Raw genomic sequence first — 144,179 nt, 5'->3', positions numbered from 1 at the left:
TTGCAAATCTGACCAGAGTCACTTTAAGTGCTGATAACTTTAAAACGCTTTGACTTATCCAGGCCATTCTGAGATTGTTTTTTCGTCACATATTGTACTTCATGACACTGGTAAAATGAAGTCAAAAAAATTATTTTTTTTGCACCAAAAAATACCAAATTTAACAAAAATTTTGAAAAATTAGCAAATTTCAAAGTTCCAGTTTCTCTACTTCTGTAATACATAGTAATACCCCCAAAAATTTGGATGACTTTACATTCCCCATATGTCTACTTCATGTTTGAATTATTTTGGGAATGATATTTTATTTTTTGGGGATGTTATAAGGCTTAGAAGTTTAGAAGCAAATCTTGAAATTTTTCAGAAGTTTACAAAAACTCAATTTTTAGGGACCAGTTCAGGTCTCAAGTCACTTTGCGAGGCTTACATAATAGAAACCACCCAAAAATGACCCCATCTAAGAAACTACACCCCTCAAGGTATTCAAAACTGATTTTGAATACGTTGTTAACCCTTTAGGTGTTGCACAAGAGTTATTGGCAAATGGGGAGGAAATTTGAGAATTTTATTTTTTTGTCTAATTTTTCATTTTAACCCATTTTTTCCACTAACAAAGCAAGGGTTAACAGCCAAACAAGACGGTATCTTTATTGCCCTGACTCTGCCGTTTACAGAAACACCCAATATGTGGCCGTAAACTACTGTACGGCCACACAGCGGGGCGTAGAGTGAAAGGTGCGCCGTTTGGTTTTTGGAAGGCTGATTTTTATGGACTGGTTTATTTACACCATGTCCCATTTGAAGCCCCCTGATGCACCCCTAGAGGAGAAACTCCCTAAAAGTGACCCCATCTAAGAAACTACACCCCTCAAGGTATTCAAAACTGATTTTACATACGTCGTTAACCCTTTAGGTGTTGCACAAGAGTTATTGGCAAATGGCGATGAAATTTGAGAATTTCATTTTTTTGCCTAATTTTCCATTTTAACCCATTTTTTCCACTAACAAAGCAAGGGTTAACAGCCAAACAAGACTGTATCTTTATTGCCCTGACTCTGCTGTTTACAGAAACACCCCATATGTGGCCGTAAACTACTGTACGGCCACACAGCGGGGCGTAGAGGGAAAGGTGCGCCGTTTGTTTTTTGGAGGGCTGATTTTTATGGACCGGTTTTTTGACACCAAGTCCCATTTGAAGCCCCCCTGATGCACCCCCAGATTATAAACTCCATAAAAGTGACCCCATCTAAGAAACTACACCCATCAAGGTATTCAAAACGGATTTTACAAACTTTGTTAACCCTTTAGGTGTTGCACAAGATTTAATGGAAAATAGAGATACAATTTCAAAATTTCACTTTTTTGGCAGATTTTCCATTTTAATTTTTTTTTTCCAGTTACAAAGCAAGGGTTAACAGCCAAACAAAACTCATTATTTATGGCCCTGATTCTGTAGTTTACAGAAACACCCCATATGTGGTCGTAAACCGCTGTACGGGCACACGGCAGGGCGCAGAAGGAAAGGAATGCCATACGGTTTTTGGAAGGCAGGTTTTGCTGGACTGTTTTTTTTTACACCATGTCCCATTTGAAGCCCCCCTGATGCACCCCTAGAGTAGAAACTCCAAAAAAGTGACCCCATTTTAGAAACTACGGGATAGGGTGGCAGTTTTGTTGGTACTAGTTTAGGGTACATATGATTTTTGGTTGCTCTATATTACACTTTTTGTGCGGCAAGGTAACAAGAAATAGCTTTTTTGGCAGCGTTTTTTATTTTTTTATTTACAACATTCATCTGACAGGTTAGATCATGTGGTAATTTTATAGAGCAGGTTGTCACGGACGCGGCGATACCTAATATGTATACAATTTTTTTTATTTATGTACGTTTTACACAATGATTTCATTTTTAAAACAAAAAAAATGTTTTAGTGTCTCCATAGTCTAAGAGCCATTGTTTTTTCAGTTTTTGGGTGATTATCTTAAGTAGGGTCTCATTTTTTGCGGGATGAGATGACGGTTTGATTGTTACAATTTTGGCGTACATGCGACTTTTTTGATCACTTTTATTACCTTTTTTTGGGAAGTAAGGTGGACAAAATTTCAATTTCATCATAGTTTTTTATTTTTTATTTTTATGGCGTTCACCGTTCGGGTAAAGTAACATGACCGTTTTATAGATCAGGTCGTTACGGACGCGGCGATACCAAACATGTGTAGGGAATTTTATTTTTTTAATTTTTAATCAGTGATAAATGTGTTTTTTGATTTTTACCTTTTTTTCACTTTTTTTTTGACCCAGACCCACTTGGTTCTTGAAGATCCAGTGGGTCTGATGTCTGTATAATACAGTACAGTACAATATATATTGCACTGTACTATATTTTACTTACACTGAACAGATCTATGCTTTCAGCACAGATCTGTTCAGCACCATGGACAGCAGGACGCCTGAGAGGCGTCCTGTTGCCATGGGAACCTTCCCCGTCTGCTCAGTTATGGTCAGAACTGCGCAGACGGGGAAGGGTAAGGACGGGGCTCTGGGGGGGCTGTCTGGGGGCTCTCTCCCTCTCCATTGGGGGGCTGCAAAGGCACTGCAGCCCCCCGATCGGAGAGGGAGGGAGCTCCCTCTTACTGTTAACTTTTTCCATACAGCGGTCCGTACGGACCGCTGTATGGAAAGGGTTAAACGGCTGACATCGCATCACCGATGTCAGCCGTTTATACCAGGGTGCCAGCAATGTGCTGGCACCCTGGTATACCCACTGTACACCAACGATTACGCAATAGGAGGCGGGCGGGGGATCGCGATCCCGCCTGCCGCACCGCCCGCCTCCCGCACCGCCCCCACCGCCCGCAACACCCCCCCTGCACCTCCCACCGGGCTAAAATCATTCAGAGGTGCAGGGGGGGTGATAAATATATATTTTCGCCACACTAAAGTTTCTGATCGCCGCGGTCAGGGACCGCAGCGATCAGAAACTGCAGAAAGCGCAACAAACCGCAGGTCTGAATTGACCTGCGGTTTGTTGCGATCGCGGACATGGGGGGGTCACGGGACCCCCCCGCGCATTTAGCCGAGGTGCCTGCTCAATGATTTGAGCAGGCACCTTGTTCCGATCACAGCCGGCCGCACGGCAGTGATCGGAACAACACATGACGTACCGGTACGTCATGTGTCCTTAAGGACTCGGGAAACATGCCGTACCGATACGTCATGTGTCCTTAAGGGGTTAAATAAACTGTAAAGAAAAAAGTTTAAAAAAAATACACCTAAATATTATAAATCACCCCCTTTCCCAATTTTGCATATAAAATATATAAACAATAAATAAAATATTACATATCGCCACGTCCGAAAAGTCCAAAATATAAAAAAATCTTTTTTATGCGGTGAGGTGAACACTGTAAAATAAAATAAATTTAAAAAACGCGATTCGCCATTTTCTTTTTTTTGTCACCTTGTCCCCCCAAAAAATACGATAGGACTGTTCTATTATGGGCCGGACATTCCATAAAATGCAGAATGCACGCAGCTTTATTTGGCGTTTTATTTTTTTTTCGCGTGGTACTGGATGGTAGCGAGTATCGCAATACTTTTTTATGGTATCGAAACCGAATGGAAATTTTGGTATCGAAACAACCCTAATTTGGTCATTAAAATACCGTATTTTTCGCTCCATAAGACAAAGTTTTTTCCCCCCAAAAGTGGAGGAAAAGTCCCCCTGCATCTTATGGGGCGAATGCTGGCAATTTACATCGCAGTCTGCGATGTATTAGTGAGGAGGGTCTGTAGTAGGCATGAAGAGCGTCGGGGCTGTTCAGGCACTGAACTCTGGCCCGCCGCTCAGTATGTACTGTATACGTAGTGTTAATCACATATCCCCATGTGTACCGTACTTACTGGTACACGTCACGCTCCTGTAGTAAGCACTAGCAGCTAGGAGGCAGGCCGGGCTGCAGGCGGCCGTAACTCACTGAGGTCACGTGCCTGCTCTGCCTACTTCATTCATAAATGGCCTGCCTCCTAGCTGCTAGTGCTTACTACAGGAGCATGACATGTACCAGTAAGTACGATACACAGGGGGAGCGCAGTTTAGATCTGATGATTAACACTACGTATACAGTACATACTGAGCGGCGGGGCCAGAGTACAGTGCCTGCACGGCCCCGCCTACTACGGACCCTCCTTAGGGATCTGTGTATGGGATAATGATGGGGGGGTCTGTGGATGGCATTATGATGGGTGGGATTTGTGGATGGGACTGTTATGGGGGGGGGGGGATCTGTGGATGACACATATAGCAGTGTCATCCACAGATCCACTACCCCATAACAGTGACATCCACAGATCCTCCCCACCATCATAATGCCATCCACAGATCCTCCCCACCATCATAACGCCATCCACAGATCCTCCCCACCATTATAATGCCATCCACAGATCCTCCCCACCATCATAATGCCATCCACAGCTTCCCCCATAACAGTGCCATCCACAAATCCCCCACCCCATAACAGTGCATCATCCACAGATCCCCCATAATAGTGTCATGCACAGACCGCCATTAGTTCAAACCCACCAAAAGCACACCATATTTTTTTCTCCTCAAAATCTTAGGTGCGTCTTATAGGGCGAAAAATACAAGTATTTATAATCCAATGATTTACGTGCTAACATTTAAATGGATATTGAAGCACAAGAAAGAAATTGTCCCAGGGGCTCCACATACTGTAGAAAAACATAAAGGAGTCAGTAATTATGCTTTGGGCACAGTTAGAGGCATGGCCTAGTATGAAAAAAACTGCTGCGATGTGCGCCGCACATATTGTCCCTCTTTGCGATTTTCAAAAGTTGGGAGGTATGTATTATGGTTGTATCTATTGTACTGTTGGAGAAACCCCTCTATTCGGACAGAATTCATTAGGAGAGACTCATGGGGTCTCCACATCTGCCGGCGGGTTTCTTATTGAGGGCAGGTTTTCGATGTTCCGGAGAGAAAGTACGACGTAGATCCAGTGTTTCCAGGTATCCTTCTCTTGGGAGGGGGGATGCCCTGCAGAGTACTTTATTAACATAATTAGACGGGAATATATTCATAAAAATCGATGTAAAACAAAACTACACATCATTGTGAAGACTAGACGTGTAAGCCATGTACCAGGGTGGGCTCCCCAGGATACAGCGAAGTCATGAATGAGGAAAGCAGTTCCAACACCGGCTTTTGCCAAAACAATATTTTACATAAACGTGGTAATGAGCACATCCACAAATGCTGGTAACACACAATTACCTGTTATTACCTGTTATTTGGCATAAGCCAAAATTAGTATATTTACTAAAGGTTTGTAAGACCCACTATGCCCTTTTTTTTTTTTCATGTGCCAATTAAAACATAACGGTTAATCTATCTGCATTAAAATCTTCTACTGAGAAATGAAAAATAAAAATCTCTTTTAAAACTATCAAGTGTGTTGCATGGTTATCGATGCGTCTCCTTATTTTAAAATACTGTAGCCTCTAGCTATCACTCAGGGTCTGGCAGCTGCTCGCTAGCTGTCCTTTTCCTACTATGTATTGATACACTATAGCAGCATTCTATTCTTTTTACAGGTCTCCATGTACACACTCTGCCTAAAATTAGCTTTAAACAAGGCCCCCCAACATGTTTCGCCACAACACTGGTGTCTTCAGGGGATATGGGCAAGTTATAAATAAAGTGATATTATAAAAGCCTAAGCATGTGCCAAGGGTCCAATAATTATTGGAGTTAGTAAGCCAAAATTAGGACACTGGTCAGCGTCTCCTTCACTGCTTCAAAAGCCTCATGTTGCCGGGGTCCCCACTTGATGGGACGATTCTTCGGGACCCCCATAGTGTCCCTTGATAACTCATTTAAGGGGCCCGTCAAATGCGCAAACTTGGCTATAAACTTTCCTAGTAGCTGGCCAGTCCCACGAATACCTGCACCTCTTGTAATGTACGCGGATGGGGCAATTTCTGGCAGCCACCATCTTACCGGGGGCTGGCTTCACCCCCTCCTGCATGACCAAATGTCCCAAATACTCTCTGCTGTCGAAACAGTTGGCAATGCTTATGATTGAATTTGAGCCCATGGTTTTGCAGCCATCCTAGGACCTGCTGCAGCTTTTGGAGGTGATCCTCAAAAGGAGGCCCCAAACACTACTATGATGTCCAGGTATATCAATACCAACTCAAGGTTGAGGTCCCCCAGACAGTACTCCATCAGTCGCTGGAATGTTCCCGGGGCATTGGACAGGCCGAACAGCATTTGGTTGAAGTCGTAGAGTGCCATAGGCAGGATGAAGGCCGTCTTCTCTTTGTCCTTCTTGGCCACCGGTGCCTGCCAATACCCACTGCCTAGATCAAGAGCAGAGAAAAACTTTGCATGACTCACGGCGGACAACAAATTCACAGAAGGGGGTTGGCATCCCGGAGGTTCTGGGCATTCAACTTACAATAATCCACACAGACTCTCAACTTTCTTCCACACCAAGACCACTGGAGCAGCAAAGGGACTTTGACTGTCCTGGATCATCCGATTTTCCAACAAGCTGGCCACCATGTCCTTCACCTCCTGATACATTTTAGGCGGAATTTACTGCTAACGTTTCCTGCTCGGTGCAGCATTGCCGGTGGGGATTTGGTGCTCGATGGCGGAAGCACACCCAAAGTCCTTATCATCTCTCGAGAAAGCCTCCTGAAATTCCCAAAGGGTGTCTTCCAGCAACTTCTGTTGTTTTTGTCATGGTGGGATCTTCATCGGGGTCCTCTGCGGCCGGTATGTGGTGTCCCATTGCCAATACTTCGGTCCTTCTTTGGTATAGAGTTGATGGTCTAGGTCTCTTAGCCCATTCATACCTAGCATCAAGTCCATTACTCCCCGGGAAGAATGGTCCACCAACATGAGCCCCTTCTTGCCCGAACAGTCAGACCCTCATCCAGACTATCCCCCACATATTCATCTCTCTGTTATTGGCAGCCATCAGCCTTATGACGCTCCCGTCTTCTGGCTCCATCATATGCCCAAAGTGTCTCTCAAAGAACTCCAGAGGCATAAGGGTGCACTCCGACCCTGTATTAACTATGCAGCATACCTTCTGGCCTCCCAACTCGGCTTCCATAAGAGGGCTGCTGGCATATAGGTCGTGTTCCTCGCGTATAGGGATTAGCTTCTGGTGTACCCGTGCAGGACACCCAGCTACTGCAGCAGTCGGTAGTTTAACGTTGGCTCGGTTTTTATCTGTACCGGGCACTCTCTGGCCATGTGGCCGTACTTTCAACAAGCCCAGCAGAGAGGCCCTCTTCAGGCAAGCCCCTACACCCGAGTTATCCTTTATGGATTGGCGCGGGGTGCTGGGGTCATTTCCAGATGCCAGGGTGATCCTGCACTCATGTGGGACACTTCCAGCTGAAGTTCTCTCAATTCTGTCTGCAGGGCCTGGACCACATCCTTTAAGAACTCTGAGTCTTCAAACTGCAACTGGCCTCCTGTTGCATGAGTGCTACTCACTACTTTCGCTGCTACAGGCATGTGCTTTTCCTCTTTCTCCACGGCAGCTAGGCAGATGCTGTAGAAAAGTCATGTTGACCTTCGTCCGGATCATCTCTTGCAATTTGTCCTGTAAGAACTTGTTGGAAAGCCCCACTATGAACTGGTCTTGTAGTAGCCGGTCCACCTCCCGGAAGGCTCCCATGGCCTCTGGGTTTTGCCCCTGTATTTAATTTAGCGTCTTCTGTAAGGCGTTGGATTACTGCATTAGGGTTTCGTCTTCTCGCTGTGGTCAGTTGAAGAAGTAGCTGTACTACTTTAGCACATGCCCCCTGGGCTCCCTCCAATAGGGAGAATATTTTTTCTAGGGTCTTCTCTCCGATTCGGGCCTTACCATCACTGTCCATCTGACGTCACCCTCTAGAGCCCCCAACGCAACTTCCGCCCGCAGCTCGGGGGTCAGGTTAGACATTTTAACCGCACTCTGCACCCTTTAAGTCCAGTTCTGCAAAGTCATGTTTTTACCATCAAATTTGGGCAGATAATGCAACAGTGCCCCCACGGGGATGTACCCTACTGGGGCTGGAATTGCGGGTGCAGGCTGTATTGACGGCACTGGGGCCTGTTCCATTGGTGTTGGGGCAAGCTGGCCTTGCACTGGCGCACCCTGACCTTGGGTCCTGGGCCTGTTGCTGTTGGGGGAAGTTCTCCCGCCATGTTCCCGTCCATAACGATTGCTGTATCTTGCCGACTACACCAAGTTGTAAGCCATGTACCGGGGTGGGCTCCCCAGGATACAGCGAAGTCACAAACGAGGAAAGCAACTCCAACACCAGCTTTTGCCAAAACAGTATTTTACTTAAACGTGGTATTGATCACAACCACAAATGCTGGTAGCACACAATTAAATGTACATACACCTAGCTAGACGGCTGAGACCCTTGTGCTGCACAGCGCTGCACCCTCTGATGGATGCTGGAGGTAAGAGCGGTAATTTACCTGCTGGCGGGCTCAACTAAAACAGCAACACCTACTTGTTATTACCCTAAAATCAGGAACAACCGTTTGGGTGTGTGGTGCGGGCTAGCCTGCGGTACAGCACAACAGCTTACAATCTTATTATACTTTATAGTATTGCCCCTCCAATAACTGGTCACGTAGCACGTGCCCTTAGTGTTTCCTTTAAGTAAACGCCAGCCTGGCTTGAGTTTGTGGTGAAGTTTATCAGCTCTTCGGTGTGAACTGTAACATTAACTGTGAAGTCTTTGTAATGAACAGGTAACAATCCTTGTGACCTGAAACAAACAGAAACTCTAACTAACTACAGGCCTGGTCTCAGTCTCTAGTATTCTAGGTGCCATCACTGCAATAAGGTGAATGCACGATCAGTCTTACTGATCCAAGTCTGCTCTCCATCAGCTGGCGACTGTGAATTGAGCGAAGGCTTCTTCAACAAGCGTGCGGTCCCGCAGAATATGTTACTCTGCTACTCAGCTTTCATCAGTGTTCCTGGCAGAAATCCTCATTCCCCTGGACAGAATCAGGGTCCTGGACACCATCAGCTTTACTTGGCTGCAGCTCTGGTCACTGAAAGATGCTCCCACACCTGGATGTCGATGGATCCTCTCCTCACACAGGTCCAAGTCTCCCAGCTTCACCCCAAGATTGATGAACCTTTACTTCTTTCCAGACTTGTTGTTTAGCTCCACTCCTGAGAGTTTTTGATATCACATGAAATGCAGTCTGTTGCTGTACTTAGGAAACAGCGGCATCTTGTGGCCAAACAGCAGAATGTCTGTCCATATCATTTAACTTCAGTTACACAAACCGTGTTCACACAATGAGGGCTGTTTCCGCATTCATAGGGAACAGGAAACGCAATACATTTATGTCTGATTCAGTGTATTCCAATGCAGAGCTGCCACCTGCAGGCCAGCATTGGAATATACTAGTGTAACGGACCGGTTTCAGCAGACAAGGGGTTAAAAACCGTTTAGGCGATATGCCCCTTTCCAAGAGACAGGCACAGCTACTGCAGAACACCAACCTCCCGAACTGGATACAAAATAGCACTCCAAACTGGAACCTCGCGAATAGCTGTCAGTCAGACGAACAGGAAAAGCGTATCCGTCAGCTTACACTCCTGGCAATCAGTCTCCAACAGCATACAGGGAATCCCCCCAATAACGAGACAAGGCTCCGTGTTGAGGGTCAGCAGTGATCCGAAGTGCTGGCACACCCAGCCTGGTTTTTATTACAGTTTGTTGCAGATACAACATATCCCCACAATGCATCATGGTTTCCTCCTCTCTGTCCCGGAGACGACCGAAGACAATCCAATTATGTCTCAGGACAAAGGGGAGATCACCAATACACATGTGGAGACAACAGGACAGGAATCACCACCCAAACACACAATGGCACACCCCCACAGCAAACACAGACATTTAACATATCCCCAGATAGCTCAAGTCTGAGTGCATATCATTAGGCGAATGGCACTCAGAATACACGAATACAATAATATTAGCTATCTGGGTGCCCTCACATAACATACAATTTAACCGAACGCATAATAACATAAAATACAATTCTACAGACAGATTTAAGCTGTGCGGCCGGTCTGTCTTCTCCTTTAACGTTACTATGGGCCATAATCCTGAGGCAAGAGGCTTTTAAACAGCCCCCTCCAAAACCCAGTGGCGAGGTTGGTTTCGCCACACATCTCCCCCCCCCAGGGAAGACTAACCAGATACCTGACCTCACGCCGGTCGGTACCTGAGTTAGTCTGGCAGCCCACCCACAACCCAATACTGGACCTGCTGAATTTCGTAGCCTGTCTCTGTCCAGTAAGTCCACCAAGGTTATGTTGGAAGCTGGTACTCCCGGTCTCTGTGTTGCTCCCTGGCTTGGAGTGGAGGTTGCTTTGTGGGCAGGGATCAGCGGTACTCTGCCCTGGTGCCAGCGTTACCACGGAAGAAGCCTGGTTGGAGTCTGGTTGTTGGAGGGGGAAACCGACTGTCTCCCCTTTGGCTAAACTGCCCTGTTGCTGGGGGACAGGAACAACTGTCCCTACCCCCTGTGCTGTAAGTGCAGAGACCACGGTCCCATCTGCACAGTTGTGGGGCTTACTGTCTCCCCCTGGTGCGTTAAGCTGCCGCTGGGGAGAGGGGGTAACGAGCTCCTCTCCCATACATACTCCCAGCCGCTGGGGAGGGCGACCGACCGCCTCCGCTCCCGTTACAGTGTCCTGCTGCTGGGGAAAGGAGACTGGGCTCTCTATTCCCTGTAGGACACTCTGCCTCTGGGGGACAGGACCGACTGTCTCTGCCCCCTGTAACTCAGCCTGCCGCTGGGGAGGGAGGCCGCTGCTCTCCCCTCCCTGTAACTCCGCCTGCCGCTGGGGAATGGAGACTAGGCTCCCAATTCCCAAAAAATCATGCTGCTGCTGGGGGGCAGGAACAACTACCTCTGCCCCCTGTAATTCAGCCTGCCGCTGGGGAGGGAGGCCGTTGCTCTCCTCTCCCTGCATTTCACACTGCCTTCCCGGCACATCACTCTGCTGCTGGGGGGCAGGAACAACTACCTCTGTCCCCTGTAACTCAGCCTGCCGCTGGGGAGGGAGGCCGCTGCTCTCCCCTCCCTGCACTTCACACTGTCGCTGGGGAATGGAGACTAGGCTCCCACTGTCCCGCAACCGTAACCTCCGATGGAGGTCCACCCAACGTGGCAGCTGACCGTCACCTTCTGCCCGGTATAGTAGGGTCTTAGACACTAGATTCCTCACGAACTTCACGTATTTCTCAGCTGGATTGGGTCCGAAGAAGTTCAGCCGCAACCACATCATACGGTCAAATTCCTCCACAGAGTATCTGTACTCCACTGCTGGTTCCATCCTGGTGCTTTTAGGGTCACTGTACTGAGACATGCGTTGCCCTTAAATTGTAGAATCCACAGAAATGGTGTCTCCTGTAGCTGTCCTTCTGGCTGTAGGAACGATCCCGCTGCTTGCCACCAATGTAACGGCACCGTTTTCAGCAGACAAGGGGTTAAAAACCGTTTAGGCGATATGCCCCTTTCCAAGAGACAGGCACAGCTACTGCAGAACACCAACCTCCCGAACTGGATACAAAATAGCACTCCAAACTGGAACCTCGCGAATAGCTGTCAGTCAGACGAACAGGAAAAGCGTATCCGTCAGCTTACACTCCTGGCAATCAGTCTCCAACAGCATACAGGGAATCCCCCCAATAACGAGACAAGGCTCCGTGTTGAGGGTCAGCAGTGATCCGAAGTGCTGGCACACCCAGCCTGGTTTTTATTACAGTTTGTTGCAGATACAACATATCCCCACAATGCATCATGGTTTCCTCCCCTCTGTCCCGGAGACGACCGAAGACAATCCAATTATGTCTCAGGACAAAGGGGAGATCACCAATACACATGTGGAGACAACAGGACAGGAATCACCACCCAAACACACAATGGCACACCCCCACAGCAAACACAGACATTTAACATATCCCCAGATAGCTCAAGTCTGAGTGCATATCATTAGGCGAATGGCACTCAGAATACACGAATACAATAATATTAGCTATCTGGGTGCCCTCACATAACATACAATTTAACCGAACGCATAATAACATAAAATACAATTCTACAGACAGATTTAAGCTGTGCGGCCGGTCTGTCTTCTCCTTTAACGTTACTATGGGCCATAATCCTGAGGCAAGAGGCTTTTAAACAGCCCCCTCCAAAACCCAGTGGCGAGGTTGGTTTCGCCACAACTAGTAATTAGCCTGGAAGCCTTGTACAAGCTCATGCCTATTATTGGCACAGATCGCCTTCCCCGATCTTAGGGTAATGCTTTATTCAGACAGTGATTTCCATCAGGGATTTCGAGCCAAAACCAGGTGTGGCTCTAAACACAGAAAAGGGGCCGATCTTTCCCTTAAACATTATGTCTGTGGAGGCTCAAATCCTGGTTTTGGCTCACAATCACTGATGGAAATCACTGACCAAAACACTGACGTGTGAATGAGGCTTTAAGGCGACACTGGGCGGGATTTTTACACTCTTGGATGCAGTGGTCACATTTAACCATGGCATCTGAGGGGTTAAATCTCTGCAATCGGTATCGCAAACATGAGCTCAGACCTCTGCTGTTTGAGACAGCAAAATCCAGTTATGTTGCCTACTGTGCTCACGAGACATGGTCTGGAACCATCCTTAGTTGGGTAAGTATATCACATTGCTAGCTTTACATGCAAAGAAAACTTTTAGTTGTCAGGTAGCACTGGTTGGGAAAGGCTGAAGACAAGATGGGTGTTAGGAGCAATTTCAGAGTGTTCATGTCAGACCCATATGAAAATCCTACAGCTCGAATCTAGGGGTGGGCGATATTAACGAGATACGATAATATTGTCATCAATTCGGCCGACGATATAGATCTTAGTTATATCACCATATCGCGATACATAACCACGGCGCAGTAGTGAATTGAAGAAGTTTCTCACTCACCGCTCCGTGGCCTCCCGACTCTGCACCACGCTGCAGGGCCTTGCGTTCATACATAGTCAGCGCGCTGGCTGACTCTGTGTGTGACGTCAGGTCCCTCCCAGTGCATGCTGGGAAGAAGACGCGGCCCATCTCCTGTGGACTCCATTAGCCAGCCGTGCAGGAAAGGTAAGTAGCAGGGGCCCGAATCTACCAGGGGGTCAGGGGTTGGATGGCTATGGCATGGGGCTGATTGCGCTGGCTGGGGACATGATGATGGTGGCATTGGCACATGGGGCTGATGGCACTGACTGTGGGACATAATGGTGGCAAGGGCATGGGGCTAATGGCGTTTTGTAATTGATATACATACAGCAGAAAATAATATATAGCGATATATCGTTATATCGCACATGCTTCAAATTATATTGTGATATAGATTTTAGGCCATCTCGCCCAGCCCTACTCGAATCCACACCCAGTACTTTCTTTTAGAACCATTTAAATTGACCAAAGTAATACACTGCCTGTCCCCAAAAAAAGTCGCCGCCTGTATTTAACTAAGCAAATAGTTATGAGCCTCCTATTGGATAATTACTGCATGGACGATTATCTTTCAGCTGGCAGCAAGTTATTTAACCCCAACTGGTGCAATAAGTTGCTTCTCATTTCTTAAACAACCATGTCGAAAGACACATCTTGTGGTCGTGGAAAAGACGAGGGTCAAATCATTGGCAGAAACGAGACGATTGTATCTATTGATATATGCCTTTTGTTGATCGACTCTTGTGAGTACAATAAAACCTTTTAAAAAACATCAAGCCAAAGGGTGCTTCACTATTGTATCAATTTCCTTGAACCCTATAGAGGAAACCATCTGTGGAAGATTGGACCTTTTTTTGGGTGGAAAGGAAAGGTGTTGGAGCCCGGCACCATCCACCGTTGACCGGAGATTATAGTCCAGAGCAGCGCGGTTCCAAAAAACTTTCAAATCATTGGCATGCATTAAGCAGAGACAACATCTAAGGAGATTGCAGAAACTACTAAAATTGGGTTAAGAACTGTCCAACGCATTAATAAAAACTGGAAGGATAGTGTGGACCTATCATATTCGATAAAGTAAATCCTGTATGATCGTGATCGGCGATCACTTAAACGTTTGGTGAAATGAAATCGAATAAAAACAACAGTAGAACTCAGGGCTATGTTTAATAGTGAAAGTAAGAACATTTCCACACGCACAATGTGAAGGGAGCTCAAGGGATTGGAACTGAACAGCTGTGTAGCCGTAAGAAAACCACGAATCAGTGAGGCAAACCAGAAAAAATGGCTTCAATTTGCTAGGAAGCATAAAGATTGGACTCTGGAGCAATGGAAGAAGGTCATGTGGTCTGATGAGTCCAGATTTACCCTGTTCCAGAGTGATGGGCGCATCAGGGTAAGAAGAGAGGCCTAGTGCCTACTGTACAAGCCTGTGGGGGCAGTGCTATGATCTGGGGTTGCTGCTGTTGGTCAGGTCTAGGTTCAGCAACAGTATGTGCTCCAAGAATGAGGTCAGCGACTACCTGAACATACTGAATGACCAGGTTATTCCATCAATGGATTTTTTCTTCCCTGATGGCACGGGCATATTCCAAGATGACAATGCCAGGATTTATCGGGCTCGAATTGTGATAGAGTGGTTCAGGGAGCATGAGGCTTCACTTTCACACATGGATTGGCCACCACAGAGTCCAGACCTTAACCCCATTGAGAATGTTTGGGATGTCCTGGAGAAGGCTTTGCGCAGCGGTCAGACTCTACCATCATCAATGCAAGATCTTGGTGAAAAATTAATGCAACACTGGATGGAAGTAAATCTTGTGACATTGCAGAAGCTTATCGAAACAATGCCAATGCGAATGTGTCCCGTAATCAAACATGTGACATGCTGCGATTGTGACAGTCGCAAAAAAATACATTGTGTAAGGCTTTTTTCGAGACTGTCGCAGCATGTCACATGTCACAGTGCGACATCATAGACTAGCATTATAAAGTATGTCAAGTGACATTACTGCGACAAATGTTGTTGTGTAGCCCTAGTATTAATGTCCTCTTACGGTGATGAGCGTTTGTACCAGTGTAAAATGTGCTAGTGATCACCTGATGAACAAGTGAACATGATTGTGTTGTTCTACTGGTTCCAAAATTCATCATTCCTGCGCAGCAGATCGTACTGTATAAACAGCAATCTGCTGCCCAGCAAGAATGAATTTCTATGGGGACAAGCAATTGCCATATCGGTCACTTGTCCCCATACACAGGAGGCGAATGCTGCTTGTAAATACAGCCCCCATCCCTGCTGACGATCAGGTAATTATCAGGAATGTCTGGCTTGTTCCAGATAATTGCCAGATATTTCAATCCATGTAAAATGACCCTTACTATGTATTATAGCATTTGAAGAACCACCGATTAGTTATCTCGAGGACTCATCCCTTCATCAGTATTACTAGTAAAATGGGGTCCAGTGATTCTAGTCCAGTGGCCTCCTGCTCATTGTTGAGAGACCACCCCCTGGGCCCATATAGTGTGGCTGCAGAAATTGCTGGGTCTACAGAGGACATACGTTGAAAACACAAAGAAACACCGGAAAATATAACAAATAAACCTATTTATTGTCAGACATTGGTCGAGGGAGAAACTATTCCAGCCTATGACAATACACCAATACTCTCAATGGTTTGTTACAGAGAACCTCGAGGAACCTTGAGTGTTTTTAATATGAATTCTTCCTTGAACAAAGCTTCAGGCAGGAGAACATGGAGCAAGTCAGAGCAGTAGATATTCACCATGAATTTCACTTCACAACATTATCTTCATTATAATTACCGTATTTTGGGCCAAAAGTGGGGGGGGGGGAATTCCCCTGCATCTTATGGGGCGAATACTCATTAGTACCGGAGGACTGGGAAGCGGTGAAGGCTTTGTATTCACCGCTTCCTAGCCCTCGGCTGTGAAGGCTGCGCACAGCGTGACTGTGATCTCATGCTGTGCGCAGACTTCACAGCACAGCTGGAAGACAGAATGTGCTGGAGGAGAGGAGCGGCGGCGCCCGGAGCAGGAGAGGTAAGTGTTTTTATTTTATTTTAACCCATATCAGGCTGATGGTGGCTTAAACACTGATGGGGGCTGATATGATGCTACTGGGGGCAGATGAGAGGCATTGGGCTCTTATCTGAGGTCTAATTTGGGGTCTGAGCTGAGGACTGATTGGGGGTCTGATCTGAGGTCTTATTGGGGTCTTATTAACATTAAGGGTTTTATTGGGGCTGTCAGCTGAGGTCTGATTAATATTGGGGGTCTGACCGGAGGTGTAATGAAAAATATTTTTTCTTCTTGTCCCCCTCTAAAACCTAGGTGCATCTTATGGACCGGTGTGTCTTATAGGGCGGAAAATACGGTAAAAACGCAAAGTTGTTGTATTCTCATTTCAGACATTTGCAGTAAATCTGAGGTGTCTCTAGACAGAGCTGGTTCCCTGAGCTTGTCCTGCTGGCCGCCATATCCAAGCTGCAAGATCTGGTTGGGTTTACAAAAACAGCCAAGCTGTCAAGGTTTCAGTCTGGTTCACTGTGACACTGGTTCCATGTTGCTCACGTTCGTGCTCTGACGTACTGGCTGCGGTTGATGCCGTGTATGCTGGTTATATATAGTAGAAAAAATGTCTATGGCCAATGGGTACAAATGTTAGACCCAAGGCACAACTTGAAAGTGCCTGATCCCCTTTTAAAACTAAGGGATTAGTTAGTATTACCTTTTCAAATTAGGAAACTTAGTAAGGAGAATGAGCACCAGATGGTGTATTGTTTATGACTTATAAATACGGTGCCACAGAAATAGAATTAAAATGCAGTATCAATAAATAAAAAATTAAAAAGATGTTCACTACAACATATAAGGTGATGGGGTGGACGTACCTTTCTTATATAGGGATAAAAATCCTGCCCGGAAGAAGGAGAAGAAGGGAGGACGCTCAGAAGCTGGGGCAGAGTTATTAGTTACGGTCATGCTGGTTGCCAGGGGTGATGTGTAGTTTTGGTAGCCTGTGTGTTCACTGCTCTTGTATGCTTGTTCCTTTCCCTGTCTGGTTCTCATTGGCTTAAGGTCTTGGTCTGGATGTGGTCTCTAGGTGCTATTTTATCCTGTTGCTGTTAGCCAGGGAGTGAGTTGTTCTCCAACCTTGTTGGGTGCTGGAGCTATGCACTTGAGTTTCCTTCTGCCCAGTCTTTGTGGCCACCTAGTAAGACATACCTTTATGTTCTAAATACTACATCGCCCCTGGCAACCAGCATAGACTGCATCAACCACAGCCAGTACACCAGAGGACAAACGTGAGTAACATGGAACCCGTGTCACAGTGAACCACACTAAGACCGACACAAGCTCCCTGCACTGCTGTCTCTGCAGTATATGGGAGTTACAGAAACAATGTCGCACAGTGACCCTGGCTGTATCTGTAAACCAGACCAGCTCTCTCAGACTGCCGATATGTCAGAAATGAGAATACCCTTCATTAAGAAAATACCTCCCTACACCGGATTTATCAGACGTTTCCTAGAAGCCGTCATGTGGCATCAATGGAGCTTTCATATCCAAATATACAACCGGAAAAAAAAACTGTGGATCACCCAGAGACACATTGCTTTACTATATCTAGCTGTAGAGCTGGGTTGTTCTTGTGCAATTATATATATTATTTATTTATAACTTGTATTATTACTCACACTGGGGTTTTATTGAAAAAATCCAATAAAATGTTTAGAAAGAAAAAATTATGTTAAAAATTGGAGAAAAAAAATTATGTATTCATTATTATACGAGCACAGCCCACATGAAAGAGCGACCTACTGGCCAGTACTTATCTGAGACAAAATAGTAATAAATAGTAGTGAAGTAATAAAGAAGGAGGCAGGACACAAAAAGTTAAGGACATTTGGCTTGTTGGTGAAACTTCAGGATGAACCTAAAATGCCCTCTCTTTACAGGTGAACTTACTGTGATCTTCTCTAAACTTCTGAATGCACATGTTTAATTTTTCAATGTTTCAGTACTTTTTGCACAACTTTTTGTTCTCTAACAAGGAGCTAAACGGCAAAATTCACAACAGGTGTTTGATCCATGAATCAAGCAAAGAATTTCCTGGTTCTGTCACAAATTTACCTGTTCGTGCTCCAGCAGAGAGACATGCTGCAACAGCGTCATTAGCAACTGGATGCTATGCTCTTTCTCCACACAGCGGGCATGTACTGGAGGAGTTTAGAAGTGGGCTTATTTTTCAGCTGTTCTCTCCTGTGTGCTGTGTTCTGACTAATGGAATGCCGAGTCATGGACCTATCATGTTCTGATCCATGTACTCGGCTATCTATTTAAACCCATGCTGGCAATACACCCTGGCCAGTTATAGGTTTTCCTTGCTGTGCTCCTGTTGCTATTTTGCTGTGCTGACAGGTTCATTTAGAATTGGTATTTAAACAGTCCTCCTCATCATGCTGTTCACCTTTTGACATCATGAGACTAAGACGGCACTTAACAATTGATCAACAGTACCTCACCATAGCGAAACTTCAAGCAGGATGTTCTCAGACAGAAGTGTCCACTGAGCTTAGAGTGCCACAGAGCTGTCATCAGCCAGTTGTATCAGAGATACAGAGAGACTGGAGGACTCACAGAAAGGCAGAGAAGTGGACATCCTTTGGTCACATCCCACACTGATGACTGCTTCATTGTGAACAATGCTCCAGGCACATTTAAGGGAGGTGAGAGGCACCCAAGTATCTTGTCAGATATTTATATCAGCTTGGTCTGCATGGTGGACAAACTGCAAGGATACCTGACCATACCACCAGTCACATGAGTCAACGTGCTGTTCACTGATGAAAGTTGATTCACGCTGAGCAGAAATTATAGCCGCCAACGATGTTGGAGAAGTCAAGGAGAGCGCTAACTGTTGTCACCAGACGAGTCTTTGGTGGTGGTGATGTTACAGTTTGTGCAGGTGTGTCTAGTCAATACAGAACTACCCTACAGTTTGTGAATGGTACAGTGAGAAGCCCATTCTACTAGAATACCATCATTAATCCAGTCACTGTGCCTCTGAATGAATAACACAGACCTAATTTCATCTTTATAGATGACTATGCACCAGTTCATTGAGGTCGCATCATTAGGTAACAGCTGCTGGAGACTGGTGTACCTAAAATTGAGTGGTCTGCACTTTCTCCAGACCTGAATCCCATTGAAAACCTATGGAATCAGCTGAGTCGCCTTGTAGAGGCTCGTAACTCTGTATCCCAGAACCTCAATGACCCGAGGCCCACCCTTCAAGAAGAGTGGGATGCCACACCTCAGCAAACACTAAGTCGACTTGTGAACAGCAGGAGACATTGTAGTCAAGCTATATATGATGCTCAAGTTATTGACACAATGACATTTTTGTGGGGGTATACCCACCACTGGTGGTGGCTTTTATTTAAAAAATTGTTTGAGATGAGAAAACCACCATTGTGTGCTTCTACTTAAATGCCCGACTTTAATTATAAAGTACTGTATATATTGCATCACTTCGTCACTGAATTCATCTTGGCATTATTAACAGACGTGGACATCACAAGATTTACACCACCGATATATCACTCAGCTCCAGTATCTAGATAGATTTACCATTAAACCGCAGGAATATACAGTACACAGTTTGGACACACCTTCTCATTCAAAGAGTTTTCTTTATTTTCATGACTATGAAAATTGTAGATTCACACTGAAGGCATCAAAACTATGAATTAACACATGTGGAATTATATACATAACAAAAAAGTGTGAAACTACTGAAAATATGTCATATTCTAGGTTCTTCAAAGTAGCCACCTTTTGCTTTGATTACTGCTTTGCACACTCTTGGCATTCTCTTGATGAGCTTCAAGAGGTAGTCACCTGAAATGGTCTTCCAACAATCTTGAAGGAGTTCCCAGAGATGCTTAGCACTTGTTGGCCCTTTTGCCTTCACTCTGCGGTCCAGCTCACCCCAAACCATCTTGATTGGGTTCAGGTCCGGTGACTGTGGAGGCCAGGTCATCTGGCGCAGCACCCCATCACTCTCCTTCATGGTCAAATAGCCCTTACACAGCCTGGAGGTGTGTTTGGGGTCATTGTCCTGTTGAAAAATAAATGATGGTCCAACTAAACGCAAACCGGATGGAATAGCATGCCGCTGCAAGATGCTGTGGTAGCCATGCTGGTTCAGTATGCCTTCGATTTTGAATAAATCCCCAACAGTGTCACCAGCAAAGCACCCCCACACCATCACACCTCCTCCTCCATGCTTCACGGTGGGAACCAGGCATGTAGAGTCCATCAGTTCTCCTTTTCTGCGTCACACAAAGACACGGTGGTTGGAACCAAAGATCTCAAATTTGGACTCATCAGACCAAAGCACAGATTTCCACTGGTCTAATGTCCATTCCTTGTATTCTTTAGCCCAAACAAGTCTCTTCTGCTTGTTGCCTGTCCTTAGCAGTGGTTTCCTAGCAGATATTCTACCATGAAGGCCTGATTCACACAGTCTCCTCTTAACAGTTGTTCTAGAGATGTGTCTGCTGCTAGAACTCTGTGTGGTATTGACCTGGTCTCTAATCTGAGCTGCTGTTAACCTGCGATTTCTGAGGCTGGTGGCTCGGATGAACTTATCCTCCGCAGCAGAGGTGACTCTTGCTCTTCCTTTCCTGGGGCGGTCCGCATGTGAGCCAGTTTCTTTGTAGCGCTTGATGGTTTTTGTGACTGCACTTGGGGACACATTCAAAGTTTTCCCAATTTTTCGGACTGACTGACCTTCATTTCTTAAAGTAATGATGGCCACTCGTTTTTCTTTACTTAGCTGCTTTTTTCTTGCCATAATACAAATTCTAACAGTCTATTCAGTAGGACTATCAGCTGTGTATCCATCTGACTTCTCCACAACGCAACTGATGGTCCCAACCCCATTTATAAGGCAAGAAATCCCACTTATTGAACCTGACAGGGCACACCTGTGAAGTGAAAACCATTTCAGGTGACTACCTCTTGAAGCTCATCAAGAGAATGCCAAGAGTGTGCAAAGCAGTAATCAAAGCAAAAGGTGGCTACTTTGAAGAACCTAGAATATGACATATTTTCAGTTGTTTCACACTTTTATGTTATGTATATAATTCCACATGTGTTAATTCATAGTTTTGATGCCTTCAGTGTGAATCTCCAATTTTCATAGTCATGAAAATAAAGAAAACTCTTTGAATGAGAAGGTGTGTCCAAACTTTTGGTCTGTACTGTACATATGGGGGTTCACTCACTTTATGTGTAGGGAAGGTGCTTAGCACTATTTTTATAGTATACATTATTAATGGGAATCTGTTACCAGGTACCTGTAACTACGACCAACTACATGTTCAGACATGTGCATGTCAGCATAGTGTAATGCTTTTTCCCCCAGTCGTCTCCAAGACAGCACATCCTGAGACTGACTTCCTGTGATAGAACAGGAAAAAATACAAAGCGGTTCCATCAACAGTGTTTTTCCTGTCCTGCCACATAAGGAAGGACCAGAGAGGTGCTGGGAGCCTCTTTTGGGGTTCCCTGCAGTATTTACCGATTCGTCTGCAGAACAGAGGTTGGATCCGGTGTGTGGCTCTCCCTCCTCCTTTGCGGTCACTGGTGAAGATCCGTGCTGAGAGTTATGCAAAAGAAGGCAAAGGGAGAAATTTCCTTTTTAACCCCAAGGGGGAGGCCTCCTCCTCTTAACAATGACACCATCCATGGGGATAATGGGGGAAGACTCCTTTCCTCTATAGCCACCTGGGAGCAAACAATTTTGGATGAACAATATAATAAGAGAAGGGTATCGTATAGAACTGGAGTCTCTTCCCCCATGTCAGTAGTCGTGCCTGACCACAAGTATAAGAGAGTTATTACATTTAGGAGCAATAGAACCTGTTCCTCTGATAGAGGAAGGCATGGGTCACTACTATTGTCTTTTCATAATCAAGAAGAAGAATGGCAAGTTCAAGAGTATTATGAATCTGAAGCCGCCAAACAAGTTAATCTCATATCACAAATTCAAAATGGAGATGTTCAAATAAATCCAGAAGGGGATAGTGATGGCCACCTTTGATCTAAAGGATGCCTATTATCACATCCTAATCCATCCTCAGTCAAGGCATTTCTATCAGGTTTGCAGTTCAGGTGCAGGGTCACACTCATCATTTCCAAATCACCTGTCTTCTGTTCAGAATCTTCACCAAGATTATGGTAGAGGTAGTAACAACCCTCAGGCAAAAAAGGATACTAGTTATCCCATACCTAGATGACTTTTTGATAGTGGCAGACAACAAAAATCTTCTTCACAATGATCTGTAGACCATTTTATCTCACCTCCAGTCTTTAGGTTGAATAATAAACTGAGAGAAGTCCAATTAAGTGAATGATTTTTTTTTTACACCATATATAAGGCTGCTTTCACACTGGCGTTTCAGGGTCCGCCTGTGAGATCTGTTTCAAGGCTCACAAGCGGCCCCAAACGGATCAGTTTAGCCCCAATGCATTCTGAATGGATGCGGATCCATTCAGAATGCATCAGTTTGGCTCCGTTCCGCCTCCATTACGCTCTGGAGGCGGACACCAAAATTCTGCTTGCAGCGTTTGGTGTCCGCCTGGTGGTGCGGAGCCGAACTGATCCGTCCTGACTTACAATGTAAGTCAATGGGGGATGGATCAGTTTACAATTGCACCAATATTGTGTCAAACGGATCCGTCGCCCATTGACTTTCAATGTAAAGTCAGGAGTCCCTATTAATATACCATCGGATCAGAGTTTTCTCCAATCTGATGGTATATTTTAACTTGAAGCGTCCCCATCACCATGGGAACACCTCTATGTTAGAATATACCATTGGATTTGAGTTAGATCGTGAAAACTCAGATCCGACAGTATATTCTAACACAGAGGCGTTCCCATAGTGATGGGGACACTTCAAGTTAGAATATACTAAGATCTGTGTACATAACTGCCCCCTGCTGCCTGGCAATTAACCCCCCCTCCCCAGTATTAAAAGCATTGGTGGCCAGTGTGGCCCCCCCCCTCCCTCCCCAGTATTAAAAGCATTGGTGGCAGTGGCCACAGGCTAACAACCCCCTCCCCCCCATCATTGGTGGCAGCAGAGCGGCATTTCCGATCGGAGTCCCAGTTTAATCGCTGGGGCTCCGATCGGTTACCATGGCAGCCAGGACGCTACTGCAGTCCTGGCTGCCATGGTTACTTAGCTTATACTTACATGCGCTGTCTGTGGCCGGCCAGCGCTCCTCCTACTGGTAAGTGACAGGTCTGTGTGGCGCATCACACAGACCTGTCACTTACCAGTAGGAGGAGCGCCAGCCGGCCACAGACATTGCATGTAAGTACAAGCTAAGTAACCATAGCAGCCAGGACTGCAGTAGCGTCCTGGCTGCCATGGTAACCGATCAGAGCCCCAGCGATTAAACTGGGACTCTGATCGGAAATGCCGCTCCGCTGCCACCAATGATGGGGGGGGGGGGGGGTTGTTAGCCTGTGGCCACTGCCACCAATGCTTTTAATACTGGGGAGGGAGGGAGGGGGGGGCCGCACTGGCCACCAATGCTTTAATACTGGGGGCCGCACTGGCCGGCACCTGAGGGGTTAATTGTGCACATCACAGCCCCTGTAAGAGATCGGGTGCTGCCAGGCAGCAGGGAGCAGTTATGTACACAGTTCTTAGTATATTCTAACTTGAAGCGCCCCCATCACCATGGGAACGCCTGTCAGATCTGAGTTTTCACGATCGTGAAAACTCAGATCTGAAAAAGCTGTTATGCAGACGGATCCGCACTGAACGGATACCATCGTTTGCATTTATAGGTGCGGATCCGCACCTAGCGCAGGTGTGAAAGTAGCCTAACTGTGGCAGTCAGTTTGTGCCATGATTTAAGACACCGCTGTATTTGATGTCTCTCTGTGGTATTGTCTCACAGACGATTGATGATAGATAGGAGCACGGAGAACATTCACCATTAGGGTGCGACTCTGGGGACAGGGTTTAGGATGAGGGATAGATATAAACCCTCTCTCCCCCCTCCCTGCCAAGCGCTCTATTGTATCACCATTTTTGTTTTTGGTATCATTGGGGCTCATGTTTGTTAATACTTGGAATTATATTTTAGTAGTCACATTAGGCTGAGTTCACATCAGTGTTCAGCCTTTCCGTTCTCCTGCTCCGTTATAGGAGCAGGAGAACGGAAAGGACGGATTGGGCACATAACTGAGGCGTGCATGCAGGACTTTTGTCTCTTCGCCAAAATCATCTTCTGAGCGTAAACCTAACGGACCCCATTATAGTCTATGGGGTCCGTAGGCTCCGCTCGCCTCAGTTATGTGCCCAATCCGTCCTTTCCGTTCTCCTGCTCTTATAATGGAGCAGGAGAACGGAAAGGCTGAACGCTGGTGTGAACTCAGCCTAAATAAAGGTTAATTTTTATGGCACTTTCAGTGAAAAACAATAATTTTTACAAAGACAGGTGCACTCTGCGGTCTTACTAAAACCTCATACTGATGTAAAATTGAGAGATTAGCCAACATATCCTATGGTGTAGCACATGTCTGAGCCCGAGCACCACACCAAGGTTTCTCAAGTAGCTTGGGACCTAATGGTAAACCTACCTGTGCCGTATGGGCAATACCAGGAGCCAGTGGGCAAATTACATGCGCGCAAGGTCCAACTCGCATCATGGCTGCATGCTGGAGGTAACTGTGAGTTTTCTGTGAGTCGGACCTTGCACGCCTGTAATTTGCCCACTGGCTCCTGGTATTGCCCATATGGCACAGGTAGGTTTAGCGTTAGGTCCCGAGCTACTTGATAAACCTTGGCGCTGTGCTCGGGCTCAGACATGTGCTACACCGTAGGATATGTTGGCTAATCTCTCAATTTTACAGGAGGTAACTTTGTAAAAGTTATTGTTATTTTGTTTGATTGTTTATCACATCCACACATTTGATATCCTGTGTAGGATGTCTATTGTGGTACTTGTGGTCTGCTGCGGGCATCCTCCATTGTATGCATTTTTGCTGGGGATTGCCATTAGTTTGCAGCGGACCACAAGTGCAGGATATGCCCCCCTGGCATAGATGCGCCACTGCATATGGGGTTGAGCACTTCCTCCTTTTCATTACCACGCCAATTTGTAGTTTACACTACAAATTGGTCCCTGAGACAGAAGGTCGTGCATGGGCTTCCTGATGGACCCACATGTCTGTCACCGACATTTGCCTTAGCCAAGTAAACCATGTCCTTCTGGGCCAGAATGGGGCTATCAAAATCACCTGAGCACGATCCTTACTTATCGTCTGCAATTCTCTGGGAATTAAGGGAAAGGGAGGGAAAGCATACCCCAGGGGGAAATTCCAACTCCGTAGGAAGGCATCCAGACCACAGTAGGATCCTTCTGGAGATAGAGAAAATAAATTATTTACTTTTATTGTTTTGACTGGTAGCAAAAAGGTCTATTGAAGGGACCCCCCAACTGTCTGTAATCCTACTGAAAATCTCCTGGCTAAGACTCCACTCCCCTTGGGAAATTAGACGATGACTTAGGAAATCTGCTTTAATATTTTCCAAGCCTCTGATGTGAACCACTGAAATGGAACTGCAATTCTCTTCCGCTATCTGAAAAATCTCACTCGTCATCAACATAAATTTTTTGCTTCTGGTACTTCCCTGCTTGTTTATATAGGAAGCAACAGTGCTGTTGTATGACATGATCCTGAGATATCTGTTTTAGACTAATGGGAGAGCTTCCAACAATGCAAATTTCACTGCCAAGTTCCTTCATATTTGAGGAAGCAGACTTCTGACTGTCTCTCCATAAGACTTCAACTGAATAATCTAGAATATGAGCCCTCCACCCCTAAGGGCTTGCATCTGTAGTTAAACATAAAAGATCCTTCTTTATCCAGGGAGCCCCCTGGGACAAATTGTCTTCTCTCAACCACCACTTTAGATCCTCTAGGGCAGGGGTGCACAACCTGTGGCCCGCGGGCCGCATGCGGCTTACTGAGCCATGGTTTGCAGCCCCCTTCATGCTGGGCAGAAACACAGCTGATCCTGTGATCAGAGCACCGCACAGCGGATGGATCACAGGGGAAACGGTCCCCGGCTAGTAGTGAGAGCGGGGAAGCCAAGGAGAAGACAGAAGCAGTGGTGTACTAAGCGGGGGGCGGTCCACCCCAGGTTCCGGCTCTCTGGGGAGTGCCAGAAGCAATGAGCTCTTCCATCAATACAGATGGAAGCGCTCATTGCTGGGAGCTGATGTCCTGTCACTTACCGCTCAGCTCCCCGCGCTCCTCCCCTCCTTCAGGGCGGCGGCGCACAGAATGGTGAAGTAGGAAGACTTCTCCCTGCTCCACCATTTAGCCTGCAGGCACAGATCGCACTGCCAGCCTGTGTGGGTGGAGCCTGCAGCCCGGAAATCTGCATAAGCTCCGCCCACACAGTACTGCAGCGTGATCTGTGCCTGCAGGAAAGAGAGGAATGTGAGCTTCAGGAACAGGACAAGGTGAAAAGTTACTGTGCTTTTTTATTTATTTTTTTAATACAGAGGGAGCACAGAGGGATTTATTACTATGGAGGGGGCACAGAGGGATTTATTACTATGGAGGGGGCACAGAGGACTTTATTACTATGTTGTTCAATTATTTTGATTGAAGATGGCAATATAATATATATTGAAACAACATAAATTGCTTTTCATTATTGCCATTTAATACAATATCCAAATATAGTTAGACCAATACAATTGGTAAGGAAAAAGACCAAATTTGATAAATTGGAAAACCATATTCAACTAGCATGAATAAGCACTTAACTGACAATGGAAATAGAGACAATGAGTGGGGAAGGAGAGAGGGCGAGGAAAGTAACAAAAGGGGGGGATAATTATTGATATAAAAATATATAAATAAAAAGGGGAAAGGTATACCATTAGAAATTTCAGTAACCATAAAGCATTTATGTTCTAATATCTACCTGGTCTAACCAGGTTTGATACACTTGAGAACCCTTAAATAGGATCCAGGGGTCCACGTTTTAAGATATCTCTCATCTGTGCCTTCATCTTCCGCCAACAATTCCTCAATTTTGCGTTTCTCCTCAAATGCATCTAACCATTTTCTAATGTGTGGAGTGTCTTGGGATTTCCAATATCTGGGTATGACCCGGTGAGCGGCCTGCACAAAAAAATCTTAGGATGCCCCTTTTGAACGCATAATTGGGACCAGGGAGCATAGATAGAAAAGTCCCCTCAAGGGTCCATTGTGATGACTTACCGCTAATTTGGTTATAGAGCTCATTCAAGACCTTCCAGAAGGGAGTAATCCGTTCACAGTGCCACCATATATGGGTCATTGTGCCTACTTCCCTTTCACATCTCCAGCATGTGTCCGGACAGGTAGGATAATAAGAGTGTAGGACAGCTGGTGTCCTGTACCATCTGGACAAAATCTAGATTATTTTTTTTTCCTATAGACTGCAGCTAATGGATGACTTGTGCGATAATGTTAACGCTTTTTCCCATTTATCTGCTGGAAAGGATCTCCCCAGTTCCCTCTCCCAAGCCGCCACATAAGGCAGAGAAGATGGGGGGCCTCCATTCTCCTGAAGCAGCCCGTAGACCAGAGACACCAGATGTGTGGGTGAAGTTGTTTGCAAGCAGAGAGATTCAAAAGGTGTGAGCTCCCTAGATACTACTATTACGCTACTAGTAACGTAATAGGGCCTAGAGAGGAAATTACGCTTTTTAATACTATTGTAATGGAACCAAGCCCCTCTATTGTTCTCCCCAGGGAACGAATCAAGTGGACGAATGGCGTTTTTCACAATCAGCTGATATGCCCTGAGGTATTGTTCCCACCAAACTCCTAGCAACGTCTGCTGTCCCACTCCCAAGGGAAAGTCTGGATTATCGAATACAGGGGTCATGGGTCCCGGGAATGTTGTAAGGCCTAGAGGCACTATATATTTATCCCACGTTTGCAATATTCCCGAAGTTATAAGAGGAAGGTGTGGGGGTCTGTTTGATTTATTTATCCACAGTAAATCCTGGGCTGGGCAACCCACTTCCTGCCTTTCATACTGAATCCAACGTTTGGATGTACCCCTATGGAACCAGTCCAAAACATATGAAAGGGTTGCAGCTTTATGGTACATTTGTAGATACGGGAGCCCTACTCCTCCCGTTAACTTGGATTGTGTTAGGAAACGTATCCCCAGCCTAGGAGATGAACCGGCCCAAATAAAGTCTAGGAATATTGATCTAAAGGCTTTGAAGAATCTACACCGGTAAGTGGAATGGGAATAGTTCTAAAGAAATATAATATCCTCAGTAACACATTCATTTTTAATGTGTGTATCCTCCCAATCCAGGACAAAGGTATTTTCTTCCAATCTTCCCTAATTTCTTCCAAGAGTGGGGCAAAGTTCTTGTCATAGAGATTAGATAGTCGGGAGGGGATAGCCTTTCCTAGGTAGCTGATATGTCCCTGTGTCCATTGGAAGAGAAACAAAGACTGTAATGATTGTACCGTTTCGAGCGGTATGTTGATATTAAGTATCTCGGATTTGTGAAGGTTTACCTTGAAGTTGCTAAGGTCTCCAAAGATCAAGAACTCCTTCAAAATATTGGTGAGGCCTACAACCGGGTCAGAGCAATTAATGAGGAGATTGTCATCATATATGGGTATTTTAGATTCTAGATTCCCTATTTTGAATACCTTAATGGACTCATTGGCCCTGAGTGCTCTGGCCAGAAATTCCATGACCATAATGTATAATAGGGGGGATAATGGGCACCCCTGCCTAGTACTATTATGTATTTGAAAAGGGGCTGATAGAGAACCATTAACCCGAACCTGGGCTCTAGGACTGTGATATAGGGCAATAATTCTATATATCATATTGGGACCTAGCCCAAAGTCCCTCTGAGTCTTACTCAGAAAAGTCCAGTCTACCCGATGGAAGGCCTTTTCTGCATCGATCGAGATAAGGCATAGGAGGGATTTGGAAGCATTGGCCCTCGCCACATGCGCCAAAGACCTTACAGTGTTCTCTTGATTCCCGACCTGGGACAAAGCCCACCTGTTCCTCGTGTGTTAAGGCGGGCATGTAGACCTTTAATCTATCAGCTAAGATGTTAGCGTATATCTTCACGTCGATGTTGATCAGTGATATCGGTCGGTAGTTACTACAGACTAAGGGATCTTTGCCCTGTTTAGGGAGTACACAGATATGAGCGGTCATAGCTTGTGGCGGAAAAGAAGAGCCCTTTCCCAAAGAGTTGCACATATTGGCAAGGGGGTTGGCAATATCCCCATGGAACTTATAAAAGCAGGGGTAAAGCCATATGGGCCTGGACAACTTACTGACTTCCAATCTTTTTATGACCCCCTGGACCTCCTGTAAGGTTATGTCTACCTCCAAAGTGTCCCTGTCCTCAATTGAAAGTTTAGGTCCTGCTAACTGCGACATGTAATGTCTAATTTTCTGGATCTTTAAATCTACATGAAGATCAGCATATTTCCCCTTCAAATTGTAGAGAACTTCATAATAAGATTGGAATTCTCTCAAAATGTCCCCAGTAGTGTGGATATGACCACCCTCTCTGCGGTTAAGTGATGGGATATAAGAGGAGGATTGCCTCGGTCTCTGCATTTTTGCCAACAATCTACCGCTCTTATCTCCCTGCCCATAGAAAAGCTTTTTAAGCCGGTCTCTGGCCCCAAAATATTTTTGTTCAATGATTTTCCTAAGAGCCAACCTAGTATCGCAGAGCTCTTGGTACACCGCCAACGTGGTGGTATTTTTATGTCTCCGCTCTAACATAGCCAATTTCTGAAGGAGTGTATTAATCTCAGTAGACCGCATCTTTTTGTGTCTAGAAGCGTGTGAAATGAGTCTACCTCGTATCACACATTTTAGAGCCTCCCACTGAATGGTAGGGCTAGAGGTATCCAAGTTATTAACCTCCACAAATTTTATATCCGCCACACAGACAAGGTCCCTGAGTATATTGTCATTAAGCTTCCATGAGCTCCTTTTGCAAGTAGGGTCCCCTACGTCAGAAAGTGATCGGAAAAAAGAATGGGTTCAATACCCGCAGCAGGGCATAGATCTAGAAGAGGGTGTGAAAGAAAAATGTAATCAAGGCGGTGATATGAATTATGAGAGGAGGAGAAGAATGTGAAATCCTTATCAGTGGGATGAAGAATACACCATAAGTCCACCAGTCATAGTGACTGAAGGTGTCTCTTAAATCCCCGGGCCACCCCAGAAAGAACAGAAGCCCTACCTTCAGATGTATCCAGCGTAGCATCCAAGGGAAAGTTAATGTCCCCACCCATGATGATTGGAAATCATCCAAAGCGGCAAATACCATGGAGGCAAAAGAAGCCTGACCCTTATTAGGGAAGTAAACACTTGCCACCACAAGTATCCTGGAGGATATAGACAGTTCAAGAAAAATGTAACGGCCTGAGCTGTCAGATACAGTATTAAATATGGTGTACGGAACTGATTTGTGGATAGCTAGCTATAGATACCCCTCTAGCTTTGGGATAATCAAAAGTACTATGAGCCCATACCGAGAAGTAACAGTTCCTGCAGGAGGGAACATGTCCTGATTTAAAATGCATTTCCTGCAGGAGGGCTATACTAACCCTCTGCTTATGGAGGTTGTATAAAATCTGATTCCTCTTGGCGGGGTCATTCAGGCCATTTGTATTATATGAACAATCTTGATAGAGGCCATAGTACTATCTGTGAGAGTTCAATCACAAAATATGTATACCAAGGAATGTAATTGGAAGGAAAAGACAAGACGGACCAGGGTAAACACACAAACATAACACAAAACTTGTAGACTAGTAAAAGTACTGTACAAGTTTTAAGAAAACCAATAGCAGGTGGATAAACACCCCCTGCTACCCTGTGAGAATACGGGAGAAGTGAGAGCCACAACAAAGAGACGGATCTTCCCCCCACACACACACTCCTGCATATGGCAAATAACAAATATGGACGGTAAAGTACTATACTATCCAGCATATAACTGACTGATAAAATGCACAACCAACTTCTCCATGAGGGCCCCTCTAGGCAGAACCCAACAGGAACCAAGGTGACTCACTCATTCTTCCCCACCACCTAAAAAGCAGCAAGAGGAGCCTCTCAGGGGAAGCCCTCATAGACAACCTCCCACACATAAGAGACCCAACCCGAACAGTGAACAACAGCCTAAGTAAGCATATCAGCTTAAATATAACATTTTAAACAAGATGAGACCTATTTCATGGTGTCTTGCTCTGCTTAGATGCTCTGGGAGTCACCTGAGACCAGTGCTTCCTTGTAGGCAAAGGCACTGGGGACGACACAATCGGCCAATCCGCTAGGGAAACCGATGGTAATGCTAAAGTCTCCAGAAACTTGGGGAGGTCTTCTGGTTCTCTGAACATCGCCGACCTTCCATCATTCCTGGCGTGGAGCTGGAATGGGAATCCCCATCTGTATGTGATGTCCTTTTCCTTTACTAGCGTAAGTAAAGGCCTCACTGCTCTGCGTAATTGGAGGGTCCTTCTCGAAAGGTCTGATAGGATCTGAATGGGAGAGCCCCCGATCTCTAACTTTTCTGACTGTCTGGCAGCTTTTAGAATGTCCTCCTTTATTTTAAATAAGTGTACACGGCATACAATATCTCTGGGCCTGGCCGCATCAGATGGTCTGGGGCCCAGAGTTCTATGTGTACGGTCCAGCTCAATTGGTAATGAGACTGCTCCATTAAGTAAGGAGCCGAACAAGGTTTGTATCGTGGCCTCTAGATCACTGTATTGGACCGACTCCACGACCCCTCTGATCCGCAAGTTATTCCTACGGTGGCGGTTCTCCATATCATCAAGATGGGACAGCAGTTGGAATATTTGCTGGGAATGGGCCCTCAGGACCGCCTGTTGATCATCTAAGTACCCCTGTATGGCCTCCTCTGACTTCTCAGAGGCTTCAACCCGGTTACCCAGGTGTTTGATTTCCCCCTTTAGTACCTCCATTCCCTCATGATAGGTCCGCTCCAGCCTGGAGACAGATTTTTCTAGGTCGTCCTTTGTGGGGAGAGCTTGTAACTGAGCTCAGAGGTCCCATCCCCCGATAGAAGTGCACAATGAAGGGCTGCCCGACTGTCTGTCTGTCTGGTGAAGAGCGGGCGCTGCGGTCCAATGCCGGAAGAGACGCTTCGGCGACCATCTTGGGAGTAGCCTGTGGTCCCACTGTAGTGCTCTGCGAGCCGAAAAACTTTTGAATGCCGGTGTTTTCTTGCTGCCTTTCGGTCTCAGAGGGACCCTTAGCCGTTTTACGCCCCATCTGGTTGGTAAGCTGATGTGTTTGGCCATTTGGATAGCGATTAGATCAGGAATGGTGAGGGAGCTGTTCTCCTGCACGTCCTACTCCGCCATGAGCAAGCCACGCCCCCAACTTTATTACTATGGAGGGGGCACAGAGGGCATTACTACTATGGAGGGGGCACAGAGCAAGAGGGTATTATTACTGTGAAGGGGGCACAGAGGGCATTATTACTGTGAAGGGGGCACAGTGGGCATTATAACTGTGAAGGGGGAACAATGGGGATTTCTACTATGGAGGGGGCACAGAAGGCATTACTAGCACAGTGGGCATTACTACTATTAAGGGGGCACAATGGGCAATATTACTGTGACGGGGGCACAATGGGCATTATTACTGTTAAGGGGGCACAATGGGCATAATTACTATGAAGGAGGCACAGTGGGCATTATAACTGTGAAGGGGTGTTGTGGAAATTTTATTAGGATGTGTTTTTAATATATTGTGTATTGTCATCATGTCTCTCAGTGTCAGGGTAAACCATTGGAGTGGATATCTTCCTGTGTATGTGGAGACACAGCTGCCGGGCGCAGAGGTCTCCGTCGGCGAATTGTCCAATGTGCTATGCGCTGGGCTGTGGGCCGGGGGAGACTGATGTGTTCAATGGAGCAGTGTTTTCTTGGCGAATGTATGGACGCCGGCTAGGGTCCCCGCGTAAGATGCAGATTTATTGGCTTGGCGTAGATGCATTTGTTAAGAGAACAATATATGAAAGGAACGTGCGTTTGTTGTCTCTAGTGCGCCCGATCAGCCGCTGGAGATAATGACGTTGTCCTGTAAATAAACATGCATGAGGATCATAGTAACTTTATTTGGCATTGATCACTGAGCAAGGCTAGATGGGGTTCGCTCTAGTGGTAATGGGTGTTAGATGGCTATGTTATTTTAAATGATGGTGGTTTCTCATCTTCCTGTATCATCACATGAAGGAAGTGGTCGGGTGACGGCCCTGACCCTTTTCTATTGTTACACCCTTTTGTGACTAAGAAATAAAAGTGAAACAGACTGGGCAGGAAGAAGGGGAATGCTCAGCAGAACTCAGGATGAAAACACCTTTGAGTCTTGATGAAGAGATTTACCTTTCCTTACACAAAGTTTGATGCAAGCGAATTTCTACTAAAAATATTTCTATTACAGGGGGAACAATGGGGATTTCTACTATGGAGGGGGCACAGAAGGCATTACTAGCACAGTGGGCATTACTACTATAAAGGGGGCACAATGGGGATTATTATTATGAAGGTGACACAATAGGGATTATTACTATGAACAAGGCACAATAGGGATTTTTACTGTGAATGGGGCACAAACAGGGCATTACAACTGTGAAAAGGCACAGAGAGGGAATAACTACTGTGAGGGGGCATAATGTGGGCATAACTACTGTGAGAGGGCACAATGAGGGCATAACTACTATGGAGGGAGCACAATGAAGGGATAAGTACTTTAATGACTGTTAGGGGGCACAATTTGGTCATAACTACTGTGAGGAGGCACCCATCTGTACAACAGAGGCACCCAACCTGTGAAGGTTATACAATTTTTTTTAAGTATTGAAGGGGGGGGGGGGGTGCCAGAGAAAGGACCTGCCCTGGGTGCCAAACACCCTAGGCACGCCACTGGACAGAAGCGCTTTATCAGCGCTTTTGCTTTCTCCTCTATGAGCGCTCTGCAGTGTGGTCCTGGCGATCACGTGATCGCTGGGTGACTCGGGGGCAGAGGAGCACAGAGCTGCTCTACCCTGGTACAAAGCCCCCCCCCCCTCCCCCCAGCGGGCTGGTTTCCCTGTAACTGGGGCTCCTTTGGATACTTCAGTTAAAGTGGAAATAGTACAAAAAAAAAGTCACTTATTGTCTCACAAAGGTCTTTCAGTGACCTCTTTGGGACAAATTATGTAGTAAAAATATAAGTAAAAAATTATTTTAAAAGAAATTGAAAACTAAATAATAAAATATAAATAAAAGAAAAGAGAAATAAAATATTACGTGGCACAAAAAATTGAAAATTATAAAATAATAAAGAAGATAAAATACAATAAAAAGGAAAAAGTGCTAAATAAAATAGTGTTCACTGTCCCGCAACAGTCTTTTTATGACGCTTTGGTGGATATATTATGTGGCAAAAATATATAAAAAAAAAAAATTTAATTAAAAAATTTAATAAAAAATAAAATACAAATAAAACAAAAAAATAAAAAAGGAAAATCGTTCATTGTCCTCCAACAGTTTTTTATGACCTCTTGTGGGACATATTATGTGGCAAAAATATATTTAAAAAAAAGTAATAAACCAATTATAAAAAAAATAATACAATAAAATATTAATAAAATACAAATAAAAGTAAGAAATAAAAAGGAAAAAGGTGCAAAATTTAAAGTGACGGTGTCCCCCAGGGTCTTTTTATGACCTATTATGTAGCATAAATATATTAAAAATTAAGTTAATAAAAAAGATAAGAAAATAAAATACATAAAAGAAAAAACACCCACAGCAACCAAAACCGTCACCATTACCGCCCCATTCACATGAAACTATACATATTATATAACAAAACGGCCTACACAAAATAGGGAACTAATTATAATAATTTATTTTGGTGTCAGTTTGCATATTTAAAGAATAAGGAGCTATAGTTTGAAAAAAATATATACTTTTTAAAAACGATTTGTACAGTTTCCGCCATCTAAAAAAATTTCAAAAATTATTTTGGTAGTCCAACAAAAAAGTTACAACCGTTTGAACCACCACGCGCGCCAAATCACAAAAAAGTCTCTGGTTATTAAGGCCTTTTCAGGCCTGGTCATTAAAGTGTTAACCAATAAGCGCCTTTCCCACTAGCAAGGTGAAGTGCTTACTGGTTACTGCAGGGCGACTACAACTGGATTGGCAGGAGATGGTAATAACCAGTGAGCTCCATTCTCTGCAGTAAAGGAAAGCTCTGATTTATACATAGGAGGCAGGATGGAAGGAAATGTCACCAATTTTCTGGTAAAAATGTTTTTACACAAGTTCCTGCAGCATGGCCCCTGAAATAGAGGATTCATAATTACATGCTCCACGCCCCTCTGGTCCTCCATCTTCCGGTTCCTGTGCTGTGCAGTGCATGGCCATGGTCACTTGCACGGCTCCAGTCAATGACTGGCTTCATAAGTGACATTGCTGCTTGTGGCCACATCACCGCTCAAGCCAGTCATTGTCTGGAGTGGTGTATCACCATGCACTGCCAGGTGTAAACAGCGGGGACAGTGCGAAAGACCGGAGCGGTAGGGAGCAGGTATGTATAACTCTTCAGTTTCAGGGGCTATGCTGCAGCACGATATTTGGGACACTTACTGGGAACAAGTGTTCATAGGAATACTCAGACCTTATATCTGGCCAGGTATAATCGTGCAGCTGATCAGTCGATAAACAAGGAATCGCTCGTTTGTCGGCTGATTTGCATATTTTATCAGGATGAAAGATGTACAATTATCTGCAGCACATCTCCCTGTCTATTATTTGCGGCCCCTTGAAATAGAGCGATGTGACAATGCAGCCCCCAGACCAAAAAAGGTTGTGCACCCCTGCAGTGCTCCAGATGGTGACCAAAATGGTCGCCAATGCGACTTAGAATTCCAAAATGGCAACAAGACTTTGTAGTCTTTGAGTGGTTAATTATAACCACACTTTTTTATGTATGTAATTCTGCTCTCCTGGAGATTAAACTTTTTTTTTTTTTGTATTTTACTATATCTTATAAAGTGTATTTTTATTTTATAGTACCCCTTTACAATCCTGGGTGCATCATAACTGCCATGTGTTACAGCAAATAAGGGGTTTTCTCACACTGTGGTCCCCACCAGTCCATAGACCCAAGGGGCCACAGTGCTAGGTAAAGTGTCCCACTGGAGTTTTCTCTGAAAGGTGCCTCTGACAACCCCTACTGTGCTGGATACGGGCAGTGGGGCGGAGGTGACGTTCCGTCAGGAGTGTTCGCTGTGTTTTGGGACCTGGTGACAGTCCCTAGAGTTAGCCCCCCCGATAGTCCGGTGACAGCTATAGCCGCCCTCTGCCGTATCTGATAGTCCGGTGACAGCTATAGCCGCCCTCTGCTGTATCTGATAGTCCGGTGACAGCCATAGCCACCCGCTGCCGTATCTGATAGTCCGGTGACAGCCATAGCCGCCCTCTGCCGTATCTGATAGTCCGGTGACAGCCATAGCCGCCCTCTGCCGTATCTGATAGTCCGGTGACAGCTATAGCCCCCCTCTGCCGTATCTGATAGTCCAGTGACAGCCATAGCCGCCCTCTGCCGTATCTCATAGTCCGGTGACAGCTATAGCCGCCCTCTGCCGTATCTCATAGTCCAGTGACAGCCATAGCCGCCCTCTGCCCTGTCTGATAGTCCGGTCACAGCCGTAGCCGCCCTCTGTCCTTTCTGATAGTCCGGTCACAGCCATAGCCGCTCTCTGCCCTGTCTGATAGTCCGGTCACAGCCATAGCCTCCCTCCGCCCTGTCTGATAGTCCGGTCACAGCCATAGCCGCCCTCTGCCTTGTCTGATAGTCCGGTCACAGCCATAGCCGCTCTCTGCCCTGTCTGATAGTCCGGTCACAGCCATAGCCTCCCTCCGCCCTGTCTGATAGTCCGGTCACAGCCATAGCCGCCCTCTGCCTTGTCTGATAGTCCGGTCACAGCCATAGCCGCCCTCTGCCTTGTCTGAAAGTCCGGTCACAGCCATAGCCGCCCTCTGTCCTTTCTGATAGTCCGGTCACAGCCATAGCCGCCCTCTGCCGTGTCTGATAGTCCGGTCACAGCCGGAGCCGCCCTCTGCCCTATCTGATAGTCCGGTCACTGTCGTTGTATCGGGTGATGCCCCTCTTCAGGACTAAGGTCCTCTTACACATTAGATGCCAATGGCTGTACCCATGGACTCCTGTCTGCTTGCCTTGCATTATGTTAAATGCTCTTGTGATGCAAAGGAAACAGATCTCCACTGTGGCCAGTGATTGTCTTGATGGCACTGCAGTCTAACGTTTTCATAGAGAAACCCAAAATAAGCAGCGGAGGCAGGGAAGCGAATGAGCCAGGACCCAGCACCTAGGGATTACAAATGTGAATCTGGCTAGTCTGACAGGCCATGGAAATGAGTGCACACCCCCTTTAACTGTGTGGGCTGTAGCTTATAAAACTGCATGCTTCTAAGCATCCCAGCTATATTATATGTATTTTAAATTTGGTGACTAAAAATATCATTTTGTCCTTAATGTTTCAGTTTTTTTTAGTCTAAACCCCTGCCCTGCTCCAGGGTATGATATGGAAGGACTTAGCTTCCCAAGCTGTCAACAAGTCCCACTGCAGGCCCTGGAATGGAACTGGGCCTATACAACAGCGGGAATACACAATGTCAAACTTCTCAGAATCAACATACCTTTTCTTTAGGATAACCTTGGGTTCTGAGCTATTGTTAGTATCTTTTCTCTCAATTGCCAAATTTTTTCTTCCGTTAGGAAACACTTTTGCACTCCAGTAGCAACCCTAGAAATTGCTGACTTTGTGAATGTTCTGTTCTCGATTTTTATTTTTTTCTTTGTTCAGGATCCATCCCATCTCTTCCAGAATCTGAGACACCTCCTGTACTGCTTTCCTGCAGGCTTTTCGTGATTCTCCTACTATCAGAAAGTCGTCCAGATAAGGAATAAAGAGAATATCCTTCTCTCTGATATGGGCTCCCATTTCCGAGATCACCTTCGTGAATACCCTCAGTGCCATTGAAAGCCCAAAGGGAAGGTCCTGAAACTGTAGATGTCTATCAATTCCATCTAGCTCCACAGCCACTTGGAGATACTTTTGATAGTCCTAATGAATAGGAACATGAAAATAGGCATCCAGTACTGCCATGAAACAATTGGGATAGAGAAGATTTATTGCAGATTTTACGGTTTCAGATAAAAAAAAAAAAACAAGAACCCATTCAGCTTTTTTAAATTTATAATTGTTCTGAAGGTGCCGTCTGTTGTTTTTTTGGGGGTTTTTTTACCATAAAGAGAGAAGAATAAAAGTCTTCTCCCTCCTGTCCCCTTGGAACTGAAACTAGGACCTCCTTTTCCAACAATTTCAAAACCTCTTGCACTATAGAGCCGTTTCTTTCTCCAGTAGTCCTTGTGACTACAAACCTTACTGGAGGAGGAGAATGGAATTCCAGCTTTAATCCTAGGCCTATGGTGTCTAAAATCCATGAACTGCTGGAAATCTTTTGCCATGCAAGAAGAAATCTGGCTAACCTTCCTGCTACAGGAAACCTGGCGTCATTGTTGGTCCCCTGATTTTTTCTTATCACCAAATGATTGGCCGAAGAAATAACCTTTTCCACCTCTCCTTTGTGGCCTATATCTGAGCTCCTTGTCTTTTTTGTCTCCCTCTTTACTACCTCTAAAGGAACGAAAGGAACGGTCAGATCTTTCCCTAGCAGAAAAAAGTTTGAATTGGAAATTTCTTCTTCTTCATCAGCAGCTTTTTCTAAAAGCTCATCTAAGGCAGAACCAAAAAGATACTCTCCCTTGCAAGGAACCGCACACAACCTTTTCTTGGAAAGTAGATCTCCACTCCAACCCTTCAGCCACAAAGCCCTACAGGCAGAATTAGCGAGAGCAGGAGACCTAGCTGCCAGCCTAATGGAATCCGCAGAAGCATCTGCTAAAAAGTCTGCTGCTTTCTTTATGATGGGAAGCCCTACTATTATTTCTTCCCTAGGACATCTGTTTTTAATCTGATCTTCTAACTCAGAAAGCCAGACTATGAAGGAGCAGGCTATACAAGTGGATGCTATAGAGGGTCTAAAGGAGGAAGTAGAAGCCTCCCAGGCACCTTTTAAAAAAACATCTGCTTTCTTATCTAATGGGTCCTTAAGAGAGCCCATGTCTTCAAAGGGGAGACATGACCTCTTATTTACTTTTGAAATAGCAACGTCTTTTTTGGGTGCTTTGTTCCAAGGAGTACAATCTACTTCAGAAAAAGGGTATTTTCTCTTTATGCTCTTAGGCTGGGTTCACACGGGCGTGTCCGGATTAGGTCCGGATGCGTCCCGGTGTATTGCGGCAAACCCGCGCGAGTAGGTGCGCAATTGCAGTTAGTTTTGACTGCGATTGCGTTCCGATGTTCAATTTTTATCGTGCGGGTGCAATGTGTTTTGCACGCGCGTGATAAAAAACCGACTGTGGTACCCAGACCCGAACTTCTTCACAGAAGTTCAGGTTTGGGTTCGGTGTTGTGTAGATGTTATTATTTTCCCTTATAACATGGTTATAAGGGAAAATAATAGCATTCTGAATACAGAATGCTTAGTAGGTGGTCAATTGAGGGTTAAAAAAAATAAAATAATTAACTCACCTTCTCCTCTTGATCGTGTAGTTGCCGGTCTCTTCTTACTTCTTTAAATGAGCTGCCGGCTAAATGACCTGTGGTGACGTCAGATCACATGCTCCAATCACATGGTCCATTACCAGTACCAGTATTCAGAATGCTATTATCTTCCCTTATAACCATGTTATAAGGGAAAATAATACAGTGAATAGACTGTCACCTAGCAACCATGCGTAAAAATCGCACCGCATCCGCACTTGCTTGCGGATGCTTGCGATTTTCACTGAGCCCCATTCACTTCTATGGGGCCTGCGTTGCGTGATAAACGCACAATATAGAGCATGCTGCGATTTTCACGCAACAAATAAGTGACGCGTGAAAATCACCGCTCATGTGCACAGCCCCATAGAAATGAATGGGTCCAGATTCAGTCCGGGTGCAATGCGTTCACCTCCCGCATTGCACCCGCGTGGAAATCTCGCCCGTGTGAACTCAGCCTTAGAAATATACACTCTCTTACTGGGTTTATCCCACTCTCCCTTACAGGCATTACATTCTTATGGACAGGAAAACATCTCTTAATATTCCCAAATATTATATCCTGCACGATTTAGGTTCTTTAGAATTTTCAATGCCCATAGTCAATTTCACTGCTTTTAAAGGGAGTCTGTCAGCACATTTACCCCTTTTTAACAGTTCCCATAGCGCTGTAGCCGCAACACAGATGATTAAAACAGTACATTTATATGCTTTTGTGGACTTGTAAAACTGCCAAAAACGAACTTTGATGCTTATGTAAATGAGGGCTCGCAAGTGCCCAGGGGCGGCGTCCACCGCGTTGGTGCCCAGGCAGCTCTGCCTCTTCGGCTTTTATCCCCGGCCAGCCTCTTCCTCTGCCCGCCCATCTGTTTTCTCTCCCCCTCAGCGAGATCCCGCGCCTGCGCGATGACTTCCTTGGCCGGGGCATGCGCACTGCGATGCCCATTGCTGGCACAGCATCGCAGTAGCTTATGCGCATGCGCCGGCTAACGGATCAAACAGATAAATTTACCTCTCTTGGCTCTCTGTCTGCAGTGACAGCTGCTCGCTCGGCTTTCTTCCTCTTCTCCTGCGCCGTTTGACCGCCTCCTTTCTGCAGTTTTTGCGCTGTTAGCCGGCGCATGCGCATAAGCTACTGCAATGCCGTGCCAGCAATAAGCATCACAGTGCGCTTGCCCCGACCAAGGAAGTCAGCGCGTAGGCACGGGATCTCGCTGAGAGGGAGAGAAAACAGATGGGCGGGCAGAGGAAGAGGCTGGGCGGGGATAAGAGCCGAAGAGGTGGACGCCGCCCCTGGGCACTTGCGAGCCCTCATTTACATGTGCATCAAAGTTCGTTTTTGGCAGTTTTACAAGTCCACAAAAGCATATAAAGGTACCTTTTTAATCATCTGTGTTGCGGCTACAGCGCTATGGGAACTGTTAAAAATGGGTAAATGTGCTGACAGACTCCCTTTAATAGACGATCAATATCTTCTACAGGAGAAAAGGGCCTCCCGATTTCTTTCTCCTCTTCTCTAGAAAAACAAGATGATACGTCAGAACCTGGATCTTCAACAGAAAAATCCTGCCCCTGTTCTGAATCAGATGAGTCCCCCAAATCTACCTGTTCAACACGTTTAGATCTCTGCTCTTTTTGACCATAGATTTTTTCAAGGAAGAACTGACCTCAGACCTGACTAATGTGTGAAGGTTCTTATAAAAGGACAGTGACTCTTCCGCTACTGTTTTGTCGATGCAAATCTAACACAATTTCTTGATATATTCAGAAGATAAAGGACATCTGCAAAGGGAACACTCTTTATTCATATCTTTAGATATAGCTGTCTTAGGTTTATCCTGCAATATCAGAGCAGGAGTGGAGGAAGGATCGTCAGGCATATTTATCGTTCTTGTCTTCCTCCATAGTAGCTTGCCAGAGGGTTCCAACACTCCTTATCAAAGTCTAAGCAAATAAACCCGCCAGGTGATGTTTTGCATAGTTTGCCCAATTCCCATGTGACCCGCCGGCAGCTACTTTCCGGTTACGTGCCAAATAAGCGCCTTTCCTGACGCCATCACAGAGCGCGCCCACACTTCCGCCGCTTACGTTCCAGGCCTCACTTCAGACGTTTTCCGCTTCCTGCTAAGCCACTCAGGCTTCCGGAAGCTTCCACTCCTCCCCTGGGCATCGTGATGAAATGCCTAAGGTGCGCAACAACGTCACCAAGCAAGCATGCCCCATAGTGCTTCCAAGCCTTCCATGCCGGCTATCGCGCCTCTTCCCACCAGAGCATAAAATATGCTGCCATATACCAGAAGGGACCGCAGGTAATCGAGGCAACCCAAGGCAGAAGCCACAAAGAACTTCAGGCTTCCCTCCAGAGAAAGGAAACGGAAGTGGGAGGAGAGCCTCCGCCTTTTGAGACTTGAGGTTTCCTGTCTGTGCGGGAGAAACCTCTCTCTCGTAGTGCTTTCGAGGGTGAGGGGAAAATCATGCTTTACATTGTATGCAGATTAGCCCCTGGGTGCAACAAAGGTGTCAGTGTTGCACCTGAAGTTTCACTCACTTGCCTTGATATCCTGACAGGACTAGGCAGTGTAGACATACTCATACCTGCCCTGAAGTCTTGCAGTGCATTCAGCACACTCTCTGTATATGGCTGGTGCACTTAGAAACATTCAGCTAGTTTTAGCTACAGGTACTTTAAGGACGGATTCCCTTTAATTAATATAGATCCCTGTCTTCGGTGTTCAGCGTACTGTAGTTTTTCATTATTTTTATTTTTCTTCATTTTTCACCATTTTCACATTTTCCACTTTTTCAGGCTTATTTCATCCTGTCCACCTTTGTCTAATCTCTCTCTCACACACATTTTCCTACACATTACACTATTTATCCCTAACATCACACTTTTTTCCTTCTTTTATGCTTTCTTCACTTTCCCCTGTCCTCTTCTCCTTCTCCCCTCCTCACCACTTTCTCTTCTTACACCTCACAATCCCCACTTCCACATACATCATCCCCCTCTCTCTCTCTCCTTTTCTAGTCATATTATTTTTCACACAAATTCTCCATCTGCCCTTGAATCCTCTATTGCTCATTCTCTCTCTGGCACATCCATCCTATTCTTCCTCTATTAACATTTCCATTCTTCATTTGCTTATTCAACTCTCTCCTGCGCTTCTACTATTTGTATTCTGTGTTCTCCCCTCCACATGGCGTTTTTTCTACACACGGGCGAAACTCCACCCATTCCCGCATCACCACAGTTTGCCTGACTCGATCAGCATAGTCTCGCGGGATCTCGCCACCGGCACAACCGCACTGCGCCTAGAAAGACGCCACACCTGGCATCCCTACACATAGCGTCCATGACACACACTCTCCCCCGCAGCACGGGGGATCCTCCATGACTTTTGCCTCCTCTCTCTGGTAAGTTCTTATGCCGGCCCTGGGGCTGCTCCCCTCCCTAGACCTGTAACGGGGCGCCAAAGGCACACTCTGTCTCCCATCAGCCGCAGACCTGCTGCTTAGCTTCGGGAGCGAGGATCTGTGTTTGGCCTGGTTCCCAGGGCGGCTTTTCTAGCTGGGAGGTTCCCTGCTCCTAGGTCTGCCTTGAGCGCCGAGCTGATCACTCGGTGCTCAACTTGTCTGTCTGTCGGTCATGTGACGCTGGCCACGTCACATGACCCTCACTCCCCACTATAAATACAGGTGGCCTGCTGGCTACAGGTTTCCTGTGATTTTAGTCTCTTAGGCTGTGTGTATTGTTAGCTACTCTATTGATTGACCTCTGGAATTTGACCTTGACCGTTTTCTGACCTCCCTTTGCCTGCTCCCTTGGTTTTGACGCTACATCTCGGATTCTGACCTCGGCTCGTTCTCGGATTTGCCACCTGCCTCTTCCCTTTGTATTGACGTGACCTCCCGGACTGACCTCGGCTAGCTGACCCGCCTTTGCCTTCTCCTTCACAGGGTACCTCTCTCTTGTCCACTTCCTTGTCCATTTGTCTGCCTGCATCTCGCGTACCGTTCTCTGCCTAGCTGTCCGGTACCCTCTCTGTTCCTTCCTCCCCTACCTAGGGCGGGTGGTGCAAGTAGGCAGGGACAGGGTTGAGGGTGGCAGTCTAGGGGGTGCACTTCCTTCTACCTTCCCTTCCTGTGACAGAATCACAGGCCTAATTAGCATGGACCCTCTACAGAGTCTTACCGAGCATGTGCAGGGTCTTGCTCAAATTGTGCAAGAATTAGGGGAAAGGTTACAGGCACAGGAGACCACCCGTACACCCCCATGTTCTCGCTCCCGCCGCCATTGTGGTGGAACCACATATTCAATTACCTGATCGGTTCTCGGGTGACCACAGGAGTTTTTTAGCTTTCAAAGAAATTTGCAAGCTCTATTTCCGACTACGACCTCACTCCTCTGGCCCTGACCAACAAAGGGTTAGGATAATCATCTCTCTACATCAAGGGGACCCCCAGGAATGGGCCTTTTCCTTGACGCCAGATTCCCCGTCTCTTAATTCTGTTGACCTCTTTTTCCAGGCCCTAGGGCTCCTTTACGATGAGCCTGACCGTCTGTGGCTGAGTCTAATCTAAAGACCCTTACCCAGGGGGATCATCCCGTGGAGGATTATTGTACCCAGTTCCGCAAGTGGTGCGTTCCTTCGGGTTGGAACGAACCATCCCTTAAATGCCAGTTTAGGGCAGGATTGACAGAGAAGTTAAAGGATATGCTGGTCTGTTACCCTAGTCCTGACTCTTTAGAGGAAACCATGACATTAGCCATCAGACTAGACAGATTAGAGAGAGACAGCGGGAGCATTTGTTTTCTCCTCATAGCCTTCTAAGGTCTGAGGTTTCTCCTATCAAACCCAAGGTGGAGACTCAGATGGATGAACCAATGCAGCTCGGGATGACACGAAGAGAACTACGCCGTTGCCGGGGCTCTTGTTTTTATTGTGGCGATTCTGACCACTGGGTCCGTCAGTGTCCCAAGGCTCCTCCTTCCGGAAGATCTTCCAAGTCAGAGGGATCCAAAGGACAAGGTACTCCCGGAGGTGGTAAGAAGCAAACTATTGCTGCCTGTCTCAATTGCCTTTGGGGTCTTAAAGGGGTCAGGAAGTGCTTTTGTGGATTCAGGGTCAGCATTTAGTTTTATTGATCTCAAATTTGTTGAACGGGTAGGGATCCCAATACTAAAATTGTCCACCCCGATTCAGGTGGTCGCCATCTACTCTACCCCCCCTGCTTTGGGGCACGGTAAAGCTCCGTACTCCCGAGATAATCCTGTCTGTTGGGGTCTGCCACTCAGAGAAATGTTCCTTTTTTGTTCTAGAGAATCTTCCTGTTCTGGTAGTACTAGGCATGCCCTGGCTTCAGCAACATAACCCGGTTATCAACTGGAGTTCGGGCGAGTTAGAGAAATGGGGTTCCAACTGTAGTTCTTGCTTAACTGTAACTCAAGCTGGGGTTTCTTTAGATGTCATTCCTCACTTTATTGCTGACTTTCATGATGTTTTTTCCACTGCTGAAAGAGATATTTTCCCCCCCCCCCCCCATAGGTCTTATGACTGCGCCATTGAGTTGGTTCCTGAGTTTAAATTTCCTAAGGGGCGGATTTACAATCTTTCTGGCCCTGAACGCAGTGCCATGAGAGATTATATCCAGGAAAGTCTTAAAAAAGCGGCATATTAGGCAGTCCACCACTCCTCTGGGAGCAGGGTTCTTTTTCGTTAAGAAGGAGGACGGTGGTCTCAGACCCTGCATTTATTATAGAAACTTGAATAAAATCACTATTAGGAATCAATATTCCATCCCATTAATTCCTGATTTATTCAACCAGGTCTTGGGTGCTTCTTGGTTTTCTAAACTCGATCTGAGGGGCTTATAACCTGATTCGTATTAAGGAGGGTGATGAATGGAAGACTGCCTTTGGGACACTTTGAGTATCTTGTTATACCATTTGGTCTCTGCAATCCCCCAGCTGTGTTTCAGAACTTTATGAACAACATTTTCAGAGAGCTTATCGGCAAGGTTTTGATTGTTTATCTTGATGATATTCTTATCTTTTCATCGGATTGGAAGAACCATGTTTCGCACGTCAGATTGGTTCTTAAAATCCTCAGAGACAATCATCTATCTGTTAAATTGGAAAAATGTGCATTTGGAGTTCAAGAGATTCCCTATCTCAGGTATTTTCTTACTCCTCATTCATTTAAAATGGATTCCAGTAAGGTTCAGGCTATCCAGGACTGGGTAAGACCATCCTCCTTAAAGGCACTTCAACGCCTTTTAGGATTCTCCAACTTTTATTGTAAATTAATTTAAAAAAAAAATTCGGTCATTGCCAAACCCCTTACTGATTTGACTAAGAAAGGGTCTGACCTTGTCAACTGGTTTTTACTGTTTTTTACTCGTTTTAACTTCTCTGTTACTTTCAGACCAGGAAGTAAAAATATTAAAGCAGATGCCTTGTCCCGAAGTTTTAATGCCGTCCAACCTCCTGACACACCTTCCTGAACCCATCTTGCCGGCAAGCATCTTTGTGGCAGCGATTTCTTCGGATCTTTCCTCGGAGATTCAACGGGCTCAGCAACTTGCTCCTCCACAAACACCTTCAGATAAGTTGTTCGTTCCCGAGCATTTTTGTTTTAGACTATTGGGTGAGTGTCATGACTCCGATCTGTGTGGTCATCCAGGCATCGCTGCCACTAAAGAATTACTGTTGAGGTCTTTCTGGTTGCCCACTTTATCTAAGGATGTGCGATCTTATGTTTTGGCTTGTGAGGTATGTGCCAGATCTAAAACCCTGAGGTCACATCCCGCTGGTGAACTACAACCACTACCCATTCCCTGCAGGCCATGGTCACACATTTCCATGGATTTTATCTCTGACCTGCCCCCCTCTGAGGGGAGGTCAGTGGTTTGGGTGATGGTTGACCATTTTAGCAAGATGGTGCACTTTGTTCCCTTAAGTAAGCTCTCTGATGCGAAAACCTTAGCATCCTTGTTTATTGAACATGTGGTACGCCTGCATGGTGTTCCTAAAAATATCGTCTCTGATAGGGGTGTTCAGTTTGTCTCTGGATTTTGGAAAGCCTTTTGCCAAAGATGCAACATCACTTTATCCTTTTCGTCCGCCTTCCATCCAGAGACTAATGGGCAGACGGAACGATTAAACCAGGCAGGGGAGCTTATTTTAAGGTGTTAAGTATCGCACAATCAGCTCTTGTGGGTGAGATGCCTCCCGTTGGCAGAATTCGCCATCAACAATCGGGTTAATTCATCCACGGGGGTATCTCCTTTTTTTTTTGTAATGGTGGTTTTCATCCTCGTTTTTGCTCTAATTCTTCTGTGTTCTCACTCAACCCGCAGGCAGATTCTTTTACCTCTAGACTGTGCACAGTCTGGGCACAGGTCCAAGTAAACCTGGAAAAGGCCTAGGAGATTCAGCGTAGACAGGCCAATAAGAAACGCTCTAAGGGAGTAAATTTTGTACTCGGCGATAAAGTGTGGTTGTCGACTAAAAATCTTTCTTTGAAACATTGTTCTAGGAAATTCTCTCCGCGTTTCATAGGACCATATAATATTATTGAGGTTATTAATCCGGTGTCTTTTAGAGTGAAACTACCCGACTCCCTTCGTATACATAATGTGTTCCATAAATCGTTACTCAAGAAATATGTGTCACCAGTGGCTCCTTCCAAAAAACCTCCCCCACCTGTGGAGGTTGAAGGTCAGGAGGAATTCATCATCTCTTGAATTATTGATGTTAGAAAGGTTAGGAACTCCTTTCAATACCTGGTCCACTGGAAAGGTTTTGGACCTGAAGAGAGGTCCTGGGTTCCTGTGTCTAGGATGCATGCCTCCAAGTTAGTTGCTAAATTTCACCGGTACCCCCCTGAGAAGCCCTCTCCGCAATTGTTGGGTCCAGAGGCCCCCCCTAGAAGGAGGGGGGGTACTGTAATGGGGTGCCGAAGGCGCACTCGCTCTCCCATCAGCCGTGGACCTGCTGCTTAGCTTCTGGAGCGAGGATCTGTGTTTGGCCTCGTTCCCAGGGCGGCTTTGCTAGCTGGGAGGCTCCCTGCTCCTAGGTCTGCCTTGAACGCCGAGCTGATCACTCGGTGCTCGACTTGTCTGTCTGTCGGTCATGTGACGCTGGCCACGTCACATGACCCTCACTCCCCACTATAAATACAGGCGGCCTGCTGGCTACAGGTTGCCTGTGATTTTAGTCTCTTAGGCTGTGTATATTGTTAGCTACTCTATTGATTGACCTCTGGAATTTGACCTTGACCATTTCCTGACCTCCCTTTGCCTGCTCCCTTGGTTTTGACGCTACATCTCGGATTCTGACCTCGGCTCATTCTCTGATTTGCCACCTGCCTCTTCCCTTTGTATTAACGTGACCTTCCTGACTAACCTCGGCTAGCTGACCCGCCTTTGCCTTCTCCTTCACAGGGTACCTCTCTCTTGTCCATTTGTCTGCCTGCATCTCGCGTACCGTTCTCTGCCTAGTTGTCCGGTAACCTCTCTGTTCCTTCCTCCCCTACCCAGCACTTACGGAGGTTAGGGACCGTCGCCCAGTTGCTCCCCGTCACCTAGGGCGGGTGGTGCAAGTAGACAGGGACAGGGTTGAGGGTGGCAGTCTAGGGGGTTGCACTTCCTTCTACCTTCCCTTCCTGTGACAAGACCACTATGTTACTACCACTATGCCTCCAGACACCATGCTCTCCTTTTTCACTATTACCATGTCTATGTTTAGATCATTTCCCCAGATGGATAATGCCTATATCTTCTCTGATGCTATATCCAGCTCCTCTGCTGTTTTCAGCTATTGTTGTACTACTTAGCTTCGTAAGTGCATGTTCTAGCATTGTGTCACCCACCTTGGTCTCATTTATGTTGCATATATGCCCTCCTGACATTGATTATGTCTCTACCTACATTGCCCCCTTTCCCTATTACCCATTGTCTTTATTTACTTATCAACTTGAATATCATATTGTGTATTTTGTTGACCGAAACATCAGACAAAAATAGTCACATATGCTAAAAAGGTATTAAACTGTCCCTCTGTAATGTAAAGCTCCTGTTATCTACTTCCCTGGTGCGCTCACTAACCAACCAGCCACCGGGCACACAGAGGAGAGAAGTGCTGTCAGCGCTCACTGCAGTCAGTATAAATATAGTCAGGGAGAAGCAGTTCTCCAGCACACAGGGTCAGCTAGTATATAACAGTCCATATGTCGCTGACCACCTTGCCTTGAAGAAGCCAATATAATTTGCTGAATAGGATGAAACTGTTTTTTCAACCGCTGCAGCAACCTAGCACACATCAGCAAACTTTTTTTCAGCACCTACCCTGGCCCCATGGACTTATGGGTCGCAGCAATGGACCCAGTTTGTTATTGGTGTACTTTCTTGTCCAGCATTCAGTGTGCTGTCATAGAGGTTATTCAGCTCACCAGATGGCTGTATCACACCAAAGCTGACAGATTATCCCCCCAAAAGTGTGGAAGATATTACATTTGTGAAAATCCATGAGGATTATCACAAACCTTTAGCTGGTGCTGCTGCCTACATCTGCTATTGCTGTTAGTGGCTATTTATCACTGGCACCACTGCCATTGTCTGCCTGTCCATTTTCCATACAGTGCTGCTGCCGCAGCTAGTACTGCCCCTGCCGATACTATTACCCCTTGTGACACAGTGAGGTGAATGGTCTGGGAAAACAGGTATTTTCCTCCCAGCGTGTGCTGCTGGGCTGATTTGCAGCCAGTTGGGGGCTGGGTTTTAATTGCCGGTCCGGGTTTTTGGCAGCACCAGGCTGTCCTTAAATAGGCAGCTGGGCTCAGCAGCAGGATTTCTGTGTTGGGATCTGAGGCTTGGTGCCAGGTTGGAGGGCTGAGACCCATGGGCTGAGAAAACAGGCCCCCTAAAGCCTGCCATGGACTGCTGGAGGCAGAACTGACATCAAGGTGACTTGTCTTATTTGAACTTTCCAATTTGTGTGAAGTAACACTAAGATGTACTTTCCATTGTGTGTGAAGTAAACACCAAGACTGCAAAGTAACGCATTGGTTTGTGCATTTGCATTAAGAATTTATCTTTTTGCCTCTGTACTGCGTCCACTTACCCTATCTACTAGAGAGAAACCCCACAATTGGTGGAGGATGCGGGCGAGCGCAGTGAGGCAGGCGTGATCGCCAAAGTATTGTTGTTTTTCATTTTTGATTCGAGCATGGTTGTATGTCTTGCATTAAACCCGCTAAATTTCAACCCGTGACCCTCGACAAAATGGAGGCCATAATGAAGGCTCTTGTGGAGGCTAACCAGCAGCAGCGAGAAACCAAACTGCAACAATGGAAGGCTAACAGGCAGCAGCAGGAAACAAACCAGCTGCTGTTGCAATACATGATGGCTATACAGACGGCAGGAACATTCCAAAGCGTCCATGATGTCCAAAAAGCTGTCCATGCGGCGATCCCCAAGATGACACCCTTAGATGATGTTAAAACCTACCTGGCGATGTACGAGAAGGTGGCCACAAGGGAGAAACTACCCCGAGACCAGTGGGCTGAGGTCGTCACTCCGTTCCTGGCATCCGATTCTCAGCGGGTGTATTTCGACTTGCCGGACGATCAAGCGGCTGACTACCAGAAAGTAAAGGGTGAGATTCTGGCAAGACTGGGGGTGAATTTGTTGGTCCAAACCCAGCAGGTACATCAGTGGGGGTTTAACCCGGCTGAGCCCGCGAAACCCCAGTATTGTGACTTATTTCACCTCTTGCAAAAGTGGCTACAGCCTGATGTGTGAGTCCCATGGCTATGCTGAATCGACTATTAGCCGATATGTTCTGGTGGGCTTTGCCACTCCCTCTCCAGCACTGGATCGGCCAGGTGTCTCCTGGCAATGCCCTGGAGATGGTGGACCTGGTGGAACGCTATGAGGCTACTAAGAATCTACAGGGGGGTTCTTTAAGAGTGGGGCAGTCAAACCCCGGAAATCTCCACCCCAGGCCCGGAGATTTGAGCCGATGAAACCCACCCGGGATGTACCCACTATGGGCCTGGCTCCGTTAGTCTGCTGGCAGTATCAGGAGCCTGGCCATGTAAGGGCTGACTGTCCTCATCGGGTTGAGCCCATGGACACTAATTGTGATTACTGTCAGTCGCTATATGCCAGGAAACTGTGTGCAACAGGTACCCCGGAATCTCTACACCACTTGTGCCAGGTGGAAGCGGGAGACACTTAAGCGGAGGCGCTGCTGGACTCAGGGAGCCTGGTGACCCTAGTAAGGGCTACCCTAGTGCGGTCCACTGAGTAGAGTGGCCGGAAAGTCGAGGTGATGTGCAATTTAGGGTGTTTCATTTTGTAATGTAAAAAAATAAAATGTTAAATTTTTGCAGACTTTGCTTACGCTCCGAGTTGGATAATATTTAGAGGGTGCACACTTTGATCAGTTTTGTAAAAGTAAGCAAAAATATAAGGTTTTTCAATGTTAATTACTTTTATTGGGAAAACTAGAAATCACAAACTTAAAATATTAAAACTAGACACTAAGATTAATAGGTAGTATGGTAGGCAAAACATGTGTTATATTAATCAACTTTGAACGATGCAATCCCTTCTTTTGTTAGCTTGGTGACGACTTTTCTGTGATGCTCGACTACCCTCAACAAGAATTGTTTTTGTTGTTCGTCCCTGACCGATTCATTAAACTTTTTTTTATCAGAGCAATTCCTCTTTCTGCGGTATCATTCACCTTAAGAGCGTTCACATGGCTTCTTAGAGAATCACTGCAGTATTCTGTCACGTCGTGGATCCCAAACAATTCAAAGAACATCTTTGTTTTATTAGTAACGAAATGGCTCAGGTTTTTTACTTCAAAAACTACAAAACGGATTCCAAAAAAGTTGGGACACTATACAAATCGTGAATAAAAACTGAATGCAATGATGTGGAGGTGCCAACTTCTAATATTTTATTCAGAATAGAAAATAAATCACGGAACAAAAGTTTAAACTGAGAAAATGTACCATTTTAAGGGAAAAATATGTTGAATCAGAATTTCATGGTGCCAACAAATCCCCAAAAAGTTGGGACAAGGCCATTTTCACCACTGTGTGGCATCTCCCCTTCTTCTTACAACACTCAACAGACGTCTGGGGACCGACGAGACCAGTTTCTCAAGTTTAGAAATAGGAATGCTCTCCCATTCTTGTCTAATACAGGCCTCTAACTGTTCAATCGTCTTGGGCCTTCTTTGTTGCACCTTCCTCTTTATGATGCGCCAAATGTTCTCTATAGGTGAAAGATCTGGACTGCAGACTGGCCATTTCAGTACCCGGATCCTTCTCCTACGCAGCCATGATGTTGTGATTGATGCAGAATGTGGTCTGGCATTATCATTGTTGAAAAATGCAGGGTCTTCCCTGAAAGAGATGACGTCTGGATGGGAGCATATGTTGTTCTAGAACCTGAATATATTTTTCTGCATTGATGGTGCCTTTCCAGACATGCAAGCTGCCCATGCCACACAGCACTCATGCAACCCCATACCATCAGAGATGCAGGCTTCTGAACTGAGCGTTGATAACAACTTGGGTTGTCCTTGTCCTCTTTGGTCCGGATGACATGGCGTCCCAGATTTCCAAAAAGAACTTTGAATCGTGACTCGTCTGAGCCACAGAACAGTCTTCCATTTTGCCACACTCCATTTTAAATGATCCCTGGCCCAGTGAAAACGCCTGAGCTTGTGGATCTTGCTTAGAAATGGCTTCTTCTTTGCACTGTAGAGTTTCAGCTGGCAACGGCGGATGGCACAGGTGGATTGTGTTCACTGACAATGGTTTCTGGAAGTATTCCTGAGCCCATTCTGTGATTTCCTTTACAGTAGCATTCCTGTTTGTGGTGCAGTGTCGTTTAAGGGCCCGGAGATCACGGGCATCCAGTATGGTTTTACGGCCTTGACCCTTACGCACAGAGATTGTTCCAGATTCTCTGAATCTTCGGATGATGTTATGCACAGTTGATGATGATAGATGCAAAGTCTTTGCAATTTTTCGCTGGGTAACACCTTTCTGATATTGCTCCACTATCTTTCTGCGCAACATTGTGGGAATTGGTGATCCTCTACCCATCTTGGCTTCTGAGAGACACTGCCACTCTGAGAAGCTCTTTTTATACCCAATCATGTTGCCAATTGACCTAATTAGTGTTAATTGGTCTTCCAGCTCTTCGTTATGCTCAAATTTACTTTTTCCAGCCTCTTATTGCTACTTGTCCTAACTTTTTGGGGGATTTGTTGACACCGTGAAAATTTGAATCAACGTATTTTTCCTTTAAAATGTCATCTACGTTCTATTACAAATAAAATATTGACATTTGCCATCTCCACATCATTGCATTCAGTTTTTATTCACAATTTGTTTAGTGTCCCAACTTTTTGGGAATTCGGTTTGTAGGTTTTTACCCTCTAATCATTTAATTTCCTTTTTCTTTGCAGGTTTGGTTTCTAAATTTTTAGTCATATTTTCCTTAACAGCCTGAGTAATACGTTCGTCCAAAAAAGCCAATCCTACGTTTGTTTCTGACAGATACCAAAGGTGTCTCTTAGCAACTGAGAGAACACTTTTTTGGACATCTACATCTGGGTAAGTGCTCAGAAGCTGTAGCATATCCAAATCATTGTTTGGAGCCCATCGACTTACAAGTGCCTCATGCAAAATGCGATCATATATGAGGCTGACAAAATGTGCAACCCGTTTCATTCCTTTCAATTCTCGTTAAGGAATATTAAACTGTTTAGTAAAGAGGACAATTTTAAAGGGGTTCTGCACTTTGTTTAAACTGATGATCTATCCATCTGATCGGCGCCGAGCAGCTGTTTGAGAAGGCAGCGGCGCTCCAGTAACGCCGCGGCCTTCTCACTGTTTACCGCTGGCCCAGTGACGTCACGACTGGTATCAATGGCCTGGGCGGGGCTAAGCTCCGTTCACTTGAATGGAGCTTAGCCCCGCCCAGGCAAGTTGATACTAGTCGTGACGTCACTGGGCCAGTGGTAAACAGTGAGAAGGCCGCGGCGCTGCTGGAGTGCCGCTGCCTTCTCAAACAGCTGATCGGCGGGGGTCCCGGGTGTCGGACCCCAGCCGATCAGATGCTGATGGTTCTATCCAGAGGATAGATAATCAGTTTAAACAAAGTGCAGAACCCCTTTAAGTGCATATATTGCCTATGCCATCCACCTTGCTTGATGCAGAGCCCCTTGGATCCTGAAACTGAAGTCGTTTTTAGACCAACCCCCTAGGTACATGAGTGAGAGTAGTAATAAAAGTGATCAATGTGTGCAACCCCTAAATATTATCCAAGCTTCTTGAAATTTGGCATATATATCTTTTACATCACTGCGACTCTGGGTGTAAGCAAAGTCATATGAAAATCACATCTTTGGAAAAATGAAACGCCCTAATGTGCATCCATGGAGACTTGAAAGACTACCCAACCGCTCTGGTGTCTTTAACCACGGTAGCCAGCAGGTGGACCCACGAGGTGGCAGTTGCCACAAATCTACACTATGAACTCATAATAGGGAAATCCTTTCCGGGCTTCCCGGCCCTATGGCCGGTTGTGAGTTGCTGATACCCCTAAGTCAGGGGTAAACCCAGCAGATTGGCCTTGTTCAGGAGGAAGACCAGAACCCTGAAAACCTGAGGCCAAAGGGCCAGCAGTAGGGGTGACCGCCACTTTGGTGGAAGAGGGGGAAGCAACCCCGCTAAGTGTAATGGTGGGAGACGTGGAGGACTTGCCACCGGGTCCTGAGTTGGCAGACCTCAACGTCTCCGAGGAAAATTTCGGTACAGCACAACACCGGACCCAACCCTGTCCCGAGCCTGGGAGAATGTTGTAATAATTGATGGTGAACCACAACAACCTGGGGCCGAGTCGATGTTTCCCGGTTTGCGGTTCATCAGAATATGCTGTATCGGGTAAATCAGCTGCGGGGTGAACATATTGAACAGTTGGTGTTGACCCAAGCTTATCGCAAACTCGTGTTGGGGTACTTTCACACTAGCGGCAGGGGAGTTCAGCAGGCTGTTCCGGCGGGTGAATCCAGCAGCCTGACGGATCGGTCCTGCTGCTAGTTCACGTGTGCCCCCGGACTGCCGCTCTGTCCACATTGACTGCATGCAGTACTTTTAGTCCGGCTGCCTCTCGCCGTGCTGCTGCCGAAACTCCGCCCCCCACCATTATAGTCAAAGGGGACGGAGCGGCAGCCTGGGGGCACACGTGAACTAGCGGCAGGACGGATCCAACAGGCTGTTCACCCGCCGGAACAGCCTGCCGGACTCCCCTGCCGCTAGTGTGAAACTAGCCTTAGTTAGCCCACCAACATGCTCTTGGGGGTCATCTGGGAATGCAGAAAACACAGGACCGGATATTACAAGTTTTACTGGCCCAGTGTGTTTAGAGAGGTGGACAAATTTTGCAAGTCTTGCGCGACCTGCCAAACAACTAGCCCTTAGCACCTTTTCCACAGTCCCTTAGTACCTCTCCCGATCATCGAGGTACCGTTTGAGCGAATCGCTATGGACCCCATAGGCCCAGTACCGAAGTCCGCTAGAGGACCAACACATCTTGGTCATTCTAGATTACGCCACTCGGTATCCGGAGGAGGTGCCACTGCGACATACATTGGCCAAACTTATAGCTAAAGAGTTCATGGATATTTTTTCCCGAGTGGGGCTACCTAAAGAGGATCTGACTGACCAGGGAACCCATTTTATGTCCAAGGTCATGAGGGAACTCTGTAAGTTGCTGCACATCAAACAGCTACGGACGTCCGTTTATCATCCGCAAACTGAAGGCCTGGTAGAAAGGTTTAACCAAACATTAAAAAAACATGTTAAAAAGAGTGGTGTCTAAGGATGGGAAGGACTGGGACCTCCTTCTGCCCTATCTTATGTTCGCAGTGCGAGAGGTGACCCAGGCCTCTACTGTGTTCTCACCCTTCGAAATGCTATATGGCAGACATTCTCGTGATCTGTTGGACATAGCCAAAGAGACGTAGGAGCAACAACCCACCCCTTATAAAAGTATTATTATATACGTCACCCAGATGCAGGAATGTATGGAAACAGTGTTGCCTCTTGTAAGAGAGCATATGGAGGCAGCTCAGCGAGCTCAAAGTCGGGTCTATAATCGGCAGGCTCAGGTCCGGATCTTTAACCCGGGAGTTTAGGTTTTGGTTCTGGTACCGACCGTGGACAGTAAGTTCCTGGCTAGGTGGCAGGGACTCTACATCTACAAATTAAATCGAAAAAGTTGGAGAGGTAAACTACAAGGTACACCAGCCAGGGCGGCGAAAGCCAGAGCAGATGTACCATGTGAATTTACTCAAATCTTAGAAAGATAATGAGACTGGTACTGATGACAGCCCGCGGCCGAGTTTTCTAGGGGAAGAGGTTTCGGCCCCTTGGTCTAATGCAAGGGAAGCTGTTTCCACAGTGAAGATTGTTGACAACCTCTTCTCTAAACAGACTCAGGAGGCCAGGGAGTTCATCAGCAGGAACACGGACATGTTCTTGGACCTCTCTGGATGCACTTCCATAATCCAGCATGACATTGTCACTGAGGCTCAGGCAAAAGTCCAGTTAAAACCATACCGGGTACCAGAGGCTCGGCAACAAGCCATCTCAGAGGAAGTGCTGCAACTAGACTTTGTTGAGGAGTCTAAAAGTGAGTGGGCCAGACCTATAGTTTTAATACCCAAACCGGAGGGGACGTTACGGTTCTGTAACAATTTTCATAAACTAAACGAGATTTCCAAATTCAATGCGTATCCCATGTCCCAGGTGGATGAGCTTATCGAGAGGTTAGGACAAGGCCGGTATTTTTCTGTTTTGGACCTCACCAAAGGGTACTGGCAGATATCCTTGACGGAGGCCGCAAGAGAAAACTGCCTTTATCACACCAGAGGGGTTGTACCAATACAAGGTGTTACCCTTTGGCATGGCACCCCTGCCACTTTTCAACGACTTATGGACATTGTGCTTTGTCCACATCGTCGGTACGCTTCGGCTTACCTGGACAATATTGTCATCCACAGTACTGACTGGGAAAGTCACCTACCCAAAGTGCAGGCCGTAGTGGACTCCCTTTCGGAAGGCTGGACTAACCGCTAACCCCAAAAAAGTGCGATAGGGTTAGAGGAGACTGAATACCTGGGTTATGTCATTGGGCGCGGAGTCATCAAACCCCAAGTGAACAAAATAGAGGCGATACGGAATTGGCCCCGAACTGTCACTACTAGGCAAGTAAAATAATTCCTGGGAATGCTGGGCTATTACATGAGGTTTGTCCCCTACTTTCCTATGGTGGCTGCGCCATTGACAGAGCTCTTGAAGGGACGCAAGTCAGTGATAGTTCGCTGGGATGATCAGGCGGAAGAGACTTTTTCCGCTTTGAAGTCAGCCCTGTGCGGGTCTCCGGTTTTGGGGACGCCCGACTTCAAAAAGGAATTTATAGTACAGACCGATGCCTCCAAAGTAGGCCTCGGTGCTGTACTGTCTCAGGAAGTCAACGGGGAGGAGCATCCCATTGTCTTCCTCAGCCGTAAGCTCACCCCAGCTGAGACCAGGTACATTATAGTGGAGAGAGTGTGCCTTGCTATCAAGTGGGCACTCGAGTCTCTCAGTTATTTGTTGGGGAGAAAATTCCGCCTGGTGACCGACCACTCCCCTCTCAAGTGGATGAGCCAGGCCAAAGACAGAAATGCCCGGGTCACCAGATGGTTCCTTTCCATACAGAACTTTAAATTTACAATGGAACACAGGGCAGGCCGGTTGCAGGGAAACACGGATGCCCTATGCGGAGTACATTGTCTGGCGAGTTTTCACCCCCTCAGGGTTGAACAAAGGGGAGGAGGAGTATGTGACAGTGAGGGGAATGGTCTGGGAAACCAGGTATTTTCCTCCCATCATGTGCTGCTGGGCTGATTTGCAGCCAGGTGGGTTCAAATACCGGACAGTATTTTAATTGCCAGTCTGGGTTTTGGCAGCACCTGGCTGTCCTTAAATAGGCAGCTGGGCTCAGCAGCAGAATTTCTGGGTTGGGATCTGAGGCTTGGTGCCAGGTTGGAGTGCTGAGACCCATGGGCTGAGGAAACAGGTCCCCTAAAGCCTGCCGAGGACTGCTGGAGGCAGAACTGACATTAACCGCCTCCGGACCGCCTAACGCAGATCTGCGGTCCGGAGGCGGCAGCGCTGCGCAGAGTCACGCATATACACGTCATCTCGCGAGACGCGAGATGACGCGCTTTGCCGGCCCGCGCATGCGCAGTTCGGGTCGGCATTTCGTCAAGGGGGGTCGCGTCATCAGCTTGCCAGCCAATGATCGCGGCTGGCAAGCTGATGATTTAAAAAAAAAACTATCAAGTGCCAGATAACAGATCATATTAGTAAATATGATCTGTTATATGGCTGCCCTGCTCCTCTGCTGGTCCTTTTCGTCGGTTGGATCCAGCAGAGGAGCAGGCTTCACAGTGAGTAGCACCAACACCACACTTTAGCCCCAGATCACCCCCTGCACCCCAATTAACCCTTTGATCACCCCTGTCAATTACTAGTGAAAGGAAAAAAGTGATCAGTGTAAACTGTCACTTTTTTTTTCCACTGGTATTGACCGTTAGGTTTTAGGGATAGTTTAGGCCCCTTGGTTAGGTAGTTTAGGGATCGGTTAGCGCCCAGCCCACCGCACCGCAGTCACTGATTCGCTGATTAGCGTATCGCTAATCAGCATTTGTACTTTTATAGTATCTGGAAGTGATCAAAACTGATCACGGTCAGATCTATAATAGTATTAGTGTCACTTTAGTTCGCCCTCCACCCAAAACGCAGTGTTTGCCCGATCAGGCCTGATCGGTCGCCCACACGTGCGTTCGCCCACACCCGCCCCACCGCAGTAACAAAAAATATATATTTTTTGATCACTGCACATTCACTTTACACGCGCTGCGGCGATAAAAAAATCAGTTTTGATATTTTTTATCAACCGCAGCGGCCTCCGGTACTTCGCTAGCCTCCCATTTGTAAGACAGGCTTGCTTTTTTTTCTTGGGTAGTCTCAGGAAATACCCCTAAATTTAGTAGCCCAAATGTCAAACAGGGGGTATTCTTCTGAAGAGGCCTACAGGCTTCTGACCCAGTCGGATGAGGAATGGGAACCCTCATCTGATGAATCTAGCGGGTCAGAATACGAACCTGTAGAAAGCAGTGGCTCTCTGACCCAAAGTTCGGACGAGGAGGCTGAGGTCCCTGATAGCACCAGGCGTACCCGGCCCCGTGTCGCTAGACCACAGGTTGCGCAGGATCCGCTTCAAGGGCAGCAGAGTGGGGCTGGCGCTGTCGGATTACGTGGTGAGGCATACACCAGCAGCGAAAGCCCTCCCTGGACCTAGTACCAGCACTGCCGTACAACCTGGTGAAGTGGCGAGCACCAGAAGGGCAGTTGAAGCTGGTACGGTGGCACGAGCAGTAGTGACCCCGTCGCAGCCACCGCAAAGACGGGCCCGTAGACCCCCTAGAATCCCTGAGGTGCTGGCAAACCCTGATTGGCAGTCCCCAACTTCAGCCGCACCTGTAGTTCCCCCTTTCACCGCCCAGTCTGGAGTTCGCGTTGAGACAGCTCAGATCGGTTCGGCCCTGGGATTTTTCTGGGCCTTCTCCTCAACATGGGTCTAACTAAAAAGCATGAATTGCGGTCATATTGGTCCACGAACCCAATTCATCACATGCCCATGTTCTCTGCTGCTATGTCCAGGGCACGTTTTGAGGCCATTATGCGTTTCCTGCACTTTAGCGACAACACCGCCTCCCGTCCCAGAGGCCACCCAGCTTTTGACCGGCTCCACAAAATTCGGCCCCTCATAGACCATTTCAACCAGAAATTTGCAGATTTGTATACCCCAGAGCAAAACATCTGCGTAGACGAGTCCCTAATACATTTTACCGGGCGCCTTGGCTTCAAACAATACATCCCAAGCAAGCGCGCCCGGTATGGGGTCAAATTGTATAAGCTCTGTGAAAGGGCCACAGGCTATACCCACAAATTTCGGATTTATGAGGGAAAAGATCAGACCCTGGAGCCGGTCGGTTGCCCTGACTACCTGGGGAGCAGTGGGAAGACAGTCTGGGACTTGGTGTCACCCTTATTCGGCAAGGGGTACCATCTTTATGTGGACAATTTCTACACAAGTGTGGCCCTCTTTAGGCATTTGTTTTAGAACAGATTGGCGCCTGTGGCAACGCGCGAACTAGTCGCGCGGGCTTCCCCCAACGGCTCGTTACCACCCGTCTTGCAAGGGGGCAGAGGGCTGCATTGTGTAACGAAGAACTTCTCGCGGTGAAATGGAGAGACAAGCGTGACATTTACATGCTCTCCTCCATTCACGCAGACACGACAATACAAATTTAGCGAGCAACCCGTGTCATTGAAAAGCCCCTCTCAGTCCACGACTATAACCTTCACATGGGAGGGGTGGACTTCAATGACCAGATGTTGTCTCCGTATTTAGTTTCCCGCAGAACCAGACGCTGGTATAAGAAGGTGTCTGTATATTTGATTCAATTGGCTCTGTATAATAGTTTTGTTCTCTACAGTAAGGTTGGGAGAACTGGATCCTTCCTCAAATTTCAGGAAGAGATCATCGAGAACCTCCTGTACCCAGGAGGTTCTGTGGCCCCATCCACCAGTGTAGTTAGCCGTCTACACGAGCGACATTTCCCCAATGTCGTTCCTGGTACCTCAACCCAACCGTCACCCCGAAAAAGATGTCGTGTCTGTAGCAGGAGTGGAATAAGGCGTGACACCCGCTATTTCTGTCCTGACTGTCCTGACCACCCTGCCCTATGCTTTGGAGAGTGTTTCCGGAAGTACCACACACAGGTACACCTAGCATAGGGATCACATCTCACCAGGACAGGCACACAGGGCTATTAGGGCCCATTCACATACAGCTGCTGCAAACGTCTCCTTTCACCTGGGACAAAGTACATAACGCACTTCGCCACATCTTTGGGCGATTTGCGCTTTGCACATTGACCCATGAGGAAGGAGAGGTTTGTTCTATAAAGGTAAAAAAAAAAACAAAAAAAAAAAAACAGTAAGCAAAAAGGTTAATGTTTAGTTCAAAAAGTTAAAGTTTATATGTTCTGTTCCAAAGTTAATAAAATTATTGCGTTGCGGCTTGGTTTTTTCTTTACCTTCCATGTGGACCAACCGATCGACTAGCTGCAGCACTGATGTGCATTCTGACAGAAGCATTGCGCTGCTGTCAGATTACACGCAAGTCGGTGTATGCGGCGCTGCAAGACGAGATTTCTACTCTGCAGTAAAAGATACGTTTGCCAAGGCATATGAGCTGAGGAGGCGGCGGTGTTCCTATGCTTTGGCAAACACTTTGTATATAAAAAAAAATTTAAAAAAATCCCGGCAATGATTTATTCATCCACATCGATTGATGTGAATGGAGAAATCAGGTTTGCCAGGGCATACGAGCTAAGTGGGTATAGATGTCGGGCGGAGCTCCTATGTCATGGCAGACGCCTTTCCCCTCCTTTTTTTTTTAGGCATTTTTTTTTTTCACCCACATTGATCGATGCGAATGAAGAAATCTGTGCCGTTCATTTTTTTCTTTCAGCCCAGAGGCTGAACGGAAAAAAAAAATCTCATTACCTACAGACGTGGACAAAATTGTTGGTACCCTTTGGTCAATGAAAGAAAAAGTCACAATGGTCACAGAAATAACTTTAATCTGACAAAAGTAATAATAAATTAAAATTCTATAAATGTTAACCAATGAAAGTCAGACATTGTTTTTCAACCATGCTTCAACAGAATTATGTAAAAAAATAAACTCATGAAACAGGCATGGACAAAAATGATGGTACCCCTAGAAAACACAGAACATAATGTGACCAAAGGGACATGTTAATTCAAGGTGTGTCCACTAATTAGCATCACAGGTGTCTACAACCTTGTAATCAGCCATTGGGCCTATATATATGGCTCCAGGTAATCACTGTGTTGTTTGGTGATATGGTGTGTACCACACTCGACATGGACCAGAGGAAGCAAAGGAAAGAGCTGTCTCAAGAGATCAGAAAGAAAATTATAGACAAGCATGTTAAAGGTAAAGGCTATAAGACCATCTCCAAGCAACTAGATGTTCCTGTGAGTACAGTTGCACATATTATTCATAAGTTTAAGATCCATGGGACTGTAGCCAACCTCCCTGGACGTGGCCGCAGGAGGAAAATTGATGACAAATCTAAGAGACGGATAATCCGAATGGTAACAAAAGAGCCTAGAAAGACTTCTAAAGAGATTCAAGGTGAACTTCATGCTCAAGGAACATCAGTGTCAGATCGCACCATCCGTCGTTGTTTGAGCCAAAGTGGACTACATGGGAGACGACCAAGGAGGACACCATTGTTGAAAACGAATCATAAAAAAGCAAGACTGGAATATGCCAAACTACATGTTGACAAGCCACAAAGCTTCTGGGAGAATGTCCTGTGGACAGATGAGACAAAAATCGAAGTTTTTGCCAAGGCACATCAGCTGTATGTTCACAGACGAAAAAATGAAGCATATCAAGAAAAGAACACTGTCCCTACTGTGAAACATGGAGGAGGCTCTGTTATGTTCTGGGGCTGCTTTGCTGCGTCTGGCACAGGGTGTCTTGAATCTGTGCAGGGTACAATGAAATCTCAAGACTATCAAGGAATTCTAGAGAGAAATGTACTAGCCAGTGTCAGAAAGCTTGGTCTCAGTCGCAGGTCATGGGTCTTGCAACAGGACAATGACCCAAAACACACCGCTAAAAACACCCAAGAATGGCTAAGAGGAAAAAATTGGACTATTCTAAAGTGGCCTTCTATGAGCCCTGACCTCAATCCTATTGAGCATCTTTGGAAGGAGCTGAAACATGCAGTCTGGAAAAGGCACCCTTCAAACCGGACACAACTGGAGCAGTTTGCTCATGAGGAGTGGGCCAAAATACCTGCTGAGAGGTGCAGATGTCTCATTGACAGTTACAGGAAGCGTTTGATTGCAGTGATTGCCTCAAAAGGTTGCGCAACAAAATATTAAGTTAGGGGTACCATCATTTTTGTCCATGCCTGTTTCATGAGTTTATTTTTTTACATAATTCTGTTGAAGCATGGTTGAAAAACAATGTCTGACTTTCATTGGTTAACATTTATAGAATTTTAATTTATTATTACTTTTGTCAGATTAAAGTTATTTCTGTGACCATTGTGACTTTTTCTTTCATTGACCAAAGGGTACCAACAATTTTGTCCACGTCTGTATATGCTCAATATAAGGAGAATAGCAGAAACTCCTAATGCTTGACCCTCAAATGCCAGGGCAGTACAAACACCCCACAAATGACCCCATTTTGGAAAGAAGACACCCCAAGGTATTCGCTGAGGGGCATATTGAGTCCATGAAAGATTTTAATTTTTGTCCCAAGTTAGCGGAAAGTGAGACTTTGTGAGAAAAAAAAAATAAAAAAATCAATTTCCGCTAACTTATGCCAAAAAAAAAAATATTCTATGAACTCGCCAGGCCCCTCATTGAATACCTTGGGGTGTCTTCTTTCCAAAGTGGGGTCACATGTGGGGTATTTATACTGCCCTGGCTTTTTAGGGGCCCTAAAGCGTGAGAAGAAGTCTGGGATCCAAATGTCTAAAAATGCCCTCCTAAAAAAAAAAAAAATCATCATTTTCCGCTAACTTGTGACAAAAAATAAAAAGTTCTATGAACTCACTATGCCCATCAGTGAATACCTTAGGGTGTCTACTTTCCGAAATGGGGTCATTTGTGGGGTGTTTGTACTGTTTGGGCATTGTAGAACCTCAGGAAACATGACAGGTGCTCAGAAAGTCAGAGCTGCTTCAAAAAGCGGAAATTCACATTTTTGTACCATAGTTTGTAAACGCTATAACTTTTACCCAAACCATTTTTTTTTGCCCAAACATTTTTTTTTATCAAAGACATGTAGAACAATAAATTTAGTGAAAAATTTATATATGGATGTCGTTTTTTTTGCAAAATTTTACAGCTAAAAGTAAAAAATTTCACTTTTTTTGCAAAAAAATCGTTAAATTTCGATTAATAACAAAAAAAGTAAAAATGTAATCATCAATGAAATACCACTAAATGAAAGCTCTATTAGTGAGAAGAAAAGGAGGTAAAATTCATTTGGGTGGTAAGTTGCATGACTGAGCAATAAACGGTGAAAGGAGTGTAGTGCAGAAGTGTAAAAAGTGGCCTGGTCATTAAGGGGGTTTCAGCTAGGGGGGGCTGAAGTGGTTAAGGTGACTTGTCTTATATGAACTTTCCAATTTGTGTGAAGTAACACCAAGATGTGCTTTCCATTGTGTGTGAAGTAAACACCAGGACTGCAAAGTAATGCATTGTTTTGTTCATTTGCATCAAGTGTGAATAAACACTGAAGTTTTGCGTTAAGAATTTGTCTTTTGCCTCTGAACTGCGTCCCCTTACCCTATCTACCTGAGCAAAACCCCACACCCTACACAGTTGCATATTTCCTGCGTTGTTTGTCATGTTTCATACTGTGTTGCTGCAGGTACTACTGCCCCAAGTCTACCTTTATATAACTACACATCTCCTGCCTTGTACCTCAGGTTTTATGCTGTACTGCTGTGGCTACTATTACCCTTACAAAGCCTCATATTTCCTCCCTTGTTTATCAGGTCTCATATTGTACTGCTGCCCCTGCAGCTACTACTGCCTTTACTATATATCCACACATATCCTGCCTTGTTCATCAGGTTCCATATTGTACTACTACTTTTAGTACTACCCCTACATGCACATCTCCTACCTTGTCTATCAGGGTCAATACTATACTGCTTTTGCTCCCAAAAACGGGAGAATTTTTGGAATGTTTGTTCAAAACAAGCCATTGCTTCTTCTGACACCACCATGCATGTATAAACACAACCAAACACTTTCCCCCCAAAAGGAATAATTTTTGGACCATTTTTATTTTAAAAAGTACAGGGTGAGGCAAAAGTCTGGACACAAAGTTTTCACTGGTGCAACTTATATGAAATTGACTTCCAATCTATGAAAGTATTAATTGGTAGAGAGGCTGCGTTATTTGGTGTTTGACCACCATTTTGAAATGTATCACATTGAATTCAGCTCAGGCTTTTCCAGTGGGAAGGAGGTGATGTGCTATGTCAACCTTGGCTAGATTTGCTAAAACACACTTGAAGTGCCAGTTTGTGATCTAGTTTGTGATATATCTAATATATAAAGCTAAGTGTAGATGTGTGTATGTCCACTAAAGGAATCTGCACCGTCACATCTACAATCTCGAAATTTGGCACAGGTACAGCAGGTGTCCGGGAAGGTTTTAGACCAGGTCTCAGCTCTCTAGGACATACAGTTCCCGAGATATTCCCCCCAAAAAATGCATTAGCCAATAGAAGCCTTGTCACATGACCCTTATCAGCCAATAGAAGCTCACAGGCCGTTAGTCTCCACATACACACAGTTTTACACCAGGTTTCCAGAACAACCCAGCCATTTTTCTTCACTGCTGTAGATCAGCTTTAAAGGAAATCTGTCACCAGGATAATCGCTAATGAAGTAAAGTCATGGCCTAAGAGCACTTAGTACCTTATTTCCATATGTACCTTTGTTCCAGCAATGAACTGGATTGTCAGGGGATAAAAACATCTATTTGGTATGCAAATGAGCCAGTAAGGTGTCCAGAGGGGCATCACTCTTGCAGGAAGGGGTCCTTCAGCTAGTATCTTTATATAAGGCCTCATGCACACGACCATTGTTTGTTTCCGTGTCCGTTCCGCCGATTTTAGCGTTTCTGATGCGGACCCCTTCATTTCTATGGAGCCGTTGAAAATGCAGATAGTCCACCGTTTGTTGTCCATGGTTCCAGTCCATCCAAAAAATATAACCTGTCCTATTCTTGTCTGCGAAAAACAGTTAGCGGACCCATTCAAATCAATGGGACAGCCAAAAATGCGGATGCACAACAGTCTGTCATCCCCGTCCGTTTTTGTAGAATCAGTTGCCTGGTGACCAGCATATATACCAGTATCCTGGGTGGGGATATTAAAATGACACTTTTTTTTACCTTCCTTTTTTTTGGGGGGCGGTCCGCCAAAAAAACAGAAGACACACGGAAACAAAAACGGCAACGGATCCACAATTTGCGGACCGCTAAAAAAACTGTTGTGTGCATGAGGCCTAAGCGAGTTCAAGGTTTCCTAAAAAGGCTTTACATGACGTGTGCGATGTGCCCACCATTCTGGCGGATGCGCACAGTCAAACGTTTAATCATGTCTTTGTGAACACGCAATCTTAGCACTTTCTATTTGGGTTGAATTTATTTGTACCCTAATTAAAGATTTCAATTAATTTGCTTTTCTCTACTTTTCTTGTTTGTGTTTTCTCTGATGTGCAACAAGACTTGGCTTTTGTGTAAAACATTTCCCACAATCGAAACATGAAAACGGCTTCTCTCCTCTATGACCGCTTTCATGTCTTTCAAGGTGTGATTTCCGTGTAAAACCTTTCCCACATTCTGAACATGAATATGGCCTCTCTCCTGTGTGAATTCTCTCATGTCTAAAGAGATTTGATCTAGTTATAAAACATTCTCCACATTCTGAACATGAATATAGTTTCCCTCCTGTGTGAAGTTTCTCATGTTTAACAAGACTTGATTTTTTAAAAAAACATTTCCCACATTCTGAACATGAATACGACATCTCTCGTGTGTGAATTCTCAGATGTATAACGAGTTGTGTTCTTCTTTTAAAACATTTCCCACATTCTGAACAAGAATATGGCCTCTCTCCTGTGTGAAGTCTCTCATGTCTATCAAGGTGTGCTTTCCGTGCAAAACATTTCCCACATTCTGAACATAAATACGGCTTCTCTCCTTTGTGAATTCTTACATGTCTAGTAAGACATTTTTTTTCTGTAAAACATTTCCCACATTCTGAACATGTATGAGGTGACATGTGAAGTTTCTTATGTTTAAGAAAATATTGTTCATTTGTAAAGCATTTCCCACATTCTGAACAAGAGTGTCGTTTCTTCCCTTCACTTGTAGCAGTCCGTGATTCGTCAGGAAAAGGTCCCTCATGATTAGGGAGATTACTTGATAGATCTGTACTGTGAAGTCCTGGCTGTACATTTTCTCCTGAAGAGTGCTGCATGATATCTTCATCTTCTGCTTTATAATTTAGTGATAACATGATGTTTCCCTCAGAATTCTTACTGGGATTTTCTGTTAAAATAGAAATTTGTATTTTTTTAATCTACACAGTAGAAACACTTCTAACATTCCTATTAGGGCTCATGCACACAATCATGGTTTGGGTCCGCATTTTTTGTGGGTTGGATGCGGACCCATTCACTTCAATGGGGCCACAAAAGAAGCGGACATTACTCTGTAACATCCACTCCGCAGCCCCACAAAATAGAACATGGCCTATTCTTGTCTGTATCATGGATAACGATAGGACTTCTCTATTGAGGGCAGAACATTCTATTCCGCAAAATGCGGATCGCACACGAACAGCAACAGTGTTTTGCGGATCCAAAAATTGTGGGCCGCAAGAAGGACACAGTTGTGTTCATGAGGCCTTAGGCTGGAAGTGGATCCAGCTGGAATGGGAAGTAAAAGCCATTCACATTGAATTCACTACTGGCCTTAGTTCAATAAACTGCACCAAAAACCGAACGTGTGATTCCAGCCTTAGAAGGCTTTGTATAATTCTCTGATAAAGTTCAGAATTCTGCTGTACACCCGGTCACCACTTTTAATACATATTTTATACACAAATCTAGCAGAAAATTTTGAAAAACCTTCTTCCAATACATTTGGCCCTTTAATGTCAAGTGGGCTTCACAATGATACAGCAAGTAATTTTTGATATGTCATAAGGACATATCAAAAGTGTTGATCGGTGGGGGTCCCAACTTTGAGACCAGGAATCAATTGCTAGAACGAGGGGTCAGAAGCACTTAGCCTTAGAAGCACGGGTCTCAGAGCTGGAACCCCCACCAATCAACACTTTTGATATGTCCCTATGACATATCAAAAAAAAATAAAAAATGTATAGGTTCTCTTTAAAGAGAATGTGTCATCAGAAAATGAACTATTGCTTAAATCATGTCTTTATGTTAACTGTCTTTTTTAAGAATTTTTGGTGCTATTTTTCAATTTTCCATGTCAATATCTATATAAAAAAAAAATGCTAGAATCCTGCAGTATTCACAATGGCCACTAAGCCTAGTAATAGGCGCCTATTTTTTCTCTGTACAGATCACTTTACTGCAGTTATCTACTTACGTTTCCAGTCAGGATTAGATTGACACTTATCACAATAGATGAACTAATTTCATATTTTGAAATTCGTTCACGCTTCGTTTACTGGTAAAAGGTGACGTGCGTTATGGATTCTGTTACCACGGACTATAACGCAATTCTATGAAAGAACGCATAACGGAATGCCACTCCTGCATAACGGAAATGGGACGGATCAGTTTTTAAGCCCATAGACTTCTATTATGACAGATTGAATAAAGGAATGCCTCTAAAGGCATCCCGTTATGCATTCCGTCATAGAATAGCGTTATGGTCCGTGATAACTGAATCTATAACGCAATTCACCTTTTACCAGTAAACGAAGCGTGAACGAATTTCATAACCTGAAATTCACTCATCTCTATTTATCACCTATAGACATTCCTCAAGATACAATTGCAGTACCCCAAAATATGGTAGTTGCTAAATTGTTTCTTAATATATTGTACTGTCTTCTCCATAGTTTTATATGGATAATTCAAGGTTAACAATCCTGACTCTGCCCTTGTAGGAAGCTGGGAGATGGACTTAGGCCCGCATCTAGTTTATGTTAGTATTGGCTGACGAAGAGAGTGGAGCTACCTATGCTTACTGCTTGCAGAAATTAGGCCCCAGTCCCAGAGAACCACCATCTCTGAGATATTTGAATCAAGAAAGCCAACTCTACTTTACAGTGCACAAAAGAGAGAAAAGGCTGAATTAAAGGCTCCAAAATCTGCATGGTCAAGCATTGGAATCAGTCTAACGTTTTTGCTGTTTATAGATTTATAAACCTTTTAAGATTTTTTTTTTTACTGTTGACCCGATTACCTTTGGTTAGCGCATTAGTATCTGATTGGTAGGGGTCCAACACCCGGAACCCCCGTTGATCAGCTGTTTGAGAAGGCAGCGGAACTCCTGTGAGGATAGGTCACTGTTATAAAAATCTCAGAAAGCCCTTTTAAGTCTCATAAAGACTTTACTGCAGTGTGAGGGACATTGTTAATACACCTTTCCACACTTTTACACGGTCCTTGCCTTGCAATCCATTTGTCTAACTCCTGGGTGAACCTGCAACACACAGAGTATCATGGTGCCTGATCTTCCCTCACAAAACTTTAAAGACTACAATACCCACAATCCCGAGCTTTCCTTCTGTGAGTGTTGCTGTTTATTGATTGACTGCCTGATATTACAGTCCAGTCACGCCCCCTCTACTCAGTAATCAACAGCACACTAACACTCCCTTTGTTTCCCAAGACATTTAACTAGAGAATTGATAGCAAGACACGGAGCATGCTCGACCTAACAAAGGCTCAGAGCTACAGGTCGATGCCATGAGGAAACATAGTGGGTAGAAGGAAACTACTTTTATAACTACTGAATGATAAATATGTGAAATGTGCATTATATTAGGTAATTATTGATGATGAATTAGTCTAAAACATAAGTTAAATAACTGAAATAAAGTGGCCTAAATGGGAGGAAATGCTCAAAAACCCCAAACACTGTGGCGTGTTTTCTAACCTGGGGAGCAATTCCTCCGCATGTGATCCGTTGCGAACGGCAATCCCCAGCTAAAATGCATACAATGGAGGATGTCGGCAGTGGACCACATGCACCACAAAAGCATCCTACACTAGATGGGATAATGTGTGGATGCAAATATAAAAATACATAAATCGCAGCGAAAGGTGCACCACAATGATATGCAACTGACAACACTGGCTAATCCCTCAAGCTCATGTTAAGAACTGAGACTTTAGCCAATGTATTCCAGTCAGGAACACATCAGAAGTCCTTTTCCACCACCGTCAAGGTATCTCAGTGTGGCATGGGTTCCGTAGGTAGTCTAGTGGTAGGAACCCATGCCACACTGAGATACCTTGACGGTGGTGCAAAAGGGTCACCTTGTCCCGTTAAAAAATTGGATAGGACTCTTCTGTTATGGGCCGGACATTCCATAAAATGTGGAATGCATGCAGTCTTTTTGGCGTTTTATTTTTTTTCGCGTGGCATCGATTGGTATTGAGTATTGCAATACTTTTTTATGGTATTGAAATCGAATCAAAATTTTGTTATCATGACAACCCTATACAGGACCCTGAAGAAGCCCCTGCCCTCGTGACAGATAGTTCTGTTCAGCTTCCAGCATCTGTTTCTGACTGTTATATGTATTATGTCCCATGGTGGCTGCTGTAGCATCTCTCTAAAGGCTGTTAAGAACAGCTCCGGCAGGTTTGTGGCCTCCATAATCATGTTCAAGAAATAAAATTAAAATCACAAAAAAAATGATTAGAAAACAATTTCGGTGACACATTCCTTTTAAATAGGATCCGTCACCACATTCCTCATCACAAACTGCATTCATTATTAGATTTATTTCTTTGACCTGATGAAGCTGGTGGATTCACTACAATAATCCATGCCATAATGCCCACCAAGGGATTAGCTGACAAGTACTTCATAGTGCACCCCCTCCTCTGCTGCTGCCGAAATCTCACTGCAGAAACCTCCTTTAATCATTTTGAGGAAAAACACAAAATGTATGGATTATTTTTTATATCTCTTTACTATCCCCAAAGTATGCTTAAAAGCGGTAATCCCATCACAGACAATGGGGTCATATCACTAGGATATGCCCCCGATTGACTGATAGGTGCGGGTCCCACCTCTGGGATATGCCCCCATTGTCTGTAATAGGAATAGCCCTTTAACCCTTTCCTGCCCAATGGTATAGACAGGGCCGGTGTTGGGGGGCAAACTGAGAAATTGCCTAGGCCCCGATCCTCTAAGGGTCCCCCTGCTTCAGATCACTGAACAGACGGGACTCCCTGCCTGCTTCAGATCACTTGCAAGAAAATTTAGACTAGAACCTTCAGAATCACAGGTGCATATCCATGAAGCAAACATAATTACAAAAAACTAAATGGCTGCACACCGTTATATATACAAACAATAGAGCTAAGAAATGGGGGGTCATTCTAGATAAAAGTGGTACAATACTGACTATAAATGAGTAATGGAAGCTCTTAGCGCACATACGTGTCGGGCCCATCTACCAGGCGTCAAGGTGGCTTCCACAGATGGGTCCCTAACACTAAATATACTGCCTCACTTTGGACTTAGTTAAGCCTACAATATTCAGGCCAGTTTAGGAACCAGCTACAAACGTACTCTGCTCAGAAGTCCCAGGTAGATGGGCGTGTTCAGTCTAAAAGAGATGCTACCCTCAATATATCTGCGGAAGCCACCTTGACGCCTGGTAGATGGGCCCGATACATATGTGCGCTAAGAGCTTCCATTACTCATTTATAGTCGGTATTGTACCACTTTTATCTAGAAAGACCCCCCATGTCTTAGCTCTATTGTTTGTATATACGGTGTGCAGCCATTTTGCTTTAGATCACTGTCGGGACTCCAGAGTTCGGGACTTAGGAGTCCCTGCTCTGACTTTATATATGGCTGTGTCCTTGGATTTACTGCCAAATTCTCTTAAACGCCTTTGGAGACGGCTTATGATAGAGAAATGAATATTCATTGCACGGACAACAGCTCTGGTAGACATTCCTGCAGTCAGCATGCCAATTGCACACTCCCTCAAACGTTGCAACATCTGTGGCATTGTGCTGTGTGATCAAACAGCACATTTCAGAGTGGCCTTTTATTGTGGGCAGTCTAAGGCACACCTGTGCAATATTCATGCTGTCTGATCAGCACCTTGATATGCCGCACCTGTGAGGTGGGATGTATTATCTCGGCAAAGGAGAAGTGCTCACTAACATAGATTTAGACAGATTTGTGAACAATATTTTGTGTATGTAGAAAATGTTTCAGATCTTTGAGTTCTGCTCATGCGAAATGGGAGCAAAGCCAAAAGTGTTGCGTTTATATTTTTGTTCAGTGTAGTTACAGTAGTTTAACATGGAGCTCTATAGCTCAGTGGTTAAGATTCTTGCCTTTTATGTATATGGTTGTAAGTTCAAATCCCCACTGTAAGTCCAGCGGGCCGTGCCGGCGCCGCTGCCCCTAACTGCGGGCACGGGCCCCGGGCTCCCTCTTTTCCCTCCTGCTGCCATGCTGACAAATGCAGGCAGCAGATAGCTTAACTCTATCTGTGTTCCATGCCAGAGTTTCCTTCCTGCTGGAGACTTGCACTGGTGTTCGAGCTTGCGTGGGTGTGTCTCTCTTCACCTATGAGGCAGCACATACACGCCCTCTGTTTCACCAGCCTATGGCTGGATTGCAGCAGGTATTTAAAGGTGCTTCCTACTACAGAAAGATGCCTGAGCAACCTCATGGTTTTAGTTTGTCTAACTCCTAGTGCATAGGTGTTTCTCTAGTCTGCTTTGCTGTGTACCGGACCTCGCTTACTGAAGTCCTGGACTTTGCCTGTTTGCCATCTGCCCCTGACCTCGGATCTTGTTTATGGACTTTGTTTACCGCCTGCCTTTGACCTCGGACTTCGCTTACTGACTTCACTTGATTGCCGCCTGTCCAGACCCTTAATCCAGGCCACGCAAGTTCCGTCAGTGCTTGCACCGAGTACTCAGACCCCCTGGTAAGCTGCCACTGACTCAGGGACTGCTCTGGAGTGGCACCTGGCATCTACCCTACAGCCCAAGCCTATACTCATCATTAGAGGCTACCAGGTAGCTGCTTAGTTACGCCCCTCTGGAGTATACCCAGTCAGTGGCGCAGTGGGTCCACACCCACTTGCATAACACCCACAGAAACATTTCAAAAATAGAAACTAAATAAAAATTTAATTTTCAGGGTGCCTCCCAATAGTGAAAAGTTTGATTTTATTAAATAAAAATGGAGCAAAATGTAAAACATTATCAAATAACACCCGTATTAATCCATGCCAATCTTTTTAACGTTCACCAGTATTTTTTGTTGGGAAAAGTGGCAACCCAGCAGCACCCCCAGCATCTCTATATGCCCACACACTGCATCAAGCCCAGCCTCAGTAAGCCTTATCAGGACTCACTTTGTAAAAAAAAATTTTTTTCTTATCACTGCAATATTCTGACCCTCATAACTTTTTTATAGTTATGTCTACGGAGATGTGTGGGGGCTTATTTTTTGCGGGACAATCTGTGGTTTTTGACAATACCATTTTGGGTTGTGGATAGTGATGAGCGAGCATGCTCGGCCGAATACTTGTTCGGTTCGAGCATCGCTATGCTCGACACATGGCAGTACTTGGCCGATTACCACATGTGCTCGAGCGCCATGCTCGAGTCTCCTCACCGCACGTTCCATGGCTGCTACACAGCCAATAAAAATGCAGGTAAGTACTGCCATCACTTTAATGCCAGTAGCCATGTTGGCTACTAGCATTACAGTGATTGGCTGTCCGTAACGTATCATCGGGTGCTATATAGCACCCGATGACGTGGCTTCGGCTCATTGCGAGTCAGGGAGAGCTGCGCTTAGAAAGGGACAGATAGTGTAGGGAGTTTGTGATCATATTTTATTCAAGTGAATAACGTTTCAAAGACCCAAAAGTCCTTTTATGGACTATTGTGTGTGGTTTGCAGCAATTTATTTTAGCAAAGTAGAACTTAAATTTTTTTTACATACTTTGCAAAATAGCGATTCTTTTTCTATATAGAGGGTGTCTGCAGTGACTTGTGACATCCGTGCAGCAATACCTTCTGTGTGTCAGGGGCAGAGAATATTAGTGAAAACTTTCCCCATAATCTGTCCACATTTTTGCTGTCAACGTTGTAATCCGTGAATTGTGTGATCTGCGCTTCAATTCATTGTGTGGTTGTCAGGGTCAGATATAGTGAAAAACATAAATATAAACTACATCAGAAAACAGTGTCTGTACCGTAGATTCCAATAATCTGGGCCTAAAATAGTGTCCATATTCTGTGTGTTTCTGTCATATATACTGTCCTGCATCAGAAAACTGTGTCTTTAGGTCAAATTCTTAAAATCTGGGCCTAATCTAGAGTCCATATTTTGTGTGTTTCTGTGACATATACTGTCCTGCATCAGAAAACGGTGTCTTTAGCGGACTGTAAAACAATCTGCGCCACCTCTAGTGACAAAACCATTAAAATGAAGAAGGAGAGCACTTCGGGACGGGGAAGTGGGCATGATGCTGATGGTGCACGCAGAGGCCGTGCTTCATGTCCAACTTATCTGGGCGGCGCAGGACAACACTGTCCAAGTCGGACCAGTGCAAACAGTTGGTCGGTTGGATTGCTGAAGATGATGCTTCCAGTCGGTTAAGCACCACCCTCTCTTCTAACAAGTCTAGTTTCTGTAGCCAAGAGTCTGGTCAACCGAATCCTCTCTCTGATCATCCTTCCTCCCACCATTGAGAGGCTTGTCAAACGAGTGATCCCACACTCGGATATTCCGAGGAGCTCTATCCAGCACCACTATTATATTTGGCCCTCGCGCCCAGCACGCTTGAAGAGGGACCTGAGATATTGTGCCCTGATTCCCAACCTCTTGAGCCTTCACAGTCTCAAGAAGATGACAGTGGTGAACGGCAATCATTCATTCACGAGGTGGATGATGATGAGACACAGTTACCAATCAATGAGGTTGTGGTTAGGTCAAGTCAGGAAGATGAGCAGAGTGAGGAAGTGGAAGAGGAGGTGGTTGACGATGAGGTCACTGACCCAACATGGGAAGGTGAAAAGCCGAGCAAGGACAGCAGTACAGAGGGGGAGGGATCCGCAGCACCGCAACAGGCTAGAAGAGGCAGTGGGGTTGCAAAATGGAGAAGTCAGCCCACACCAAACAGTCCCACAAGCGTTACACCGAGCACCCCCATGCATAAATCTACCTTGCCAAGGGGTAGGTGTTCCGCAGTATGGTGCTTTTTTGAGGAAAGTGCAGACGACAAAAGAGTGGTAGTTTGCAACTTGTGCTGTACCAAAATGAGCCGGGGCGTGAACACTAGCGACCTCACCACCACCAGCATGATCCGTCTCATGGCACCCAAGCACCCTAACAAGTAGGCCGAACGCCTGGGTCCACAATCTGGGTCTGTGGGTCACACCACTGCCTCCTCTTCCCCTGTGTTACGCACTGCTGGCCAATCCCCTGTCAAAGGCGCAGGCCCGGATGCCCCTCGCCCTAAACCTGGACCTTTGCATAAACCATCAGCAGCAACATCCACTTCCCTGTCCCAGCGCAGCATCCAAATGTCCGTAACACAGTCATTTGAACGCAAGCGCAAATACCCACCCACAGGCCATAGCACTAAATGCGCAACTTTCGAAATTACTGGCCCTTGAAATGTTGCCATTTAGGCTTGTGGACACTGAGGCCTTCCGCAGCCTGATGTCGGCGGCCGTCCCTTGGTACGCAGTCCCCAGCCGCCACTATTTTTCACGGTGTGCCGTGCCCACCTTACACTAGCATGTGTCTAAGAACATCGCCTGTGCCCTGACCAACGCAGTTACTGGGAAGGTCCACTTAACCACAGACATATGGACAAGTGCTGACTTCACACACATGGCTGACTTCACGTTAGGCTGCCTTTCCAGTGACCGTCGCGTTATACGCATTTTAGATAACACGGATTACTGGGTGTTCACCCTTCTCGACCCCCGCTACAAAGAGAACTTCTCATCTCTCATTCCTCTGGTGGAGAGGACGAGCAAAATGGTGCAATACCAGAAGATCCTTGTTGGAAAATTGCTCCAGAATTTTCCATCTGACAACGCTGGCAGTAGACTCTGTACTTCCTTAGGCAACCGAGGAAGGGAGACAAGGGGAACACACAGTAGTTCCAACAAAGGCAGGGCAACACTCGAACGCATGGGACACTTTCATGACACCCTGCCAGCGATCTCACCCTGAAGCGCGGCCTAGTGGTACAAGGAGGGAAAAGTTTTGGAAGATGGTGAAGGAATACATAGCAGACCATGTCAGCATCCTAAATGATCCCTCTGTGCCTTACAACTACTGGGTGTCCAAGCTGGACACGTGGCACAAACTTGCGCTCTACGCCTTGGAGGTGCTGTCCTGCCCGGCCGCCAGCGTTTTGTCTGAGCGTGTATTTAGTGCTGCTGCTGGCATTATAACAGATAAGTGTATCCACCTGTCCACTGGCAATGCTGACAGGTTGACTCAGATAAAAATGAACAAGGCCTGGATCACCCCTGACTTCGAGTATATGGTTGAATCTTGTTTTCTCGTCCTCGTCCTCCTCCTCCAGATTGTCTATATTCCCTCCACTTAATTTTTTTTTAATAGGGTCAGCTCACCACCAGGCCCTCGCCCCTAATGTTTTAGAGAGTCAGCTCAGCAGCAGGCCCTCGCCCGTAATGATTTAGAGGGTCAGTTCAGCAGCAGGCCCTCGCCCCTAATGTTTTAGAGCCTCAGCTCAGCAGCAGGCCCCCGCATATTATGTTTTAGAGCATCAGCTCACCACCAGGCCCTCGCCCCTAATGTTTTAGAGAGTCAGATCAGCAGCAGGCCCTCGCCCCTAATGTTTTAGAGCCTCAGCTCAGCAGCAGGCCCTCGCATATTATGTTTTAGAGTGTCAGTTCAGCGGCCGGCCCTCACCCCTAATGTTTTAGAGGGTCAGTTCAGCAGTAGGCCCTCGCCCCTAATGTTTTAGAGGATCAACTCAGCAGCAGGCCATCGCATATAATGTTTTAGAGGGTCAGTTCAGCAGCAGGCCCTCGCCCCTAATGTTTTAGAGCCTCAGCTCAGCAGCAGGCCCTCGCATATTATGTTTTAGAGGGTCAGTTCAGCGGCCGGCCCTCACCCCTAATGTTTTAGAGGATCAACTCAGCAGCAGGCCATCGCATATAATGTTTTAGAAGGTCAGTTCAGCAGCAGGCCTTCGCCCATAATGTTTTAGAGGGTCAGCTCAGCAGCAGGCCCTCGCCCCTAATGTTTTAGAGGGTGAGTTCAGCAGCAGGCCCTCAAATATAATGTTTTATAGGGTCAGCTCACCAGCAGGCCTACACCTAAAATCTTTTACTTGGTCAGCTTACCTGCAGGCCTGCAACTCAATGTGAATGAGGCCCTCCTTTATGTGATATACAGGTTGAATCGGAATGGCTCTTCATTGTATTTTTTGGCAGGACTTGCACTTTATATACAAGTAAATATACAGGAAAGAATGTTTTTAATCAGTTTTTCCTATAAAATCGATTTTTTATTTTGTTTTGTGCGTAAAACCTTAATTAGATTGTGGGCCTGGTGATCACTTTAAGCCCTTTTAAGCAGCAGCATGGTATGAAAAATTAGTGGCAAGGTGACAAAGTGTGGAGAATGCAGCATGAGGAGGCCACATAGTGGCACAATGACTGAGTCTGGATAAAAGACTGAGGCCACAAATTGCTTAGAAAGATGCAGATGGAATCAAATCTGTGGAGCTGTATCACTGTCACCTGCAGATTAATGCAGATCAGGGCTGTAGCTATAGGGGAAGCAGGGGAAGCTGCATCTTTGGGGCCCTGACCCAGAAGGGGCCCATCAAGGAGGAGGAGGACGACTAAAGGATTTGGTCAGGGCCCCCTCAACAGTATTACACAATGAAATTAGATACAGTGACAGTATAGACAGTGTATAGAACTGATGGAACAGCAGCCGGCCCTGGTCTAAGAGAGCGATCTTTACTAGCCACAGGAATGGGGTCAGCATGAAAGGGAGGGGGTCGCTAAAAAATTACTGTGGGATGCAGCCCCATTCAAAAAATTGCTGTGGGGCCTAGTCAATTCTAGCTACGCCACTGATGCAGCCCACAAAAGCAAGTTGGGTTTATCGATTCCAAAACCTTAATTCAATTGTGGGCCTGGTGATCAGTTTAAGGCCTTTTAAGCAGTAGCAGCACAGTGATACAAATTAGTGGCAAGGTGACATGGTGTGGAGATGGCAGCATGAGGAGGCCACATAGTGGCACAATGACTGAGTCTGGATAAAAGACTAAGGCCACATATTACTTAGAATGATGCAGATGGAAACAATCTGTAGAGCTGTATGACGGTCACCTGCAGATTAATGCAGACATCAAATTCAAGTTGGGTTTGTCGGTTCCACCTCAGCTCACCAGCAGGCCCGCACCTCAAATCTTTCACTGGTTCAGCTCACATGCAGGCCCACAACTCATGCTGCCAAGTAGTAGCCGTAGAAGTTTATCAGGCTCCCTCTCCGAAATTTAACTATGATTCCCCGTTATTGGTAGGCGCATAAAAGAACATTGAAAGTTGATAGGGAAGATATCCAAATGGATCGTGGACGTCACAGGGACATGCGATCAGGAAGAAGTTATCTAGAGTCAAATAAGCGGCAGCAGGGCCTCTCCTGTATAACATTTCTTCATCCAAAATACCACAGTGACATTCCCTGTAGTTTTTTTATTACTCATTCCAATAACAGAGCATCTTAAGAGTCCTGTATTGTTATTTATCGTCACTACCTCCCCGAGTCGGGAGTGGGTAATTGCCGCGCGCCTCCTGCCTTCCTTCGATTTTTCTGCTTTAATAACTTGACCCACTATCTCCACCCAATCAGATTTCAGCCATTGATCTCCCTTGGATGTGGTATCCCTTTCTCCCTATCCAGCATCAAACCCTGATTCCCCGTTACCCGTGATCACCATGGTAGGAGCAGAAAAGAACACCGAAGGTTGATAGGGCAGACATCCAAATGGATCGTCGCCGTCACAGGGACGTGCAATCACCCAGAGGTTATCGAGTCACCAATGCGGCATCAGGCCCTCGCCCCTAAGGTTTTAGATGGTCAGATCAGCAGGCCCTTGCTCCAAATATTTTTGAGGGTCACCAGCAGGCCATCAATCATAATTTTTCAAGGGTGTGTATGATGCCCTCCCTTATGTGTAATACAGGGTGTATTGGAGTGCCGGTTCCTTGTAATTTTTGGCATCCCTTTCACTTAGTGCATAGACTTTATCAGTGTAGGAGTCCCACTACCTGAACAATTGTACCACAATGTCAATGAGGCCCTCCTTTATGTGATATACAGGCCGTTTCGGAGTGCCTCTTGCTTGTAATTTTATTGCAGCACTTGCACTTTATATAGAATTGAATATACAGGAAAGAATGTTTCCTAACAATTTTTCCTGTAAAATTGATTTTTTTTTGGGAGGGTTTTGTGCGTATTTTTGTCAGTCTGTAAAAGTGGCGTACAACTGGGACAACATGGTTCCCAGCAGTGACATGGGAGTCCAAGATGCATCCAGACATCGTCCCCATGGTGTTCCTGATCCATTTCCTTTTCTAAAGGACCAGGCACCCTACCCTCTTCAGAGCAGGGGGTGCCTGGTTGTCTCCTATTGACTTCCATTATACTTTGGTGCTCGATCATCACTAGTTGTGTATGATCACTTTTTATTCAATTTTCTTGGGAGATAGTCATGGAAAATCAGCCTTTTTTTATTTTAATTTTTTTGTCACGCAATTCACCATATGGGCTAACTTTTTTTTATATATTTTAATAGTACGGGCGTTTTCGCATGCGGCGATGCCATAATGATATTTTCTTTTGTTTTGTTTATTTTTATTTTGGGGAAAGTGGGGTGATTTTACTTTTGAATATTTTTTTTTTTATAATTTCTGAACTTTTTTTTTCTTCTACTTTTTGTTAGTTCCCCAATTGGACCACAACTTGCAATCATCAGATTTCAATTTATATAGAATAATGGAAATTGCTCCATTATTCTGTATAAAAATCACTATATCACAGTTCAGTGCTGCCACCTAGAGGCCTGAACTGGGATATAACAACATTGAGCCTGGAAGCCTAGTACAGGCTGTGGCAAAATTTTTAGAACAGGGTGCTTTCCCCGATCTCTGCTGGGGGAAAGTGCGCCTGAAGAAGAAGCCCGCTCTTCCAGTTTTAACACTCTCAGATTACGTGAGTGAGGGGAACTCATTGCTGTGAGGGGAGGAAGCATGTGGCGTATTCTGGGGCCATGAGGGTGCAGATCTGTGTGAGGAGCTTTAATCAGTGTAAATCTGTGAGAGAGGGCCTGAATCGAGAGAATGTAACTGTGTTGTCATTATTACAGGATTTGGGGCCCCGCTTTTAATTTTGCCCAGGGCCACATTTTGTCTAAAACCGGCCCTGAGTGTATATGTAGTCAATCATAATCGCACAGGCACAAAAGCTGTGCCCGCATAATCCCCAGTGGGTATGTGGACGTGACTGACCGCCATGTCCTGCAGGAACAGCCGGGTTCAGAGAAGAATCTGTTCAGAGATCACCATCAGCTGGATAAGGGGAACACTTTATGACGTGATGGAGACATCTACAATCAAAGAGCAGGGCAGCAGGCAGTGATCAGATTCTCCTCCTGCCCTGAAGGCACCAAGGACAGATTCTGTGCCTGTGGTGACATCCCCTGGAATGTCCTATAGATCAGACACTTCTCTCTGCTCAAATCAAAAATTTACAACAAAAAAAATAAATTAACAATTTTCTAAATTTTAATTTCTCTACTTTTAAGGCAGATAGTAATACCTCATAAAATAGTTACCATTCAATGTACCCCATACGTCTGCTTTATGTTGGCATAATTTTGTACAAAATATTGTCATTTTTGGGGGAATGTTAGAAGGCTTAGAATTTTAGAAGCCATTTTTTAAATTTTCAAAACAATTTCAAAAACCATTTTCTTAAGCACCAATTCAGTTATAAATTTATTTTGAGGGGCATACATAACGGAAACCACCCATAAATGACCACATTTTATAAACTCCACCCCTCAAATTATTCAAAACTGATGTTAAAAACTTTGTTAACCCTTGAGGTGTTCCACAGGAATTAAAGGAAAATGGAGGTTACGTTTCTGAATTTTTTTTTTCTGTTAATCAATGTTTTCTTGCAACAGAGCAAGGGTTAACAGCATAATAAACCTCAATATATATATATTACTCTGATTCTGCAGTTTACAGAAATACCCCATATGTGGTAGTAAACTGCTTTCGGGGCACATGGCAGTGGTCAGAAGGAAAGGAGCCATATGGTTTTTGGAGGCAGATTTTGCTAGAATGGTTTTTGGGCACCATTTTGTATTTGAAGAGACCCTGTATTCCTATAGTGGAAACTCTCAAAAAATGACCCTATTTTGGAAACTACACACCTCATAGAATATATTAAGGTGTGTACTGAGCACTTTGGCCCCCCTAAGTATTTTAAGGAATTTGGAAACACTTGGCTATGAAAATGAAAAGTTTGTCTTATGTGGGAGTTCATTTTTTGTGGGATGAGGTGACGTTTTCATTGGTACCATTTTGGGGTATATATGACTTTTTGATCACTCAATATTATGCATTTTGTAATGCGAGGTGACAAAAAATTGCTATAAAAAAAAAAAAAACGATGCCAAAACAGCCTTCACCTAAGGGGACATATAATGTAAAAATTTTATAGAGCAGGTTGTTACGGACGTGGCGATACCTAATATGTCTATCATTTTTATTTTTGTTAAGTTTTACACAGTGAAAGCATTTTTGAACAGCATAAAATCTTGTTTTTTTGTTGCCATGTTCTGAGAACTATACATTTTCTTTTTCATTTTTGGGGCAATTGTCTGCCCAGTAGTCCAGGGGATCTTCAATGTGGGGTAGAAGAGTGCAGTCCAACTATGCCACCACCTGCTAGTTCAGGTTCTGCTTCATGTCTAGCTGGTGCTAGTGAGTAGTTTCTTCACTAGGCAGGTGAAGAAAACTGCTTATCAGAGACTCTAGACTTAAGTTGCTGCTGATGGAGCTGGTACTGATTCTGCCGCCCCACCCCCCCCCATCCCCTCCTCCAGCAGCCATGGCAGTGAAAAGTGAGCGCGGAGGGCCCCCCTGGTCAGACCTTCATGAAGACGGGCAATGGCACACATAGGCAGCGGCCAGCTGACTGCATAGGATGTCTCGATAGTAGTTCAGTTTATCCTCCTTCTCAGCGGGTGAAAAAAAGGCCCCCATTTTGGGCCAGTAGAGAGGGTCTAAAATGGTGGAGAGAGAGTAGTCATTCCTCTGCCGAATAGTGACAATTTGTCTGTCACTACACAAACAACTCAGCATTCACCTGGTCATTTGCCCAAGTGTTTCAGAGGGACCCCCTGCCTCCATCTCCACTGCATACTGCTACGGTGTGTCTGGGTCATCTGCCTGGTCTTCCTCATTGCCCTGTAGCTCCCCCTCTCCTGTCACCTGTGCAGGAAAACCACACATTTCTCTACACATTGCTTGTGCGCGAATGTCCTCCTCCTCCAGATCAGTCCCCACAGGGCTCATGTGTCCGTGAGATGTAGGTGCCACTCCTCCTGTCCCCTAGCCATCCAGATTTATCGGCATCTGTTCCAGGACATGAAGCAGTGGAATGACAATGTTCATCCTGTAGTCCTGGTGAAAAATAAAGTGGCCTTCTCAAAGGGCTTGAGCAAACAGCAAGTGTCCCCCATGAGCTGCCACTGGCTAATGTCGAAGTTACACAGGGGAGTACTCCTGTCCACTTGTATCATCAAGAAATAGTTTATGGTCTTTCTCTATTCATATAGTCGGTCCAACATATGAAGAGTGGATATGGGTGGAAACGTTGCATATCAGCCCATGTTGGGGAACGCCATTCTGCCTTTGCAGCTCAAGAAGGGTGTGCTTTGAAGTGTAAGGCTACTTTCACACTCACGTTTTGGCTTTCTATTTGTGAGATCTGTCATGCCCTAATGCATTCTGAATGAAAAAGGATCCTCTCAGAATGCATCAGTTTGCTTCATCATTCACCATTCCGCTCTGGAGGCGGACACCAAAACGCTGCCTGCAGCATTTTGCTGTCCGCTTGACGAAACTGAGCCAAACGGATCCGTCCTGGCACACAATGTAAGTCAATGGGGACAGATTTGTTTTCTCTGACACAATCTGGCACAATAGAAAACAGATCGGTCCCCCATTGACATTAAGTGGAGTTCATTACGGATCCGTCTTGGCTATGTTAAAGATAATACAAACTAGGGCTGCACAATATGGAAATTTTGTGCGATTGCGATTAGGGCCCTAAAAATTGCGATAACGATAGGTGATGCGATATTTTAAGGGAATTGTGCTAGAGGTCTATTTGCACTGTTATGGGGGATCTGCGGATGGCACACTGTTATGGGGGATCTGCGGATGGCACACTGTTATGGGGGATCTGCGGATGGCACACTGTTATGGGGGATCTGCGGATGGCACACTGTTATGGGGGATCTGCGGATGGCACACTGTTATGGGGGATCTGCGGATGGCACACTGTTATGGGGGATCTGCGGATGGCACACTGTTATGGGGGATCTCTGGATGGCACACTGTTATGGGGGATCTCTGGATGGCACTGTTATGGGGGGGATCTCTGGATGGCACTGTTATGGGGGAGATCTCTTGATGGCACTGTTATGGGGGGGATCTCTGGATGGCACTGTTATGGGGGGATCTCTGGATGGCACTGTTATGGGGGGGGATCTCTGGATGGCACTGTTATGGGGGGGATCTCTGGATGGCACTGTTATGGGGGATCTCTGGATGGCACTGTTATGGGGGATCTCTGGATGGCACTGTTATGGGGGGGATCTCTGGATGGCACTGTTATGGGGGGGGGATCTCTGGATGACACATATATAGCATCTTATACTATGTGCCATCCACAGATTTACCCCATAATAGTGTCCCTGCAGTGTGAAGGGGCTGGGGGCCGGCATCTGTATTAGGAATGACAGTGGGGACCGGTGCAGTCCCTGTATTCTAATGCACCGGCCCCGCTCACTGTTGTATAATATTATCTAACATGTAGGCATAGTTAAAATATAATAATCCTGTATAATCCAGCTGTATTACTTACAGCTAAGTTCCGGAGAAGAGAGGAGGGAGGAGGCAGGGCGGGCGGAGCGTCACTCACTACATCATGCGTCCGCGCCGCCTGCTTCATTCATAAAGTGGGCGGCACCGGTGCATGACGTAGTGAGTGACGCGCCGCCCTCCCGGCCTGCCTCCTCTCTTCTACGGAACTTAGCTGTAAGTAATACAGCTGGATTATACAGGATTATTATATTTTAACAAAGCCCACAGGTTAGATAATATTATACAACAGTGAGCGGGGCCGGTGCATTAGAATACAGGGACTGCACCGATCCCCGCTGTCATTCCTAATACAGATGCTGGCCCGCATCCCCTCCTCCCTTTGTGTATAGGTAATCGCAGCATTTTTGGGTCTGCCAAATAGCCATATCGCAATAGTCTATTATCGCGATACGATTGCTTTGGCGATATATCGTGCAGGCCTAATACAAACGCATCCGTTCATGACGGATGCATGCGGTTGTATTATTGTAACGGAAGCGTTTTTCCAGATCCATGACGGCGAGTGTGAAAGTAGCCTAACAGTGGCTGAAGTGCATGCACAGTTTCCTGGCCATTTTCAGGATGTCTTGCAGATGCGTGGAAGACTTCAGGAACCGCTTTAAAACCAGATTTAATATTTGCGTCATGCAGGGGGCATGTCTCAGACCTTCTTGACGCAGCCCCGACACCATGTTCTCCCCGCTGTTGGTGACCATGGTTTGCATTTTAAGTTAGCGAGGAGACAGCCAGGATTCGATTTCTTGATGGAGGACACGGAGCATTTCCTTCCCTGTGTGACTGTTCGCCTAGGCAAACCAGGTGCAGAAAAGAGTTACACCGAAGTGCCCTGCATATGCCCTGAATTGTCCCTGCAGTGGAGGATGAGGAGCAAGAGGCGGACATTGGCGCAGGACAAACAGTTTGAGAACGTGTAGGCGGCAGTGGCGTCACCTGGCCAAGTGGCTGGTGTTGCTGGGCAGGAACCACATTTACTCAGTGGGTCGTAAAGGCAGTGGCATAGCGTGGGTTGCCAGCAAGCCAAAAATTGTACCCCCCTCCCAGCCTGTGGGCATCCCCCTTTTAACAGATAATGTAGTAGATCACTTGCAGTCCTACTTAACTCCACAGATAACACGGTGATAACTCTCTGAGTACAGATAATGTAGTAGATGGGTGTGAGGACCCAGAATTCAGAACACACACAGTGTAACCTGAAGTCTGGGGCCGGTCTGCGGCAGTGTGGGCCAAATTCTCAATCTCCTCCCCCAACCCTACCATGAAACAGATATTTTGATAGACATTACATCACTATTAAATACTAGACATTACGCCTGTTACAATAACGGGCGCTAGAACAGTAGTGCATAAACATTAGTAGGAACAGTCTATATTAAATGGCAAGGGAACTGACTGCTGGCACTGACTGGTGGCTGTGGCTGAGACTGCTGGCATTGAGTGCTTGCTGTAGCTGAGACTGCTGGCACTGACTGGTGGGTAAGACTGCTGGCACTGACTGGTGGCTGAAACTTCTGGCTGTTGCTAAGACTGCTGCTGAGACTACTGGCACTGACTGGTGGCTGTGGCTGAGACTGCTGGCACTAAGCGTTGACTGTGGCTGAGACTGCTGGCTGCGACTCATGGCTGAGACGGCTAGCACTGAATGGTGGTTGTGGCTGGTGGCACTGACTGGTGGCTGATACTGCTAGCACTGTGACTGGTGGCTGTGGCTGGTGGCACTGACTGATGGCTGAGACTGCTGGCACTGGTGTGGGGAGCACAGTTGCAAGTGGAATGTCGTGTGTTGATTGGTAAGCGCACCGCGCATGCGCAGTTCAATGATCGGCAAACACGCACGGACACGCAGCCCTGAGCACACACACAGGGCTTTTATTACAAAGGATACTGACATCTAGTGGTATATTATCATGTTTTACTGTCTTGTTTGCACTCTTCCTTTATGAATACTTGTCAGGTTATTTTCGTCGGGCTATTGCGCCAGTGGCGTACCTAGGGTGTCTGGCACCCCCCTACTTTACAAAAATGGTACCCCCTAACAGTAGTTATGCCCTCTTTGTGCCCCCTTAATAGTAGTAATGCCCTCTGTGCCCCCTCCATAGTAGGAATCTCCATAGTGCCCCTTCACAGTAATAATGCCCACTTCATTGTAATAATGCCCTCTGGCTCTGTGCCCCCTCCATAGTTATAAAGTCCTCTGTGCCCCCTCCACAGTGATAAAGTCCTCTGTGCCCCCTCCACAGTGATAAAGTCCTCTGTGCCCCCTCCACAGTGATAAAGTCCTCTGTGCCCCCTCCACAGTGATAAAGTCCTCTGTGCCCCCTCCACAGTGATAAAGTCCTCTGTGCCCCTTCCACAGTGATAAAGTCCTCTGTGCCCCTTCCACAGTGATAAGTCCTCTGTACCCCCTCCACAGTGATAAAGTCCTCTGTGCCCCCTCCACAGTGATAAAGTCCTCTGTGCCCCCTCCACAGTGATAAAGTCCTCTGTGCCCCCTCCACAGTGATAAAGTCCTCTGTGCCCCTTCCACAGTGATAAAGTCCTCTGTGCCCCCTCCACAGTGATAAAGTCCTCTGTGCCCCTTCCACAGTGATAAAGTCCTCTGTGCCCCTTCCACAGTGATAAAGTCCTCTGTGCCCCTTCCACAGTGATAAAGTCCTCTGTACCCCCTCCACAGTGATAAAGTCCTCTGTGCCCCCTCCACAGTGATAAAGTCCTCTGTGCCCCCTCCACAGTGATAAAGTCCTCTGTGCCCCCTCCACAGTGATAAAGTCCTCTGTGCCCCTTCCACAGTGATAAAGTCCTCTGTGCCCCTTCTGTATTAAAAAAACAAAACAACAAAAAAAAAAAAAAAACACACTAACTCACCTTCTCCCGTTCCTGTAGCGCACATACCTTTCTTCCCTGCAGACACATATCGCTCTGCAGCACGGTGTGGGGGTGGGGCTTATGCAGATTTCTCGGCTACAGGCTCTGCCCACACACTTGCTGGCAGCGCGATCCGAGCCTGCAGGCTGAATGGTGGAGCGGGGAGAAGTCTTCCTGCTTCACCATTCAGAGCGCCGCAGGCTTGAAGGAGGGGAGGAGCGCGGGGAGCAGAGCGGTGAGTGACGGGACATCAGCTCCCTGCGGCCCCACTACCCCTTAGTACGCCACTGTTTAGCTCGGTCTCGGGTCCCTGCCTTTTAGTGTGGGCGGTGCAGGTCGTGTGTGGTGCGGCGTGTGTTGATTGGCCGGTGCGCCGCGAATGCGCAGTTCAATAATCGGCACACACACGGACACCAGCCCTGAGCACTCACACAGGGCTTTTATTAGTATTGATACAGTAGAATACTGTTACATCGAGTGACATCTCCTGGGATGTAGACTCTTTCCTCAGCGTCTTCATTCAGAGATAAGACCGCCATGATACCTTCTTTCAGCCGCTACTCATCTCTGCAGAGTTTTACAGAAAAGAAAATTAGATTTCTCACTTTACTATCATCCTCTCCTTCCTGGTGTCTCAACACTGTCATCCTGCTGCCCCCCAATACTGTGCTAGAGCCATACAGATAGTCCCCCATTCCCCATATTATTTTTCCCTCTGTACAGTATATTATAATGACACCCTCTGTATTATTATTAATGTAATGGCCCCCTCTTTATTATCAATTATGATTAGTGGCCACTCTTATTAGTATAATGTCCTCGTTCCTCCTCTCTCTGCTCCTCCCCCACTCCCATTGTGCCCCCAGTACCTCCACAATTAGGGTAGGGTACATACCTTAAAAAAATAAAATGTATTACTTACCTCTCTCCGTCACAGCTTGTGGCGTCCCAGCGCAGCCGATCATGAACGCCTCACTGTGCCTTCCCGCGTCATCACGCGAGACCAGACGCAAGAGGTCACAGTGAGGTAATTGTGACCTCCTGCGTCGCTCTACTTCCTCATAGGCTTCAGGCCTAGTGACCTGAAGCTTATGAGGCATAACGGAGGGGACGGCAGCCATAAGGAAATGCCCGCTCCCTGGCGCCCCCTCCAATTTGGCACCCGCCCACGCTACGCTACTGTGTAAAGGACATACATTGTTCTTGACCGTAGTTACAGCTCCACACGTCGGTGCTGCCATGAACCCTGACTGGCTCAAGGTCTGGCCCACCTTCTGTTCAACATACGTGTGCAGAGCAGGTACTGCCTTTTTTGCTAAGTAATGACGGCTTGGGACTCTCCACCTTGGTTTGGCATAAGGCATCAGTTCTCTGAAAGGAGTAGAGTCCACCTTTGGAAAGGGAGGGACTAAAGTACCAGCAACTTGGCCAGGAGCACGTTCAGCGTCTGCTCCGTTGGATGAGTGCACGCGTACTGTTGTCTTTTTGCAATCGCTTCTGTGAACTATTGCTGACGTAATGTGTGACTAGGAGAAGCAGAAGCATCAGGACCAGTACATGATGGGAAGGAAACTGCCCCTTCTGCTAAGGTGGCGGAGCCTTGACTGCAGGAAAAGGGGTGCGGGCCACTGGGTGATGCGGCGGTTGCTGTCAGGCTGTACCACTACATTGGAGCAACAGTTTTCCCAGGCCACGTTACGGTGACGCTGCTTATGTTGACGCAGGGCTGTTGTGCCAACATTGGCACCTTGGCCACGCTGCACCTTCTGCCGATCGATTCTACAAATGGCTGTGCTGACGTGACGTCCTCGGCAGCTTGATGAAAAATTTACACACTCACGCATATAGCATTTTCCCACACATCACTCCGAGCTGACTGCCTGATACCGCTGCCTCCATGAACCCGTACACCGCTACTTCTTTCTGGACCACCTTCTGAACTACCGATTGATGCACAGAATTTAGTGTAAAAGAATTTGGACTGCATCACACTGCCCATTGCCACCACCTCCTGAACTGCAGATTGACGCACAGAATTCCACCCCAAGGGCGAATGGATGTACTTATATTTCCTATTATTACACCCCAAAACTGGTTGTATCACACAGCACTTTCACCCCAATAACAAGCAAGGATTGCTGGAATTACTGATGTATCATATAGTGCAAACAGCCTAAAAGCAGTAGTATTAGAGCAATGTGGATCCCTAATTAGTGCAGCAAGGTGTAATAGTACTCGCTCCTATTACCCAGGCTTTACACTCCCCTATTGGCCCCTGCTCTCTCCCTATAGTGCGGATAATGCCTCCCTATCCCTTCCCTGCACTGAATGATCTTTCCCTGAACTGCTCAATCGTTTTTCTTTTTCAGAATAAAGTCTTTCCTAAACCCTGTCCCAGCGCCCGTCACATCTCTCCCTGCACGAAGTACACTGGAAGATGGCGGAAACCAAGATGGCTGCGGCTATTTATAGGGCTGTGACATCACAGATGCTGGCTGCATGCATGGCATTGTGGGCGATCCCTCGTTCCCAGAGTTCTCAGTTCCCTGTTCGAACATCTGCAGCAGCCATTTTAGGAAAAACTACGATTCGTTACCACAAAGCGCGAGGAAATTCAACTTCGGTACAAATAGAATTTTTCCTGAAATTCATTTCGAATTCCACATAGTCAACTTCGATTCGCTCTTCTCTACTTGTGATATAAGAGGCTGGTGCTCCTCCATTACATGTCACTGCACACACGTGTATACACTGCACATGACGGCTCTTACCTTGTGATATAAGAGGCTTGTGCTCCTCCATTACATGTCACTGCACACACGTGTATACACTGCACATGACGGCTCTTACCTTGTGATATAAGAGGCTGGTGCTCCTCCATTACATGTCACTGCACACACGTGTATACACTGCACATGACGGCTCTTACCCTGTGATATAAGAGGCTGGTGCTCCTCCATTACATGTCACTGCACACACGTGTATACACTGCACATGACGGCTCTTACCTTGTGATATAAGAGGCTTGTGCTCCTCCATTACATGTCACTGCACACACGTGTATACACTGCACATGACGGCTCTTACCTTGTGATATAAGAGGCTGGTGCTCCTCCATTACATGTCACTGCACACACGTGTATACACTGCACATGACGGCTCTTACCTTGTGATATAAGAGGCTTGTGCTCCTCCATTACATGTCACTGCACACACGTGTATACACTGCACATGACGGCTCTTACCTTGTGATATAAGAGGCTGGTGCTCCTCCATTACATGTCACTGCACACACGTGTATACACTGCACATGACGGCTCTTACCCTGTGATATAAGAGGCTGGTGCTCCTCCATTACATGTCACTGCACACACGTGTATACACTGCACATGACGGCTCTTACCTTGTGATATAAGAGGCTTGTGCTCCTCCATTACATGTCACTGCACACACGTGTATACACTGCACATGACGGCTCTTACCTTGTGATATAAGAGGCTGGTGCTCCTCCATTACATGTCACTGCACACACGTGTATACACTGCACATGACGGCTCTTACCGTGTGATATAAGAGGCTGGTGCTCCTCCATCACATGTCACTGCACACACGTGTATACACTGCACATGACGGCTCTTACCTTGTGATATGAGAGGCTGGTGCTCCTCCATTACATGTCACTGCACACACGTGTATACACTGCACATGACGGCTCTTACCTTGTGATATAAGAGGCTGGTGCTCCTCCATTACATGTCACTGCACACACGTGTACACACTGCACATGACGGCTCTTACCCTGTGATATAAGAGGCTGGTGCTCCTCCATCATGGCCTCCTTGTACAGATCCTTGTGTCCTTCTATATACTCCCACTCCTCCATGGAGAAATAGACAGTGACATCCTGACACCTTATAGGAACCTGACAACACAATGACACCGTCATCACTCAGACCCCTCCAGTGCTGTTACTGGAGAATTTCCCAGCATTCCCAGCAGTGTCACCTCTCCAGTCAGCAGCTCCATCATCTTGTGGGTGAGTTCTAGGATCATCTGCTCATGTATCAGGGGGTGAGGGGGAGGCTCTGTGATGGGGTGAGGGGTCCTGCTCCGCCCTCCTGACTCCTGGAGATGGATGATGGGAGTCACACAGTCCCCCGATGTCTTCTTCACTATTGTGTACTCCTGTGGATGGAGAGAGACAACAAAATCCTTAAAGAGTAATCTGTCAGCAGGATCAACTCTTTCCATCCACATACACTACCAGGTAGGGTTGACCTTGCTAAATAAAATTATGTCTGTTTTGGGAAAATTGGTTGCGATGTTTCGGAGAAAAAAGATGGCTATTCGTTATAAGTGAGGTCTTCAGTGCACTGAGGGCTGGGCCTAGCCTTTCTGTGAACCTCCCCTTTACAGTGCTGGCCAAATCCACATCTTATTTCTCAGGAATTCCACAATCAGTTTTCACAAGACAAACAAACATCAGTTTATTCAGCAGGGTCAACCCTAGATGTGGGCATGGCCAGCACTAGAAAGAGGAGATGCACAGAAACACTAGGCCCGAACCTCTGTACACTGAAGTCCTCACAAGTCATAGTTTTAATCAGCAGGATAAACCTTACCAGCCAGTATGTCTGGTTTATTAAGGTTTATCCTGCTGACAGATCCTTTTCAGTGGGCCATGGTCTCTCCTACTACTGTCATCTTCTATGTGTCTATATAGAATTAGAGGTAGATATCCTCCCTCCAGGCCGCACTCCGCCATCTGATCATCTTGTTCCCGGCCCTTTCCTCCTGGTACAACGTGCCTATTTACCTTCTCATGGCTCCTACAACATGACTATTGGTCACATGATACATCACTCACCATATTGGGGGCTGATCTTCAGGGTCTCCATCACTTGGAAGGTCTGGAGGCCGTTCTACAGGACCCTGGACTCTTCCTATCACTTCCTATGATGGATTCTCCTTCCCGATGTCTGACTTGTTACAGAATACAATAAAGAGGAGAGAAATCTAGAAAAGTTTACCTCTCCGCTCAGCAGGGAGATGATCTCCAAGGTGAGGTCTAATATTCTTCTGCTGATCTCCTTCCTGTCCATCCTTGGTGGCTTATTCAGGAGAAGGCTCGTATTACTGGTTTTCTTCATGACCTCTCCAAAAAAAGGGAATAAAGGTTAATCAGTGAGTCCCATGTCCCTGATAATGAGGGCGAGAAAAAGTACAACTCATCCCGCAAAACTCAGACCCTCATAAAGCTGCACTGATGGGAAAACCCTGAGCTCCGTGTGTATATAAGCTCATGGCAGTGCAGTGTGTGAAGGCAGGAGACTCTGAGCTCCGTGTGTATCTAAGCTCCTGGGAGTGCAGTGTGTGAAGGCAGGAGACTCTGAGCTCCATGTGTATCTAAGCTCCTGGTGGTAAAAACCTCATCCACACAGAGCAGATTCTCTTATCCAGCACCGAATTATGACAACCCCCACTATCCACCACTACTCCTCCCCCCATCATACTAAGCTGAGGAGCAGAGAAGGATTCCTTGTGTGTAATGGAGGAGAATCTCCAGAGGTGACATGTCTGAGCTCTCCACCACACTGTCTCCTCACAGCTCATCTTACCTGCAGGCTGGAGGAATGGCTGATACCAGAGAGAACAAGAGCCCCAACTACCGACCAGGAACTGCCCAGTATCTGCTGCACTGCCAGAGCTGAAGGACCTGCGGTGATGTCACCGTCATGTGATCAGTGCAGGGGGCGGGGCTCAGCAGTGGAGAGGAGGAGAGGTGGGGGAAGGACCTGGGGTGATGTCACCATCATGTGATCAGTGCAGGGGGCGGGGCTCAGCAGTGGAGAGGAGAAGAGGTGTTAAAGGGTTTCTGTCACTAGAATTATTAAACTGGCTGACATTAGCGATGTGCGGGTGTCTACTTTCTGAAATGGGGTCATTTGTGGGGTGTTTCTACTGTCTGGGCATTGTAGAACCTCAGGAAACATGACAGGTGCTCAGAAAGTCAGAGCTGCTTCAAAATGCGGACATTCACATTTTTGTACCATAGTTTGTAAACACTATAACTTTTACCCAAGCCATTTTTTTTTTATCAAAGACATGTAGAACAATAAATTTAGAGAAAAATGTATATAGAAATGTAGTTTTTAAAAAAATATTACAACTGAAAGTGAAAAATGTCATTTTTTTGCAAAAATGTTGTTAAATTTCGATAACAAAAAAAGTAAAAATGTCAGCAGCAATGAAATACCACCAAATGAAAGCTCTATTAGTGAGAAGAAAAGGAGGTACAATTCATTTGGGTGGTAAGTTGCATGACCGAGCGATAAACGGTGAAAGTAGTGTAGTGCCGAAGTGTAAAAAGTGGTCTGGTCATTAAGGGGGTTTAAGCTAGGGGGGGCTGAGGGGGTTAAGTAACGAAACATAAAGTCATTCAGTTCCATTGTATTATACACCAAGAAGCTCTTTGTGACAGGGAAAGCAGCAAAAAATGTGACGATGTCCTCCAAGATGTCACAAAAATGGTGAATTACATTTTTTAATTCTCGACAGTTTCCATCACTTCTTGAGGAGGTTCAGGCCCAGTATAATTGTTTACTTATGTACAATACTGTACGGTGGCTGAGCAGAGGACGAGTCCTGGAGAGATTTGTAGCCTGTTTGGATGAAATTAGGCTCTTTATGAATGAAAAAGAGCAGGACTATCCACAGCTCACTGATGGGGCCTGGCTCACCAACCTCATATTCTTTACAGATTTTACACTGCACTTCAATGTACTGAACAAACAACTGCAAGGTGGAGGGAAAACAGCAGAAAGGGGGAAAGCAGCAGAAAGGATGTTTTGCGATATCAAAACATTTGAGAGAAAACTACAGGTTTTTGAAAGAGACCTTGAAAGCGGGCAGCTAAAATATTTTCCAAATCTAAAAAAGCATTTAGAAAATGCTACAGCATTTGCAGACAATCCTACCAGCCACCAGGAAATCTACAAGGAATGTTCTAGCATCCTAGCAGCTGCGAAGGTGAATTTTAGTAAACGATTTTTACAATTCCGTAAATTGGAGACAACCCTGTGTTTTCTCGCTTCTCCAGATAAAGCCAAATTTGAAGAACTTGATCTTTCCTGCTTAGACTGGTTCGATTTAGGAAGTCTGGAAATGGAGCTATTGGAATTTCAAGAAAGCTCTATCTGGAAAAATAAATTCTCTGAGCTGCGTGAAACACTTGAGAAGATGGAAGGGATGACAATGGACGGCATAACTTTACGTCTCTGAAAGCACTTGCGATTGCTTTACTTACTTTGTTTGGATCATCTTATGCTTGTGAGCAGCTGTTTTCAGCTTTGAATTATATCAAATGTGACATCAGAAACAGACTAAGGGTCCATTCACACGTCCGTTGTTTCTTTCCGGATCTGTTCTGTTTTTTGCGGAACGGATCCGGACCAGTTGCGTACCCATTCATTTTCAATAGGTCCTGAAAAAAATCGGACAGGACAATGTGTGCTGTCCGTTTCCGTTGTTCTGTTCTGCATGTCCGAAAAAATATAAAACTTGTCCTATTATTATCCGCAAAATCGGATCCTGGTACAATACAAAGTCAATGGATCCGCAAAAAACGGATGACATTTTCAGGAACAACGGATCCGCAAAAAACGGACCGCCATTCGGGATATAGAAAAATACTGATGTGTGAATGGACCCTAAGGCCTCTTTCACACTACATTTTTTTCCGTTCCGTTTTTTCTGAACCATCTATTGAAAATGTTATTCCCAGCCCAATTTTTTTCTATGTAATTACTGTATACTGTATATGCCATACGGAAAAACGGAACGGAACAACGGAAACACAACGGAACAACGGATCCGTGAAAAACGGACCGCAAAACACTGAAATGGACATACTGTAGTGTGAAAGAGGCCTAACAGACGACCTCAGTGCTGCATGTGTTGCTTTCAAACCTACAAAGTATGAGCCAAGATTAGACAAATTGTCAGCATGCATACAACAGCAAAAATCACATTAATTGCAATCTTTTACCTTTTTACTTTTCAATGAAAAGTTGTTTGTATCATTGAAAGGTCTGTTGTATTTTTCTTTTAAAGCAAAAGATGTGAATGTAGGAGTTTTTCTAAAATAAAACCTCAACATTAACGTTAAATTGCCATTGGCACTTTGCGATAAGTAAGTGGGTTTTGGGTTGCGATTTGGGCACTCGGTCTTTAAAAGGTTCGCCATCACTGATCTAGGGCCTTTACTCCACCAAGGCCGGGCCCCTTGGTGACACACTCCTGGTGCAAACAACACCCCCTTTCCATGCTTTGCCGGGACTTTTCTGTTCTCACCCAGGCTCCTCTTTCAATGTCCGTCATGTGGCCCTCTGGCAGCTCCACTGCCACATATCCTCCCCCCCCTGATAAAGGTCATAGGACTTTTCACCTTACTTAACCGCCCTCCAGGGTCAAAGCTCCTACGTTGGGAAACATCTATCACAACCTGTACCATCGCACACCTCATAACCTCAACTTCGTTGTCATTACAGGCAATCTGGTCTACATTGCTTGCAACATTAGTGACCGGGACACACATTATATCTGCACCCACCAATTTTACCATCCCTTTTGGTGGCTTCCCTGTCAACCTGGGACTGAGTGAGTTCTGTGAGGGTCTCCGCTTCTACATTCCACTCACGTCCTGCATGGGGCAGCATTTCTACTAAACACCCGTCTGTGTCATAGACGTCCTCCTTGACAGTGTTATACATCAGGTTACTACCAACAACTGACACTTGTAAGGAACTTCCCACAACTATCTCTGGCTCCCGTACATGCTCCTCATGTCCTTTCTTGGACTGCTGCAGCTCTTGACTGAACTGTTCGCATAGTTTCTCCCAGTCATGGTCATGTTCAGACCCCTTCTCCTTGGCTTTGCGGCGCTCCTTCAGCAGAGCCATGCTTGCCCCCGCTCGCTTCTTTTTCAGCAGTGGTTTCTTCAGATTTGCTTCTTCAGTGGCTCCCCCCACTTCAGCAGACCCCTCTTCAGCCTTATCCTTGGTCTCTGGAACATCCAAGGATTTCTTCCATTCCATATCATCGGCCTTAGCGTCCCCTTTGGAGTCTTCATTTACTTTGTTAGCCTTCTTAGACACGGCATTATATACTTCCATTCTGAACTCCTTCTACTCTTTCTCATCAAGGTTGGAGGTACTGGGGACACCGGGATCTTCACCAGACTCATCTTCTTCTGGCAATCCCTCCAGAGGTTCACCCGTTCGTTTAGGCTCTAGGAGAGCCATCTCACAGTCATCTGGCTCCTTAAGCGCTTCTTCAAGGGATCGAGCCCAGGATAAGGCCTCCTCTTCACTCTGCTTTGCTGCAGCCCGTTGTAGAAGTATCACCATTCTCTTTTGGACACCCTGTGAGGGTTCCACCCAGGGTCCCTTTAAGCACTTTGTTTATGTCTACTGCAGTCTTCTTTGGTGACTCTGTGAAGACAGATAGTCCCTTCTCTATTATTTTTATGGACAGAGTGAAGAGAGAGAAATCTTTAGGATTGCAACTGTACTGACGTGTCAGGTCATTTACCCCTGCCTGGATATGGGTCTCAGACACTAGGCTGCCATCTCCCCACTCAGCTCTCGTCACGTCAGGTATAACTGTCGTCTCGTCGCTACTAGTGACTACCTGAATTTCACAGGGTCTTGACATGGTAGCCTCACTCTCTGAGTTGCTACCAGTCACAGCACATATGTCACATATACTGTTCATGTCATTATTAATCCTGACCTCTAGGGGCACACATGAGCTAATCCCCACCTTTGACATTTCCCCAGCAACCATAGAACCCTGTGGATACTGCATATCTACTTCTGGTATGGGTGGTACATACTCTAGCCCAACCACATTGTCTACAGTGGGTTATCTCAGCTGTATGCCCTCAACATTTATCAGCATTTCTACATCCATTACATTTATACCAGCAGGGGGAGCTTCTTCCCCAATCACAGCCTGCTGCGGGAAAAGCACGTCATTATTATCACATATTTCATATGACATCACATTTTCATTATACAGTTCTGTAAACTTGGTACAATCATCTTGCACCTTATCTGTACCATTGTTTCCAATGGTCATTTCACTCACACCACTGTGTGCAATGTGTATCTCCATCACACTCTCATTTAAAGGGATAGGTTCAGGTTCTGCAGGAGTGTTTCCCTTTCCCTAGAACAACGGAAAATTACGGCTGAACATTCCCTCAGGCATGAGAGTATTTTTAACATCAAGTTCATAAGTCCCAGTTCTCACTGGAGTTTCACCCTCAGTGCGAACCACAGAATAGTCCTTGCTATCCCTGTCCATGTGTAACTTCTTGAAGTATGTCACTAAAACTACTGTCACCCAGCTACATAATGTTAAAGGGGTTGTCCAGGTTCAGAGCTGAACCCGGACATACCCTTATTTTCACCCCGACAGCCCCCCTGAGCCTAGCATCGGAGCATCTCATGCTCCGATGCGCTCCAGTGCCCTGCACTAGATCGCGCAGGGCACAGGCTCTTGTGTTTTCAATAACACACTGCCGGGCGGTAACTTCCGCCCAGCAGTGTGTTCGGTGACGTCACCGGCTCTGAGGGGCGGGCTTTAGCTCTGCCCTAGCCTTTTTACTGGCTAGGGCAGAGCCAAATCCCGCCCATCAGTGCCGGTGACGTCACCGGGGTTCCTGTCAGCCCCATGGAGAGCCCGGTGCGTCACCGAAACTCAGAAAAATGCCTTTTCCCTGTGCAATTTAGCGCAGGGCAAAGGAGAGCATCGGAGCATGAACTGCTCCGATGCTCATGTCAGGGGGGCTGCCTGGGTGAAAATGGAGGGCTGTCCAGGTTCAGCTCTGAACCTGGACAACCCCTTTAAGTGTATATGTGTTATAATCCTGTGTAATCTTACATTGCATTTTCCATTATATGGATTTCCTATATCTGTTTTATATAAATTGCTGTAATTCTCCATGTACACCAGTAGGTGGCGGCAATGTGTAGGCAGTCTATAGACAGTTTAGTATATCTAGGCTGGAATAGTCCATTCCAGGCTAGCTCCCCCCTTTCTGAGGAGGAGTGGATTGTTCCCACTTCCTACCTCATGGGGAGGAAGGAAAGTTCTAGGCAGTGTACCAGCCACCCCTGCCGGGGTAGGTTGTGTTATTAGGAGCTCCCAGAACCAGGGATCCCAACCCTGGATCCCGCCTCGGCTGAGGCCAGGATCCATCTTCCCAGCTTGAGCTATCCGCCTCAGCTGGTCGACCAGAGAAGCAGCCATCTCCAGCCTCCAGCAAGAAGCATACCCTGTGAGCCAAGCTGTGAGTACATTTCCCAAGACCAGGAGAAGCTAAGTACCTCCTCAGCTAGTCAGACCCATTATAAAGCAGACTACAGACAGAGCAGAAGACAGATACCTGCCAGATCTACTAGGCATATGATAAGAAGCAGAATACATATAAATTCCTGCCACATATTGCCAATACCTGCTGGGACCTAAAGACTAAATCTAACTTTAAATCCGTAACTTGTACGGATTTAAAGCTGCCATTAAGTAAAGACGAGTTGGACTATATCTCCAGTCTGGATCTCAATTATTCCATCAAAACTCCTATTAACAACACTCAATTTTATTGCATGTGAGCCAGGATACAGGAGTCCAGCCATACCAAGGTAGGAGACACCGTTGACACTACACAGAGACATTATCCCCCTCTGGCATTCCTCACCTGGTATATGAGCTATAACATCTTAAAGGGCCCTGCTACAGAACCTGCGCAAGCTGCAATTGGCGTCACGAACTATTACATATATATACTGACCCACTGCATAGCAACCCCACTGACCCAGTGTCCTGCTCATTGCACATGTCCATCACATGGAATGTTCTTACCCATTGTTGTCACTGGTTCAGCGCTCTCAAGTGCTATACGCACAGCTCCACAGTAGTCACCAGCCTTCTCCTGGATGTTAGGAATCTGCAGCCTTTGATTCCTGGTCACCTGACCCTTTAAATCTCCACACAGCAACTTCTTGCAAACCCAGTAGAAGTGTCCAGATTAGCAGCACCTACTGTCTCGTCGTTGTCCCTAGCAACCAGCTGTTGCTGCCTTTTGTCATTCTCACGTCACAGACTTCTTCCAGACAAAGGCTTTAGTGTCCAAACAGTGCATTTATTTGGCAGTCTTCATGCACAAACAGCAACCAAAACATAAATCAAACCAAATCCTCAGCCGTCTGGCCACTGACTAAACAGTATAGTCCCTCTCTAGCCGGATCCGGGTCTACCACCCAGCTCTCCAAAACACCGCAGTGCTTACCCTACACAGGGTCCCGGCTCCCACAGGCTTTAGCACAGCCTGCTCCTTCCTGAGACTGAGAGCCCCACCCAAGTCCAGCAACAGGATTAAATAACATCCCTGGACATGGGCATATTCTTAAATCCTGGAGTGGAGCATGGGGAACAGGCACCCACCCAACACATTGCCTGTTCCCAGTAAAAGCCCGCCCTGGACTAGCTGGAGCCAGCTAAGCTAAGTAGCTTGGTATCCACCAACTAGCTTAGTGGCCACCTATATCTAGGGCCTTTACTCCACTAAGGCCGGGCCACTTGGTGACACACTCCTGGTGCAAACAACACCCCCTTTCTATGATTTGCCGGGACTTTTATGTTCTCACCCAGGCTCCTCTGGGTGAGATACACCCTTTCAATGTCCGTCATGTGGCCCTCTGGCAGCTCCACTGCCACACTGCCTACTTCTGTTGCCCCACCATCTATCAATTTGGACTCACCAACAACATGGGGTCACTTTTAGTTTTTTTGCGAAGGCCACTTCAAGTTCTATGTCCGCCCCTGGTAATATGTAAGGATATACTATTATCATGCCTCCCAAATGTCTTTTGGAGGGACAGTCCCTCTTTTTGATCCAAGTCTGTCATCTGTTCCTCTTTTTGACCTGGGGAATTGATACTTATATGTGCATTAATAAATTTGCTAAATTGCTTCTTACTAAACTCTCTGTATGGTTTCTACCTGTATATTAGACCAGAACTTCATTATTTTGTGCAATTTGGACATTAAAATATCTATAATCCAATGATTTATGTGTTAATATTGAAGCGCAAGAAAAAAATTGTCCCAGGGGCTCCACATACTGTAAAAAAACATAAAGGAACTTTATGCAATTGTAACAGAGTCAGTAATTATGCTTTGGGCAGAGTTGAAGGCGTGGCCTAGTATGAAAAAAAACTGCCGCGATGCGCGCTGCACATATTGTCCCTCTTTGCGATTTTCAAAAGTTGGGAGTATTATGGTTGTACTATGGTTATTGTACTGTTGGAGAAACCCCTCTATTCGGACAGAATTCATTAGGAGAGACTCATGGGGTCTCCACATCTGCCAGCGGGTTTCTTATTGAGGGTAGGTTTTCGATGTTCCGGAGAGAAAGTAAAGATGTAGATCCAGTGTTTCCAGTTATCCTTCTCATGGAAGGGGGGGGGGGCAATGCCCTGCAAACATAATTAGGAGGGAATATATTCTGTGTAAAACAAAATCACACATTTACCTATTATTGTTAAGACTAGCCATGTAAGCCATGTACCAGGGTGGGCTCCCCAGGATACAGCGAAAGAGGAAAGCAACTCCAACACCAGTTTTTGCCAAAACAATATTTTACATAAACGTGGTAATTAGCACAACCACAAATGCTGGTAACACACAATTACCTGTTAGTACCCGACACCCGGGAATAGGGCGTTGATCCGTGCATAAGCACCTCCTTCACTGCTTCAAATGCCTCTTGTTGCCGGGTTCCCCACTTGATCGGACGATTGTTCGGGCGCCCCACAGTGCCCCTTGATAACTCGTTTAACAGGCCCGCCAAATGAGCAAACTTGGGTATAAACTTCCTGTAGTAGCCGGCCAGTCCCATGAATGCCTGCACCTCTTGTAGTGTACGCGGGTGGGGCAACTTCTGGCAGCCTCCACCTTACTGGGGGCTGGCTTTACCTCCTCCTGCATGACAAAATGGCCCAAATACTCTATCTGCTGTCAAAACAGTTGGCAATTCTTATGCTTGATCTTGAGCCCATGGTCTCGCAGACGTCCTAGGACCTGCTGCAGCTTCTGGGGGTAATCCTCAAAGGAGGCCCCAAACAGTACTATGATGTCCAGGGAATGTTCCCGGGGCATTGGACAGGCAGAACAGCATTTGGTTGAACTCGTAGAGTGCCATAGGTAGAATGAAGGCCGTCTTTGCTTTGTCCTACTTGGCCTCCGGTACCTGCCAATACCCGCCAGCCAGATCAAGACAAGAGAAGAACTGTGCATGATTAAGGACGGACAACGGATCCGCAGAAGGAGGTAGGCATCCCGGACATTCTGGGCATTCAGCTTACAATAATTCACACAGAACTGGAGACTCAACTTTCTTCCGCAGCAAGACCACTGGAGCAGCCAAGTGACTTTGACTATCATGGATCATCCGATTTTCCAACATGCTGGCCACCTCCTGGTACATTTTGGGTGGAATTTTCTGCTAACGTTTCTTGCTCGGCGCAGCATTGCCGGTGGGGATTTTGTGCTCGATGGCGGAAGCACATCCAAAGTCCTTATCATGCCTTGAGAAAGCCTCCTGAAATTCCAAAACTGTGTCTTCCAGCAACTTCTGTTGATCTTCACCAAGGTCCTCTGTGGCACCTTCACGTGTCCAATGGGCTGACTAGACATGTTGCTCTTTCGCAGACTACAGCTCCTCACCATCTGCTGTAGAGTTTTCTGGGTCGGCCGGTGTGTGGTGTCCTGTTGCCAATACTTCGGCCCTTCTTTGGCATAGAGTTGATGGTCTAGGTCTCTCAGCACATTCATACCTAGCATCAAGTCCATTCCTCCCCAGGACAAATGGTCCACCAACACGACCCCCTTCTTGCCCGAACAGTCAGACCCATATCCAGACTATCCCCTGCATATCCATCTCTCTGTTATCGGCAGCCATCAGCCTGACTACGGTCCCGTCTTCCGGCTCCATCATATGCCCAAAGTGTCTCTCAAAGAACTCCAGAGGCATAGGGGTGCACTCCGATCCTGTATTAACTAGGCAGCGTACCTTCTGGGCTTCCAATTGGGATTCCATAGGGGGGCTGCTGGCATAAAGGTCGTGTTCCTCACGGATAGGGCTTAGCTTCTGGTGTACCGCCGCAGGACACCCAGCTACTGCAGCGGTCGGAAGTTTAATGTTGGCTCAGTTTTCATCTGTACCAGGCACTCTCTGGCCATGTGGCCGTACTGTCAACAAGCCCAGCAAAGTGGCCCTCTTTAGGCGAAATCCTACACCCAAATTATCCTGGATGGATTGGCGCAGGGTGCTGGGGTCATTTTCAGAGTCCGGGGTGATCCTACCCTCATGTGGGACACTTCCAGCTAAAGTTTTCTCAATTCTGTCTGCAGGGCCTCGACCACATCCTTTAAGGACTCTAAATCTTCAAACGGCCTCCTGTTGCATGAGTGCTACTCACTACTTTCACTGCCACAGGCATGTGCTCTTCCTCTTTCTCCATGGCAGCTAGGTAGATGCTGTAGAACGTCATGTCGACCTTCGTCTGGATCATCTCTTGCAATTTGTCCTGTAAGAACTTGTTGGAGAGCCCCACTATGAACTGGTCTTGTAGTAGCTGGTCCAGGCTCCCATGGCCTCTGGATTTCGCCCCTGTAGGCACCTGAGGGGTTAACTGACGTGGATCGCAGAGGCAGGAGGGAGGGAGGGAGAGACAGCTTCCTTCTTCCCTGTGCTTCTGAGAGCAGCGCGATCCATATTCTCTGATACTGGGCTGTGCAGTAGCACAGCCTAGTATCGATGAAAGACAAATCCCGGTATTGATACGATACCGGGCAAAAAGTATCGATTGGGTATCGAAAGTTCGATACCCAAAACAACCCTAATGGAGACGAATGGGGAAATGAGTATTACACTCACCGGTAATCCGGTTCCCTGGAAGTCTCCATGAAAGCGCATATTTCCCACCCCAATTTTTTATGTTTCCTATGTTTCTCATTTAGTATCCCTTTATCCTTTTTTCCATTGAAAATACACTGGTGATGGAGGGAATTTAAACCTCTCTATTTTTCCATGTCCTATCAGAGGAAGTCAGTCCCAGGATGTGCTGTCATGGAGACTTCCAGGAAACAGGATTTCTGGTGAGTGTAATACTCATGACCCATCCTTCTCCATAGCCCCTATTCAGATAAATAATGCTTTACATTGTATGCAGATTAGCCCCTGGGTGCAACAAAGGTGTCAGTGTTGCACCCGAAGCTTCACTCACTTGCCTTGATGTCCTGACAGAACCAGGCAGTGTAGACATACTCATACCTGGCCCTGAAGTCTTGCAGTGCATTCGGCACATGCGCTGTATATGGCTGGTGCACTTGGAAATATGCAGCTGGTTTTAGTTACAGTTACCTAAGGACAGATTCCCTTTAATTAATATAGGTCCTTTTTTTATAAAGGAGAAGTTGTAAGAGTAATCTGAATGAGTGTTGCTAAGGGAAACCTGCTCTGCCCCCTCCACATGGCGTTTCTTCACACACAGGCAAAACGCCACCCATTCCCGCATCACCACAGTTTGTCTGCCTCTATCAGCATAGTCCTGCGGGATCTCGTCACCGGCACAACCGCACTGCGCCTAGAAAGACCCCACACCTGGCATCCCTACACATAGCGTCCATGACACACACTCTCCCCCGCAGCACGGGGGATCCTCCATGACTTCTGCCTCCTCTCTTTGGTAAGTTCCTATGCCGGCCCTGGGGCTGCTGCCCTAGACCACTAGGTTACTGCCACTATCCCTCCAGACACCATGCTTTCCTTTTTCACCATTATTATGTCTGTGTTTAGATCATTTCCCCAGATGGACAATGCCTATATCTACTCTGATGCTATATCCAGCTCCTCTGCTGTTGTCAGCTACTGTTGTACTACTTAGCTTTGTAAGTGCATGTTCTAGCATTGTGTCACCCACCTTGGCCTCATTTATGTAGCATATATGCCCTCCTGACATTGATTATGTCTCTACCTACATTGTCCCCTTACCCTATTACCCATTGTCTTTATTTACTTATTAACTTGCAAATCATAGAAAAGAAATGGTGGCTCTCTCACTGTTCCACTTCTGGAATGGTGCACTACCCCACAGCACTCCCAAATGCTGGTGAGAAAAACGTAAGTGTAAAAAATTGTGATGGGGGTCACTCAATATTAGGCAAACACACGGTGGTTGATATCCATATAATTTTTATAGGCTACAAATAATGCCAAATAACAATATTACATATAAAACATTTCATAAAAAATAAATAAAAAATGCAATTGAAATGTCGCACTAGAGACCATAAGCTCTGTAATTCGGTATATAGAAAGTCTCTGAAGAGCTATTTTCTAATAGCCCTGATCTGTATCCAGGGGCTATAATCGTTGGCAGGTAGCTGCAAGTTCTATATTCCAGAGATAGTAGTGATGGTAAGGATAATAAATCTCACAGTTATATTATATATTGTACTTTACCGCTCCTGCAGTAGATCCACTTGTACGCCAGATTTTCAACAAAGTGTGCTGTTGTAAGCTGTAAGGACCTGTAGATAGACTCTGTGTATGAAGTTCCCCACGCCGTTAGTAGCGGTGCAGTTTAGTGTTGCCGCTCTGACCTTCCAGGACCTATGTGGCGTCCCACGTGGTTTACTGGGCGGTCACGTGATCTGTGTTTCCAGGCGGGGTTTTCAAACTTCTTTGACGTAAATTCATGAAAATATAGTTGTAGAGTCTTTTCCTTAGTCGTCCCTCGCTTGGAAGCCACTGAGGAAGGGGTCCCTTTTTACCCCGAAACGCGTCTGGTGAATGACAGTGAGGGACGACTAAGGAAAAGACTCTACAACTATATTTTCATGAATTTACGTCAAAGAAGTTTGAAAACCCCGCCTGGAAACACAGATCACGTGACCGCCCAGTAAACCACGTGGGACGCCACATAGGTCCTGGAAGGTCAGAGCGGCAACACTAAACTGCACCGCTACTAACGGCGTGGGGAACTTCATACACAGAGTCTATCTACAGGTCCTTACAGCTTACAACAGCACACTTTGTTGAAAATCTGGCGTACAAGTGGATCTACTGCAGGAGCGGTAAAGTACAATATATAATATAACTGTGAGATTTATTATCCTTACCATCACTACTATCTCTGGAATATAGAACTTGCAGCTACCTGCCAACGATTATAGCCCCTGGATACAGATCAGGGCTATTAGAAACTTGCAAATCATATTGTGTATTTTGTTGATCGAAATGTCAGAACAAAATAGTCACTTATGCTAAAAAGGTATTAAACTGCCCCTATATAATGTAAAGCTCCTGTCATCTACCTCCCTGGTGCGCTCACTAACCAACCAGCCACCGGCACACAGAGGAGAGAAGTGCTGTCCGGTGGAAACCCGTCCAAGTTAATGTTCCACAAGTTCAATAAAAAGTTTATAAAAGTTAATGTTCTGTTTCAAATGTTATATAAAGTTAATGTTAATAAATTTATTGCGTTGCTGCCTGTTTTTTTTTTTTTACCTTCTAGGTGGACCAAGCGATCAACCAGCTGCAGCACTAATGTGCATTCTGACAGAAGCATTGCACTGCTGTCAGATTACACAAAAGTCGGTGTATGTGGCGCTGCAAGACGAGATTTCTCCTCTGCAGTAAAAAAGATACGTTTTTTGGCAGAGATTTTTTCATCCACATTGATCGATGCGAATGATGAAATCTGTGCCGTTCATTTTTTTCTTTCAGCCCAGAGGCTGAATGAAAAAAAAAAAATCTCATTACCCGTATGCTCAATATGAGAGAATAGCAGAAACTCCTAATGCTGGCCATACATGTAATGATTGCGGAGACCCTCAAATGCCAGGTACAAACACCCCACAAATGACCCCATTTTGGAAAGAAGACACACCAAGGTATTCGCTGAGGGGCATATTTAGTCCATGAAAGATTGAACTTTTTGTCACAAGTTAGCGGAAAGGAAGACTTTGTGAGAAAAAAAAAAAACTTTAAAAAAAATCAATTTCCGATAACTTGTGCCAAAAAAAAATACATCTATGAACTCGCCATGCCCCTCATGGAATACCTTGGGGTGTCTTCTTCCCAAAATGGGGTCACTTGTGGGGTATTTATACTGCCCTGGCATTTTAGGGGCCCTAAAGCGTGAGAAGAAGTCTGGAATCCAAATGCCTAAAAATGCCCTCCTAAAAGGTACTCATTAGAATTTGGGCCCCTTTGCACATTTTGGCTGCAAAAAGTGTCACTCATATGGTATCGCCGTACTCAGGAGAAGTAGGGCAATGTGTTTTGGGGTGTATTTTTACATATACCCATGCTGGGTGAGAGAAATATCTCTGTAAATTGACAACCTTGTATAAAAAAAAAAAATGTAAAAAGTTGTCATTTACAGAGATTTTTTTCAAACACAGTATGGATATATGTGAAAATACACCCAAAACACATTGCCCTACTTCTTCTGAGTACGGCAATACCACATGAGTGACACTTTTTTGCAGCCTAGGTGTGCAAAGGGGCCCAAATTCTAATGAGTACTTTTAGGATTTCACAGGGCATTTTTACGCATTTGGATTCCAAACTACTTCTAACGCTTTAGGGCCCCTAAAATGCAAGGGCAGTATAAATACCCCACAAGTGACCCCATTTTAGAAAGAAGACACCCCAAGGTATTCCGTGAGGGGTATGGTGAGTTCATGTAAAATTTTAATTTTTGTCACAAGTTAGTGGAATATGAGACTTTATAAGAAAAAAATAAAAATTCAATTTCCGCTAACTTGTGACAAAAAATAAAAACTTCCATGAACTCAGTATGCCCATCAGCGAATACCTTAGGGTGTCTACTTTCCGAAATGGGGTCATTTGTGGGGTGTTTCTACTGTCTGGGCATTGTAGAACCTCAGGAAACATGACAGGTGCTCAGAAAGTCAAAGTGCGTAAATAAATTTTTTGCACCAGTTTGTAAACACTATAACTTTTGCCAAAACCAATAAATATTCACTTATTGCATTTTTTTTTTATCAAAGAGATGTAGAACAATAAATTTAGAGAAAAATGTATATAGAAATGTAGTTTTATTTTTAAAATTTTACAACAGAAAGTGAAAAATTTCATTTTTTTGCAAAAATTTCGGTCATTTTTGATTAATATAAAAAAAGTTTAAATGTCAGCAGCTATGAAATACCACCAAATGAAAACTCTATTAGTGAAAAGAAAAGGAGGTAAAATTCATTTGGGTGGTAAGTTGTATGACTGAGCAATAAACCGTGAAAGTAGTGTATTGCAGAATTGTAAAAAGTGGACTGGTCATTAAGGGGGTTTAAGCTAGGGGGGCTGAGGTGGGATAAACATGTCTTTGTGAACACGCAATCTTAGCACTTTCCTTTTGGGTTGAATTTATTTGTACTCTAAAACAGATTTCAAGTAATTTGCACTTCTCTACTTCTCTCGTGTGTGACTTCTCTGATGTGCAACAAGATTTGACTTTTGTGTGAAACGTTTCCCACATTCTGAACATAAAAATGGCTTCTCTCCTCTATGAATTTTTTCATGTCTAACAAGGTGTGTTTTCTGTGTAAAACATTTCCCACATTCTGAACATGAATATGGCTTCACTCCTGTGTGAAGTCGCTCATGAAAAACAAGATTTGATCTCCGTGTAAAACATTTCCCACATTCTGAACATGAATATGGATTCTCTTCTGTGTGACCTCTCTCATGTCTAACAAGATTTGATTTATCTGTAAAACATTTCCCACATTCTGAACATGAATATGACTCTTCTCCTGTGTGACCTTTCTTATGCCTAGCAAGATTTGATTTAGCTGTAAAATATTTCCCACATTCTGAACATGAATATAGTTTCTCTCCTGTGTGAAGTTTCTCATGTTTAACAAGACTTGATTTTTTTAAAAAACATTTCCCACAATCTGAACATGCATACGGCCTCTCTCCTGTGTGAATTCTCAGATGTGTAACGAGTTGTGTTCTTCTTTTAAAACATTTCCCACATTCTGAACATGAATATGGCTTTACTCCTGTGTGACTTCTCTCATGGATAACAAGACTTGATTTATCTGTAAAACATTTCCCACATTCTAAACATGAATATAGTTTCCCTCCTTTGTGAAGTTTCTCATGTTTAACAAAGTGTGATTTCCGTGTAAAACATTTTCCACATTCTGAACATGAATATGGACTCTCTCCTGTGTGACTTCTCTCATGGCAAACAAGAATTGATTTATCTGTAAAACATTTCCCACATTGTGAACATGAATATGGCTTCTCTCCTGTGTGAATTCTCTCATGTTTAACAAGGTGTGATTTCCGTGTAAAACATTTCCCACATTCTGAACATGAATATGGCTTCTCTCCTGTGTGAACTCTCTCATGTAAAACAAGATTAGATTTTTCTGTAAAACATTTCCTACATTCTGAACATGAATACGGCTTCTCTCCTGTGTGAATTCTCACATGTCTAACCAGACATTTTTTTTCTGTAAAACATTTCCCACATTCTGAACATGTATGAAGTTTCTCTCCTGTGTGAAGTGTCTTATGTTTAACAAAATATTGTTCATTTGTAAAGCATTTTCCACATTCTGAACAGGAGTGCGGTTTCGTCCCTTTACTTGTAACAGTCCATGATTGGTCAGGAAAAGGTCCCTCATGATTATGGAGATCACTTGATAGATCTGTACTGTGAAGTCCTGGATGTACATTTTCTCCTGAAGAGCACTGCATGATATCTTCATCTTCTGCTTCATAATTTAGTGATAACATGAGGTTTCCCTCAGAATGCTTACTGGGATTTTCTGTTAAAATATAAATTTGTATTTTTTAATATACAGAGTAGACAAACCTCTTAACATTCCTATTAGGGCTCATGCACACAACCATGGTCTGAGCTGCATTTTTGGTGGGTCAGATGCGGACTCATTCACTTCAATGGGGCCACAAAAGATGCTACAGTACTCTGTAACATCCACTCCGCGTCCCCACAAAAAAACCAAAATAGAACATAGCCTATTCTTGACCGTTAGTGATGGCCTTGCGGTTGACCAGGTGGTTGGTTTGCGGCGAACTTTGTGCATTCGCGATCCGCCGAACATATGGCGATATTCGAGCGCGCCATATTTTTTGCATTGCGCCGATTTTTGACCCATGACACATCCATCAGGTGGGACAGGACAGCCAGTTGAGACGTTTCAGCACGTGGACACACCCCGAACCCTATAACAGAACCTGATCTGGCAGCTATTTTACATTATGTGTTTTGCCAGTGTAGGGAGAGGTTGCATTTTGGAGCAGGGACAGGCTGTTAGGAACTTAGGGACACCAAACGCTAGCTAATATGGCCACAAAAGTCCTTTTAAGGACTGGTAACGTTGTGTTATTGATAGGTGTGATACACAGAAGGGTGTGATATACTTATAATATACTTTCTAACATAGAAAGTATATTAAAATGCATTTGTATGCTTCCAGAAAATACTGATTGAGGACTGCGATCTATCAGCTTCCACAAAATAGTGATAGATGTTTTCCATATACCTGCATCCACAAAATACAGATTGCGGGTTTTGATATACCTGCTTCAACTAACTGATTGAGGCCTGCCATATATCAGCTTCCACAAAATAGTGATAGAGGTTTTCCATATACCTGCGTCCACAAAATTACTGCTTGAGAGTGATATACCTGCTTCAACTAACAACTGATTGAGGCCTGCCATATATCAGCTTCCACAAAATACTGATCGCGGGCTGCGATATACCAGCTTCCGCCAAATACTTATTGAGGCCTGCGATATACCTGCTTCCACAAATACTTTTCTCTAGGGACTTTGGCACAGGGTCATTTTAGAAAATGACAGGCAGAGGAAGAGGCAGGCCGTTCCTCAGGGGTGGTAGGGGTCGGGCAGGTGCACCAGGCCGGAGCCTAAGTGGGAAGTTGCAGAAGGTGTGTGTGATTATGTCAAAGGACGCACAAGAGTTGGTTGAGTGGCTCACTCAGCCTTCCGCTTCTGCACCCTCCTCATCCTCTGTGTCTGCACCCTCCCCACTCTCTGCTGTGTGCACTACCAAAGACACCACCACCGCTATAGCCCCTCTACTCGAATGAATTATTTATTATTTTCCCATCCATTCCCAAACCTTACTGATGTGCAGCCATTCTTGGCATTGGATGAGAAAAGGAGGTAGCAACGGCCGCCACCCAGCGGTCTGACGACAGTACCCAGATCAGCCCAAGGAGGGTGGTCCCCGCTGTTGCTGCCTACTCAGAGATCTCTAATGTCAGTGGTGGTGAAGGTGACGATGATGACGTGTCGATGGACGTCACATGGGTGCCCACAAGAGAGGAAGAGGAGGGGAGTTCAGAGGCAGAGACGGAGCAGCAGATAGGGAGGAAAAGCAGGCAGAACTCGCAGTGCACAGGAGGCATAAAGCAGACTGCAAATGTATCTGGAGCGAGCCATCCACCATGCACGGTCACATCTTGCGCTCCCAGGACGCCGGCACATGGCTCCGCAGTGTGGGCTTTTTTTTACTTGTCAGCTGCTGACAATAGTGTTGCCATTTGCAGCCTGTGCTGTCAACGCATAAGTTGCGGTAAGCCCAACACTCACCTAGGGACGAAGGGACTTAAGAAGGCAACTGGCTTCCCATCACTGAGCCCAGTGGGAACAATGCCATCAGAACCCACAAAGCCACACTCCAGGTGCTCACCGTCCAGCCTCTTCTTCTTCTCCTCCCAATTGTCCTCCACTCCGCCTTCCACCAGTGCCGTTGTCGCGTTCATCTGGCACAAGGCAGGCTTCTGAGGCCCAAATGTTCGAGCGTAAAAAAATAATGACGCCGGATAATTCTCTTGCCCAACGGAGGACCACTGGCTTGTCGGAACTGCTAGCCCTCCAACTACTGCCATATCATTTGGTTGACTCAGAGGCATTTAGAAAATTTGTGGCCATTGGCACACCGCAATGGAAGGTCACCGGAAGGGCATCCTTGAACTATATGGCCACGTTCAGCGACAAGTTAGTATATCTCTGGCACACAGTGTCGGTGCCAAGATACATCTGACCACAGACATGTGGTCTAGCAAACACGGGCAGGGAAGGTACATAACTTTTACTGCCCACTGGCTGAACCTTCTGACGGCCGTCAAGCATGTAACCCGTGGCACCCATGTAGATTTAGTGTTACCCCCACAGATTGCATGCAGGCCTGCCTCTTTTTCTCCTCCTTCATCTCCTCCTCGGGTGACTCCTCTTTTTCCACTGCTACCGCCTCTTCTGCTGCACCCCCAAGCTCCCCAGAACCTATTCAACGTGCCAGGTGAGACGTTGCCATGCTGTGCTGCGGCTGTTGTGCTTGGAAGCAAAGAGCCACACCGGTCCTGCACTGCATTCAGCTCTACGGTCACAGGCCGATCAGTGGCTACTCCTCGCTGAATTTGAGAGTTGATAAAGTGGTGTGCGAAAACGGTGCCAATCTGCTGAGCGTGATGAAACAGGGCAAAATGACACACGTGCCATGCGTGGCACAAATCATGAACTTAGTTGTGCAGATTAGTTGCCAAATACCCCGGGGTCCAGGGTGTCTTGCGGCAGGGCAGGAAAATCTCTGGCCATTTTAGAAGATCTTACACGGACATGGCTCGCCTTGCTGACGTTTAGCAGCGACACCACTTGCCCGTCAGACGTCTGATTTGTGACTGCCCGACGCGCTGGAACTCCACCTTGTATATGCTTGATAGGCTGCTGCAGCAGAAATGTGCTGGTCCTGGGGAGCTTGTTTTTTTTTCTTTTTACCGCGCCAGTGGCTGCTTATGCGTGACGCATGAAGACTTCTGCGGCCATTTGAGGACATCACCAAACTGGTCAGTCGCAGCTATAGCGCCAAATTTCCACCCACAGTGAAACATGTGCGGGTACCAATCCTACCGTGCCTGCAAAAAGAGGCGGGTTTAACCCCTTAAGGACCGAGGACGTACCGGTACGCCCTATTTCCCGAGTCCTTAAGGACCGAGGACGTACCGGTGCGTCCTGACTTAAAATCTGAATTCCGGCGCCGCGGGGGTTAATCGGAACGGGATTTCGGCTGAAATCATTCAGCCGGCATCCCGTAATAACGCAGGGGGGGGGTCATTTGACCCCCCGTGTCGGCGATCGCAGCAAACCGCAGGTCAATTCAGACCTGCGGTTTGCTGCGCTTTTTGCAGTTTCTGATCCCCGCGGTCCCTGACCGCGGGGATCAGAAACTTCAGAGTGCCTAAAATCAAGATTTCACCTTCCCCCTGCACCCCTGCACGATTTGATGGCGGCGGGTGGTGCAGGGGGGGGGTGTCGCAGGCTGTGGGGGCGTTGCGGGAGGCGGGCGGTGCGGCAAGCGGGATCGCGATCCCCCGCCCGCCTCCCCTTGAATAATCGTTGGTTTCTAGTGGATATACCAGGGTGCCAGCACATTGCTGGCACCCTGGTATAAACGGCTGACATCGTTGATGCGATGTCAGCCGTTTAACCCTTTCCATACAGCGGTCCGTATGGACCGCTGTATGGAAAAGGTTAACAGTGCAGGGAGCTCCCTCCCTCTCCCATCGGGGGGCTGCTGTGCCTTTGCAGCCCCCCGATGGGAGAGGGAGAGAGCCCCCAGGCATCCCCCCCGAGAGCCCCGTCCTTACCCTTCCCCGTCTGCGAAGTTGTGGCAGACGGGGAAGGTTCCCATGGCAACAGGACGCCTGCTCAGGCGTCCTGCTGTCCATGGTGCTGAACAGATCTGTGCTGAAAGCATAGATCTGTTCAGTGTAAGTAAAATACAGTGCAGAACCCTATATAGGTTCTGTACTGTATTATACAGACATCAGACCCACTGGATCTTCAAGAACCAAGTGGGTCTGGGTCAAAAAATAAATAAAAAAAGTGAAAAAAGTTAAGATAAAAAAAAAAACATTTATCACTGAATAAAAATTAAAAAAATAAAATACACTACACATATTAGGTATCGCCGCGTCCGTAACGACCTGATATATAAAACGGTCATGTTACTTTCCCCGCACGGTGAACGCCATAAAAATAAAAAAATAAAAACTATGAGAAAATTGAAATTTTGCCCACCTTACTTCCCAAAAAAGGTAATAAAAGTGATCAAAAAAGTCGCATGTACGCCAAAATAGTACCAATCAAACCGTCATCTCATCCCGCAAAAAATGAGACCCTACTCAAGATAATCGCCCAAAAACTGAAAAAACTATGGCTCTTAGACTATGGAAACACTAAAACATGATTTTTTTTTGTTTCAAAAATAAAATCATTGTGTAAAACTTACATAAATAAAAATAAAGTATACATATTAGGTATCGCCACGTCCGTATCGACCGGCTCTATAAAAATATCACATGACCTAACCCCTCAGATGACCACCGTAAAAAAAAAAAAAAAAAAAACGGTGTAAAAAAAGCAATTTTTTGCCATCTTACGTCACAAAAAGTGTAATAGCAAGCGATCAAAAAGTCATATGCACCCCAAAATAGTGCCAATCAAACCGTCATCTCATCCCGCAAAAAATTAGACCCTACTCAAGATAATCGCCCAAAAACTGAAAAAACTATGGCTCTTAGACTATGGAGACACTAAACAATTTTTTGGTTTTAAAAAAAAGTTATTGTATAAAACTTACATAAATAAAAAAAAATTGTATACATATTAGGTATCGCCGCGTCCGTGACAACCTGCCTAATAAAATTACCACATGATCTAACCTGTCAGATGAATGTTGTAAATAACAAAAAAAAAAACACGTGCCAAAAAAGCTATTTCTTGTTACCTTGCCTCACAAAAAGTGTAATATAGAGCAATAAAAAAATCATATGTACCCTAAACTAGTACCAACAATACTGCCACCCTATTCCGTACTTTCTATAATGGGGTCACTTTTTTGGAGTTTTTACTCTAGCGGTGCATCAGGGGGGCTTCAAATGGGACATGGTGTCAAAAAAACAGTCCAGCAAAATCTGCCTTCCAAAAACCGTATGGCATTCCTTTCCTTCTGCGCCCTGCCGTGTGCCCGTACAGCAGTTTACGACCACATATAGGGTGTTTCTGTAAACTACCGAATCAGGGCCATAAATAATGAGTTTTGTTTGGCTGTTAACCCTTGCTTTGTAACTGGAAAAAAAATATTAAAATGGAAAATCTGCCAAAAAAGTGAAATTTTGAAATTGTATCTCTATTTTCCATTAAATCTTGTGCAACACCTAAAGGGTTAACGAAGTTTGTAAAATCAGTTTTGAATACCTTGAGGGGTGTAGTTTCTTAGATGGGGTCACTTTTATGGAGTTTCTACTCTAGGGGTGCATCAGGGGGCTTCAAATGGGACATGGTGTCAAAAAAACTGTCCAGCAAAATCTGGCTTCCAAAAACCATACGGCGCACCTTTCACTCTACGCCCCGCTGTGTGGCCGTACAGTAGTTTACGGCCACATATGGGGTGTTTCTGTAAACGGCAGAGTCAGGGCAATAAAGATACAGTCTTGTTTGGCTGTTAACCCTTGCTTTGTTAGTGGAAAAAATTGGTTAAAATGGAAAATTAGGCAAAAAAATGAAATTCTCAAATTTCATCCCCATTTGCCAATAACTCTTGTGCAACACCTAAAGGGTTAACGAAGTTTGTAAAATCTGTTTTGAATACCTTGAGGGGTGTAGTTTCTTAGATGGGGTCACTTTTATGGAGTTTCTACTCTAGGGGTGCATCAGGGGGCTTCAAATGGGACATGGTGTCAAAAAAACTGTCCAGCAAAATCTGGCTTCCAAAAACCATACGGCGCACCTTTCACTCTACGCCCCGCTGTGTGGCCGTACAGTAGTTTACGGCCACATATGGGGTGTTTCTGTAAACGGCAGAGTCAGGGCAATAAAGATACAGTCTTGTTTGGCTGTTAACCCTTGCTTTGTTAGTGGAAAAAATGGGTTAAAATGGAAAATTAGGCAAAAAAATGAAATTCTCAAATTTCATCCCCATTTGCCAATAACTCTTGTGCAACACCTAAAGGGTTAACGGAGTTTGTAAAATCAGTTTTGAATACCTTGAGGGGTGTAGTTTATAGAATGGGGTCATTTTTGGGCGGTTTCTATTATGTAAGCCTCGCAAAGTGACTTCAGACCTGAACTGGTCCCTAAAAATTGGGTTTTTGTAAATTTCTGAAAAATTTCAAGATTTGCTTCTAAACTTCTAAGCCTTGTAACATCCCCAAAAAATAAAATATCATTCCCAAAATAATTCAAACATGAAGTAGACATATGGGGAATGTTAAGTCATCACAATTTTTGGGGGTATTACTATGTGTTACAGAAGTAGAGAAACTGAAACTTTGAAATTTGCTAATTTTTCAAAATTTTTGGTAAATTAGGTATTTTATTATGCAAAAAAATTAATTTTTTTGACTTTATTTTACCAGTGTCATGAAGTACAATATGTGACGAAAAAACAATCTCAGAATGGCCTGGATAAGTCAAAGTGTTTTAAAGTTATCAGCACTTAAAGTGACACTGGTCAGATTTGCAAAAAATGGCCTGGTCCTTAAGGTGAAAATGAGCCCGGTCCTTAAGGGGTTAAAGATATGTTGGTCACTTCGGATATGAGATCATTCTTGCAGCCAACACATCGACAGCCACCCTCCGGATCCAGCCTCAGGGAACACTTAGACCGACAGGTGTCCGACTACATCAGGTTAACGCCCGATGGGGACGCTCCGAGAAGCGAGGAACCCCTGTACTACTGGGTGTGCAGGCTTGACCTGTGGCCAGAGCTGGCACAATTTGCCATGGAACTCTTTGCTTGCCCCTCGTCGAGTGTCCTGTCCGAAACGACGTTCAGCGCAGCAGGGGGGATCGTGATGGAAAAGCGCACTCGCCTAGCTCACAACAGTGTGGACTACCTCACATTTTTAAAAATGAATGAGGCATGGATCACGAAGGAATTCAACACCTGTGATTACTACGTGTAATAAAATGTCCTCATTTTTATCCTGTGACCGCCTAATGTACCTCCAGCCACAGAATCCAAAGTTCTTTGCTGTCAGGCGAATGCCTATTGGCTAATTTATGGTGCTGTACTGGCCGACAGTTACATTTTTTTTATCTCTAGCCACATAATCACACCCCTGTTTCACTCCTCTGCCTCTCATTATGGTGGCGTATGAACCGCATTCACCATAAGGACCAACGTCACAGGGTCATGTGACTGTGCCCCATTATGCCCTACATTGTGCCCTTTTACCACACCCTGTGTAGTACCCCTAGTCAATCCCTGTACTGTGCCCTCTTATATCCTTTTATCCCATCATGGTATGACATTGTTATCTGGTCACTGTATGGCAGTGGTATCCAATAACTGGATGGCAATAACTGTATCCCTTTTCCTGCCCACGCCATCCTTTTTAGACCTGGCATGAGCGGGAAAAATATGCAGATTGCGGTGCTAAGGACCTTTGCGCCACAATCTGTGTCAGAAACCCCCCCACCATATATAGTTGATAAAAGGGAAAGAAACTAGGCCGGGATCAGGGAGCAGGTCACCTCCTAAAGCGTCCCTAAACCACACTCTAACTTCTCACCGTATGAGCGGACCTGGATAGTAGGACAGCTTATACCCAGGAAACCTAGGACCCTGAGTCACCCTGATAATCCCTCACATAGGAGCAGGGGAGAGACGACCTGTTCTTCCAAGACACGGATGAACAGAAGTCTCAACCGGCCTAGTAGCAGAGAAAAGCCAAGTGGAATGGCAGGCAAGTATCCAGTGGCGGGAATAACCACTGAACCAAGAACCCCGGAATGCATGGTAACTTACCTGCCGCAGCTGCTGGACGGCACAACAGAAGACCCACCAAGGTTAACTGGAACCCATGCAAATGTACTGCAATCCGAACACCAAACCAGACTCAGTACGTACTGACACACAAAGGAACCAGCACTCCAGCAACAGCTCATAGAAACAGACTGTGTCGGCAGATAAGAACCATTTGGCCCATCTAGTCTGCCCAATATACTGAATACTATGAGTAGCCCCTGGCCCTATCTTATATGAAGGATGGCCTTATGTCTATCCCATGCATGCTTAAACTCCTTCACTGTAGTTGCAGCTACTACTTCTGCAGGAAGGCTATTCCATGCATCCACTACTCTCTCAGTAAAGTAATACTTCCTGATATTACTTTTAAACCTTTCCCCCTCTAATTTAAAACTATGTCCTCTTGTAGCAGTTTTTCTTCTTTTAAATATTCTCTCCTCTTTTACCTTGTTGATTCCCTTTATGTATTTAAAAGTTTCTATCATATCCCCTCTGTCTCGTCTTTCTTCCAATGTCTCGTCTTTCTTCCAAGCTCACTGACTTGACTTTTGGTTCCCCCTACGGGGAACCTCGAGACCCCCTTCCGGAGGTACAACAGACAGGAAAACGCCTTGCATTCATGTCAGGCATAAAACACTTACTGACCAGACATGAAACAAGATGTACACCACACCCCGAACATAAACCCTCACCAAACATCAACACAAGTAAGGTAGGGAACATGGAAGATACATAAGGAAGACATTGCTGGAGACATTGATGTCCCACTAGGTGGCCCTAAAGGACTGGGAAGATGGAACACCCTGGACTGCAGCAGTGCTCCAGCACAAACGACAGCTGAGATAAAACCCTAGTGGCCACACCCAGCCAGGAAGTTAACCCCTCAAGCACCAGACAGGGGAGGAACTAGAAGGGAAGAAAAGCACATACAAGCCAACATCAACACGTTGCCCCTGGCAACCGGTATGCACGGCAACGTGTCATGCGCACAACACCGAGGCCGTGACAAAATATGATCTGAAGGTTTTTCAGGTTCGCCTGCTATTAAATTCAATAGGCGCAATGCAAACGTGCGGATTGGGAACACGCATTTGCGAACCGTCCTGGCCGATGTTCGTCCATCACTATTGTCCGTATCACTTCTCTATTGAGGGCAGAACATTCTGTTTCGCAAAATGCTGATCGCACACGAAAGGCAACAGTGTTTTGCGTATCCAAAAATTGTGGGCCGCAAAAATGACACAGTTGTGTGCATGAAACCTTAGGCTGGAAGTGGATCCAGCTGGAATGGGAAGTAAAAGCCATTCACATTGAATTAAAGGGGTTGTCCGAGCTATATCTATATATGTTATGGTGGCTATAACATTGTTAAAAATAAATTTGCAATTTACTCACATAATTTATTCTGCAGTGTTTCTGAACGGCCGACCCCAAACGTCATCCACCAGGCTCTCGTGGTGACGTCTCGTGTACAGGCTTCTCCCTGCTGCCTTAGGGAGTGGCCCGACTCTGTACACAAAACGTCAGAGCCTTGTGTGCCCGCCCCCTCTTTCTCCTCTGGCTGCCGCGGCTCTTGTGAGGGATCGCGCATGTGTGACGGAAAGATTTAATGTTGTTCCTGCTCCCTCCCTGTGATCCACCAGTGTGCCCGTTCCAGTTACCATTGCCCTACTCTACTGGCCATAAAAAAAAAACAAAAACAAAAAAAACACCCCCAGGAACATCACAAAGTAAATCATTGTCCCTCATATAGCTGTAGGTGTCATATAGCTGTCATATAGCTTAGATACATATGGCTGTCATATACAGTTCGGTCCATAAATATTGGGACATCGACACAATTGTAACATTTTTGGCTCTATACACCACCACAATGGATTTGAAATGAAACGAACAAGATGTGCTTTACCTGCAGACTGTCAGCTTTAATTTGAGGGTATTTACATCCAAATCAGGTGATCGGTGTAGGAATTACAACAGTTTGCATATGTGCCTTCCACTTGTTAAGGGACCAAAAGTAATGGGACAATTGGCTTCTCAGCTGCCCCATGGACAGGTCTGTGTGTTATTCCCTCATTATCCTAATTACAATGAGCAGATAAAAGGTCCAGAGTTCATTTCAAGTGTGCCATTTGCATTTGGAATCTGCTGCTGTCAACTCTCAAGATGAGATCCAAAGAGCTGTCACTATCAGTGAAGCAAGCCATCATTAGGCTGAAAAAACAAAACAAACCCATCAGAGAGATAGCAAAAACATCAGGCGTGGCCAAAACAACTGTTTGGAACATTCCTAAAAAGAAGGAACGCACCGGTGAGCTCAGCAACACCAAAAACCCAGAAGACCATGGAAAACAACTGTGGTGGATGACCAAAGAATTCTTTCCCTGGTGAAGAAAACACCCTTCACAACAGTTGGCCAGATCAAGAACACTCTCCAGGAGGTAGGTGTATGTGTGTCAAAGTCAACAATAAAGAGAAGACGTCACCTGAGTGAATACAGAGGGTTCACCACAAGATGTAAACCATTGGTGAGCCTCAAAAACAGGAAGGCCAGATTAGAGTTCGCCAAGCGACATCTAAAAAAGCCTTCACAGTTCTGGAACAACATCCTATAGACAGATGAGACCAAGACCAACTTGTACCAGAGTGATGGGAAGAGAAGAGTATGGAGAAGGAAAGCATGGTGATCCTAAGCATACCACCTCATCAGTGAAGCATGGTGGTGGTAGTGTCATGGCGTGGGCATGTATGGCTGCCAATGGAACTGGTTCTCTTGTATTTATTGATGATGTGACTGCTGACAAAAGCAGCAGGATGAATTGTGAAGTGTTTCGGGCAATATTATCTGCTCATATTCAGCCAAATGCTTCAGAACTCATTGGACGGCTGTTCACAGTGCAGGCGGACAATGACCCAAAGCATACTGCAAAAGCAACCAAAGAGTTTTTTAAGGGAAAGAAGTGGAATGTTATGCAATGGCCGAGTCAATCACCTGACCTGAATCCGATTGAGCACTTTCACTTGCTGAAGACAAAACTGAAGGGAAAATGCCCCAAGAACAAGCAGGAACTGAAGACATTTGCAGTAGAGGCCTGGCAGAGCATCACCAGGGATGAGACCCAGCGTCTGGTGATGTCTATGCGTTCCAGACTTCAGGCAGTAATTGACTGCAAAGGATTTGCAACCAAGTATTAAAAAGTGAAAGTTTGATTTATGATTATTATTCTGTCCCATTACTTTTGGTCCCTTAACAAGTGGGAGGCACATATGCAAACTGCTGTAATTCCTGCACCGTTCACCTGATTTGGATGTAAATACCCTCAAATTAAAGCTGACAGTCTGCAGGTAAAGCACATCTTGTTCGTTTCATTTCAAATCCATTGTGGTGGTGTATAGAGCCAAAAATGTTAGAATTGTGTCGTTGTCCCAATATTTATGGACCTGACTGTAGCTTAGATATAGCTTAGATATGCATATATAGATTTGTATATAGAGATCTATATATGTGTATATATCTCTCTATATACATATACAGGGAGTGCAGATTATTAGGCAAGTTGTATTTTTGAGGATTAATTTTATTATTGAACAACAACCATGTTCTCAATGAACCCAAAAAACTCATTAACCCCTTCACGACCGCAATCTGTATATATACGTGATAGCTGCACATACCCCGTGCAGCTACCACGTATATAAACGTTCTGGCAGCTCTTTAATCCAAGCGCTGCAAAGCGCTTGGATTAAAGCTTCTGCCCCTGCCCTGTATGCTGTCACGGACAGCATACAGTGCAGTAATGCCGGCAAGGGACCAATCAGAGTGGCCCCTTGCCGGCAATCGATCCGATTGGTTAGTCTGTGCAGACTAACCAATCGGATCGCGGCAGTGAAAAAATGCCGGTTTCAGGCTCTGATCTGCGCTCTGCAGATCAGAGCCTGAAATCAGTGTCCTCGTGCCCCCCCCCCCCGATCCGTGCAGCCCCCCACCCCCCACCCCGATCTGTGCAGGTGCCTCCCGATCTGTGCAGCATCTCCATGTCCACAGTGCCCCATCTTGTGTCCCATCAGTGCCCCCTCCTGCTGGCCGTGATAGTTTCCAGCCCCCCCCTTCCAGCGCTGACCGCCCCCCCCCCCCCCCCCCTCGGTCTGCCCCCCTGCTGTGCTTGTAGGCGGCGGCTCCATTCCTGAACCGCCGCCATCATCAGAGTGTCAGCTCTATGCTGACACTCTGCTGTAACCCCAGAGATGCCGCGGCAGCGGCATCTATGGGGTTAATGGAGGGAGGGGGCTCCCTCTCTCCACCATCGGGGCTGGATGGCAGCCCCGATGGTTGCCCTGGCAACCGGACGCTTTGCAAAAGCGTCCGCTGTTGCCACCTACAGGGCATCTGAATGTATTACACTTTGCAATGCAAGAGCATTGCAAAGTATAGTACAGCCATCAGCCCCACTGGATCTTCATGATCCAAGAGGGACTTGATGAAAAAAAATTAAATGTGAAAAAAAATAAAAGTAAAAAATAAATAAATAAAAATGTAAAATAAAAAAAATGCCTTTTTTTTCCTAATAAAAATAAAAATAAAAAAACGACACATATTAGGTATCACCGCGTCCGTAACGGCCGTCTCTATAAAGATATCACATGATAGACCCCGTCCGATAAACACCATAAAAAAAATAAAAAAAAACTGTGTAAAAAAAAGCAATTTTTGTCACCTTACATCACAAAAAGTGCAACAGCAAGCGATCAAAAAGGCGTATGACCCCCAAAATAGTACCAATCAAACCGTCACCTCGTCCTGCAAAAAATGATACCCTATTTAAGACAATCGCCCCAAAAATAAAAAAGCTATGATTCTCAGACTATAGAGACACTAAAACATCATTTTTTTGGTTTCAGAAATGCTATTATTGTGTAAAACTAAAATAAATAAGAAAAAGTATACATATTAGGTATTGCCACGTCCGTAACGATCTTATCTATAAAACTATCACATGACCTAACTCTTCAGATGAACGCTGTAAAAATAAATAAATGAAAACTGTTCCAAAACAGCCAATTTTTGCGTCACCTTGCCCCATAAAGTGTAATAATGAATGATCAAAAAATCCTATGTACCCAAAAATGGTACCAATATAAACCTCAACACTTTCTGCAAAAAACGAGCCCCTGCACAAGACGATCGGCAGAAAAATAAAAAACATATGGCGTTCAGAAAACCAATCCAGCACAATCTGCCTTCCAAAAACCGTATGGTATTCCATTCCTTCTGCGCCCTGCCGTGCGCCCGTACAGCAGTTTACGACCACATGTGGGGTGTTTATGTAAACCGCGGAATCAGGGTAATAAATATTGAGTTTTGTTTGGCTGTTAACCCTCAATGTGTTAAAGAATTTTTTTTTATAAAATGGAAAATCTGCCAAAAATGTGAAATTTAGAAATTTCATCTCCATTTTCCTTTAATTCTTGTGGAACACCTAAAGGGTTAACAAAGTTTGTAAAATCAGTTTTGAGTAACTTGAGGGGTGTAGTTTCTACAATGGGGTCATTTATGGGGGTTTCCACTATGTAAGCCCCACAAAGTGACTTCAGACCTGAACTGGTCCTTAAAAAGTGGGTTTTGGAAATTTTCTTAAATTGTAAGAATTGCTTCTAAACTTCTAAGCCTTGTAACGTCCTAAAAAAATAAAATGACATTTCCAAAATGATGCCAACATAAAGTTGACATATGGGGAATGTTAAGTAATAAATATTTTATTAGGTATGACTTTCTGTTTTAGAAGCAGAGAAATTGAAATTTGGAAAATTGTGAATTTTTCCATATTTTTGGTAAATTTGGGATTTTTTCATAAATAAAGGTGAAATATATTGACTCAAATATATGACTCTAGTAAGAAACAGGGCGGCACTACCTTCTTTAAATTCGCTACAGATGGCAGGACGCTTCCGGTACTGCAACTCCAACGTCACGTCCGAGATTTCGTCAAACCGGTTCTTTTTCATCGGGGTCCGGCAGCGAAACTTCAGGTGGCTCTCGGGGGCCTTTTTTAGGCCAACGCCGTACAAGAAGACCAAGATTAACACCCGGCGAGCCGGCCGTCATCATCGGCGAGGCAGACGCACCGAGGAAAACGCGGTCACAGGTACGGGAGAAAACCTAGTGTTAAATTTATCATCCAAGAGCCTCAGTCCTGCCCAGATGAACTTATTGAAAAAGGGCTTATCCTTCAGCCCGACCGGGAACTTTGATACGTTCACCTTGGACACTGACTTACATCGTTTTTTTCGTAATTTACGTCTAAAAGCTCAATTTGGTGGTAATGAAACTACTGATGATGTGGCACAGGTGGAGGATAGTTCTGTTACTACTATGTTAACTGTTAAACAGTTTAATTTGAGAGTAAAAAGTAATTATACACCTCCCAGGACATATCATCCAGTGGAGACATTTGTTAAATTGGTGCAAAATGATGTGGATAAATTGTTGCAACAATGTAAACAAGGAAAGTTACATGTCCATTATAATTTACCTGTGGAGGAGAAACATGCCCTTGATTCTTTATTAAAGGAGAAATCCTTAATAATAAAACCTGCAGATAAGGGAGGGGCGATTGTTATCTTAGACAAAGAATATTATGTAAGCGAAATTTTACAACAATTACAGGATAGTAGTACTTATAAAATATTAAATAGTGATCCAGTCTACCATATTAAAGAAATGTTACAGCAAGTGGTAGATAAAGCCAAAGAGAATGGAGTGGTGGACGCCAAATTGGGGGACTTTCTTATAAATCAACATCCGATTATCCCGGTGTTTTATACTCTACCAAAAGTGCATAAGTCACTAATTAATCCACCAGGTCGCCCGATAGTGGCGTCCACCGACTCCATACTTTCAAATCCAGCTATTTTTTTGGAGAGGGTATTAACCCCTCTAACTAAACTAGCACCATCGTATATTCGAGATACTGGCCACTTTCTATCTGAAATTAGCTCTCTCCAGGTGGATGAAGGCTGCATATTCGTCACTTTAGACGTGTGCAGCCTTTATACATCTATTATTCATGAAAAGGGAATCAATGCAGTCGCGGGTCTCTTAGGCACAAGCACATACAAAAAGGCAGAAAGGGAATTTTTTCTGGAACTTTTGAAAATAGTTCTTGAGCAAAATTATTTTTTGTTTCAAGATTCCTTTTACCAGCAGTGCCGTGGGACCGCGATGGGATCGAACGTCGCGCCGCCATACGCAAATACATATATGGCTTTTTTCGAGTGTCAATTTGTTTACTCTAGCCCTCTATATCATCAACATTGCATATTTTGGCGTCGATTTATCGACGATATTTTTTGCGTATGGCGGGGCGACGTCCGATCCCTTATGGAATTTACCACGTATTTAAATTCCATCTGGGATGAACTTAAATTCACTGTACACCATAGTTCTGATAAAGTTTCCTTTTTGGATACCTGGGTGACTAGGGACAAAGAAGGTAAAATACAGACGGATTTATTCGTGAAACCAACGGATAGGAACAGTTTGCTGTCCTTTTCAAGTAGTCACCCAGCAACCATCAAGGAATCTATCCCATATTCCCAATACCAGAGGGTTAGACGGATCGTTAGTGATAGGGATATGTGTCAAACAAGATTAGACGATATGACCAATAAATTTAGAGAGCGAGGCTACCCCCCTGATCTATTGAAAATACAGCGTAATAAAGCTGAGATTACACCACCAGATAGAACTAAGAAAGAAACAAGGATCCCCTTAGTGATTAAATCCCATCCCTGGTCCCAGCGCCTTAGGACTATTGTTAATCAACATTGGCACATATTATCTAAGTCCTATCCACGGATAGGAGAGTTCCAGAGGCCACCCATGATATGCTATAAACGGGCAGAAAATATTAGGGATAAAATAGTCCGGGCGGATGTGGGAAGTAATAAAATAGAAAGAGGACAGAGTACTTTATCTACACCTAGACGGGGCACTTTTCCTTGTTTAAACTGTGTCAATTGTTCCAGCGTTATAAAGGGTTCATGTTTCTCCCACCCTCACTCAGGTGAAAATATTCCAATAAGGGGCACGTTCACTTGTGATAGTAGATTTGTGGTCTACATTCTTAAATGTCCATGTGGATTACTATATGTGGGGGAAACCTCAATGAGAATGAAGGACAGACTAAGTAAACACAAATCTACTATCCGTAAACAGAATTTATTACTCCCAATACCCCTTCATTTTTATGATAAAAAACACAACATCTCGCAGTTGAGGTATCAGATTATTGAAGGTGTATCATTACCCCGTCGAGGGGGTGACAGAAATAAATTGTTATTGAAAAGAGAGGCTTACTGGATCCATCGTCTTCAGACAATGGAGCCCAGGGGCCTCAATCGTGAGTACAATGTGTCCTGCTTCCTATAAGGCATTCGGCCTTATGCAATCTGATAAATATATTTCTTTTTTTCTTCAGCGTGATTAATCACTGCAAGAATGGACTATGTGACTGAAAATCTTCGCCAGTATAGAGTGGATATGTTTTTTGCGAATTTTCAATTGCGAATTTTCAGTTGCGAATTTTCAGTTGCGAATTTTCAATTGCGAATTTTCAATTTTCAATTGCGAATTTTCAGTTGCGAATTTTCAATTGCGAATTTTTCAATGCGAATTTTTCATTGCGATTATTTGATATGCGAATTTTATTTAATGAGGGAGGCGGAGCTTCTTTGATGATGTCAGTTCCTTTGTGTTTCATTTATGTATAAATAGCTGGAGTGTAGGATGTTTTATGCAGTCTGATGAAAGCACATCTGTGCTGAAACGCGTCACTATGCCATTTTGAATATGTGACTGAATAAATCTACATTGTGATCTACATCAGCGAAGTGCCGGTCCTTTCCTTTGAATCAAATATATGACTGTCATGAAGTACAATGTGTCACGAGAAAACAATCTCAGAATGGCGTGGATAAGTAAAAGTGTTCCAAAGCTATTACCACATAAAGTGACACATGTCAGATTTGTAAATTTTGACCTGGACATTGGGGCATCAATGACCCTTGGTCATGAAAGGGTTAATATCAAAGCTGAATATTTTTGGAAGTAGTTTTTAGTTTTAGCTATTTTAGCGGGATATCTGTGTGTGCAGGTAACTATTACTGTGCATAATTATTAGGCAACTTAACAAAAAACAAATATATACCCATTTCAATTATTTATTTTTACCAGTGAAACCAATATAACATCTCAACATTCACAAATATACATTTCTGACATTCAAAAACTAAACAAAAACAAATCAGTGACCAATATAGCCACCTTTCTTTGCAAGGACACTCAAAAGCCTGCCATCCATGGATTCTGTCAGTGTTTTGATCTGTTCACCATCCACATTGCGTGCAGCAGCAACCACAGCCTCCCAGACACTGTTCAGAGAGGTGGACTGTTTTCCCTCCTTGTAAATCTCACATTTGATGATGGACCACAGGTTCTCAATGGGGCTCAGATCAGATGAACAAGGAGCCCATGTCATTAGATTTTCTTCTTTTATACCCTTTCTTGCCAGCCACGCTGTGGAGTACTTGGACGCGTGTGATGGAGCATTGTCCTGCATGAAAATCATGTTTTTCTTACCTTGCAGACTTCTTCCTGTACCACTGCTTGAAGAAGGTGTCTTCCAGAAACTGGCAGTAGGACTGGGAGTTGAGCTTGACTCCATCCTCAACCCGAAAAGGCCCCACAAGCTCATCTTTGATGATACCAGCCCAAACCAGTACTCCACCTCCACCTTGCTGGCGTCTGAGTCGGACTGGAGCTCTCTGCCCTTTACCAATCCAGCCACGGGCCCATCCATCTGGCCCATCAAGACTCACTCTCATTTCATCAGTCCATAAAACCTTAGAAAAATCAGTCTTGAGATATTTCTTGGCCCAGTCTTGACGTTTCAGCTTGTGTGTCTTGTTCAGTGGTGGTCGTCTTTCAGCCTTTCTTACCTTGGCCATGTCTCTGAGTATTGCACACCTTGTGCTTTTGGGCACTCCAGTGATGTTGCAGCTCTGAAATATGGCCAAACTGGTGGCAAGTGGCATCTTGGCAGCTGCACGCTTGACTTTTCTCAGTTCATGGGCAGTTATTTTGCGCCTTGGTTTTTCCACACGCTTCTTGCGACCCTGTTGACTATTTTGAATGAAACGCTTGATTGTTCGATGATCACGCTTCAGAAGCTTTGCAGTTTTAAGAGTGCTGCATCCCTCTGCAAGATATCTCACTATTTTTGACTTTTCTGAGCCTGTCAAGTCCTTCTTTTGACCCATTTTGCCAAAGGAAAGGAAGTTGCCTAATAATTATGCACACCTGATATAGGGTGTTGATGTCATTAGACCACACCCCTTCTCATTACAGAGATGCACATCACCTAATATGCTTAATTGGTAGTAGGCTTTCGAGCCTATACAGCTTGGAGTAAGACAACATGCATAAAGAGGATGATGTGGTCAAAATACTCATTTGCCTAATAATTCCTGCACTCCCTGTATATCTATATACATCAATACATGTATTTTGAGATATAGCTTAGTAAATATATAAATATATACACACACACACAATCTGTATTATACACTCACCTAAAGAATTATTAGGAACACCTGTTCTATTTCTCATTAATGCGATTATCTAGTCAACCAATCACATGGCAGTTGCTTCAGTGCATGTAGGGTTGTGGTCCTGGTCAAGACAATCTCCTGAACTCCAAACTGAATGTCAGAATGGGAAAGAAAGGTGATTTAAGCAATTTTGAGCGTGGCATGGTTGTTGGTGCCAGACGGGCCGGTCTGAGTATTTCACAATCTGCTCAGTTACTGGGATTTTCACGCACAACCATTTCTAGGGTTTACAAAGAATGGTGTGAAAAGGGAAGAACATCCAGTATGCGGCAGTCCTGTGGGCGAAAATGCCTTGTTGATGCTAGAGGTCAGAGGAGAATGGGCCGACTGATTCAAGCTGATAGAAGAGCAACGTTGACTGAAATAACCACTCGTTACACCCGAGGTCTGCAGCAAAGCATTTGTGAAGCCACAACACACACAACCTTGAGGCGGATGGGCTACAACAGCAGAAGACCCCACCGGGTACCACTCATCTCCACTACAAATAGGAAAAAGAGGCTACAATTTGCACGAGCTCACCAAAATTGGACTGTTGAAGACTGGAAAAATGTTGCCTGGTCTGATGAGTCTCGATTTCTGTTGAGACATTCAAATGGTAGAGTCCGAATTTGCCTCCATGAACCCGTACACCGCTACTTCTTTCCGGACCACCTCCTGAACTACCGATTGACGCACAGAATTTAGTGTAAAAGAATTTGGACTGCATCACACTGCCCATTGCCACCACCTCCTGAACTGCAGATTGACGCACAGAATTCCACCCCAAGGGCGAATGGATGTACTTATATTTCCTATTAATACACCCCAAAACTGGTTGTATCACACAGCACTTTCACCCCAATAACAAGCACGGATTGCTGGAATTACTGATGTATCATATACTGCAAACAGCCTAAACGCAGTAGTATTAGAGCAATGTGGATCCCCAATTAGTGCAGCAAGGTGTAATAGTACTCGCTCCTATTACCCAGGCTTTACACTCCCCTATTGGCCCCTGCTCTCTCCCTATAGTGTGGATAATGCCTCCCTATCCCTTCCCTGCACTGAATGATCTTTCCCTGAACTGCTCAATCGTTTTTCTTTTTCAGAATAAAGTCTTTCCTAAACCCTGTCCCAGCGCCCGTCACATCTCTCCCTGCACGAAGTACACTGGAAGATGGCGGAAACCAAGATGGCTGAGGCTATTTATAGGGCTGTGACATCACAGAGGGTGGCTGCATGCATGGCATTGTGGGCGATCCCTCGTTCCCAGAGTTCTCAGTTCCATGTTCTAACATCTGCAGCAGCCATTTTAGGAAAAACTACGATTCGTTACCACAAAGCGCGAGGAAATTTGAATTTAATTTTTCCTAAAAATTAATTTCGAATTCAATTCGACAACTTTGATTCGCTCATCTCTACTTGTGATATAAGAGGCCAGTGCTCCTCCATTACATGTCACTGCACACACGTGTACACACTGCACATGACGGCTCTTACCTTGTGATATAAGAGGCCAGTGCTCCTCCATTACATGTCACTGCACACACGTGTATACACTGCACATGACGGCTCTTACCTTGTGATATACGAGGCTGGTGCTCCTCCATTACATGTCACTGCACACACGTGTATAAACTGCACATGACGGCTCTTACCTTGTGATATACGAGGCTGGTGCTCCTCCATTACATGTCACTGCACACACGTGTATACACTGCACATGACGGCTCTTACCCTGTGATATAAGAGGCTGGTGCTCCTCCATTACATGTCACTGCACACACGTGTATACACTGCACATGACGGGTCTTACCTTGGGATATAAGAGGCTGGTGCTCCTCCATTACATGTCACTGCACACACGTGTATACACTGCACATGACGGCTCTTACCTTGTGATATAAGAGGCTGGTGCTCCTCCATTACATGTCACTGCACACACGTGTATACACTGCACATGACGGCTCTTACCTTGTGATATAAGAGGCTGGTGCTCCTCCATTACATGTCACTGCACACACGTGTATAAACTGCACATGACGGCTCTTACCCTGTGATATACGAGGCTGGTGCTCCTCCATTACATGTCACTGCACACACGTGTATACACTGCACATGACGGCTCTTACCCTGTGATATAAGAGGCTGGTGCTCCTCCATTACATGTCACTGCACACACGTGTATACACTGCACATGACGGCTCTTACCCTGTGATATAAGAGGCTGGTGCTCCTCCATTACATGTCACTGCACACACGTGTATACACTGCACATGACGGCTCTTACCTTGTAATATAAGAGGCTGGTGCTCCTCCATTACATGTCACTGCACACACGTGTATACACTGCACATGACGGCTCTTACCTTGTGATATAAGAGGCTGGTGCTCCTCCATTACATGTCACTGCACACACGTGTATACACTGCACATGACGGCTCTTACCTTGTGATATAAGAGGCTGGTGCTCCTCCATTACATGTCACTGCACACACGTGTATACACTGCACATGACGGCTCTTACCTTGTGATATAAGAGGCTGGTGCTCCTCCATTACATGTCACTGCACACACGTGTATAAACTGCACATGACGGCTCTTACCTTGTGATATACGAGGCTGGTGCTCCTCCATTACATGTCACTGCACACACGTGTATACACTGCACATGACGGCTCTTACCCTGTGATATAAGAGGCTGGTGCTCCTCCATTACATGTCACTGCACACACGTGTATACACTGCACATGACGGCTCTTACCTTGTGATATAAGAGGCTGGTGCTCCTCCATTACATGTCACTGCACACACGTGTATACACTGCACATGACGGCTCTTACCTTGTGATATAAGAGGCTGGTGCTCCTCCATTACATGTCACTGCACACACGTGTATACACTGCACATGACGGCTCTTACCTTGTGATATAAGAGGCTGGTGCTCCTCCATTACATGTCACTGCACACACGTGTATAAACTGCACATGACGGCTCTTACCCTGTGATATACGAGGCTGGTGCTCCTCCATTACATGTCACTGCACACACGTGTATACACTGCACATGACGGCTCTTACCCTGTGATATAAGAGGCTGGTGCTCCTCCATTACATGTCACTGCACACACGTGTATACACTGCACATGACGGCTCTTACCCTGTGATATAAGAGGCTGGTGCTCCTCCATTACATGTCACTGCACACACGTGTATACACTGCACATGACGGCTCTTACCTTGTATATAAGAGGCTGGTGCTCCTCCATTACATGTCACTGCACACACGTGTATACACTGCACATGACGGCTCTTACCTTGTGATATAAGAGGCTGGTGCTCCTCCATTACATGTCACTGCACACACGTGTATACACTGCACATGACGGCTCTTACCTTGTGATATAAGAGGCTGGTGCTCCTCCATTACATGTCACTGCACACACGTGTATACACTGCACATGACGGCTCTTACCTTGTGATATAAGAGGCTGGTGCTCCTCCATTACATGTCACTGCACACACGTGTATACACTGCACATGACGGCTCTTACCCTGTGATATAAGAGGCTGGTGCTCCTCCATTACATGTCACTGCACACACGTGTATACACTGCACATGACGGCTCTTACCTTGTGATATAAGAGGCTGGTGCTCCTCCATTACATGTCACTGCACACACGTGTATACACTGCACATGACGGCTCTTACCTTGTGATATAAGAGGCTGGTGCTCCTCCATTACATGTCACTGCACACACGTGTATACACTGCACATGACGGCTCTTACCCTGTGATATAAGAGGCTGGTGCTCCTCCATTACATGTCACTGCACACACGTGTATACACTGCACATGACGGCTCTTACCCTGTGATATAAGAGGCTGGTGCTCCTCCATTACATGTCACTGCACACATGTGTATACACTGCACATGACGGCTCTTACCCTGTGATATAAGAGGCTGGTGCTCCTCCATTACATGTCACTGCACACACGTGTATACACTGCACATGACGGCTCTTACCTTGTGATATAAGAGGCTGGTGCTCCTCCATTACATGTCACTGCACACACGTGTATATACTGCACATGACGGCTCTTACCTTGTGATATAAGAGGCTGGTGCTTCTCCATTACATGTCACTGTACACACGTGTATACACTGCACATGACGGCTCTTACCTTGTGATATAAGAGGCTGGTGCTCCTCCATTACATGTCACTGCACACACGTGTATACACTGCACATGACGGCTCTTACCCTGTGATATAAGAGGCTGGTGCTCCTCCATTACATGTCACTGCACACACGTGTATACACTACACATGACGGGTCTTACCTTGTGATATAAGAGGCTAGTGCTCCTCCATTACATGTCACTGCACACACGTGTATACACTGCACATGACGGCTCTTACCCTGTGATATAAGAGGCTGGAGCTCCTCCATTACATGTCACTGCACACACGTGTATACACTGCACATGACGGGTCTTACCTTGTGATATAAGAGGCTGGTGCTCCTCCATTACATGTCACTGCACACACGTGTATACACTGCACATGACGGCTCTTACCTTGTGATATAAGAGGCTGGTGCTCCTCCATTACATGTCACTGCACACACGTGTATACACTGCACATGACGGCTCTTACCCTGTGATATAAGAGGCTGGTGCTCCTCCATTACATGTCACTGGACACACGTGTATACACTGCACATGACGGCTCTTACCTTGTGATATAAGAGGCTGGTGCTCCTCCATTACATGTCACTGCACACACGTGTATACACTGCACATGACGGCTCTTACCTTGTGATATAAGAGGCTGGTGCTCCTCCATTACATGTCACTGTACACACGTGTATACACTGCACATGACGGCTCTTACCTTGTGATATAAGAGGCTGGTGCTCCTCCATTACATGTCACTGCACACACGTGTACACACTACACATGACGGGTCTTACCTTGTGATATAAGAGGCTGGTGCTCCTCCATTACATGTCACTGCACACACGTGTATACACTGCACATGACGGCTCTTACCTTGTGATATAAGAGGCTGGTGCTCCTCCATTACATGTCACTGTACACACGTGTATACACTGCACATGACGGCTCTTACCTTGTGATATAAGAGGCTGGTGCTCCTCCATTACATGTCACTGCACACACGTGTATATACTGCACATGACGGGTCTTACCTTGTGATATAAGAGGCTGGTGCTCCTCCATTACATGTCACTGCTCACACGTGTATACACTGCACATGACGGCTCTTACCTTGTGATATAAGAGGCTGGTGCTCCTCCATCATGGCCTCCTTGTACAGACCCTTGTGTCCTTCTATATACTCCCACTCCTCCATGGAGAAATAGACAGTGACATCCTGACACCTTATAGGAACCTGACAACACAATGACACCGTCATCACCCAGACCCCTCCAGTGCTGTTACTGGAGAATTTCCCAGCATTCCCAGCAGTGTCACCTCTCCAGTCAGCAGCTCCATCATCTTGTGGGTGAGTTCTAGGATCTTCTGCTCATGTATCAGGGGGTGAAGGGGGGGCTCTGTGATGGGGGGAGGGGTCCTGCTCCGCCCTCCTGACTCCTGGAGATGGATGATGGGAGTTGCACAGTCCCCCGATGTCTTCTTCACTATTGTGTACTCCTGTAGATGGAGAGAGAGAAAAAAATCCTTAAAGAGTAATCTGTCAGCAGGATCAACTCTTTCCATCCAGATACACTGCCAGGTAGGGTTGATCTTGCTGAATAAAATGGGGTCTATTTTGGGGAAATTGGTTGTGACGTTCCGGAGAAAAAAGATGGCTATTCATTATAAGTGAGGGCTTCAGTGCACTGAGGGCTGGGCCTAGCCTTTCTGTGAACCTCCTCTTTACAGTGCTGGCCACATTCACATCTTATTTCTCAGGAATGCCACAATCAGTTTTCACAAGACAAACATCAGTTTATTCAGCAGAATCAACCCTAGATGTGGGCATGGCCAGCACTAGAAAGAGGAGGTGCACAGAAAGATTAGGCCTGAACCTCTGTACACTGAAGTCCTCACAAATAAACATCTTATTTTCTCCTGAATGTTGCAACAGATTTTCAGAAGAAGGCATAGTTTTAATCAGCGGAATAAACCTTACCAGCCAGTATGTCCCGTTTATTAAGGTTGATCCTGCTGACAGATCCTTTTCAGAGGACCATGGTCTCTCCTACTACTGTCATCTTCTATGTGTCTATATAGATCTCAAATTTGAGGTAGATATCCTCCCTCCAGGCCGCACTCCGCCATCTGAACATCTTGTTCCCGGCTCTTTCCTCCAGGGTACAACGTGCCTACTTACCTTCTCATGGCTCCTACAACATGACTATTGGTCACTGGTCACATGATACATCACTCACCATCCTGGGGGCTGATCTTCAGGTTCTCCATCACTTGGAAGGTCTGGAGGCCGTTCTCCAGGACCCTGGACTCTTCCTATCACTTCCTATGATGGATTCTCCTTCCCGATGTCTGACTTGTTACAGAATACAATAAAGAGGAGAGAAATCTAGAAAAGTTTACCTCTCCGCTCAGCAGAGAGATGATCTCCAAGGTGAGGTCTAATAGTCTTCTGCTGATCTCCTTCCTGTCCATCCTTGGTGGGTCATTCAGGAGAAGAGGAGAGAACTGGAGGAGCTGGAGCTCAGCAATAAAGAAGTTGGTGAAGGACCTGTGATGATGTCATTGTCATGTGATTAGTGACTGATTGCCTAGCTCCTCCTCCCACACTAATCACATGACTGTGACGTCACCGCAGGTCCTTCAGCTCTAGCAGTGCAGCAGATACTGGGCAGGTCCTGGTCGGTAGTCAGGGCTCTTGTTCTCTCTGGTATCAGCCATTCCTCCAGCCTGCAGGTAAGATGAGCTGTGAGGAGACAGTGTGGTGGAGAGCTCAGACATGTCACCTCTGGAGATTCTCCTCCATTACACACAAGGAATCCTTCTCTGCTCCTCAGCTTAGTATGATGGGGGGAGTAGTAGTGGGGATAGTGGGGGTTGTCATCATTCAGTGCTGGATGAGGGAATCTGCTCTGTGTGACTGAGGTTTTCAGCCAAAAATTCTGCTGATCTATTGGGAGAAATTCATCATTTTATACAGAAATGTCCAGTGTCCTCAAGGCTCCTTCTCCCCTCAAAGGCCGGGCCCTATAGTTACTATGGAGACCGCTCCCTCTCATCGAGTATGGGGACCGCGGCCTATTCCTGAGGGAGGACCCAGGAGGACGCTTTAAGGGTATAACTCCCATCATCCATTCTCACCTCCTCATTATACCTATTATATGGTGGATATGAAATGTGATGTAAGAGGTGATGCAGGAATTTTTAATGATGACTTATCCTCAGGTCATTATCACATCGGTGGGGGTCCGAGTCCCAATTCGGATGTTTCAGTGGCTGCTGTGCTCCCTGGAGCTGATCGGTGGGGGTCTCAGGTATCGGACCCCTGACGATCTGATATTAATTACCAGGTAACCCCTCTAAATCCACAGGAAATGTCTGGTATCACATGACCATTGTAGACGCAGTCAGCAGCGGTGTGAGAGGAGCAGATGGGGGACAGGGAGCAGTGGAGGGTGGAGTAGTAGTGGGAATGGTGAGGGTTGTTATCATTCGGTTGGACAGGTCCTGTGGGGAATATTCAGTGCAGACACAGGAATGGATGACAGCCAGGGGGTGCCCATCACAGCACCAGCCCCAGTGCCCATCCTCAGGGACCGCCTCCCCGGGTTTATTAGGGGGCGTGGCTAGAAGACATGTTCAGAGCAGACGTGTCACATACGTGTTCCATGTAGAAATGTCTGTTCTCTGCTCAGTGATGGGGACATAGTCGGCAGCCGGCTATGTGATTCTGCAGCCAGCTCCCGTCTCCTGTATATGAATTCATGAGAGAGGTATCTTCATTGGTGGCGCAGTGGCCACAGCCCCTCTTCTCCTCCCTCCTCTCATTGGCGGCAGCAGCAGCACAGGGGGGGCTGGATCCCTAAAACTATTATCATGCCTCCCAAATGTCTGTCTTTTGAAGGGACAGTCCCTCTTTTTGACCTGTGAAATTAATACTTAAATGTGCATTAATTAAATTACTAAATGGCTCCTTACTAAACTCTCTGTATGGTTTCTACCTGTATATTAGACCAGAACTTCATTATTTTGTGCAATTTGGACATTAAAATATCTATAATCCAATGATTTATGGGCTCCCCAGGATACAGCGAAGTCACGAACGAGGAAATCAACTCCAACACCGGCTTTTCCCAAAACAGTATTTTACTTAACCGTGGTAATGAGCACATCCACAAATGTTGGTAACACACAATTAAATTTACATACACCCAGCCTGACGGCTGAGACCCTTGTGCTGCACAGCGTGGTGCCCTCTGGTGGATGCTGGAGGTAAGAGCGCCTATTTACCTACTGGCGGGCTCAACTAAAACAGCCACAACTACCTGCTATTAGCCTAAAACGAGGAACAGCCATTTGGGTGTGCGGTGCGGGCTAGCCTGCGGTGCAGCACAACAGCTTACAATCTTATTATACTCTATAGTATTGCCCCTCCAATAACTGATCATGTGGCACGTGACTTGAGTTTGTGGTGAAGTTTATCAGCTCTCCAGTGTGAACTGTAACATTAACTGTGAGGTCCTTGTAATGAACAGGTAAGAATCCTTGTGGCCTGACGCAAACAGAAACCGTAACGAACTAACTACAGGCCTGGTCCCAGTCTCTAGTATTCTAGGCGCCAACACTGCAGTGAGGTGCGTGCACGATCAGTCTTACTGACCCGAATCTGCTCTGCATCAGCTGGTGACTGTGAATCGAACAAAGGCTTCTCCAACAAGCGTGCGGTCCCGCAGTATAAGTTCCTCTGCTCCTCTGCTCTCATCAGCGTTCCTGGCAGCAATCCTCCTTCCTCTGGACAGAATCAGGGTCTTGGACACGATCAGCTTTACTTGGCTGCAGCTCTGGTCACTGAAGGATGCTCCCACACCTGGATATCGATGGATCCTCTCCTCACACAGGTCCTCAGTCTCCCAGCTTCACTCCAAGATGGATGAACCTTTACTTCTTTCCAGACTTGTTGTTTAGCTCCACCCTTAAGAGTGTTCAATATCACATGAAACGCAGAAGAAGAAGCCTAATCGCGAAACGCACGTAGAGGGGGATAGCGGCCGCATCGCCGCTTCATATCCTGGTAAGTTTTCACTTTAGATATTCCTGGCCATATGTTATGCAAGGAGCACTTTATTATTCATCTATTTATTGCAATAGGTTAGATTCCATGTAGGACTAGATTCAGTTTTGAGGTGGTGATTTCTCCCTTTATGTTACTATGTCTTATTCTATCTGTAAAAAAACGTCAAAATAGGGAGGCTCAACACCTGGATGGAAGGGTAACGGTGGGTTCACTGCTCGCAAATGTAGCAGGGAAAATAGCAGGCACACCACCTTCTGGAAAGTAATGTAGAATACTGTATTTGACTATGTATTCAAGCTATAATGCTCTATGTATAATTTACAGTTCAATAGTACAGGATATCACATAATAAAATATAAACAATAAAAATCACTGAGTGGTAAAAGTCTGACTGAGACAATCTAATAAGCTTGGCACCTATTTACCAGACTATGTTGGGCGGTCTATGAGAAGAGCGGTGCTTACCTTTGTGTTACAGCTGGATAACGTTTTGCCATAGTTGTGGCACGTTTCAGGAGACTGTATACATTGGAGTCCGTATATTATGAGGGCGCCAGACCTCTGAACATTCTTTGAATTGTCACATAGTGATATTTAGTGGTTTTTATTGAGTGATTTTTATTGTTTATATTTTATTATGTGATATCCTGTACTATTGAACTGTTAATTATGCATAGAGCATTATAGCTTGAATAAATAGTAAAATACAGTATTCTAGATTCAGGGGCGTAGCTAAAGGCTCATGGGCCCTGGTGCAAGAGTTCATCTTGGGCCCCCCTTCCCTTAGTGTTTGTGGCCAGGGAAGCACATAGCTCTCGTACTGCCTGAGGCAAAAATTGTAATGGCAAAAGATACATTCTTGACCTAACTCCTTACCTCCAGCCAGAGGTGTTACTTGACCAGCATGCACTTTCTGTAGAATTGATGTTTTCTTATGTGGCACAAGGGTGTTTGGGCCCCTTCAGGCTCCTGGGCCCGGTAGCGACTGCTACCTCTGCACCCCCTATAACTACGCCCCTGTCTACATTATTTTCCAGGAGGTGGTGTGCCTGCTATTTTCCTTGCTACATTTTCTTATCCTATCTGTATGTATTAATCCAATTCGGGATCACACTTTATACTTGTAGATGATCCACAAGCCAAAAAGATCTAAAATATTTTGGTTGGCTATTACACAGGAAGTTTATGAATTGTTATGTGGCGCTAGTGTATTCCCTACTATCATTATGTATTAATTTGTTCTTTTTAAACAAGATTTATAATAATAAAAAAAAAAGATTATTCAAGGAAATAGATATCACTCTTTTTTTTTTTTAGGTTGATATTAAATACTGTTCGGTTCAATCTAAGTTATTTTAGGATCTACTGTGGTGCTAAATGAAATGCAGTCTGTTTTGTACTTAGGAAACAGCGGCATCTTGTGGCCAAACAGCAGAATGTCTGTCCATATCATTGACTTCCCGCATTTTGATGTAATAGCACGTCATGGTGATCAGGCGAGCACCGGAGCGGTGCGTGCCTGATCACTACAGGGATCCGGCAGTCCCTGATAGCCGGGCCCCTGCTGTATCCGGCGACATCGCTGTAAAAGCCGATGCCAGCGGATTAACCCCTTTTATGCCGCGGTCCGCACTGACCGCGACATAGAAGGGGTTTGTGTCGGGTGAGGGAGCGCATTTAAAATTTGATTATACTTATATAAAAAAGGAGACATCAAGCGATGGATATGACCGTTGCATATGAATTTTCAATAAGGGTGCAATTGTAGTAAGTTGTAGACCATCGCTTGATGTCCCTTTTTTTAAGTATAATAAAATTTTATATTTTATCTGTTTTGTATTTCTGCATGAGAGTAGTTCGATAACATAAGAATAATCAAGGAAAAGATCTACACCTAGTTCTCCCTCCCCTTGATTGGTCTAGAGGAGGCGGAAGCTACCTATAAAATCTTTTTACCAGGCCTTTCTTATCAGTTATGACTAAGAACTGAGAGTTCGAAATGCTTAAACTGTTGGTGTGAGAGGATTTGTACCGATGCTGTATTTTTGTCACGACGAATAAAGAAATAAGCGACACAGCGGTACTTCAGCGCTGGAATCATCTTTATTGTCTACCAATAAAAACGGCAACTCTTCCTGCAAAAAACGAGCCCCTGCACAAGACGATCGGCAGAAAAATAAGTCGTTCAGAAAATGGAGACACAAAAACAAATTTTTTTTTTCCAAAAATGCTTTATTATGTAAAACTGAAACAAACAAACAAGGAAAGTAGACATATTTGATATCATTGCGTCCGTAACAACCTGCTCTATAAAAATAGCACATGATCTACCCTGTCAGATGAATGTTGTAAAAAATAAAAACGGTGCCAAAACATAAATTTTTGGGTTACCTTGCCTCACAAAAAATTTAATATAGAGCAATAAAAAATCATATGTACCCCAAAATAGTAGCAATAAAACTGGCACCTTATCCCCTAGTTTCCAAAATGGGGTCACTTTTTGGGATTTTCTACTCTAGGGGTGCATCAGTGGGTCGTCAAATGGGACATGGTGTCTAAAAACCAGTCCAGCTAAATCTGCCTTCCTTTCCTTCTGCGCCCTGCCGTGTGCCCGTACAGCAGTTTACAATCACAAATGGGGCGTTTCTGTAACCTACAGAATCAGTGTAATAAATATGGAGTTTTGTTTGGCTGTTAACATTTGCTTTGTTACTGAAAAAAATGGATTAAACTGGAAAATCTGCCCAAAAAGTGGAATTCAGAAATTTAATCTCCATTTTCCCTTAATTCTAGGGTTAACAAAGTTTTTAAAGTCAGGGTTGAATACCTTGAGGGGTGTAATTTCTAAAATGGTGTCATTTTTGGGTGGTTTCTATTATGTAAGCCTCACAAAGTTACTTCAGACCTGAACTGGTCCTTAAAGGGATTCTGTCACCAGGATAAACGATATGTAGATATTTATATGTGCCCATTAGTCTTCATGCAGTGTTTACAATGATCCCTCTGTTTATGCTCTGTGTGCCTTATATTCTTATAAAAAGCGATCTTATTCATATGTATATCACCTCTGTCAGGAGCCCAAGGGGTTGTCCCACGATCCCCTGGAGCCCAGCACCGCCCATCGTTCCGAAGCCCAGCACCGCCTACTACTTAATTTATTCACTGCACTATCCTGACGTCATGTATTCTCTGCTCCGTAGTCTCGCACAGGCACAGTGGTCTGTGCCCATGCGAACTACTGGCACCGGCTTCAACTTGTCCACTGCACATGCGCCAGCTCCCTGCGCACCCCGATCGGACCGGAAAATACTTTTTCGCTGCGCAAGTCGGTCAAAATTGTCAAAGGAGCGATTGCTGCCAGAAGATTCCTCCGCCTAGGACCGACTTGCGTAGAGAAAGAGTCCTTTCCGGTCCGATTGGGGTGCGCAGGGAGCCGGCGCATGCGCAGTGGACAAGTTGAAGCCGGTGCCAATAGTCCGCACGGGTGCAGACTACAGTGTCCACTGCGCCTGTGCGAGACTACGGAGCAGAGAATACATGACGTGTCATATATTAGTTTCACTTTTTAAGTTGCATTACTGAAATAAATGAACTTTGCGCGATATTCTAATATTTCGAGTTTCACCTCCATTACCACATAAAGTGATACATGTGTCACGGGAAGCTCCTGGCTTCTATTTTTACACTCTTGGATGCAGTGGTCACATTTAACCATGGCATCTGAGGGGTTAAATCTCTGCAATCGGTACTATCACAGATATTAGCTCAGGCCTCTACTGTTTGAGACAGCGAAATACAGTTATGGTGCCTACTGTGCTCTCGAGACATGGTCCGGAACCATTCTTAGTTGGGTAAGTATATCACATTGCTAGCTTTACACGCAAAGAAAACGTTTAGTTGTCAGGTAGCACTGGTTGGGAATGGCTGAAGACAAGATGGGTGTTAGGAGAAATTTCAGAGTGTTCATGTCAGACCCATATGAAAATCCTACAGCTCTAATCCACACCCAGTACTTTCTTTTAGAACATTTTAAATTGATCAAAGTAATATCTCCCTGCTTGCTGTCACCCTAAGGCTAGGGCTACACGACGACATGTGTCACACGACATATAGGGTACAACTACACTGCAACGTATTTTAGAATGCTAGTCTATGGTGTCACACTGCGAAATGTGACATGCTGCGACTCAGTTTTTTTTTAGACTGTTGTGCCGCAGCATGTCACATGTCACAGTGCGACACCATAGACTAGCATTATAAAGTATGTCGCGTGACAAAGATCCAGGGAATGTCTATTAAGGGGAGAACCCATTCGATTGCCGCATTTGCGGATGATCTCCTCCTCATTGTTACGAATCCTGTTGAAGCCTTTCCAGCGATTCATGTGTTACTGGAGCATTTCGGTTATCTATCAAATTTTAAAGTAAATCTCACCAAGTCACAGGTCTTGAATGTTACTCTTGATGCGCAACTACAAGCTGATCTAGAACGTAGTACCCCTTTTAAGTGGTCTAATAGTAGCATACCCTTCCTAGGGGTGAAAATTACTGCCCATTACTCACAGATGTATGCGGAAAATTTTAGGAACATCCCCCGAATGATTAAAGAACTGATGTCATCTTGGGACCTCCCATTTACGTCTTGGTTTGGCCGTAGGACCTTAATTAAATCATTGATCCTCCCAAAGGTCTTATACTATCTGCAGGCACTACCAATTTTTATTCCAAGAGAATTTTTCACCCAACTGAGAGGGATTCTGTCGCGTTTCCTCTGGAGCAGTGCCAGACCTAGATTGCCGTACAGTCAAGTGATCAAACCTCAGAAGCTGGGTGGCTTGGGGATCCCTGACTTCCTCCTGTACTATAAAGCTGTCCATGGATTGAGGGTTTTGGAATGGATACGCTGCCCACCAGAAAGGCTAGACGTGGGGTTGGAACAAGATTTAGTTAGTACTCCCTTACGTTCCCTAGCTCTAATGACAGGCCACAGGCAAGCTTCCTTGAAGCAAGTGACAACTCCTCTAATACGTAACACGCTTAAAGTATGGTTTGCCGGTATATCGGAGAAACTGGTCCCAGGTCTGATCTCCCCACTGCTGCAGGTTAGAGATGTCTTATGGGACTCCCCCCCGGAATTTAGATCCACTCTGAATGAAAGACACAAAGCAAATTCAACCTCAATTCTTGACATTTTGGATATACCTCCTGAGGGGGAAGATAGTTCGACACTACAACCTCAAATTGGGAATCTAACTCAATTTCACTATGCCCATATACTTAAGGCACTGGCAGGAAGATTAACGCAGAACCGGAGTATTCATACTCAATTTGAGCGAATGTCCTTGGAGAAGAGAGAACCAAATAAAAAGATATCCAGAATATATGCCTCTTTACTCGAATCTCCTCAGACAGTTGCCCCCTCATTCATTAAAAGTTGGGAGGCGGACCTGGGAACCACGTTTTCTGATACTGAAATAAGGACGCTCTTATCACAGACCAATAAAATTTCCAGGTGCGTACGGCTGCAGGAGAACTACTTTAAAATGGTCACTAGGTGGTACTATACCCCCATGAAACTGCACAGGATCTTTCCTAACTCCTCGCCATTGTGTTGGAGATGCCTTGAATTTGAAGGCTCTTTTAAACATATATGGTGGGATTGCTACTTAATAAAACCCTTTTGGAAGGAGGTCTGTGAGTTTCTTTCCATACTGCAGGATAAGCCTTTCCCTTAGTCACCAAGACACTGCTTAATTGGCCTTAAGCCGACTAACTGCAACTCAATGCAGACGAACTGCCTTCAGCAACAACTTCTGGCAGTGGCCAGACTCCTTATTGCTTCAAACTGCAAATCGAGGAATGTGCCCGTTGTCCAGCATTGGATGGCTCGGTGCAACCAGGTCTATAGGCTTGAGCAAATAGCTCACTGGGAGCATAACAACGCTACTAGGTTTGAAAAGATCTGGGGGGCGTGGAAGAAGCTGAGAGATTTTGATTGATTGAGACCTATCTGGGTATGTCTTCGCTTGTAGGTCCTCCGTACTGAGGGATAATTAGTAGATATTGTTAATTGTGCCCTGGGATCGGCGCTAGGAGGGTGTGTGACACGGCTAATGTGACATTAATATCTGTCTGTTGTTTCAGTTATTGTTCGCATGTAGCGATACAAATTCGTTGCTTTGATGTATGTATATGTCAATACTACTGTGCGTTATGCTGAGCATAATGTGATGCCATTGTTGTAACTAAAATCTGACATTCTATTGATTTGTGAAATAAAATATTTTACAAACTAAACTAAAGTATGTCGCGTGACATTACTGCGACAAATGTTGTCGTGTAGCCATAGCCTTAACATCCTCTTATGGGGATGAGCGTTTGTACCAGTGTAAAATGTGCTAGTGATCACCTGATGAACAAGTGAACATGATTGTGTTGTTCTACTGGTTCCAAAATTCATCAGTCCTGTGCAGCAGATAGTACTGTATAAACCGCAATCTGCTGCCCAGCAAGAATGAATTTCTATGGGGACAAGCAATTGCCATATTGGTCACTTGTCCCCATACACAGGAGCCAAACGCTGCATGTAAATACAGCCCCCATCTCCGCTGATGATCAGGTAATTATCAGGAATGTCTGGCTTGTTCCAGATAATTGCCAGATATTTCAATCCATGTAAAATGACCCTTACTATGTATTATAGCATTTGAAGAACCACCGATTAGTTATCTCGAGGACTCATCCCTTCATCAGTATTACAAGTAAAATAGGGTCCAATAATTCTAGAATGAGATTGTTCTCCAGTGGCTTCCTGCTCATTGTTGAAAGACCACCCCCTGAGCCCATATAGTGTGGCTGCAGAAATTGCTGGGTCTACAGCGGACATACGTGGAAAACACAAAGAAAAAACGGAAAATAAAACAAATGAAACCCATTTATTGTCAGACATTGGTCGAGGGAGAAACTATTCCAGCCTTCGACAATACTACACCAATACACTCAATGGTTTGTTACAGAGAACCTCTAGGAACCCTGAGTGTCCTTAATCTGAAGCCTTCCTTGAACAAAGCTTCAGGTGGGAGAATGTGGAGCAAGTCAGAGCAGTAGATATTCACCAGGATTTCACTTCACACCATTATCTTTATTATAATTAAAAACGCAAAGTTGATGTATTCTCATTTCAGACATTTGCAGCATATCTGAGATGTGGATCTGTATATATCTCTAGACAGGGGTGGTTTCCTGAGCTTGTCCCGCTGGCCACCATATCCAAAGCTGCAAGATCTGTTTGGGTTT

At 45.5% G+C, this 144,179-nt stretch overlaps 2 protein-coding genes and 1 long non-coding RNA gene across 3 annotated transcripts; all 3 read right to left on the bottom strand.

Moving 5' to 3' along the window:
• Nucleotides 1-65,744: 65,744 nt before the first annotated feature.
• LOC122938011 (gastrula zinc finger protein XlCGF17.1-like) lies at nucleotides 65,745-90,866 on the bottom strand. The gene is made up of 2 exons (XM_044293263.1): nucleotides 90,809-90,866; nucleotides 65,745-67,250 (listed from the first exon to the last, which is right to left on the bottom strand). Exons 1-2 carry the CDS (start codon nucleotides 90,840-90,842, stop codon nucleotides 66,385-66,387), a joined length of 900 nt encoding a protein of 299 aa, XP_044149198.1. The 5' UTR covers nucleotides 90,843-90,866; the 3' UTR covers nucleotides 65,745-66,384.
• A 282-nt stretch (nucleotides 90,867-91,148) lies between these two features.
• Nucleotides 91,149-92,690, bottom strand: LOC122938004. Its single transcript, XR_006389959.1, has 3 exons — nucleotides 92,629-92,690; nucleotides 92,041-92,165; nucleotides 91,149-91,195 (listed from the first exon to the last, which is right to left on the bottom strand). It is a non-coding gene; the product is annotated as an uncharacterized LOC122938004 (long non-coding RNA).
• A 14,672-nt stretch (nucleotides 92,691-107,362) lies between these two features.
• Nucleotides 107,363-132,977, bottom strand: LOC122937995 (gastrula zinc finger protein XlCGF26.1-like). Its single transcript, XM_044293246.1, has 2 exons — nucleotides 132,924-132,977; nucleotides 107,363-108,949 (listed from the first exon to the last, which is right to left on the bottom strand). Exons 1-2 carry the CDS (start codon nucleotides 132,955-132,957, stop codon nucleotides 107,574-107,576), a joined length of 1,410 nt encoding a protein of 469 aa, XP_044149181.1. The 5' UTR covers nucleotides 132,958-132,977; the 3' UTR covers nucleotides 107,363-107,573.
• Nucleotides 132,978-144,179: the final 11,202 nt, after the last annotated feature.

Source organism: Bufo gargarizans, chromosome 1 (genome assembly GCF_014858855.1).
Source record: "Bufo gargarizans isolate SCDJY-AF-19 chromosome 1, ASM1485885v1, whole genome shotgun sequence".
Lineage (NCBI taxonomy): Eukaryota > Metazoa > Chordata > Amphibia > Anura > Bufonidae > Bufo > Bufo gargarizans.
This window is presented reverse-complemented; position numbering and strand designations above follow the sequence as displayed.

What these genes read in the sequence shown, in the direction of transcription:
- LOC122937995 (XM_044293246.1), bottom strand. Translation starts at nt 132,957, where the DNA reads ATGATGGAGGAGCACCAGCCTCTTATATCACAAG. An exon ending in CCAGCCTCTTATATCACAAG is followed by an intron (nt 108,950 to 132,923) that starts GTAAGAGCCGTC and finishes ATATTTTAACAG; the next exon opens with AAAATCCCAGTAAGCATTCT.
- LOC122938011 (XM_044293263.1), bottom strand. Translation starts at nt 90,842, where the DNA reads ATGATGGAGGAGCACCAGCCTCTTATATCACAGG. An exon ending in CCAGCCTCTTATATCACAGG is followed by an intron (nt 67,251 to 90,808) that starts GTAAGAGCCGTC and finishes CTATTTTAACAG; the next exon opens with AAAATCCCAGTAAGAATTCT.